This window comes from Callorhinus ursinus, unplaced genomic scaffold (assembly GCF_003265705.2).
Source record: "Callorhinus ursinus isolate GAN/ISIS: 27379988/994484 unplaced genomic scaffold, GSC_fseal_2.0 scaffold31, whole genome shotgun sequence".
NCBI classification, from domain to species: domain Eukaryota; kingdom Metazoa; phylum Chordata; class Mammalia; order Carnivora; family Otariidae; genus Callorhinus; species Callorhinus ursinus.
Genome location: NW_027397093.1, coordinates 15,652,025 through 15,796,203, shown reverse-complemented (window position 1 = coordinate 15,796,203; position 144,179 = coordinate 15,652,025). Strand labels below are relative to the sequence as shown.

The 144,179-nt window shown below is 40.8% G+C and overlaps 3 protein-coding genes, 1 non-coding gene and 1 pseudogene across 8 annotated transcripts; 3 read left to right on the top strand and 2 right to left on the bottom strand.

Moving 5' to 3' along the window:
* The first annotated feature begins 28,029 nt into the window (after positions 1-28,029).
* On the top strand, positions 28,030-39,371 carry SRGN (serglycin). The gene is made up of 3 exons (XM_025850172.2): positions 28,030-28,185; positions 35,072-35,219; positions 38,465-39,371. Exons 1-3 carry the CDS (start codon positions 28,110-28,112, stop codon positions 38,706-38,708), a joined length of 468 nt encoding a protein of 155 aa, XP_025705957.1. The 5' UTR covers positions 28,030-28,109; the 3' UTR covers positions 38,709-39,371.
* Positions 39,372-54,287: 14,916 nt separating this feature from the next.
* On the bottom strand, positions 54,288-54,612 carry LOC112807484 (cytochrome c oxidase assembly protein COX16 homolog, mitochondrial pseudogene; annotated as a pseudogene).
* Positions 54,613-57,399: 2,787 nt separating this feature from the next.
* Positions 57,400-95,242, top strand: VPS26A (VPS26 retromer complex component A). Of its 4 annotated transcripts, none has more exons than XM_025850236.2 (9): positions 57,400-57,544; positions 62,747-62,896; positions 74,589-74,664; positions 75,811-75,967; positions 76,809-76,973; positions 79,418-79,524; positions 88,308-88,376; positions 91,329-91,471; positions 93,437-95,242. In XM_025850236.2, the coding sequence occupies exons 1-9, from the start codon at positions 57,542-57,544 to the stop codon at positions 93,548-93,550; spliced, it is 984 nt and encodes a 327-aa protein (XP_025706021.1). In that variant the 5' UTR covers positions 57,400-57,541; the 3' UTR covers positions 93,551-95,242. The 4 variants fall into 4 exon arrangements, with proteins under 4 accessions (XP_025706021.1, XP_025706020.1, XP_025706022.1 ...); XM_025850235.2 differs by lacking the exon at positions 57,400-57,544 and adding an exon at positions 57,589-57,899; XM_025850237.2 differs by lacking the exon at positions 57,400-57,544 and adding an exon at positions 57,926-57,945.
* On the bottom strand, positions 88,365-88,506 carry LOC112807488 (U4 spliceosomal RNA). Its single transcript, XR_003204092.2, has one exon. It is a non-coding gene; the product is annotated as a U4 spliceosomal RNA (small nuclear RNA).
* A 17,850-nt stretch (positions 95,243-113,092) lies between the features above and the next one.
* Positions 113,093-139,504, top strand: SUPV3L1 (Suv3 like RNA helicase). 2 transcript variants are annotated; one of them, XM_025850308.2, is made up of 15 exons: positions 113,093-113,566; positions 119,771-119,848; positions 120,249-120,356; positions 121,183-121,297; positions 122,673-122,841; positions 124,424-124,535; positions 127,320-127,397; positions 128,703-128,794; positions 130,004-130,184; positions 131,019-131,112; positions 132,228-132,447; positions 134,062-134,142; positions 134,526-134,702; positions 138,223-138,371; positions 139,029-139,504. In XM_025850308.2, exons 1-15 carry the CDS (start codon positions 113,287-113,289, stop codon positions 139,462-139,464), a joined length of 2,370 nt encoding a protein of 789 aa, XP_025706093.1. In that variant the 5' UTR covers positions 113,093-113,286; the 3' UTR covers positions 139,465-139,504. The 2 variants fall into 2 exon arrangements, with proteins under 2 accessions (XP_025706093.1, XP_073735008.1); XM_073878907.1 differs by lacking the exons at positions 113,093-113,566; positions 119,771-119,848; positions 120,249-120,356; ... (1 more) ...; positions 122,673-122,841; positions 124,424-124,535 and adding an exon at positions 124,588-126,005.
* Positions 139,505-144,179: the final 4,675 nt, after the last annotated feature.

Below are 144,179 nucleotides of genomic sequence, written 5' to 3'. Positions count from 1 at the left end.
AATCCTGAACCTTCTTCTCCCTGCTTGAGGAGGAAAGTCTTGGGTGGAGCAAAGACAGGGTGTTAGCTGCCCTATTAATAGTGTCCTTGGGGCCCACCCTCCACCCCCGCGCACATGCCCACTGGTGACCCGCTGGTGAGAGGTGGCAGTGTCACTCAGGAGGAACTTGACCTCCTGGCTCGGCAGCCATAAACAAGGCTTTGTTAAACAAAAGGAATAGTAGTTGTGGGTGGCAGGAGTCCTGGAGGGGGATCAGAGGGCTCTGGGCAGAAGTCACTGAAATAAGAGCATGCATAAAACCCCCGACAAAGGGCAAGCCCAGGAAATGGCCTCCATGGTGCCCAGAGTCAGAGAACAGGGTCCTCAAACATGACCTTTTATCCTCATGGGGTCAGAGAACTCTTTCAGCCACTGGCAAAAGCCACAGACTCTTTTCCCTAGGAGAATGCATATGTATCATTTAAATTCTACACACCATATCAGAGGTTCTCACCCCAGGGTAGAAACCTGGTGATTAGGGGAGAAAAAAATAAGCTAGACATGTGCAATGAATCCCCCATGACCCATCACACAGCTGGTGGCAGAGCCAGGCCCACAGGTCCCTGCTGGCTGAGTCTGATGACCTCTCCCCTCCCTGTCAGCAGCAACCTTGGACAGGAGGAAGTGGGACGGAGGGCAGGCCACACTTCCGGTTCCACACCAACCGGGGACAGTCATTGGTAGAAATAAACACAGGATACCACAGGTACCGAAGGCAGCAGAGGTCTCGAATCCTCCCCAGTTCTCACCCTCCCTCTCAATTCTTGATTCTACTGCAAAAGAACAGGTTTTGTCCCTGAGGCATAACCTGGGGAAGTTACTGAGTTTTCTAGAAAACATTTTCTTGAATACATTTCTACCAAAATGTATTCAAGACTATCCTCCTCAAGCAGAGAGAAGTTTCAGGATTTTAACAAGAACCAAACCACAGAGGGGCGCCTGGCTGGCTCAGTCGGTTAAGCGTCTGCCTTCGGCTCAGATCATGATCCCAGGGTCCTAGGATCGAGCCCCGCATCGGGCTCCTTGCTCAGCAGGGAGCCTGCTTCTCCCTCTCCCTCTGCCTGCCACTCCCTCCCTGCTTGTGCTCTTTCTCTCTCTCTGTCAAATAAATCAATAAAATCAAAAAAAAAAAAAAAAAGAACCAAACCACAGAAACCCAGAGTGTTCGCCCTCGCTGAAACCTGAAAGGAAAGTAGGCCAAAAGCTTTTTCAACCAGGCTGCCTGGAAGAGGTGTCTGCCTGGCATGAGCTAAGCAGCCCAGGATAGAGCCCTCTCCCCAGATACCTCTTGGCACCAGTGGAGAAGCTGCTGGTGACAAAAGGAACCTACTGGAAATAAGTACAGGATGACCCACAGTCTCCAAATTGCCTCTACCTACAAATAGGGAGGAAAGGCAGGGGAGTGTGCCTCTAGTGAGCTAATCCCTCTGAGAGTCAGGGCAGACCCAAGTCACCAAAAAGATTAAGGGCCATTCAGGCTGCAAGCATCCCAGTTGGGGTTCGAGAAAGCTGTGCCCAGAGGCCCTGGGTTATCTGAGTCAGTGTGCATTTCAGGTATGCTCTTCCTCTTCGGTTATTGACTCAGAAAGTCTAGGGACAAAACCCTGGGTGTCTGGTGTAGGCAGGGCTCAGTAGAGCATGGATTCCAGAGTTCTTTCCCCAGCTTTCACTCTCGGGGGCTGATTGGTTTCCCTGTAATACCAGTTCAGCGTGGACCAGAGTATTCCTCTTCTCTGTTTTCTCTCTTCCTTCTCTCCTTTCCTTCTGTATTGCCCAATTCCAGCCACCACCAAAGGGAAGCCAATTCCCTTTTCCTGCCTCCAACCAATTTTTTATTTCATGGTCAAGTTTGACCAATTTGGGGCAAAATACAGATTAGTGAAGAGTCTGAGAGAATATTTGAAAAGGGAAATCTAGGAAAGAATGGTTTATAATTAGCATGTGCCTTGACCAAACTGGGGTCTTAGAAGACTTTGTTCTCTTAAGTTTTCTTAAATCATTAACACCGCCTCCCCCTGACACCACCCACCTAGCACACACACTTGACCTTGTTTGCACGATTCATTCACTCTATCTCAGGGGTTTGCTAAGTAAACGTGAATTTCGGGTCCAACCCAACCAAAATGAGAGATTTCTCTGAGTCTAGAATTATATTTGGGAGTTCCTTCCATGCAAAATTCTCCTGGTTTACAAGTGCCTCTGAATATAAAATGGGCATGAGGCTGGGGCTTCCAGGGCCTCTTTATGATACCCCAAGAAACTCAGGTACCAGGATGAGACTTACAGGGACAATAACCCTCCACATGTGTGCTGTCTCTTGGAATTGCCATGGGAAAAATGGGAAGCCATTTATGAAATAACATATATAAAGGGGTGCTAGGTGGCTCAGTTGGTTGAACATCCAACTCTTGGTTTTGGCTCAGGTGGTGATCTCAGGGGTGAGGGATCAGCCCCAGTCGGGCTCTGTGGTCACCGAGGAGTCTGCTTGGGATTCTCTCTCCCTCTGCCCCTCCCCTGCCCCCCTCCCCGAAACCATGCATCCGCACACCCTTTCTCTCAAAATAAATGAATAAATAAAATCTTAAAAAATATATGTATTTTTGGTGTGTATATATATACATATATCCAAAACTTACACACACACACAAAACTTATATTTTTAAATCCTTGCTCATTGCAATAGACAAATTCTGTGACTGCTTTTGATACAAATAAACAGCTCATCCTTAATGAAGCCCACATGAAGAAAAGACACATTTCAAAGACAACATGTTACTATTCGTCACAAATCTCTGAAGATTAACTACGGGACACACACTGCTGATGTGAGGTCACCTTTACAGGACACCACGGAGTGGGAGGAATTTATTTTTATGCTTATTTTTTAATGGGAGGAAGTTTTAACTACCCTCTGTCATAATTCTTGAGTAATGTGTTAAAGCCCCAACCCAGGAAACTTCTTAGGAAGAGTGTAGAGTTCGGGAGAGTATTTCTCTGGCTGGTGGGCTGACGAGGAGGCATGGCAGTTTGGGGATTGCACAGTCCCCGCTCATGTGCCTTTCTTAATAATTCGCTGGGTAGGGTTACATGAGTACTTTCTGTTGCCGTCTGCACTTCATAAAAATAGCATCTGTGAGGTAAGAAGAAGAGAAAAGCCCAAACAGCGAATTCTGTTCCATTCTACCCAGTGTACCTGATAGTGATCAGAAGGCATCTCGGAGAGCTCGTTTGCCTTTTCACCTTGTGAACTTCCTGTACTTGGCTGGGTGTGCAGGGCGTGCTGGCCCACGGGGCTCGGGCTCCTGGCAGCGCTGCCCTGATGCGACCCGCGGCGACCACCTGCTCTGGAGAATCTACTGTGCCCGAGCAAGGCGCTCCTACAGCTCACTGCTGGTCCCCACCACCGCCCTGAGAGGCAGTGGCCCCTGGCCGCATTTCACAGAGGACAAAAGGGGGCTCCGAGGGTCTTGGCAATTGGCCGCAGGTCAGGTGGATCTAGGTGGCAGAGCCGGGCTTCTGACCCAGGTCTGTCTGGCTCCAGAGCTTGTGTTCCGAAGCCCCTGCCACCCACCCTGAGACTTTGCCTCTGTTTGCTTTTCTGGCCAACACATGTTAGTGTTGCAGGAGTGAGACAGACTGGCTTCCAGGAGCTTATAATCTAGGTAAGGAGAAAAGATGACAGATCAAAAGCATCTCTTTCTCTGTACAGCAAGGAACCTGGCAGGCAGGGGTTCTAAGTGGAGCATCAAACCCGATGAGCCGCACGGCAGGATGCTGCAACAGAGCACTGTGGGGATTCTCCTTGATTCCCGCCAAGGCCGTGTGGATGGGGTAGGGCAAGTGGGGTCAGTTGAAACCATGCAAATTGGAGGGACTGGGATTCATGTTGCTGGATGATGAGTAAGGGGTAGACCGCCTAACAGCAACATCAACAGCTGCTACTTCTCTGGGGCTTACCAGGGCCAGCTTTAAGTGCTTTATATTTGATGCGCTGACTCCACCTGACACCCTCAGAGTTCATACTATTACTCGGTCCATTTCCCACATGAGAAATGGAGGCGGGGGCGTTGGGAATTTGCTGGGTCCACCAGCTAGCATGTGGGGTGTGGGGATTTAAACCTAGGATGGCTGGCTCAGAGCCCAGACTCTTACTGCACAAAGGACAGGCTAAGTTGAGGGACACCCTCTCTCGGACTTCCAAACTACACTGTTGAAACTGTAATTCTTGGCTCACTGTCTGTTTTCCCCACTAGACTGCATCTCAGAGAGGGCAGGGGTCATGTCTCTCCTGCTCTCAGATACCTCTAGTATCTCCAGCACCCAGACTAGTGACTGGCATACAGAAGGCACTCAAAAGTTTTGAAGAATGGGTGAAATGCGTCGAGGAGAAGAAGATTCCTTTGTATAAGCAGTGCCCCCGCCCCCCCCTCCACGACATCCAGTACCTGGTGCACATGAGCGAGTCACCTCACTTCCTCCCCACCTCAGCAACACGAGGATGATAACAGAGGTGAAACTTTACAAAACAGTCTGCAGTTCCTCAAAAAGTTCCACCCAGAGTCGCCTTGTGACTCAGCTGTTCCACTCCCGGGTATATGCTGAAGAGAACAGAAATACAGTCCACACAAAAACTTGTACAGAATGCTCATAGCCGCACTCCCATAATAGCCAAAAAGCAGAAAAAACGCAAATGTCCATCCTCAGATGGATGGAGCAATGAAATGAGGTGCATACAGGCGAATGTCATTTGGCTACAGGTACATGCTCCATGGGCAAACTTCAAAAACATTATGCTAGTCTGCAAGAGACTCACTTTAGACCCAAAGACACCTCCAGATTGAAAGTGAGGGGGTGGAAATCCATTTACCATGCTAATGGACACCAAAAGAAAGCTGGGGTGGCAATCCTTATATCAGACAAATTAGATTTTAAAACAAAGACTATAATAAGAGATGAGGAAGGATACTATATCATAATTAAAGAATCTATCCAACAAGAAGATCTAGCAATTGTAAATATTTATGCCCCTAACATGGGAGCAGCCAATTATATAAGCCAATTAATAACAAAATCAAAGAAACACACCGATAATAATACAATAATAGCAGGGGACTTTTAACACTCCCTTCACTGACATGGACAGATCATCTAAGCCAAAGATCAACAAGGAAATAAGGGCTTTAAATACCACACTGGGCCAGATGGACTTCACAGATATATTCAGAACATTCCATCCCCAAGTAACAGACTACACATTCTTCTCTAGTGCCCATGGAACATTCTCCAGAATAGATCACATCCTAGGTCACAAATCAGGTCTCAGCTGATACCAAAAGATTGGGATCATTCCCTGCATATTATCAGACCACAATTCTTTGAAACTAGAACTCAATCACAAGAGGAGAGTTGGAAAGAACTCAAATACATGGAGGCTAACGAGCATCCTACTAAAGAATAAATGGGTCAACCAGGAGATTAAAGAAGAATTAAAACATTCATGGAAACAAATGAAAATGAAAACACAACTGTTCAAAATCTTTGGGATGCAGCAAAGGCAGTCCTAAGAGGGAAGTATATAGCAATACAAGCCTTTCTCAAACAAGAAAGTTCTCAAATACACAACCTAACCCTACACCTAAAAGAGCTGGAGAAAGAACAGCAAATAAAGCCTAAACCCAGCAGGAGAAGAGAAATAATAAAGATCAGAGTGGAAATCAACAAAATAGAAGCCAAAAGACCAGTAGAACAGATCAACGAAATTAGGAGCTGGTTCTTTGAAAGAATTAAGAAGATTGATAAACCCCTGGCCAGACTTAACAAAAAGAAAACAGAAAGGACCCAAATAAAAAAAAAAATCATGAATGAAAGAGGAGAGATCACAACCAACACCAAAGACATACACACAATTATAAGAACATATTATGAGCAGCTATATGCCAACAAATTAGACAATCTGGAAGAAATGGATGCATTCCTAGAGACGTATAAACTACCAAAACTGAACCAGGAAGAAATAGAAAACCTGAACAGACCCATAACCAGCAAGGAAATTGAAGCAGTCATCAAAACTCTCCCAACAAACAAAAGCCCAGGGCCAGATGACTTCCCAGGAGAATTCTACCAAACATTTAAAGAAGAATTAATAACTATTCTTCTGAAACTGTTTGAAAAAATAGAAATGGAAAGAAAAATTTCCAAACTCATTTTATGAGGCCAGCATTACCTTGATCCCCAAGCCAGACAAAGACCCCATCAAAAAGGAGAATTACAGACCAATATCCCTGATGAACATGGATGCAAAAATTCTCACCAAAATACTAGCCAATAGGATCCAACAGTACGTTAAACGGATCATTCACCACGACCAAGTGGGATTTATTCCTGGGCTGCAAGGCTGGTTCAACATCCACAAATCAATCAATGTGATACAATACATTAATAAAAGGAAGAACATGAACCATATGATCCTCTCAATAGATGCAGAAAAAACATTTGACAAAGTACAGCATCCTTTCTTGATTAAAACTCTTCACAGTGTGGGGATGGGGGTACATACCTCAATATCATAAAAGCCATCTATGAAAAACTCACAGCAAATATCATTCTCAATGGGGAAAAACTGAGAGCTTTCCCCCTACGGTCAGGAATGTGGCAGGGATGTCCACTATCACCACTGCTATTCAACATAGTATTAGAAGTCCTAGCCACAGCAATCAGACAACAAAAAGAAATAAAAGGCATCTGAAATGGCAAAGAAGAAGTCCAACTCTCACTCTCTGCAGATGATATGATACTGTATGTGGAAACCCAAAAGACTCCACCCCAAAACTGCTAGAACTCATACAGGAATTCAGTAAAGTGGCAGGATATAAAATCAATGCACAGAAATCAGTTGCATTTCTATATACCAACAACAAGACAGAAGAAAGAGAAATTAAGGAGTCGATCCCATTTATAATTGCACCCAAAACCATAAGATACCTAGGAATAAATCTGACCAAAGAGGCAAAGGATCTGTACTCAGAAAACTATAGAATACTCATGAAAGAAATTGAGGAAGACACAAAGAAATGGAAAAACATTCCATGTTCATGGACTGGAAGAACAAATATTGTGAAAATGTCTACGCTATCAAGAGCAAGCTACACATTTAATGCAATCCCTATCAAAATACCATCAACTTTTTTCACAGAAATGGAAAAAATAATCCTAAAATTTGTATGGAACTAAAAAAGACTCCGAATAGACAGAGGAATGCTGAAAAAGGAAAGCAAAGCTGGTGGCATCACACTTCCGGACTTCCAGCTCTATTACAAAGCTGTAATCATCTAAACAGTATGGTATTGGCACAAAAACAGACACATAGATCAATGGAACAGACTAGAGAGCCCAGAAATGGACTCTCAACTCTATGGTCAACTAATCTTCAACAAAGCAGGAAAGAATGGTCAATGGAAAAAAGACAGTCTCTTCAACAAATGGTGTTGGGAAAATTGGACAGCCACGTGCAGAAGAATGAAACTGGACCGTTTCCTTACACCACACACAAAAATAGACTCCAAATGGATGAAAGACCTAAATGTGAGACCGGAATCCATCAAAATCCTTGAGGAGAACACAGGCAGCAACCTTTTCGACCTCAGCCGCAGCCACTTCTTCCTAGAAACATCACCAAAGGCAAGGGAAGCAAGGGCAAAAATGAACTACTGGGACTTCATCAAGATAAAAAGCTTTTGCACAGCAAAAGAAACAGTCAACACAACCAAAAGACAACTGACAGAATGGGAGAAGATATTTGCAAATGACATATCAGATAAAGGACTAGTATCCAAAATCTATAAAGAACTTATCAAAGTCAATACCCAAGGAACAAATAATCCAATCAAGAAATGGGCAGAAGACATGAACAGACAGTTCTGCAAAGAAGACATCCAAATGGCAAACAGACACGTGAAAAAGTGCTCAACATCACTCGGCATCAGGGAAATATAAATCAAAACCACAATGAGATACCACCTCACACCAGTCAGAATGGCTAAAATTAACAAGTCAGGAAACGACAGACGTTGGTGAGGATGTGGAGAAAGGGGAACCCTCCTACTCTGTTGGTGGGAATGCAAGCTGGTGCAGCCACTCTGGAAAACAGTATGGAGGTTCCTCAAACAGTTGAAAATAGAGCTACCCTATGACCCGGCAATTGCACTACTGGGTATTTACCCCAAAGATACAAATGTAGTGATCTGAAGGGGCATGTGCACCCCAATGTTTATAGCAGCAATGTCCACAATAACCAAACTATGGAAGGAGCCCCGATGTCCATCAATAGATGAATGGATAAAGAAGATGTGATATATATATATACATATATATACATATATACACATACATATATACATACATACATATATATAACGGAATATTATGCAGCCATCAAAAATGGAAATCTTGCCATTTGCAACGACATGGATGGAACTAGAGGGTATTATGCTAAGCTAAATAAGTCAATCAGAGAAAGACAATTATCATATGATCTCACTGATATGTGGAATTTGAGAAACAAGGCAGAGGATCATAGGGGAAGAGAGGAAAAAATGAAACAAGATGAAACCAGAGAGGGAGACAAACCATAAGAAACTCTTAATCTCAGGGCGTGCCTGGGTGGCCCAGTCGTTGTGTCTGCCTTCAGCTCAGGTCCTGGGATTGGGCCCCATGTCAGGCTCCCTTCTCCGCGGGAAGCCTTCTTCTCCCTCTTCCACTCCCCCTGCTTGTGTTCCCTCTCTGGCTCTCTCTCGTTCTGTCAAATAAATAAAATCTTAAAAAAGAGAGAGAGAGAGAGAGAGAGAGAGAGACTCTTAATCTCAGGAAACAAACTGAGGGTTGCTGGAATGGTGGGGGGTGGGAGGGATGGGGTGGCTGGGTGATAGACATTGGGGAGGGTATGTGCTATGGTGAGCGCTGTGAATTGTGCAAGACTGTTGAATCACAGACCTGTACCTCTGAAACAAATAATACGTTATATATTTAAAAAAGAAAAAGAAAATGCACAGCAACCCCCCCCAAAAAAACAAACGTTATGCTAGATAACAAAGCCAGCCACAAAAGGCCCCTTATTGTATGATTTCATTTATATGATTTCACTTATATGAACATGCCAGCCAGAATAGACAAATTCATAGAGGCAGAAAGTAGATTAGTGCTTGCTGGGGGTTGGGGTAGCCGGGCGTGGATAGGGAGTGACTGCTAATGGGTATAAGGCTCCTTTTTGGAGTGATGCAAATGTTCTGGAATTAGATAGTAGTGAATATACCAAAAAAAACTACTCAATTTAAAAGGGTAGATATCATGGAATTGGCACTACATCTCAAAAAAAAAAAAAAAGAGAGAGAGAAAACAATATACTAAGTTCTGTTGTAAATTTCAGTTAGGTTCTTATTTACATTTTAAAAAAAGATTTTATTTATTTATTTGACAAAGAGAGAGAGAGAGAGCGAGCACAAGGAGGGGGAGTGGGAGAGGGAGAGGGAGAAGCAGGCTTCCTGCTGAGCAGGGAGTCTGATGCGGGGCTCGATCCGAGGACCCTGGGTTCATGACTTGAATAGAAGGCAGAAGCTTAATGGACTGAGCCACCCAGTCCATTAAGAAGGTGCCCCTTCTTATTTACATTAAAAAAACATTTATTTATTTTAGAGAGAGCACTGGGTGGGTAGGGGGAGGGGAAGAGGGAGAGAGAATCTCAAGCGGACTCTCTGCTGAGCACGGAGTCCAACGTGGGGCTCGATTTCAGGACCCTGAGATCATGATCTGAGCTGAAACCAAGAGTCGGAAGCTCAACAGACTGAACCAGCCAGGTGCTTCCTATTGACATTTTGTAGGAATTTAGGGGTCTGGACTCAAAAATGAGTTTGTTGTTTTTTGTCTCTGATCTAGTTCAGGTGTTGATGCTAAATCAAAAGGCAAGAAAGAGAGAGGTAAAGTGCAGGTCTGAGATGAGGGTCCAGCATTTGTGGCTCCACAGGTCTACTAGTGGACATAGCAAAAGAGCTTGGGCTGCAGACCAGCCAGCTCCAGACCTTCTCATCCTAGCCTTCCAGAATTCTCGCTGCCCTTGCGCCGCCCCTGCCCCCCCCCCCGCACCGTCCTTTTACAAGCCACTATCATCTGTGTCTGAGCTACTGCAACCACCTCCTAATTGCTTCAGTCATTCCAGAAATAGTTACTGAGGACCTGCTAGTGTCGGGCATTGTTCAGGTCCTGGGGAGCAGGAGGGTACCAAACACGCAAAAGCCCCTGCCCTTAGGAGCTGACATTTCGGCAGAGAGACAGCCGTAAACAAATGAAGCCGCAGATTATTTCCCGGGTGAGAAAAATGGTGAGTTATGCTGAAGACAGAGAAGGAAGGTGGGGAGGGAGTGGTGGGTGGAGGAGGTATGATTTTTTTGTTTATTTGAGAGAGGGAGAGAGCAAGCGCGAGCGGGGGGCGGGGGGGGGGGGGGGGGGGGGGGCAGAGGCGGAGGGAGAGGCAGGCTCCCCGCCGAGCAGGGAGCCCAATGCGGGGCTCGATCCCAGGACCCCGGGATCGTGACCTGAGCCAAAGCCAGAGGCTTAACTGACGGAGCCACGCAGGCGCCCCAGGAGGTACGGTTTTAAGTTTGGAGGTGAGGAAGCTTCATTTAGAGGCTGTGGTCTGCGTCTGCGCAAAGTTTGGCACAGGTGAGGGAGGGAGCCGTGTGGCTGTCTGGGGGAGAGGTGTTCCAGGGGAAGGAACGGCCACTGCAGAAGAACTTAAGGGAAGAGTGGCTTGGAGTGGTCCTGTGCGGAGGAAAGCAAGGAAGCCAGTGTGGCTGGGGGGGGGGGGGGGGGGAGGGACGCAGGGAGGTCAGAGGGGGAAGGGGGAGGACATTTAAAGACATCAGTTCTCTCCTCTCTGTAAAACCTTCCAGTGGCTTCCAGCCCCTGGCCTCTCAGGCCCCCCTGCTCTCTGACACCAGTGCCTCCCACTCTCCCCCTCACTGCTTTGCCAAGCTCATTCCCACCTCGAGACCTTTTCCCTTGCGGCTCCCTCTGCCCGGAAAGCCCCTCCCCCATCTTCTCCTGGCTGGCTTGTTCTTACCCTTCTGATCTCATCTCAAACATCACTTTTTGGGTGGACCCTATGTCAGGTAGCCCCCACTCCTTGATTATCCCAGTAATCTCTATTCTCTACGCATTTATGACTACTTAGAATGATCTCGCTTGGTTTACACGTGAGTGGTCTGTCTACTCCTCCTGAAAGGAAACCCCACGAGGTCAGAGGCCTCCTCTGGCTTGTTCACCTTGGTCTCCCTGGAGCATTCCTCAATAATTGTTGAATGGATGAGGGATTTGGTGACCTCATCCTCCTGGGAATTCCTCTGATTAAAGGGGTGGCTTCTGGGTGTCATCTAAGCTTTCCGGCGGGCCTTAACTATTGCCCCATCCGGATGACCTTTGCCCTAGGGGAAGACTAAGGCTGGGACGGGAGCATTCTTTCCTTCTGTCTTACGGACACTGCTTTGTGCCCTCCACCTTCTATTCACTCTCTGGTACTTCCAAGGTCATACATGCTTTCCTCCTCCTAATCCCATTTCGGCTGGCCAGCTCGCTCAGAACTGGAGGGAGGGGGGCGCTTCTAAAATCAGTGATTTCTGAGATTTGAGAGGTCCTCAGGGACCGTTTGGCCAAAGGAGTCATGTGACAGAGAGACATGTGACAGATGGGGAAACTGAAGCCTACAGCAGGGAAAGAATGTATCCAGGAGAATTGGTGGCAAATCACAGGGAGAAGTCATCAGACTGGGAGATGTAACCCTGGGGGTTCATTGAGACCCCTAAAATTACACAAATAATATTGTTTAAAGATTTTATTATTAGAGAGAGAGAGAGAGCACAAGCAGGGGGAGCAGCAGAGGGAGAGGGAGAAGCAGACTCCCCACTGAGCATCAGGCTCCATCCCAGGACCCCGGGATCATGAACTGAGCTGAAGGCAGACACTTCACCGACTGAACCACCCAGGCACTCCTAAAATTGCACAAATAATGTTATGGTTAGTCATTTTTCTGAGAAGGTTCATCATTGTCTTAAGGGGTTTCTGTAATGCCTTAAAAGTTAAGAACACTTTAAGGGGCATGGACTCCTTTGAGGAAACCATAACTGAACTCCTTGGGGTGTCTTGTTACTGTCCTCCTAGTAAATAGCAGTGCCAGACTCATAGCAGATGCCCCCAAACTGGCTATTGAATGAGTGAACAAATGAATGAAATGGGTAAGGAGTGAATAGATTAATGGACTGATAATGAACCCATCTCCTCCATTTAATTCCAGTGCTCTTTTGACCAAGTCATAAATGCAAGAAGTTAGCCCTAGCCCAACAAGGACCGAGGACGTTGTATCCCTCACCTGACTGCCCTGCTCCTCCAAGATGGTCTCTCAGACTGGCTGCAGGTAAGTGCTTTCTGGGTTGGGTGGACCTTGAGAAGCAATCTCTGAGCCCTCTGTTGGACCAGGCTATCAGCTGACGTGAAGATAGTCCTAGTGTATGTAAAAGACTCAAACTTTCCCGGTCTGACTGTGCAAGACAATCTCTTGCTCAGCTCCAGTCCTTGGCAACGCAGCTCGGGGCTGGACACAGACAGGGACAGGAGCCAGAGAGGGGTGCGTAGCTAGAAGTCCAAACTTTCCTGCCTTTTCTGGGCATGGACTAGTGATTCTCCTTGGGGGTGGTTTGGTTTAGGACACAATAAGGTCTATTTCTTTAAAAAAAAATTCACCAAGTACGTTGTGTTTTAGACCTCAGTCACAGTGGCCCAGAAATACACAGACCAGGTTCTGGGACAACGGAGAAAGGAAGAGTTGGACCCAGGGCTGGGGAGACTGAGAGGTGGAGAGTGCATGCGGGGGGGCCCGGGGGCTGTCGACTTGGAGGTGTTGCTGTCACCACCCCTATTCTGAGGACAGCTTGGTGGGGCTCTCATGAGGAGCTCTGAGACCCTCGTGCATTATCCGACGGCAGCTGCTGGGGAAGAGCACCATACGTGGAATCTGGAAGCTTGGATCCGAGTCTTAGCTTGGCTTCCTAGAAGCTGAAAGGGCCGGGTCTTGGGAGACAGAGCAGGGTTCAAACTCTGGCTCTCTCTTTGCCGCCTAGGGCAAGCGGCTTCATTTTTCTGAGCCTCCGTTTCCTCGTCAGGAAGAGTGGGAACCTGATCCATTTTGATCCCCACCACCCTGTTGGCTCCTTCCCCTGGTATTTGGCGACATGCTGGGGAGGAGGGAATGTCCCATGTTGCAATGGATTGCCCCGAGGGCAGTGCATGCCCCTGACTCCTTCTGGATCAGGCAGCCTACTGTTTCTTAGTCTAACCTCGAGGCCTCCTGCCCTGGCTCAGGGCCTAGGAGAGTGAAGTGCTTACTCTGTTGTTACCTTCCCTGCCCTGGAGTCTTTGGTCCTTCTCAAGCTTAGATCCCACAAATGCAGCTGGTTCATAAAGTGGATGGAGCAAAATGAGCTTCTCACCCACCTGCCAGAGGCTGGGTGCAGGCCTGGAGAAAGGGGCTTACGGTACAGATGGAATGATACCAGAGGACGTTTCTTGTACCCCACTGAAGGCTTTCTGGATCATTTAAAGCTCCCAGATGATTCCAATATGCAGCAAAACTTGAGCACCAGGAGGTTCGAGGAAGGGAGCTTGGAAGCCTGGGCTCCCACACGAACAGCTGATTGGCATAAATAACGGGTAATACACGGGAGGTGGCATGCGGGGGAGCTGTAGAGCATGGGGCCCAGAGCCAAGATCCTACCCCTCCTCTGGGACACCAAGCTGCTGTGGCCAAGGCACAGCCCTCCCAGGGCTGGCACGAGGAGGGGCTTGGGTCCCTTAGCTTCAGGCTGGCACGAGGAGGGGCTTGGGTCCAAGCCTTGGTTAACATCAGAATCACTGGGGTGCTTATAAAAAAGACGCCAGGAGCGCCAGAGGGTTGGGGGGCTCAGTCAGTTAAGCATCAGACTCTTGATCTCATCTCGGGTCATGATCTCAGGGTCATGAGTTCAAGCCCCGGGTTGGGCTCCATGCTGGGTGTTGAACCTAAAAAAAAAAAAGAGTACAGACTCCTGGAGCCTAATTCAGGGGGTCTGAGGCTGGTTCTGGAATCCAGACCAAGGAGCCTAGTGTACTTGATATGTGGCCCTCTACTGGTGGGGAGGGTCCTACTGTCTTTCCATCACCAGGACATGACTGGATCTGGATGTGACTTGTCCTGGATCCCCTATCTCACAGACTGGGAGGGGATGAAGCTTCCAGAGAGGGCTCCTTATTCACTGTTCCAGGGTACTGACACCAAGCTGTCACTGAGGGATCTGTATCTGCCTGCAAGGCTTTGCAGGGGCAAGGGGACTGCCCTTCACAATACCGTCTGATCCCATGTGATAAGTGCTCCGCCAAATCCCCCGACATTTGCCAAGCACTGGAAGATAGCCTTTGGAGCCAACCCTGGAGGGGGAGAACATAAGGAGTTCTGCTGTGCAGAAGCTTCCTAGAAGCTGACCAGTAACCATCCCTCCTCCCATACCACTCCATAGTGGTCTTGAGAAAAGGGAGAACCCACAAGCACATGAAGTGAACCCTAGGTTGCCTGAGGCCTGGGGTTTCCAGCTGGCCTGCACACCCCTGGTTTTTCTTCTGCATCAGTTTCTGGCAGCTAGGGCAGGGTGGGGACCAGAGAATGGGATTTTATGGGACAGGCAGTCTTGGTGGGGTAGAATGAGTGAAAGTGAAAGTTCTTAGGAAGTTTATTTCTAAGGAAAGAGTAGGAAAATCAGTCGATAGGGAAACCAAGCCATGGGTCTCCTTCCAGTTTCCTTCCCCACCCCGCATGGAGTGAGAAGTGGAGAAGAGAAAGGTCCGTAGACAGGTCAGCCCTTGCAGTAAGCCCCCCATGCTGGACGCGGGCCTGAACTCCCTCTCCCATGTGTAGGAGGGGATCTGGGGTTTCCTGGCCAGTCCACAGGGTTAGGGAGTTCCTTCTGAAATACAGGTGGGATTTCCCTCAGTTGCCAGTGAAATCAGAAGAGTCACCACTTAGAAACACAGCTTTGTGTGGAGGTGCTTTCAGCTCTGCTGGGGACCGAGCCTTGGGAGCTGGGACTTCCACAAACACTTCGGTCATTGTGAAAATGTAGAGCCCCTCAGGTTCTGGTCTCTTCTGGTGGGGCTTTTTTAGCATGATGCCCTTTGTCTGTCCTCCAAGGGGTCTTTGCATTTTCTTGAAACAGTTGCTGGTGTTCCTTTAAGGACTTGAAGGGCAAGTGGGCCCTTGAGCTAGCTCTGTGAGGACCGTGGCTGGCCGGTGGCTCCTTGGGCCCGGATGCTGTCGGCACAGGACCTCAGATGCTCCACAAGCATTGCTAAGTCAGTGAACCTGGTACCGTTCTCTGCAACTCCAAAAACCCCACAAAAACATGAAAGTCCAGCCGTAGGGGAATAGTGAGTGGCTCTGGAACAGGCATCAGGATAGAAGAGCACGTAGCCCTTTGGAAAGGCTAATTATGAAGACGAGGAAGGAATATAGAAAAATATAAATGGTGCAGAAATATTATCCGGTAAGTATGTTGTGATTGCTTCTGCTATAAAATATGATGTGTAGGTTGTAGTACGGAGCTGAAAGGAAAGACAAATGGAAAGGGTTGTGCTAAGACAGTGAGATTAGGGGCAGTGACCGGTGAAGGTTTTTCTTAAAATTTAATAGTTGCAACATCATTATAATATAAAAACCAAACCTCTGCGGCAGTGTTCGTGATAGGCATAATCGGGGTTATAGGTGGCTGAAAGTTCTTTCTTGTCCTGGCTACACAGAGCTTCCCTAGGGCCAGATTCCCTTTGTTCATGCCTCACCCCAGGGCCCCACACCAAGCACATAGTAGGTGCCCAATAAATACTTGTTCAGCTAGTGGTTCAGTGGGCAGCTTGTAGCAAAGGCTGAGGTCTTTTCTGCAGGTGCCCAGAGGTAGTTTGATTGGAGAAGAAAAAGACTTGGAAAAAGAAACACATCTGATCCACAAACCACCAACCAAAGGGAAAGTTTAAATACTGTGACCTCTTGTCTTGATTTCATGTAAGTTCATTCCTTTCAGTTAAAGTGGTTTAAGTAAATGCATAATAAAAAAATTTCACCTTATTTTTTTATCTTTAGCTTTTCATGGGTGTGAATAAAATCACACACACAAAAAAGAGAAAATCCTTGTCCAGATGGAGATCCCATTGTAGGTTCAGAGTCCTGTGAGGGTGATAAAGGCCTGCCTTCAGGGAGAAGTGGCTGCCTAATTGACTTCCCCCTTTGGTCTTCTATTTGACCTCCTTCTTGATCCAAGTAGAGGCCTCTGTGGAGCTGGGAGGTAGGGCATTCACTACCACCTTTTCCTTCCCGGGGTCCTGGTGCCTAGGGTCATGACTTGGCTGAGGCCTTTTCATCAGCACATGGCAGGACTTGACCTGTAGACAAAGTACAAGCAGGGTGTTTTGGGTTTGGTTTGGCATTTGCTAACTGGTAAAGGTCCTGCCTCAGAATATTCCCTCACTAACCACCCCCTGTCTAAAATACAACCACTAGTTCCTCCTTGAGGGTAAGATTTTAAAAGCTCCCAGTCAGGCACAGATCTGGAAAGGGAGACTCTCTGAGCCATTTCTCCAGGGGAGAAAGAACGACAGGGTGACTCAGCTCTGGGAAAATTAACCACCAGATCACTTTGGGGGATATTGTACCTGGGAGCCATGGGGCATCCCTACTGGATGGGGGCCGGGGGCACAGGCAGTGAAAGAATTCACCCAAGGCAGAGCAAAGAAGATACTCATGGTGTGCCCCTAGCAAGGCATGCCCAGAGCAATTCTATTTTTTTCTAGAGAGTCTCCTTGGATTACTAATATTAAGTTATATATCCAGCCAGTTGGTCCCTCAACTAGCAAGACCCCGAAAGAATGGAATCCAGCACAGTGGTTGGTTGACTTCTTACCCATCATTTTCCAAGCCATGCGCTAAGGGCCCTGCACGAAATCTTCCCTCGGTCTTTCAACCACTCTCTGAGGTAGGGAACATTCCTACTTTACAGGAATAAAAGCCAAGGCTCAGATATGTGATTTGCCCAGGATCGTGCAGCTAACTAGAGTAATGGTAATGAACAGCTAACAATCACTGAGCACTTACTAAGAGGGCTTCCTGTTTGAATCCACTCAATCCTCATAACATCTTTGTGAAGGAGGTGACATCAGCCCATTTTAACAAGCGTGGAATCTGGAGTACAAGGTTATCTTAACCCCCTCACTGGATATGGTGAGGGTTGGCTCCAGCTGTGTCTGGTCCACAAGCACGTACTGAGAGCCTGCTATGTGCCAGGAACATCCAGCTGCCCTGGTGATCCGAACCAGTCCCTGCCCTCGTGGACCATCCTTGCTGGTGTCACCACACCAGGACAGTGTGGAGACGGGCCGGAGTGGAAAAAGGGTTGGGACAGCTAAGGGTAGAACTTCCCGAGGACAGGGGGCCCAGGTGGGGAGCAGCCCTGCCTTCAGTCGCCCCTGCCTGGGAAGGGCCATTGAGTGGCCCTAACCTCATCCTTTGTGGCCACCCTCAGGTAATGATTATCCTCTTTGGGGGACTGAGGCAAGAGATCAGCTGTCTCGAGAGCCCCATCATCTCCGGGCCTTCGATCTCTGTGGGCTCTTGCCTCACACGCCCATTGTGGGGGTTTTCCCCATCTCTGTTTCACATACACACCACAGAAGAAGAGAAGCTGCCAGTGGATCATATCAGAGAAGCTCCCCCGCAAGGAGATTTTGAGGCTAGGATTACATTTCTGCTGGGAAGGAATCGCGCCTCAGCTCATCAAATTCTGTCCTCAGCTTCCTCATCAGTACAGTCTGCAAACTGTCTTCAGTTCCCAGATCTAGCATGTCTCCTTGTAGCCTCTGTCTCTACTAAGATAACCCTTTCGGTCCCTATTCCAGCCTTCTGCCTCTGGGAAATCACGTGTACTTTTAAGGACTTCCAACTATACCGCACCCAAATGGTAAGAGTGCCTATTTACTGGGTGCTGACTTTGTTCTTTATTGTCATGTGCCAGGTCTTCAGACGGACACACTTGTTTGATCCCCAGTGTTCCTAGGAGTTTGCAATCATCACTCCATTTAATGATGGAAAAACTGAGGCACGCGTGGTTAACCCACACACCTGACATCACAGCTAGGAAGTGACAGGTTGGAACCCCCGAGGTCTCAGGCCAAGCTTGACCCCCAACCACTCCATTTTTCTTGCCACTGTATGACCCTAATGTTTAGAATTCACAGGAATTGGGAAAAGGAACACCGGCTTTGTCCAGTGAATGTTGGAGCTTTATTTGTTTGCTTTTTTTTTTAATCAAAAGATGACTTATTTTAAAGTTGGATGTCTCAAATTTCCCCTGGTTCTGTTCTTCTCATGTTGCATCTCCTTCTAAGGAAGGCATTTTTTTTTGGAAATTTCACTGAACTCTCTTCTACTTAGAAAGAGGCACATTTTCTCTTGCTCTGTCACCTATAGAGATGGGAGACTGCTGATCAGCCAGTTCTTTCACTTGCTGTCTTATGAGGTCTCAAAACCTCTCTGAGCCTGTTTTTCTCTGAAGCAAGAGGGACCTGGCTCCTTGCTACTAGACTGGTTTCCAGTCCACAGCCCTGAGAAACCTGTTCGGAGTTTTCCAGCCTCTCTCCTTCCTCAGAATTTTATTTTACCTTAATTTGCTATTTTCATATTCTAGAAGAGTTAGAAATGAAATAAGAGTGTAAAGAAGCAGGGGAATAAAATAATCCCTAGGATCTCCTCTCGTGACCTTTTTATATGGGTTAGACTTGACTTTGAACCTGAGGGAGGGCCTGCCTGTATGCTTGGCATGGCAAGGGCCTGTGACAGGGACACAATCCTTGCCCTGAGATTCTTACCGTCTGAGCTGGCGAACGCCAAGAACACCTTTCAACATTTTCCATTTTAACCAGTATTTACTGAGCATCCACTATGACCGGGGATTCTTCTGCATGCTTGGTGTACATCAGCAAACAAAAGATCCCTATCCTCGCGGAGCTTACATTCTAGACCATGAGTTGATAAATGTGAAAGAAAAAAAGAAAAGGATGTGGGCGGGGTATGGGGTGTGTGGGAGGAGGCTGCAGTATGAACTGGGGGTCAGGGTTAGCCTTCCTAAGGTCCTATTTGGGGCGCCTGGCTGGCTCAGTCAGTAAGAGCATGCAACTCTTGATCTTGGGGTCATGAGTTCAAGCCCCACATTGGGTGTAGGGTTTAGTTAAAAAAAAAAAAAGAGGTCAGAGTTGAGTCAAGACTTGAAAAAGGTGAGAGATTTAGCCAGGCGGGTATCTGGGAATGGAGTGTTTCAGGTGGGAGGAATAGCTAAAATCTCAAAGAAACAAAATCCAACACAAACATCAGGAAGGGGCCACCCGAAAGATAAGTCTGAGAAAGGGCCAAGGGGAAGAAGGAGGGCTTGCATGCCTATGCTAATCACATGGTGGTGGCTCCATTGGGTAGGGTGATTTATCTGACCCTGGGGACCAGGCTCTGCCCAAACCTCTGGGCCAACGGAAATCAGCTCTGACCCAGGCTCTTTCACAACTGGGACATGGCCTTGCGTGAGCCGTATACTCCCTGGGCCTCAGTGGCCTCAGCTGTAAAAGAAGACAGCTACCAATGGACCACTCTCCGCTGTCCTGCCTCCTCGCTCCCTGAGTGCTCTTTGTAGTACTGATAGTAATAATTATAATAATGTCACAAATAAGATGACGATTGTAGCATCTTTCTGGGATGAATAAGTTAATTGTTCTTATGATTGAGACTTTTAAAAACCAAAAGCAAAACCATTTAACTTCCATGGTTTCTGTGGAAAAGAGGGGCAAGAGCCTGGCCTTTAGTCAGGAAAAAAAAAATGAGGTGAAAGAGGCAAAAGGCTTTGTGGGACCAGCATTTAACCGTCTTCCCTTTTTGTGGGAACTGTGTTCCAAGAGGGCCCCTCTTGGCTGCTCCTGAGAGTATTTCCTTAGCTGAGGTTCAGAACATCTGCAAGCAGCCAACTGTCAGTTTGGGAAGGTTTGGGAAGTATTATGCAAAAGGTAAAAGAAACGGTCTTTGACAAACGTTAAAAAGACAACCTGCCAAAGTTTCCTAGCCTTTAGGCTGTAGGGGCCAGAAATATAAAACTGTGTTCTCACAATCCAGAGTTGCTAAAAGGAGGAATTTGAGAGCACCATATTGTCAGACACTTGGTTTTGCCCCAAACTCAGGATTTGGGGCCCTGTGATTCTAGGGAAGAGCTCTTCCTACACATGACAGATGGAAGTGTTTGGTGTTTTAATGCCAGGGCAGAGGTGGAATGGGCTTGCTGGGGACATAGGACTAACAAAGAAGATCCCCCACAGAAAGTACATCCAGAAAGGAGAGCTCGTATGAGGGATCACAGGAAGGGGGCTGGGGTATAGAGTATGAAGTAAGAGTCAGGGCCTGAAGTCAGATTGCCAAAAGTCCAGTCCCACCTCTGTGCCTCAGTTTCCTCATCTGTATAATAGATACACAATGATGCCTACCTCACAGGGCAATTGTAATAAGCAAATGAATTAATACACATGAAGTCCTTTAAAATAGTCAACAGTGGATGCTTTGGGTTGTATGAGTTCTTCTTCTTCTTTTTTTCTTCTTAAGATGTATTTATTTATTTGTCAGAGAGAGAGGAGCACAATCAAGGAGAGCAGCAGGCAGAGGGAGAAGCAGACTCTCTGCTGAGCAAGGAGCCTGATGCAGGACTCAATCCCAGAACCCTGGGATCGTGACCCAAGCTGAAGGCAGATGCTTAACCCACTGAGCCACTCAGGCAACCCTGTATGAGTTCTTTCTAAGCAATGTTTGAGTGTTTTTCATTGAGGGCTGCCTATTCAGGGAATGTTTTCCATGCAAGCATACTTTCAGGTTATGTATCTTCCTTCTTTCTAACCCAGATTTTCCTTAATCATGAATCATTATTTTTTTAAGCCAATGCTGTAGGAATATAATGCAAGTGTAGGGGCCAAGGGCAGGTTACCCCAAAATGTGCCACTTTGACATATCGATTGTTTTAAATAAAACTCACTTAAGAGCGAGTCAATGCAAAAAGAATACTCTGACCACCACCTTTGTCTCCAGAAAGCAAGAAATAAATCTCCCCTGTGAAAGGTTCCCTCCCTGTTCCAAGAGGTAAAGATACATCCTTATCACCAGAGAGTGGAAATTTAGAGCCAAGAAGTCTGTATTAAAATACCCTTGTTTTTACTTTCTGCTAATTTGCTATCCCAGCCCAAATTCCAGTTAGTATTCCTTACTAATTGAAGCTCCCAAAGTTAAGTTTTCTTTGTATTGTCAATTCCTCACAGATTTATTGTCTCTTTGTCTAAAAAGTATAAAAACTGCCTGCCTTGGTCATTTCTTTGGGTCTCAACTTCATTATTGGACCTCCATGTGCACATAATTAAACTTTGGGATTTTTTCCTCCCATTAATCTCTCATGTCAATTTAATTCTTAGACCAGGTGGAAGAATCTTGAAGGGTATCAGGACATTTTTTCTCCCCTACACAGCCACAAAATGTACATCACTATATGTGATTTCAAATTTTCTAGTAGCCACATTTTAAAAAGTAAAACAAAACAGGTGACATTAACTTTAATAATATATTTTTAACCCAATATATCCAAAATATTTCAATATATGGTCAATATAAAAATTATTAATAAGATTTTACATTTTCCCTTACTATATCTTTGAAATCCAATGTATATTTTACAAATATAGCATATCTCAATTCAGATTAGCCAAGTGCTTACTAGACAAATGTGGTTACCATGTTGGACAGTGCAGTTCTAAGTGATGGGAGGATGGTTCTTGGCAGTGAGCTGGGGTGGGTTACTCAGGCTGGGCCCTGAGTCCCTCCCAGTCACCACCATGAAATACAGAAAGGCCTCTGGGTTGGGGGTCTTCTGGTCATATGGAACGAGGAGGATCTTGATGCAAGCCCTGCAAGTTCAAGAGTGTGGTTTTGGATTGTGATCTATTGAGCAAACTCTTTCTTGCCCATAACGGTCTTTTCCTTTCTCCCCACCAGCCCCATCCTGTCTGAAAACTACATCAGGAGTCCCTGGAGGTAGGAATTTTGCTGAATTGTTCTGCTTACATTCCCACCAGCCAGGAAGGAGAGACCACCCCATCTCCCCTTGGGGAAGTGCCCTTTGGTCCAGTTCAAGGAGATTTCAGTTTGGTCTTTCAAATAGGTTGTGCCTTGGGGAAGGCTGACTTGATTTTGAGGACAAGACCTCGTCACCTCTTCAGACATGAATTTGCATGTCTTTCCTCCAGTTTGTTATTACAGTGTTGTTTGGGGGGGGGTCTCATGTCCTTATTTTCCAAGTTTTGGGGAAGAGTGGAAGGGACCTCAATCTCACCTCCATGAGCCAGGAGTATTATTACCTCCATGAATACTCTTAAAATCTGAAAAGAAACTCTGTTCTTGTTTCATTTGTGATGAGATTGCACCCTCTACTTAATCCACAGATGTTCTTTTCCTTCAGCCTTCCTGACTGCTACTTCTTACCAGTCTTTAGTATTCCCAGCCACATTGCATCGAGGCAAATTACTTTTATCAGGCAGTTCCTGAATGCTGATCTCTGACTCAACTTCTTTAGTCTCATTGTGCCCCAAGAGAGGTTATCCAAAGAATATTCTCCATTAGTAATTTAAGTTCAATTTATGTCAACAATCAAAATATTTTTGAGGGTTTTTTTCCTTGATTACTAACATGATACACAATTTTAGAATACAAAATTTGGCATACTCTGGAAAAGATGAAGAGGAAACATTATCCTGCTGTCTAGAAAACACCACTATTAACTTTTTGTTAATTGACAGTTTTTTGAGCCCCACTATATTCTATTCCAGTCAAAACCATATCCCTGGGATAATCTAGATGAGAAGACAAGACTAGCACATGCAAAAAAGGAAGAATTATTCGATACAGAATTCATTCATTTGCTCTTTCATTCAGTGCCTTGGGGTGATGTACAGGAACATGCGGAACTAATCTAGAAGTTGAGTCCATTTGGGGATATCATCAAATAAAGGTCATCAAATGTAGAGCATATCACTGATGCCGGAAGAACAACTTATTCCAGCAGTAGATACTGTCTTTTTGGAGGGTGAGCAATATCCCTTCATTCTTTAGGAGGGGTTAAAAATTAAGATTGGCCATAAGAAAAATTTTTACTGTCTCAGTGTAATAACCATGACTAAGCCATGAAACAGCACTTCACTACGAGATTCTGTTCATTTTTCATGTTTGTGACCAAGACCAAAAAAAAAAAAATTCATGGAGTCTGGCACAAAATAAGAATGAACTCAAATGCTGTAACTTAATTGGTAAATGTGATCAACCTCAGGATTAACACCAAGAAGCCGTTGAAGATCTGGTTAATATTCTGTGGTTACAAATTAAGGGACAAGGACTTCCCTCTTCCTTAGTGACCAATAACTTTAAATATAATCGCAGGTATGTGGCTGGAATTTCAGTGTGTGTGTTTGGGGGGGTAGGAGTGAGGTTGGGCTGCGAAGCTTGGGAAATACTGTCGCTGGGTTTGGGAACTTGGATAGTTTGCTTCTGTGCAGAGGACGCTCAGAGCCCTGAGGTGGTAAATTGATGGATGGGTTATGGGATTGGCGGGAAGTTAGTTTTGGGGACACCTATGGGGCTAGGTAGTTCCATAGAGTAGGGTATAAAATAATGGCAAAATAAGGGGAGATGAGCAGGACCCCAGCATTCTAGTGAGTGGTGTGTGCCACTTTGAATTACCAAAGGCAGGATGTGGCAGTGGTAATCTCTGGATGGAAGGTGACAAGGGATTTGTCCTTTCTTTCGAGTCCCCCCATTGCTACTCCCCCACTGCCTGCTTTTCCATAGTACGCATGTATTAATTTTTAATTAGAAAATATAATTTACTAAAGATATGCAAAAATAACTTAGAATAGTATTGATAGATAGCATGTCTTGGGAAAAAGATAAGTCAAATAAGGACCCCCTTTCTTGATCATTTTCAAAGGGCCTGGTTCCCCCTAACCCACATGTATACTCCTGTTCCCTTATGTTTGAAATTTTCCCATATTTTTGACCCCTGTGAAAACATTTCCAAGAGAAGTAACACATCCCACTATTCCCAATTATTTATTATTAATGGTAGTCTCCACATGGCTCTTTTGTTGCAACTTTGGTTCTTTTAAGCCCTCTAATTTTTAGAATTGGAATGTCATTCTCATAGACTCAGGTAGCATCTGAGAAGTTCTTTTATGCCTTTTTAAAATAGAAATCTAATGTATTTTTTGGAGCAGTTTTAGATTCCCAGCAAAATTGCACAGAAGGTACAGGGATTTCATATATACCTGCTGCCCCTGGTTTTTCTTGTCAAATTATAGACCCGAACTGTGATGGGGGAGCTCTGCCCCTCCCCCTTTTCTAGTCCAAGATGAAAACCCTGAAGTTACCAAACTTTTAGATACTTAGCAACACCTAGGGAGGCTTCTGGATTAGAACCATGGAGCCGTTCAACAAGGAGGGACCCGGCTCTAGTAAACTGGGTGTGTGGCTTTAGTGATAAGGGAAGAAGAGGGGCGCCTGGGTGGCTCAGTCATTAAGCATCTGCCTTCGGCTCAGGTCGTGATCCCGGTGTCCTGGGATTGAGCCCCACATTGAACCCCACATCGAGCCCCACATCGAGCTCCCTGCTCCACGGGAAGCCTGCTTCTCCCTCTCCCGCTCCCCCTGCTTGTGTTCCCTCTCTTGCTGTGTCTCTCTCTGTCACATAAATAAATAAAATCTTTAAAGAAAAAAAAAAAAAGAAGGGAAGAAGAGCTAGCGAAGGAGCCCAGCTGGGGCTGCAGGGAGCCTATGCCCTCTCTCAGAGCACCACCCTGCAGGCACCCATCCAATGATACTCTGTAAGGGGATTAAGAACACAATAGTCGCTGCTCCCTTGGGACCAAGACTGTTCTGGCTCCAGACTCCCATCCACGTAAGGGGTTGAGATGGAATGAGAACAGAACTGAAAGAATGGGAAACTCAAAGGCGCCTGGTATCCATGAATAAAGAAGCCACTTTTTATTTTAAAGATTTTATTTATTTGTCAGAGAGAGAGAGAGAGAGAGAGAGAGAGAGAGAACAAGCAGGGGGAGCGGCAGGCAGAGGGAGAAGCAGACTTCCTGCTGCACAAGGAGCCCGATGTGGGACTCGACCCCAGGATCATGACTGGAGGCAAAGGCAGATTCTTCACCGACTGAGCCACCCAGGCACCCAATAAAGATACTTTTTCAAAAGGTTGATTTTTTAAAAAACATTTTGTTATGGAAATTCTAAAAAACATATTAAAGTAGGGAGACTAGTATAATGAACCTTGATTTTCTCATTGCTCAGCCTCAGCCATCCACTGCTATCCCTCTCTCATCCCCCTCCTGAAACTGGATTCTTTGGAAGCAAACCACCATCATTTTCTCATTCCAAACAGAAGTACTTCCGTATGTACCTTTAAAAAAAAAAGAAAAGAAAAGAAAAGGGGCGCCTGGGTGGCTCAGTTGGTCAAGCGGCTGCCTTCGGCTCAGGTCACGATCCCAGGGTCCTGGGATTGAGCCCCGCATCGGGCTCCTTGCTTGGTGGAGAGCCTGCTTCTCCCTCTCCCTCTGCCTGCCTCTCCTCCTGCTTGTGCTCTCTATCTCTCTCTCTGGGTCAAATAAATAAATAAAATCTATGAAAAAAAAAAAGAAAAATACTAAAAGGAAGACTTCTGATGATTTACAAATCTTAATCTTCACCTGTCACTTACTTTGAATTAGGAACCCTAAGTCCTAGACCTGCTTTTGTCAATCACCAGCAGGAAGTCATGTACCCTTCTGGACTTGGCACTTTTCCCACCTGATTTTGCAAAGGAGGTGATTTCTAAGGTCTCTTCCCATGCTAGAAATCCAATATTCGTTCAAGAGTCACTTTTAAGACTCTAGAGACATAGATTTGGTACAGGGTCTATTTGCTGTTGGTTTTTTTGGTGCAGTGCCCAGTTCAGAGTCAAGACCTCCTCACTGAAGAATCAAGGAGGTCCTAGAGGCTGCTGAGTGGAAGGATCTTTAACTTAGAGCTTTCAAAAAGAAATGAGTCTGGGAGCCATCCCTCCAAGCAGTTTTGCGCTGCCCTCAGTATCTCTTGGCTGCGGAGTGAGGGGACAAGCTCGGACCCAGGACTTCTGACTGCCACAGGCATGGGTCAGGCTCTGCTACGGCTTGAAGAGGACTAGGGACATGAAGCTGGAGGAGGGCTATTTGGGAAAAGAAACTGCTGGTGGTCAGGGTAGAGGGAGAAGAGCAAATGTTTGAGAATGCTGCGCCAATTTTTTTTTTTTTTTTTTTTAAGAATCACCATGATCCAGAGAAAGAAAAAAAATGAAGGACCCAAATGAAAAAGGCCACCCGAATTACCATTAAACACAAGCTCTGAGCAGTTCAGAGGCTTTGCACGGCTTTACTGAAGCTACTGATGGGGATTATTGTTTTGGTGCCAGGGTTTTAAATTGGGGGGTAGGGTTAAAAGGGACCAAAGACGAGGGCCATTATGTCAGGCTGACCCACTATTCCATAGTGGGGCACCCACCGGATTTGTGACTTTTTGGGTTAGGGCTGGAGAGGAGTCCCTGGACACACTTCCAGCCGGTTCTGAGGACAGTCAAGATGGGCGTTCTCCATGACCCCTGTGGACTGGCACCACAGCTACCCAGCGATTAGATTCTGAGGCCTGTCCTTAGCAGGAAATGGTAAAGGAATCAGCAGGAAGCTGAAGACAAGGGAAGGGAAACTCCTCCCTCCTGTCAAAGGCCTGGTGAGTGTGAGGATGCAAATGGGAAGGGGGGCTGGAGGGAGAGGTGCGTTGAGATGTGGAGGGGCTGAGGCTTGGATAGAAGGAAACAGTGCATGCCCCCAGGGCCAGAACACATAATAAACTCTGGTGTTTACTGTCTGGACCCTGTGTTCCTCGGTCCTCCCAAAGTCTCAGCACAATCCCCAGGACCTGGGAACTGGGGCTGTGGCGAGTGGGTTTTCTGAGCTCCAGCGGCCGGCTGAGAGGACCACACACCTTGTTTCTGATTCCCCGGCTTCTCCAAGGCCAGGGGACCCCCCAAATCAAGTTGAACAATTTTACCAGGAGAAAAGATGAAAAGTGTAAATGGAATGAAATGACAAGAGGTACTTGGTGTGAAGGAGCAGAGGAAGGCAAGATTATTTTTCTGTCTTAGCCAGTTCTTGGCAACTGGAAGTCCTCAGTCCATTCTGGAGGTAGAGGGAGAGCCTGTGATCCAGGGCAAGCAACCGAGTGCGATGAGAAAAACGGGTTATCTGGGATCGGAGAACACTTATTTACAGATGAGAACTCCGCTTTGAACTTTCACTTCTGGAGCTTGACTCAGTGAGCTATGCTACTTCTGATGAAAGAGAAAATTCATAGTTTAGGTTGAAGGTCCTCAGCGATGGAAAGGCAGCCCCCACAGCACCCACTCACCCCCAGTGCAGTCGCCGCTTTATGTTAACCGTCTTGTGTTTAGGTTGTTCAGTGAAGAAAGGAAAAACAGACTGTCCTGAATGCTGATGCTACTGTTTTAGTGGGAAAAAATTACGAACAAGCAAGTGGCAAACAACAAAACTTTTTGAAAAAGCAGACCCGGGGAGAGTCCAGTGCAGTTTCATAATGGGTATGAATAGTGCTTTTGCTGTCGTCTTCTTCTTCTTCTTTTTTTTTTTTTTTTTAATCTTTCTGGGTTTTGATGTGGATCTCTTTCTATTTGTTCAGGAAATTGTGACGTGGGTTCTGGGCAGGGTTTGAGGGTTTGGAACTTTTTCTAAAAGGGACAGAGTGCACCCTGCTACATTTCCTAATCGTGAGATCGGTGTGCAGGCAGCAGAACTGAAGCGAGCTGGTCACCATGCAGCTACTCCAACAGGGCAGTAGGCTTGTCCTGGCTCTTGCCCTCCTCCTGGTTTTGGATTCTTCAGTTCAAGGTAAGACCCAGGAATCTCATCCCCACCCCCCTCCATAATCTTTGCAAGCCCCGGGGTCCACACAAATGATTATATTCACTTTAAGGTACAGAATGTATTATATCGTGGGACAGCAGGCAAAGAGAAAGGATTTGGGGGGGCTGAACTCTTTAATGTGAGTTTGATTAAGTTTGGTATCAAAAAAAATGAAACTCTGAGGCAGGTGTGGCCTCGTAAACACTCACCATGGTTGAAATGTGCTATTTTATTTTTGGATGAAAAGGTATAGTTTATAAACTTTTAAAAACTCAAGAAAGGTCAACTGATGAGTCCCTAAATTCTACCTCTGGAATTAATAATACACTGTAGGTTAATTAAATTGAATTTTAAATAAAAAAAATTAAAAAAACAACAACAAACTCCAGAAAGGAATATAGAACATGACCCATGTGTCTTTTGGAGGAGATGGCACCGTTGAGTTTTGGAGGTCCCAGGGTTTATATCAGTCCCAAGTTTTAATATATTATGGTAGTATCATAATTATTCTAACAGTGGAAAATGATATATTTTAAAAATCAGAGTAAATCTGTGTATTTTTCCTTTTTTTAAAAAAAATTTCATTCTTAGTGAAAATTCAATTATGGTTAGACATAGTACAAACCCTCTCAGTTTAATGACAGACCAGAGAATTTTAGTATTTGTGCTGTTGCTCAGAGTCACATTACCTTTGGAAATTTCTTCTTAGATCTCTCTATCATTTAGGGTTGGTTAGTCAGACTGAAACAACTTAAAATTTTATGACTAAGACAACAGAAATGATCAGTTTGTAAGAAAAATACAATTTTTCTCCTTTGGTAAATAAGAGATCATGTCTAAATAAGGCAGAAGGTTATGGCCTGATAAATAGACGGGAGAATTTATAGTAGAAAATTATTTAAGTTCCCCCAATTTGTACAGGAAACATTGACTTACAGTGACACACATGTCCTGGATTTGTTTCTTCGAAGTGACTTCTAGTTGTCTTGTTTTTACTTCTGGTGGAAATGAAATTGTACAGATAAAGTCAGATACATTCATTATGTTAATGTTGCTGAAGCTTTTTACTAATCTATGTATTTTTAATTTTTTAAATAATCTATGTATTTTTTGAAGTATAAAACTGTATTGATTTTAAGAAACTGTCCTGGGTCTTTTAGGGAAAATCTTGAGCTTGATGAAATAATTCCCTAATGTGTTCTGACAAGATCCAGAGTAATGAGGTCTATATTTGTAGCACAAACTTGAGTGAGTGACCAGTTGGTGGGGGTCCACCACTGCCAGAGCTAAGTCAGTCTTTACGTATTCAAGATTTCCCTGAAATATCACATTCCCCACTAAGATTCAGTAGGTAAAACTAGAACTGAAACAGAAATGTTCCTGGGTGCCTGGGTGGCTCCCCGGGGACCGTGGGGACCCGGGATCGAGCCCCACATCAGGCTCCCTGCTCAGTGGGGAGTCTGCTTCTCCCTCTCCCTCTGCCCCTGCTCATGCTCTCTTTCTTGAATAAATAAATAAATAAATACAACCTTTAAAAAACCAAAAACATTCCTTACGTAGTTGGTATTCATTAGAAAGAAGTGAAGAAACCATTATGAAATCACATAAAGCACTAGCATTTATATCATTACCTGGTAAGTTTAGCTCTTTGTTGGAAAAGGAACCAAAAAAGATAGAATGAATGAACTGAAAAATGAGGGTATTTCCAAAGGAGAAGTGCCCTTGGTGTTGGAATTACGGGTTTGTGCGCACATCAGACTGATAAGGGAAATGGATACCCACCCACGGCGTGTGTGACAGCATCTCCAGGCAGCCATGCAAGAGCCTCGGCGCTGGTTCCCTTACCTCCTCCATGTGATGCCAGTATGATTGGATAGCATTCTTTCCCCATCTTTTAAAAAATGTTTACTTAAACCATTGGTTTGACCAAACTGCTCAAACCAGGCTTTTGGCTTGTCCTTACTGAACATATTCAAAACATCTTAGGTTACTGTGTTAGTTTACTGAGGCTGCACAGTACCCAGACTGGTGTGGCTTAACAGAAATATATTTTCTCACAGTTCTGGAGGCTGGAAGTCCAAGGTCAAGATGTCAGTGGGGCTGGTTTCATTCTGAAGCCTCTCTCCTTGGCTTGGAGAAGCCCATCTTCCCTCTGTCTTCACAAGGTCCTTCCTCTGTGTGTGTGTCTGTGTCTTGATCTCTTCTTCTTCTAAGGACACCAGCCATATTGGATTAGGGCTCGTCCATATGAACTCATTTTACCCTAATTACCTCTTTGAAGGCCCTGTCTCCAAATACAATCGCATTCTGAGATATTGAGAGTTAGGACTTCAACATACAAATTGAGGGGACACAATTCAGCCCATATCAGTTACGTTAAGTCAAACCCAAGTAAAAACATGATGTAAAATCCTGTCTATCAGGGGCAAAGGATGGGAAATTTGGCAATGCGTGGGAGATCCTGGAGAGCACAGGGGGCTTTTGATTTAATGTAGAGCGCCAGGGGATTATTGATTATTGATAAGGTCTGTGAATCCTAAACTCTTTTATTACCTCTCTTTTTTTAAAGACACCCATAAAGAGAGAAAATGGAAGATCCATGAGCAGGTGTGGCCAGATAGTGTGTTCACTCCACACTCCCTAGATTAGAGTAGATATTGATTCCAGCCATGTGTGCTGCTGTTTGATTGTAAAGTGATTTCATTTCCATGCTGTCATAAATGATCATCACATTCCCTGTGAGGAGGAATTAACACCAATTTATAGAGGAGAAAACTGATCTTGTATTCACCATCTCATTTGCTCTTTAGATCAACCTCTTGCAAAATATTTGAGACTTGCTTTAGGCCCGTGACAACTAATTAATGCCACAAGGGGTCATCTGATTTCAAGGTCAGAGTTAACTTTCTGTTGCAGCTCGGCTGTCTCCTAGGTGGATTAGAGATTTTTTTCTTTCTTCCTTCCTTCCTCCCTCTCTTTTTAAATATGTTTTTCTTAAGTAGGCTCCATGCCCACTGGGAACCCAACAAGGGGCTTGAACTCATGACTAAGATCAAGACCTGAGCTGAGAACAAGAGTCAACACTTAAGCAACTGAGCCACTCAGGCGCCCCTTTAAGGATTTTACTTTTAAGTAATCACTACACCCAACGTGGGACTTGAACTTATGGCCTCTATATCAAGAGTCACATGCTCTACTGACTGCCATGCACCCTGAGATTTTCTTTATTTAAAACAAAAAACCTTGCTTTGACTGTAGTAAACTTGCTATAAAGTTTACCACTGAATTGAGGGAGAGGGAGAAATTGAAAGTAAACTTGGAACATTTATAGCTTGTCAAACCATGCAAGGGTTGTCTCTCTTGTGGAATTGATTGTCCAGTAGGAAGCAACTCCAACTTAGGGATGTCTGTTTCAATGCTACCAAAACAATGAATAAAATGGTCTTTTTTTATACCCCCCGCATCCCCCTTCCCCCTGCCGCATGGCATTTTCTGCTTCAGTTTCTGTAATACACCTGCAGCAAATCTCCATTAAGAATAGCAAATTGGTACATTGTGATGCTATTGGGGAAAATTTGGTATTACAATGTAAAAAGATGCAGATAGGAGCACCTGACTGGCTCAGTTGGTAGAGCCTGCGACTCTTGATCTCACGGCTGTGAGTTCGAGCTCCGTTTTGGCCATGGAGCCTACTTTAATAAAATAAAAAGTGAAAATATTTTTTTAAAAAGATGCAGAGGAATGACAGGAGTAATGTTCATTCATAGAAAAAACATTTTGGTAAAGCAGGACTAGTGACTCTGTGTGTGTGGTGGGGGGCAGTGAGGAAAAAGATTCTGAATAAAAACCATTCTTGGGCGCCTGGGGGGCTCAGATGGTTGGGCGTCTGCCTTCGGCTCGGGTCATGATCCCGGGGTCCTGGGATCGAGTCCCGCATCGGGCTCCCTGCTCCTTGGGGAGCCTGCTTCTCCCTCTGCCTCTCTCTCTCTCTCTGTCTCTCATGAATAAATAAATAAAATCTTAACAAAAAAAAAAAACCCATTCTTTTCCCTGAAATCCACCACAAAGTTAGCCAGCAGATCCAGCAGGTGGGAATTTTGAGGAAGATAACCTTTGTGTCCACTAGCATTCCCCCTTTTCTTTTTATTTTCAATTACAGTAATCATAAGACCAAGCAAGATAGAGTCAAGGTAGTTCCACAACAGCAGGGGCTGAGACTGTTGAATTCACATCCTGCCAACACCCTGCAACAGATACGTCAGGAACTTTGAGTCTGTAACCATGTTCTTTATTTTAAAGCCGACTGAAAATGATCAGACCCAAATTAGATAAACTTTTTTTTTTTTTTTTTGGCGGGGGGGGACTTCTACAAGTTTTTAAACAGCTTTATTGAAATAGCCTTCGCAAACCATACATTTCATCCATTTAAAATGTACAGTTCAGGGGCGCCTGGGTGGCTCAGTCAGTTAAGCGTCTGCCTTCGGCTCAGGTCATGATCCCAGGGTCCTGGGATCGAATCCTGCATCAGGCTCCTTGGTCAGTGGGAGTCTGCTTCTTCCTCTGCCTCTTCCCCTGGCTTGTGCTCTCTTTCTCTCTCTTGCTCACTCACTCTCTCTTCCTCTCAAATAAATACATAAATTCTTTAAAAAAATAAGTGTACAATTCAATGTTTTTTTAAAGTATATTCACAGGTCTGTGCAACTATCACCATAGTCCATTCCCCCCCAAAGAAGCCCCTCTTTAAAAAAAAAAAAGATTTTATTTTTAAGTCATCTCTATACCCAACGTGGAGCTTGAACTTACAACCCTGAGATCAAGAGTCTCATGCTCCCCCGACTGAACCAGCCAGGGTCCCCAAAAAGTCCCTCTCTAATAAGTTTCAAAAGCTGAGATTCTGAATTCTAGAGGGGAATTTTGTATTTTGTTTTCACTAATTTGCCAAAGTTGTATTTGTTACGCGGGTGAAAAGATACGGTCTTTCACCTGGATGCTTCCTCATAAAGTTTTAGTTTTACTTTTCTGTTTAACTTCCTATCCTTGCAAATATTACCTCAGTTTGATGTTCAGCACATCAGTTGCAGGTAAAGGAGAATGCTTAGATCTACTCTGTCCAAAACGATAGCCACTGAGCACTTGAAATGTGGCAAGTCCAAACTGACGTGTGCTGTAGGTGCAAAATATACACCAAATTTGGAGACTTGCGTGAAAAGAAAAATGTAAAATAGTCATTAATAACTTTTATATTGTTTATATGTTAAGTGGCAATATCTGAACACATTGGCTAAGTAAAATGTGATGATATTAGTCTCACTTGTCTCTTTTTACTTTTTAAACGTATGGCTGCTAGAACGTTGAAAATTCCCTGTGTGGTTGTCCTACGCTATTGGACTGCACTGTTCTGGCCAGCACGGAGTGTGAAGCTGTCGCCCTCTGCTGGAGATGCTGGATTTCTATCCCACCTACAATACAGGGCTTCTATGCAGCAACCAGATGCCAAACTTAGGCTGCTTCAGGAAAGAATCAGAGAAGGAGAAAGAAAAATAAAACATATTAAATACCCTGCGCAAAGATTTGTGCTAGGTGTTTTACATACTTTTATTTCATTTGAACTGGAATAGTGTCCCCCAAAGGGGACACTATTATTCATCTTTGAAAGATGAGAAATTGAGAATCAGGTACTAAATGGTAGAATGAGTATTTAAATTCTGATCTCTGTCCAATTGGTCATTGTGGTCTTCCTGCTCATCATAGAAACTAGCATTTAAAGAACTCCTATCATGGTGCCAGGTATTATTCTAAGAACCTAGCATTTATATCTCATTATTAGTTCTATTACTGTCCCCATTTTATGAGTGAAGAAATTGAGGTACAGGGAGATTAAGTAGGTTGGTCAAGGACACACAGCTGGTAAGGGGCAAACATTGGATATTATCTTGCTACCTTACCTCCAGTCTCCAGGCAGCGACAGAACTAATCCATTTTGGACGATTGGCTGTCCCAGACCAGCGGTGGGGGGGGGGGTGTCTGCTTCTCCCTCTGCCCTTCCCCCACTCATTTTCCCTCTCTCTCTCTCTTTCTCTTGCAAAAATAAATAAATCAAGCTTCAAAGGATATGTCCTTCCTTCCACTGTCTTCTGCCTACCAATTCCCTCACAGAGGCAGTTTGTTTTGTATCTGTTCAGAGGTTCAAGGTACATATATGTAAACATACATGTAAATATAGTTTTAAAAACAAACACACATATTAACACAATGCACAGTGTTCCTTTTTATTTTTAAAGATTTTATTTATTTATTTGACAGAGAGAGACACAGCGAGAGAGAGGGAACACAAGCAGGGGGAGTGGGAGAGGAAGAAGCAGGCTTCCCACGGAGCAGGGAGCCCGATGCAGGGCTCGATCCCAGGACCCTGGGATCGTGTCCTGAGCTGAAGGCAGATGCCTAACAACTGAGCCACCCAGGCGCCCCTGTTCCTTACTTTTTTTAACTTAATAATCAACCCTGGAGAATCTATATCAGTATCCAGAGAGCCTCCTCATTCTTCTCTTTTTTAGATTTGTTTACTTATTTTTTTAGAGAAGTGAAGGTTTCACAGCTCACCAGTAGCAGAGCTGGGACGTTACTCCAGGCAGCTGATTGCCAAAACCTATTCTAACCTTCAACTCTGGGCTACTTTTTAGGGTTATTGTGAAGACAATGTATATAAAAGGCTGGCACACAGTGGGTACTCCTGTTATATTTATGGTCATAAAACCTGCCCACACCTTCTGCAAAATTTAGAATCAACTGGATCAAAAATTTCTTAGGGACAGGGTGATTAGAAGCAGTGTAAGAGATACGTATTAACCACGTGGGTTCCTTGTTTGGGCAGGTTTTCCTGTGCGGAGAGCCAGGTACCAGTGGGTCCGCTGCAGTCCTGACAGTAATTCTGCAAACTGCATTGATGAAAAGGGACCAATGTTTAACTTACTCCCAGGGGAATCCAACAGAATCCTTCCTCCGAGGACCGATCCTTCTTCGTAAGTGAACTTTCTCTGATTTTACTTTCACCAACCTCTGTTGCGATCTTGGCTTGGAGATGGGAGTGTTGTCCAGAGTGTGTTTCTTCAGTATCTTGCCTTGATGGTTTGGTTTTCACTGCACAGGGCATGGTAAAACAGTACTGTGTTTACTGGCATAGGAGATGTGCAAGAATGCATGATTCATCTATACTTTTGCAAGGTCTTTTTGTGGGGGCAGAGATAAAAATTGAGTACTTTTCACCAACAAGTATTGGAAATGATTGTACATTATTCTACTTATGTAAGTAGAGCATATTATACATTGAAATCCAGTAGGAGTCTGTCAACTGAATGGATGAACAAAACATAGTATTTCCCTAAAGTGGACTATTATTTGGCCAAAAGAAAGAACAGAGTACTGATACATGCTATCACATGGATGAATTCCAAGAACATTATGCAAAGTGAAAGAAACCAGACACAAAAAGCCACATATATTGCATGATTCTATCAATATGAAATGTTCATAGAGGTGGGAAATAGAGGAGTGGTCACTGGGGGCTGGAGGAGAGAGAGGAATAGAGTGGGGAGTACACGTACAGGACTTTTGAGAGGTGATAAAAATGTTCTGAGATTAGATGGTAGTGATTAAAAAAAAAGAAATTAGGGAAAGGAAGAATAAATGGCCATGACTTGTCAAAGAGAAAGCCAAACCTCTTCTTGATCAAATCAAACCTGCTTTAAACTTGCAAAAAAGATCGAACAGGAATTCATAAGTAACCGAAATGGAATTGTCTTAGAATCAATTATTTCAATGAATATCAAAGTTATATAACGTGCAGCAAAACTGTATTATGAAAAGGATTATCTTAAAAGGATTAATCCTTAGACTTAGAAGATTAAACCTAGGAAATCACTCTCCTCGAAGCCGGGGTAAATCATCATGCCCACACCAGGTAAGGCCAGCATCCCTCTGAGGGTCCCGGTGACTCTCTTCATCCCTGGCACTCACTGCATGAGATGATGTCCTCACCACCTTCAAAATGCCACCCTGCCATCCTGCTCCTGTCTTCTGCTTCTAGCCTGAAACGGATTTTATAGCATCCTCCATGATTTTAACTCATGGATTTCCATAGTAATTCATTTAAATCTAAAATGTTAGAGGAATAACCCAAGTTCTCCAAAACAACTATTTTACACCATTTCTTCTTTTAAATCTCTTTGATCTCCCCCCTTTTCTCAGGCGGGCAAGTTTTCTTCTTACTCTCCCATTCCTGTCCCTTATGAATGAACAGTCCCTGCTCTTGTATCGGTCCTGGACTCATTTGCCCTCCTATCCATCTTTCTTTTCCCTTCTTGCTCTGTATTGGGCTCATCCCATGGTCTGCCTTTCTCAGGCTCCCAGGTCTGTGGCTGAGTTTGGCCAATGGAAGGCACAGGAGGGAGATGGGGGGAGCATGGGAGGCAGGGAGAGACCAGGATGTTTCCTGTCAAGTCCTGCCTTGGGTGGTGCCTCTGGCAGGGCCGTCTCTCATCCATGGCTTCAGCTCCCACCAGATGCTGGCCTCAGGTAACACCACCTTCTTCCGTTGCCCCTCTAGCCCAGAGAGAGAGGTATTTCCTTACTGTCGCTCATCTCGGGGTCCTCGCTCTCCCCTAGTTGGCTTCACTTCTCTAGATGTCAGTTCTGCAATTACTCCTCTGAGCCCAGTATCTTCTTCCCATCGGTGTGCAGACATTCTCTAGCGTCTCGTACAGTTGGGTAAAATCTCTTCTTTGACTCTGCATCCTTTCCAGCCCTTGCCCTGTTCTCCGCTCCTTTTCAAAGGAACACTTACTGAAAGGGATGCTTCCTGTCTTCCCCACCCCTCTACCCCTTCTGTTTGAACTTCCGTTCCCGCCTTCCACTCAGAGTCCTTTTTAAGGTCACAATCACTCCTGCTTAACACATCCACTGTTTACTTCTTTGCTTCTCTCCTTACTCAACTTCTTAGTTACCTTCAAAAACAGTTGACCGCCCCCCCACCCCCCACCCCCGCTTTGAAATGCTTTCTTCTCTGGGCTTCCATGGTCCCACCTTATCTGGAATTCTCTTCTATTTCCCTGATTGTTCTTTCTCCTCCGTTCAATATTTAATATGTTGGTGAGGCCCTGGTTCTGTCCAGGGCCTCTTCTCTATCTGCATGCTTTTTTTAGGTGACCTCGTCCTTTTTATGGTTTCTGTTGTGTATGCATGCATATGGAACTACCAATCTGTGTTTCCAGCTCTGATCCCTTTTCCCTGACCTCACAGTCTAAACCTAACCCCCTGGTCACCCTCTATTACATTAGTCTATTTTACTTCTCTGCATGGCATTTAGCACCGCCTCATGTTTTCCTGATTTACTCACTTTTCATTGTCTGTCTTCCCCAACAGTTTATAAATTTCTTGAGCAGGGACCTCATCTGTCAGTTCCCATTCTATCCCAGGCACTTAGAACAGGGATCAGATGTTAAGTATTTACTGAATGCACGCATGAATGAAGCTCTAATCTGTTATATGGCCCGTGGTTCATTATTTTCATGGAAAAAAATGACCCACAGACTATGAAACTAAATTTTTGTCTCTGATACTTAGTTGCCTTGTTCTACCACTGAGGGGTAACACCATGGCTCTGGTCTTTGGTGCTGAGTGGACTTCTAACCACCAAACTGAACCCGGCTGAATGAATGCACTTACTTTATGAGAGGAAATTGAATTAGTTAATTGTGGTAAACATAATGCTTAACTTGTTACAAAGAATTTCTTAAGAATGAGTTTTGTTGAAGCACTGTGAATTATCAGAAGTTTTGTAGAAATTTTAAATCAGAAAACAATGTCACCTATCTAGGTTAACTTACACTTGTTTGTCCTTTCTTTAATGGAAGAAAATGGGAAAGGCATCTTAAAAAAAAAATGACCCCTTAAGTAAATTTACCAAATATAGGATTACTATGCTAGTGATAAGAAAAGTAGCACTGTTTATTATGAATCTGCAATGCATAGATGTTGACTGATAAATGCAATGAGTTAAGAACAACAAGTATAGGCAAACATGTAGAAAGGTCTGATTTGTTTTTTGTTTTAAAGCATTGAATAACTGGGAAACTTTTAACTTTTAATTTGAGCAACCGGGTAGCTGCATTAATTTTCTATCTTAAAAAATTTATTATGATTATCTTCCTTACGTCTCAAACTTTACTGTTTTTTTTTTTTCCCCTTTCATTTTTCTGTCTTACTTCAGAATGACAAGATCCCAGAACTTGAATGATGTCTTCCCTCTTTCGGAGGACTATTTTGGATCTGGCTCTGGATCAGGATCTGGAAGTGGCTCTGGAAGTGGCTTCTTAACTGAAATTGAACAGGAATACCAACCAGTAGATGAAAGCAGTGCGTTTTATTACAAATTTAGGCCTCTCAAGATAAATCTGCCATCAGACAACCAGGACTTGGTTGAAGATGGACCGGAAGGGGACTTTATTATGTGAAAGAGAGGGTTTTCCATCTTGATGTCAGGCAATGCATTCAATATATTTTATGTACCATAGTTAAGTGATTAATTTTAGAACAAAAGGTTTTATAGAAATTTTAAAACATCTGAAAAAGAAGTTTAGGTTTTATCACCTTTTTTTCCTCATGAATTCTGAAAGCTTCCTTTATCCTATTGTCCTGGAAGATACCTGTATTTCCTTTGTATCATATTCAACCAACGTCACTATGAAATTAATTGGACCACCCATGTCTATAAAATTGCTTTAAAGAATAAATTATACTGTTTTTTTTTTTAAATTCAGTTTGAGAAGCAAATTGACAGGCAATATTTCATACCTACGTCTTCAGAAACCTGACTCTGATTGTGAATTATAGATATGCCTCTTTTCTAATGAAAAACCCAGATGAAACACATGGTGAATTTAGAGTGGGTATTTGACAAGTCCAGTGTAAAGTGTATTGCTCTAATATTGCCATTGGATGTGTTTGCAGAGCTGGTGGACATTGTTTGTTGAGAAGTATGATTGCTGTTACAATTAGAAACTGAAGACCCAAATTAAAGCACAATTATGCTCTCAATACTTCATACTGCTTTACTTTTTTTCCTGGATATCTGTGTATTTTCAAATCTTACTCTATTAAAGCAGAACTATAATCAATGGGTTACGCTGTCTGGGATCTCTTGTTCGAAACTCAGGAAATAATTATTTTTGTTCCGATGTTTCTAGAAGTCTTATCAACAATATCTGTAAGATTATTTTACAGAGCAAATTTTGTAGCTAAAATCAAATCTTATTCACTAGCAAATCAAGAAAACAATTATGGAAGAGCAAGAAGCTTATTCTGGCCCAAGCACTTCCTCTTCTTGAGGGCTTTTCCCATCTGGGTTCCCCTGAGTTCTGAAAAGCTTGTCAGCATCATTGTCATGAATCCTGTTTTGCACTGTCCAGATCACCTCTTCAGCACTGAGGACTTACTCAAATCAATCTCTGCTGAAAAGAGCCACCTTGTCCAAGGCTACACCCTTTCCCAGGGCAGCCTGCATCTAATGACTGGTTGGTGTGGACATATGAATGCCGGGCGCTTCCCCTGAACTTGGGGTAATTCAGGAGGGCCATCGCAGATTTTGAGCTCCCTGGGAGGTCAGCCAACACCTCCTTGGGACTGCTTTGCAGTGCAGTTTCTTCCTTTACTTAGTCTTGCTTCCTTCCATTCCCCTTCCAGGTATCTATCCTGAGAGAGGTCCCTTAGAAACTTTCTGCATGGCTCCATGGAGAATCCATCCTGTGACAGTGGGTGCTAGGAGGGGCAGAAAGCAGATGCGATAATGGAATTTGGGGGGCACTGGGGTGGCTCAGTCAGTTAAGCGTTTGCCTTCAGCTCAGGTCATGATCTCAGGGTCCTGGGATTGAGCCTTACTTGGGTTCTGGGCTCAGTGGGGAGTCTGCTTCTCCCTCTCCCGCTGCCACTCCCCCTTCTTGTGCGTGCACTCTCTCTCTCTCTCTCTGTCAAATAAATATGGAGATAGATCCCCTGCTTCCTAGCTGGCAAATGAGCTGGACCCCATCCCCGGCCATAGATGCAGCACAGTCACAAGACAGGATTACAATTGTTGACATTTTCAGCTGATGGACTGGGATGGTATACCAGTGTGAGAAAAGGCACCAGGGTGTAGTGTATGAGGCATTGAGAAATGTGAGAAAGTAGAATTATAAAGACAATAGTATTGGATGGCTATTGCTGGAAGCAATGAATACTTTTAAAAGAGACAATGAAAAATCAAGGATGATGAATTAAAGGCTAACTGTGAAAAATGGCTTCCCCTGCCCCCCCCCCCGCAGCTTTTAGCACGCCTCAGAGACCCCGCAGGTCGGTTCCAGACCACTACCATAAAGTGAATAGTCCAATAAAGTGAGTCAAATGAATTTTTTGGTTTCCCATTCCATATAAGAGTTATGTTTAACTATACCGTAGTCTATTAAGGATGCTATAGCATTGTGTCTACAAAAACAGTGTACATACCTTAATTTAAAAATACTTTATTGCTGGGGCGCGTGGGTGGCTCAGTCGTTAAGCATCTGCCTTTGGCTCGGGTCGTGATACCAGGGTCCTGGAATTGAGCCCTGCATCGGGCTCCCTGCTCTGGGGGAGCCTGCTTCTCCCTCTCCTGCTCCCCCTGCTTGTGTTCCCTCTCTCGCTGTGTCTCTCAGTTAAATGAATGAATAAAATCTTTTTTTTTAAGATTTTATTTATTTGAGAGAGAGAATGAGATAGAGCATGAGAGGGGGGAGGGTCAAAGGGAGAAGCAGACTCCCCACTGAGCAGGGAGCCCGATGCGGGACCGATCCTGGGACTCCAGGATCATGACCTGAGCCGAAGGCAGTCGCTTAACCAACTGAGCCACCCAGGCGCCCAAATAAATAAAATCTTAAATAAAAATGCTTCATTGCTAAAAAATGCTAACCATCCTCTTTCAGAGAATTATAATCTTTTAGCTAGTGAAGTGTCTTGCCTTGATGTTGATGCCTGCTGACCGACCAGCTTGCTCCAAGGTTGGGGTGGCTGCAAAAATTTCTTAAAATAAGACAATTTTGCCACATTGATTGATTCTTCCTTTCATGGATGATGTCTCTGTAGCATGTGATGCTGTTTGATAGCATTTTACCCACTTCTTTCAAAACTGGAGTCCATCCTCTCAAGCCCTGCCCCTGCTTTAATTGAGTAGATGTAATACTCCAAATCCTTTGTTGTCATTTCGACCATCTTCACAGCATCTTCACCAGGACTAGTTTCCATTTCCAGAAACTACTTTCTTTGCTGATCCATAAGAAGCAACTCAGCTGTTCAAGTTTGGTCATGAGATTGCAGCCATGAAGCCCCAGCTCCAGGCTCCACTTCTAGTTCTCTTGCTGTTTCCACCACGTCTGCCGTTACTTCCTCCACTGAAGTGTCAAACCCCATGAAGTCATCCATGAGGGTCAGTACTAACTTCTTCCACATCCCTTTTCATGTTGATATTTTGACCACTTCCCACGAATCACGAATGTTCTTAATAGCATCTAGAACGGCGGATCCTTTCCAGAAGGTTTTCCATTTACTTTGTGCAAATTCATCAGAGGATCACTATCTATTTCAGCGATAGCCTTAAGAAATATAGTTGTTTAAATAACAAGACTTTCAAGTCTAAATGACTCCTTGATCCAGGTCTGCAGGATGGATGTTGTGTGATGCATGAAAATAACATTAACCTCTTTGTACATTCATTCCATTAGAGCTCTTGGGTGACCCAGTGTGTTGTCAATGAGCAGTAACATTTTGAAATCTTTTTTTCTAAGGAAGTAGGTCTCAACAGTGAGCTTAAAATATTTAGTAAACCATGTTGTAAACAGATGCACTATCATCTAAGCTTTGTTCCATTTATAGAGCACAGGCAGAGTGGGTTAAACATAATTCTTAATGGACCTAGGACTTTTGGAATGGTGAATGAGCACTGGCCTCAACCTAAAACCACCAGCTGCATTAGCCCCTAGCAAGAGAATCAGTTGGTGCTGTGAAGCTCTGAAGCCAGCCATTGACTTTCCTCTAGCTATGGAGGTCCTAGATGGCATCTTTTTCCAGATCCCCATAACAAATATAATAATAATGAAAAAGTTAGAAATACTGTGAGAATTACTAAAATGTGACGCAGAGATATGAAGCGAGCAAACACTGTTGAAAAAATGGCGCCGATAGATGTGTTCAATGCAAGGTTGCCACAAATCAATTTCTAAGAAACACAATACCTGCAAATTGCAAGAAAGTGAAGCACAATTAAGATGGTTATGCTTGTATTAAGAAGCTCTCTTCTGCAGTAGAAGGTGGACATAGCTGAGGACTAGGCCCATGATGTAATCTGAAGACTAGCAGAGTTCAAGAACGTTAAATTGTCAACCTAGCCAAGTCTGTTCTGTAAAGTCAGGGCCCTGATTCGGAAAAAATGGGACCCTGAGAGAGGACATCTAGATTGGTACATTCGGGGATCTCAATGCCCCGGATTCCCTCAAGCCTTCTGAACTTAAGAAGAGGCCCACTCCTTAACAACCAGTGCTTTCCTCTGACTTGAAGATGATGAAGAGGCGTGTGCCCTCAATACCACATGGATGGTCCATCAGGGTCTATCCCGAACATCCCTCCTAGCCATGAGATCAGTAATTAAAGTTACAATAAAAATGAACAGGGAAACACCGGGCCTGCAAAAAAGAAGGGTAATACACTCTGAAGGTTCTGCAGAACCCAGCCATCATGTACCTCAGCAGCTGGGAGAGTGTCTATGGACCTTAATTCTAAGAGTGCTAGAATAAGGGATCGAAGGAAAACATAAAGTACGATCAAGTAGCGTTTATCATTATAGAAGTACTATCCTGGGGTACAAGCCTTAACACCCTGGCAAGAACTCCAGGAGAGGGTGTTGATGCACGGCTAAAATGGCTCTTAAAAGCTTGAAGAAAGTGACGACCCTTCTCAAGTGGAGTGGCAAGTCACACACACACAGATGCGCGCACTAGAACATTACTCAGTTATAAAAAAGAATGAAATCTTGGGGCGCCTGGGCAGCTCAGTCAGTTGAGCGTCTGACACTTGGTTTCAGCCTCAGGTCGTGACCTCAGGGTTGTCGGATCAAGCCCCATGTCAGGCTCTGTGCTCAGTGCGGAGTCTGTTTGGAATTCTCTTTCTCTCCCTCTCCCTCTGCCCCTTCCCCACTTGTGCGTGCTCGCTCTCTCTCTCAAATAAATCTTCTTCTTTTTTTTAAAGGGATTTATTTATTTGGGATGAGCGTGAGCAGGGGCAGAGGGAGAAGGAGAAGCAGACTCCCTGCTGAGTAGGGAGACTAATGTGGGACTCCATCCCAGGACCCTGGGATCATGACCTGAGCTGAAGGCAGACATTTAACCGACTGAGCCACCCAGGTGTCCCTAAAATAAATAAATCTTAAAAAAAAAAAAAGAAGAAGAAGAAATCTTGCCATTTGCAACAACATGGATGGATCTAAAGGGTATTATGCTAGGTGAAATAAGTTAGACAGAGAAAGACAAAAACTGTATGATTTCACTTGTGCTGTACCTGGTTATTTATGCTGTGTGGCAAGAGAAGTAGCCTAAGATTAGAATATATACAGTTTTCATAGGTAGTGGTGAGTGTTTTGGTCAGGGGCCTAAAATAGAAATATTGTATACCGGGGACTAAGAAGTCTGGGGTAAAGCATGTGAATGGCTTAAGATAAGATGCAGAGTGTGAAAATCTTTGTATCAGATGGTAATGCCCATCAGAAAGCATCCATCACAGAGGAAGCATTAAACAACCAGGTAGCTAAATGACTCGGGCAGATGTCAGTCAGCTTCTGTCATCAGCCACCCTAATGCTAGCACAATAAATTCATGAAGGAGTAGCCATAATGGCTGGGATGGAGGCTGTGCATGGCCACACCGACCAAGGCTGATCTAGCCACTGATGCTGCCAAGTGTCCCATATGCCACCAACAGAGCTCATTGCTGAGCCACTGATATGGCACCATTCTTCAAGGAGACCTTTGTGGCAGGTTGACTATATTAGGCCCCTTCCATTCTGGAAGGGCCAGGGATTTGTTCTAATAGGAACAGACATGTATTCTAGGTATGGATTTGCCTTTCTTACATACAGGGCCTCCAACAACATCAATATCTAAGGGCTTACGGAATGTTTGATCCACAAACATGATTGCATCAAACCAAAGGACCCACTTCACAACAAAGAATTTAGCAGTGGCACATGACCATGGGATCCAATGGTTCTGTCACCTCCCCTAGATGCCACCAACATGATATAATGATAGTCTGTTGAAGGTACAGCCAAGATACCAGCTTTCATATAATACACTGAGGTTGGGATGCCAACTTCCAGGATACAGTAGACATGCTAAATCAATAAACTTTATATTGTGCTGGGTCCATAATATGTAGAATACATGGTTCCAGGAAGCAAGAAGTGGAAGCAGGATAGGACATAATTATTTTTTTTAAAGATTTTATTTATTTAATAGAGAGAGAGAGAGAGACAGTGAGAGAGGGAACACAAGCAGGGGGAGTGGGAGAGGGAGAAGCAGGCTTCCTGCTGAGCAGGGAGCCCGATGCGGGGCTCGCTCCCAGGACCCTGGGATCATGGCCTGAGCCGAAGGCAGTCGCTTAACCAACTGAGCCACCCAGGCGCCCGTGGATAGGACATAATTAACATCAAACCCGTTTGGGGAATTCGTGCATCCTATCCCTGTAACTCTGTGTTTTGCAGATTTAGCTGTTACAGTTCCTTAGGGGAAACTTCTTCACCAGGGGACATAATAAGAATCCTACTGAACTTTAAGCTATGGCTGTCATCATTCAAGTACGTTCCAGTTCTGCACAGGTGTTGATCCTAAGAACACCCCCTGGGTATACTTGCTCTATGGGTTTGCCTCTCATAGACCCCAACTCATAGAAATTATCTTTATAGCACTTTACTTTTTGTGGCAGTTGTTAAGTTATACCCTGATCTTTCTGTTAATAAACCTACCTGTGATTATTCAACAGGAACTTCATGAGTTTTTATGCTCTGTAGGGTGTTACTGACATGAGACCTATTTTTTGGCTCCCATAACTAGTGTAGTGGAGGGGGGAAAAGGCATGTTTTAGAAAATACACATATTGCTTTGTGTTTTCTATTTAAATGTTACGTTTTACACATTTGAAGAAAGACCATAGTCTAGGTTAATTTTTTTGTAGTTTCAAGTTTTTATTTAAATTCTGGCTAATTGGGATGCCTGGGTAGCTCAGTCAGTTAAGTGTCTGCCTTTGGCTCAAGCCATGATCCCAGGGACCTGGAATGGAGTCCTTGCTCAGCGGGGAGCCTGCTTCTCCCTCTGCCTGCCACTCCCCCTGCTTGTGTTCTCTCTCTCTCTCTCTGACAAATAAAATAAATAAAATCTTTTAAAAAGTTATAAATTCCAGTCAGTTAACATACAGTGTAGTATTGGTTTCAGGAATAGAGTTCAGTGATTCATCACTTACATACAACACCCAGTGCTCATCACAACAAGTGCCCTCCTTCATACTCATCACCCATTTAACCCATCCCCAGGTTGATTTTTATCTTAAAAAATGACACTTTTATTGAGAAAAATCTTAAGCTTGTCACAAAGGAAATGTAGATTATTTCTGTCTTTGGAGAGGTAATTAGACCACATGAAAAACTATGAGCTTTAGAACTTCAAAGTCCTGGCTTAAATACCAATTTCACCCTTTACTAGATTGGTAACTCAAGACGAGTTACTTCATTTTGCTACACTTGTCCAGGGAGGGCAATGTGGTGAGGGGGTTAATCGTGTGGACTCTGAGAACAGATTACCTGGATTCAGAACTCTGTCACTTACCAAACAGGTAAGCTTGGCTGGGTTACTTGACCTCTCTGTACCTCAGCTTCCTCTTCAAAATGAAGATAATGACAGTGCCTACCTTACAGTTTTATTGAGAAGATTAAATAAATTGATGTATGTAAAGTGCTCAGGACAATGTCATTGAGTGAGTGATCAATAAACATAGGTTATGATCCTTATCTATACTATAGGTCAACAATATTTTCCCGTAGGGTTGTGGTAAAGATCAAATGAGGCAATATATGAGATATGATTAGCTCAGTGCCTGGCACATAGTAAGCCCTTAGAACGATTATAATCACGAAAACGTGTGTTACAGCTACTTCATAAGATTATTTTAAAGATTCCATCTATGTGCCAGGTACTGTGCTAGGGGCTGGGGATACAGAGGGAAACAAAGACATGCAAGATAGCCTTTGTCCTTGAGCTTAGAGTCTCACAGAGATTGAATGAGAATGAATGTGTTAGTCTTGCCTGGTACAAAGGAAAGTGGATAGGTGGACGTAAATATTCTCAGGCACATAGAGAAGTAGGACCCATGTAGGTTTTTTTTCTAATTCTCACTCTTTTACCTTTTTGGTTCTATTTGTCAATAATTTGCCATAATTATGGGGCTTTTTCGAGGGGGAGGACTTAGGGTTTCTTCTAATTTGTACTTTTGAGTAATGAATTCATGGTCACTTTTTCTCATATTATACAATCAACAAAAACCTACAAAGGATCAAGCTACCAGGAATGAACAGTTAAGAGTACTCACAACGGGGGCGCCTGGGTGGCTCAGCCGGTTAAACATCTGACTCTTGATTTTGGCTCAGATCATGATCTCAGGGTCATGAGATTGAGCCCCTCATCAGGCTCTGGGCTCAGCATGGAGACTGCTTGAATTCTCTCTCTCCCTCTCCGCCCCACCTCCCCCCTCTCTAAATAAATAAATAAACAAACAACTAAATAAAATCTTTTAAAAACGAGCACTCACAGTGTAGAGGGGGAAACACATAAATAGCTATAATACATTTTACATTATAGATATTTTTTCAAATCTGTAATAATTACAAACAAAAAGCAAGGTAGCAAAGAGAAGAGAATGATTGATTTTGCAAAAGCTTTTTGTCTCTATTCCCTCAGCAAGTAGTCTGTTTTATCATTTGAGTCACCGCTTAAAATATTAATACAATTGATCTTTCAGAACTCTATTTGTCTTCTTAGGTTTGTACTAACCCAGGGTTTTGCAGCTTTAGCATTATTGACATTTTGGACAGGATACCTCTTTGTTGTAGGGGGCTGCCCTGTGCTTGTAAGATGTTTAGCAGCATTTCTGATCTCAGTAGCACTCCTACAAACCTGACAATCAAAAATGTCTCCAGGGGCACCTGGGTGGCTCAGTTGTTAAGCGTCTGCCTTCGGCTCAGGTCATGGTCCCAGGGTCCTGGGATCGAGCCCCGCATCGGTCTCCCTGCTCCACAGGAAGCCTGCTTCTCTCTCTCTCCCACTCCCCCTGCTTGTGTTCCCTCTCTCGCTGTGTCTCTCTCTGTCAAATAAATAAATAAATCTTAAAAAAAAAAATGTCTCCAGATATTGGCAAATGCCCATTAGGGAGAAATAACCCCTCTTTTTGAGAACCACTGCATTAAACCAATGATTATTTTTGGACTTAAGTCTTATCAGTTATGTTTCCAGCTTATAATGGTATAGTATGATTTATCATTCATCATTGGTCCATAGAAACTTGGAACTTTACTATCACAATCATGCTGCTAGTTGATATGTGATTTGTTACAGAGGAAATTACCTCAGTGATTTATGCACAAATCTACATTTTAAATGTTTATATGTTGATTACTGGATGTTTTATTTTTTTATCTTCACAAGGACAAAATGCTAATAAAATGAAACTTTCAGAGACTAAGAAAGAGCTCTTGGGAAATAAAAACAAAATAGTATCTTTTAGTTAATTATTGCTGTTAATAAATTACCTCAAAACTTACTGGTTTAGAACAACAATAAACTTTATTTATTTCATAGTTTTTGTGGAGTAGAAATCTGGGAGTGGATTACCTAGGTAGTTCTGGTCTAAACCCCACGGGGCGGGGGGTGTCTTTTCATAAGATTGCAGTTAGGACGTTAGCTTGGGTGGCAGTCATCTGAAGATTTGACTGGGGTGGAGGATCAGCTTTCCAAGATGGCTCACTCACATGGCTGGAAAGTTAGTGCTAGCTGTTCACAGGAGGCCTCAGTTCCTCACTATGTGGACCTCCCCATTTGGCTACATGACATGGCTGCTGACTTCTCTCAGAGTGAATGATCCAAGAGAGCACAAGTCAGAAGCAGCCTTTCAAGTCACATGCTACCACTTCCACTTTTTATGTTGGGCATACAGAACAACCTTGAAGAATTTGAGAAGAGACTACATAGAAGTATGGATCTTTGGGGGCCATCTTAGAAGCTGGCTACCATGACACAGCAATAAAAAAATTATAGGTGTTGGAACATAAAACTGGGGGGAAATCCCCTAGAAAAGAGAACAAGAACAACAAAACCAGATAGGTGGAAAATAGGAAAAAAAAATATGAAAATGAAACAATCAGTCCACTAAGCCCGATATATGACTAATAGAAGATCCAGGAAGAGTGGGGACAGAAAAGAGATGAGAGGAAATCATCAAAGAAATTTAGCAAGGTTGCAAGATACAAGTCAATATAGAAAACCATACACACACACACACACACACACACACACACACACATAAAGAAAACCATATACACACACAAGCATTAAAGAATTAGAAAATGAAATTTAAAAATTTCACTTAAGGGGTGCCTGGGTGGCTCAGCCATTAAATGTCTGCCTTTGGCTTAGGCCATGATCCCAGAGTCCTGGGATCAAGCCCTGCTTCGGGCTCCCTGCTCCACTGGAGCCTGTTTCTTCCTCTCCCACTCCCCCTGCTTGTGTTCCCTCTCTCGCTGTCTCTCTCTGTCAAATAAATAAAATCTTTAAATTCCACTGAAAATAATATCAAAAATATAAATGCTTAGGGCTAACTTTAACAAAGAGGTGTAAGACCTCTACACAGGAAACTATAAAACATGGCTTGAGAGAAATTGGAGAAGATCTAAATAAATAGAGAAATATACCATGTTCATGGATTGGAAAGCTCAATATTGTTAAGATGTCAGTTTCCCCCAAATTGAGTTATCAATCTCAATAAAAGTCATAGTAGGTTTTTTGGTAGAGGTGGATTAACAATTCAAAAATTTATGAGGAAATACAAAGAACTTAACCAAAACATTCTAGAAAAAGAACTAAGTTGGAGTAATTACGCTTCCTCACTTCAAGGCTTACTATAAAGCTATAGTAATCCAGACAATGTAGTATTGTATAAAGGTAGACTAATAGTCAATGAAACAGAATAAAAACTTGAGAAATAGATCCATAATTCTATAGGCAATAGATTTTTGACAAAGACACCAAAGCAATTTAATGAGGCAAAAAAATTATTTTCAACATATGGTGCTAGAACCATGTGGACATAAATAATCCCTCAAATCCTACCTCATGTTATTTGCAAACTTTGAGATGGATCACATACCTAAATGTAAAAGCCAAAAATCTCAAATCATTCAAAAACATTAAGAAAATAAGTAGGCAAGCTACAGACTGGGAGAAAATATTTGCAATTAATATATCTGATATGGGACATGTATCCAAAATATTTAATAAACTAGAACCCCATAAGATAAACATTCCAATAAAAGATTGGCAAAGTTGTAACAGACACTTCACAAAAGGAGGTATATACACATATGACCCATAAACACATGAAAAAGTGCTTGACATTAATCATCAGGAAAATGCAAACTAAAACTACAGTGAGATAACCACACATTTATAACAATGGCTAACATTGAAGATTTATTTATTTTGAGACTTGCACACTTCATTGTGTATAAATTATATCTCAATAAAACAAGAAAAGGGAACAGTGAGATAAAACATTAAGTGTGAAAACATTCAAGAAAAGAACTATATATTTTGAGAGAAACACCTGCCATTGACAATGGCAACCAAAAAAAGGAAAAAAAGAGTATTTACCATGATTATAGCTGTACTGGCTAAAGTTAAAGAGAATATATTTATATATTCTATATGTATTTTCTACATATATATCCTATAAATATATTTAAATATATTCCATTTGAATATATAGCTATCTTCTAAGTTGAGAAAAAAGTGTTTTTATACCCAGCATAATTTAATTTTAATTTTTTTCATTCTTCTAGTGTATTTGTACATGATTCTATTTACTTAGCTTTGGCTGTCAACTCTGCAAAGAGTTGCTCCTTTACACTGTCACAGTTATTACTATGACTTTTTAGTCTTCATAAATTTCAATAAAGAGCTATTTTTCTCCTACGTGGTTCCTGATAGGTAGATAAAAACTTAAATTATCTTCTTACCTAATACTTTTTTACCTAAACCTGGTACTTTTGTTTATGAAAGTCAATGCTTGTAAGTTAGTCACATTTTCCCCATGTCTTTTTTTCTTGCAAAGTGCAAATTTAGAGATGTCACAGTCCTTGCCTGGCAAAAACTGTACTTCTTACCATCTAGCTTTAATATTCTGGCTTGCCAAATAAGTAGATAGGGAGATAGATAAATAAATAAATAACTTGCTCAACAGTTCTGTTGCTCCTTGCATTTATTATAATAGCACAGTTACTGGGTTTTGATCAGTAGAACAAGTCATTAGTATAAACTGATCTCTGGTGTGACCTTCTTGGCCAGCTTTTTGCTTTGCTTTGTTTTTGTTTTCTTTTGCCAGCTCTTATTTATACTTGGCTTCACCAGTATTTCTTTGCTGCTGCTACTTTTCTTTCATTTATTCTCTCTGATGTGTTGATATTTAGGCTCCCAGACAAGAGTAGGTGGGAACCAGAAGAACAGTCAAGATAACAGGCGAATTTAAGTAAAAAAAAAAAAAAAATCGTCTTCCTCTTTCATTGATAATGTCTCATTCCATGAAGACTTGCATTGTTATGATTGTCTTCTCACAGTTCAAATGACAATACCAGTGTCAGTACAGTTATGAATAATATACTAATACCTAATATGGCTTTAAAATAACTTTTAGACATTTAGAAATCACTGGACCCCATCCAGGTTCTATCTGACTTGTTAAATGTACTTTGACTATACTTTTACTTACTAATGTCAAGTGGGGAGTCTAGAACTGGAGTGGGAGTCAGGACACCAGCTCTTCTCCATTAATAAATTGTATAGTCTTTTGATCCTAATAAGGGTTGGACTAGTTGATCTCCAAGTAGATCTACAGCTCTAATTAAAAATTAAGTCAGGGGTGCCTGGGTGGCTCAGTCGGTTAAGCGCCTGCCTTCGGCTCAGGTCATGATCCCAGGGTCCTGGAATTGAGCCCCACGTTGGGCTCCCTGCTCAGCAGAGAGCCTGTTTCCCCTCTCCCTCTGCTACCCCCCACTGCTTGTGCTCTCTCTCTCTGACAAATAAATAAAATCTTTAAAAAAATATGTATTGTGGGTTTACTGTATTTTAGGTATCGCAGTTGGTCAGAGGCATGGGATGAAGTTGTAGCTTTTGGTTCCTTCCCTAAATCTGGTAAGGAAGGGAGACTATTCAAAGGGAATAAACAGAGTCCTCTGTTGAAATGAAGATGGAAGACAACAGTTCTCCTCAAGGTTGTGAAGGTACACAGGCTATAACAGAAAATGCTGCTTTAAAATTCTGACCCTATAATCCTCCTTGGATCTAGAGAGGAGAGCAACATCTGTAGATCTCCTTCTTATACCCAACTGTTCTCTAACTGTTCTTCTTCCTGTATTACTGTCCCTGTCATTTATTAGGTTTCGGCTACACTGCCTTCCCATTCCTGGAAAGAACTAAGCTTTTTCCTAACTCAGAACCTTAGCATTCACTGTTCTGCCTGGGATGGACCTCTTCCTTCAGTTCTTCTAATAGGTGACTCCTCCCTTCAGATTTCAGTTTCAATGTCACTTTCCCACCACTCTATCTAAAAATAGCTCTTTTCCACTCATGTCACCATGTTTATTTCTTTTTAGTGCTTTCTTCTAATTGAAACTATTATATTTAATTACTTTTTCTATACTCCAATATAAGCTCCTTGGGGACAAGAACAACTTCCTCCTCCTCCTCTCTCTTCCTCCTCTTCTTCTTCTTTTCTAATTGACTCTATCTCCACAGCTTAAAACAACACCTGCCATTTAGTGAGCACTCATTAAGCATATGTTTAATGAACAAATATTTGGATCCCTGTTTGGATCCCAGAATCCAAATATCTGGCTCCAGGAAATACTCTCATTTATTTGATCGATCTATCGATCTATCTATCTATCTATCTATCTATCTATCTATCTATCATCTATCATCATCTATAGATACACTACTTAGAAGGGGAAAACATAAAACACATTCCTTCTTAGATTTATCCTTGCTTTCTTTGCAGCCTTAGACTAAAAGTTTCATTTATTTTCATTTCATTTCACTTTATCTATATCTTAATGCTGATTTGAGCATCAACAATAACAGAGATGAACTTTATTTTTTTATTTTTTTTAACGATTTTATTTGACAGAGAGAGAGAGAGAGAGGAAGCACAATCAGAGGTTGTGGCGGAGGGAGAGGGAAAGGGAAATGGAGAAGGCTCCCTGCTGAGCAGGGAGCCCAATGTGGGGCTCCATCCTGGGACCCTGGGATCATGACCTGAGCTGAAGGCAGACACTTAACTGACTGAGCCACCCAGGTGCCTCCAGAGATGAACTTTAAAACATATATAAAGGTGTTGTCCCACTCCACTAAATAGGAATTTTATAGGTACACAAAGGAACACATTTAACTAGTGTGGGGCCAACCCACAGATCATGGATTTTACAGAAATTTCTGCCTTATAAACTTGGTTTAGGATTTTTGCAGCTAAGTTAATGAAGGATATTGATATGCAGTTTTCTTTCCTGTAATGTCCTTGTCAGAGTTTGGTATCAGGGTTATGCTGGCCTCAGAAAAGAAGTTGGCAAGTGTTCTCTCCTCCTATATTCTCTTAAAAAGTTTGTGTAGATTGGGGTACCTGGGTGGCTCAGTTGGTTAAGCGTTTGCCTTCAGCTCAGGTCATGATTCCAGAGTCCTGGGATCGAGCCCCACATGGGGCTCCTTGCTCAGCGTTGGTATTATTTCTTCCTTACATTTTGGTAGAACTTACCAGGGAATTCTGTAGCCTAGAGGAGTTTTGGGGTGGGAAGATTTTAAATTTTCTGTTCAATTTCATTGATGTAAGATGTTCAGATTTTGTATTTCCTCTTATGTTCATTTCAGAAAGTTTTTTTTTTTTTAAAGATCCATTTATTTATTTGAGAGAGAGAGAGAGAATGCACACAAGTCGGGGGAAGGGCAGAGGAGAGACTCTTCAAGCAGACTTCCTGCTGAGCGTGGAGCCCGATGTGGGGATTGATCACACAACCCATGAGATCACGACCTGAGCAGAAACCAAGAGCCAGATGCTTAACTGACTGACCCACCCAGGCACCCCTCAGAAAGTTGTTTTAATGGAAGGTGTCCATTTCCCCTAAGTTGTCAAACTTACTGGCATGAAAGTTGTTCATATATTTCTCTATTATCCTTTTGATGTCTGTAGGATTTGAAGTGATGTCTTCTTTCCCATTCCTAATATTGTTAATTTACATTTTCTCTTATTTTCTTGATTAGTATTGCCAGGGGCTTATCAACATTATTAATCTTTTTAAAGAACCAACTATTGCATTTCTTTTTTTTTTTCCTTAACATGTTTTGATTGTATCAATACAATCATCAGGTGACACTTTGGAGACTGATTAGTATATCCTGTGAGGTACTATAAGTAAAACCAAAACTCTCATCAGCCTGTGATCGATATTATTTTCCTACATAGGTTTGACATAAAATCACTGCCTGAAGTTACTGTGACTTTTTATCAAGATCATCTGTCATCACGTTACTCACATCCAAGCTTCTGCAGGTCTGAAATTTTCTTCCCACTTGCATATGAAGTGGGAATTCCAGTTGATAACATTTTTGTTAAAAAAAGAAAGAAAGAATGAATGAATGAAAGAAAGAAAGAAAGAAAAAAGAAAGAAAAGAATCAACTGAGTCGAGTTGTCTTAGTCTTAAGAATTTCTGGATTTCGTCCTTGGAGGAGGTCGGGATCTTCCCAAGGTCTGGGTCCTCGAATATTCTTCCAGTCATCAAAAGCAGAATCCTTTATTTTCTCATGCTCTGATTCCAATGATACTTTATTTATTTTCAGTTTTTTTTCTAATTCAGGATCAATCTTAATTTTCACAGCATCATAGCAGATTTGTGAAAATTCACAAAGACCAAAAGAACCTCCAACAATCAGCAACAGCATGGGGACTCCAAAGCGTCTTGTTCTTGCACAAGGCGCGCATCACCGCACGTACAGACATGCCTGAACTCTCCCACGCGTGGACGCCTAGTCCAACAGGCCCAACGCGGCCTCCCGAATCCAAGCTCCCTCCCCAGGAGGAAGTCCTTGACTCGCCTCCTTTCCTTGGCCTCCAACTATTGCATTTCTTGATCTTCTCTATTGCTTGCCTATTTCTATTCCATTGACTTCTATTCTTATCTTTGTCTTCCTTCTTTCTACTCTGCATTTAATTTTTTTTATTGTGGTAAGGAACACACAAAATTTACCATCTTAACCATTTTTAAGTGTGCAGTTCGGTAGCAGTTAAGTATATTCACATTGCTGTGAGACAGATCTCCAGAACATTTCCATCTGGCAAATCTGAAACTCTATATCCATTAAATAGTAACTTCTCTTTCCCCCTTCCCCCAGCTTCTGGTAACCACCATTCTATTTTCTGTGTCTATGAATTTGACTTAGATACCTTATATAAGTGGAATCGTATGGTATTTGTCTTTTTGTGACTGGCCTATTTCACTTAGCACAGTGTCCTCAGGGTTCATTTATGTTCTAGTGTGTGACAGGATTCCTTTCCTTTTGAAGATGGATTAATATTCCATTTATCTGTCCGTGGACATTTGGGTTCCTTCTACCTCTTGGCTGTTATGAATGAACATGAGTGTTCATATGTGCTATGAATGTGAATATGCAAATATTTCTGAGACCCTACTTTCAATTCTTTTGGATATATAGCCAGAAGTGAGACTGTTGGGTCATGACAGTTCTAGTTTCAATTTTTTGAAGAACCTCCATACTGTTTTCCATAGGGGGCTCACCATCTTGCAATCCCACCAACAGTGCACAAAGGTTCCAATTTCTCCACATCCTCACTCACACTTATTATTTTTTTTAATAGTAACCATCCTAATAGGTGTGAGATGCTACCTTGTGGTTTTGATTTGCATTTATCCGAATGTTGAGTATCTTTTCATATGCTTATTGGGCATTTGTACATCATCTTTGGAGAAATGTTTGTACAAGTCCTTTCCCACTGTTTAACTGGGTTATTTGATTTTTTGTTATTGTTGTAGTCATTCTTCATATATTCTAGATATTAAGAATATATATTGAGTTGAAGGAGTAACATATATTCTGGATATCTTATCAGATATATGATTTGCAAATATTTTCTCCCTTTCCATAGGTTTCCCTTCCACTCTGTTGTGTCCTTTGATGAAGAAAAGTTTTTAAGTTTGATACAGTTCCATTTGTCTATCTTTGCTTTTGTTGCCTGTGCTGTGTGTCATTTTTGTTGAAATCATTGCCAAGTCCAAAGATTTTCCCCCTATGTTTTCTCCTGCAAGTTTTACAGTTTTAGGTCTTAAACCCATTTTGAGTGAATTTTTTTGTATATGGTGTAACATAATGGTCCAACTTCATTCTTCTGCAAGTGGATATTGTTTTCCCAACACCATTTGTTGAGAAGACTGTCCTTTCCCCATAGATTTGTCATGGCACCTTTGTTTGAAGATAATGTAACCACCTACGTGAGGGCTTTTAATTTTTTTTTATTATTTTAGAGAAGTTTTAAGTTCACAGCAAAGTTGAGTGGGAAGTACAGTTCCCATATATCCCCTGCTCCCCTCCACATGGTAGTATGGTTTTATTTCCTGATGTGAACTTACACTGCTGATTTTAAAACTCTTCTTTTCAAATATATGCATTGAAAGCTACCGATCTCCCTGTAAATACTACTTCAGCTGTATCCCATAAATTCTATTATAATTTTCTTCTAGTTCAAACTATTTTTAAGTTTCCACTGTCTTCTTTGACATAGAGGTTTAGAACTACGTTGCGTAGTTACCATATATTTGTGGATTTTCTGACTATCTTTTTGTTATCTCTAGGTGAATTTCATTGTGGTTAGAGACCATGCTCTAACTTCAAGCCTTTTAAAATTTTACACGTGCTTTATGGCCCTGCCTCACAAAACTTGATTTTGTTTTGTTATGATGGGGTAATGATGGTGCGTTCAGATGAGCATTTTTTCTGCTTTGGTCATGTATACACTGTGGTGGTTCAACACTGCTTTTAAAAAACTAAAACAGCACCCCATTAATCTGGAGGGCCTCTAGGCTCATACCACAGTGTCTGGATGCGGTCAAAGCCAGAGTACTGGCTAGCTGCACCACCTGCTTTAGGAAGCCCCCCCACCCCTCACGTACTGGCCGGACAGCACAGCTCAGGTGGCTAGATTGCAAGATATCCGTGTACTTTACAAAGCAACGGATGTAGCACTCTCACATTTTTCCCACTGGCCGGCTCTTCAGAGGCTACAGTGCTAACAAGTTCTCAAAACCCAGCAGCTCTCAGTGGGAGAGGGAGCTGGATAGTTCCAGAAAGATGAAAGAAGAATGCCTCCTCCCTGGATGAAGAGAACATGTACCTTGCAAGGCCTAAGGAAGCAGCGCCTCGGGTAACAGCTCCCCTTCGCCTCAGCTGCCCAGTAACCCACCCGGGGAGAGCGCCTGCAGGGCGGAACAAACCCTCCCGCCTTCCTCTCCAGCTACTCAAACTTCCACAGGGAAGAGGAACTGGGAGTGGCAAAAAAGCCCGTCAGCGAACCGCTCCCCACGTGACCGAAGAGAGGGCGAGGAGGGCCTGAGGAGCCTGCGTCCACTCAGGCCCCTCCCACTTTACGGCACTCGGTGGCCCCGCCCCCTAGAGTATAGGGTGGAGCACGAGGCCCCGCCTCCAAACTGCCTCTCCTCGAGGGCCAGGCTGGCCAGTGGGGCGGGGCAAGAGGCCGGGAGGGGACTGGAGCAGGGGGAGGAGAGGAAAGGAAGGGAGGGATCACGTGCGGCCAGCGGCTCGAGGTCACGTGACGGGCGCTGGGGCGGAGGGAATCTGGACTAGGAGTTCTGAGGGAAGCGGAGTGAGGTGGTGGGGACGCGGCGGCGGCGCTGACAATGGTGAGTGCGCGGTGCTGCCCGCGCGCTCGCCTCCAGCCCTGGCCTCAGAGCGCGCGGCGGGACGGCCAACGGCCGGCTTGGTGTCCCGGGTGGGGCGGAGGGCAACGTCAGGAGGGGGGCAGCCAGCAGGGCGGGGAGCGGGGCTAGGCCTGTCTGGCCGCCGCGGGATCGGGGAAGGGCGGGCGGCAGCGCCGCCTCTTCCCGGTCTCGCAGAGGCCCGAGCACCTGCGGGCGGCGGCGCGCTCTCCTGGCCATGTCGGAGCCTCTGCCCGCCTTCCTCGACCGGCTTTGGGGGCCCTGGCTGGGTACTCGGACCCCGCCTGTGCGGGGGCTCAGCGCCGCCTCCCCTTCCAAGGTAGCCAGTCCCTCCGCTCCTTCCGGACAGCCTTGCTTCCCTTCAGGTGGAGTGACCCGGGAGTCCCCCAGTTCCGGGCTGGGGTGGGGGAGACTGGGTCACTCTCTTCCAGTGTGTCACGGGATTGATAAACTCCACGTTGTTGTTTTTATCTCGATGTGGTGACATTCGGCGATATCTTGACCCCAGTTCAGCCTTGATGTTGACACTTGTAGAACGGGAGAGAAAAAGGAAAGGACATTGAAGTGGGGACGTCTTTAATTCAAAGCACACTGGTTTTGTGCCCGCTAGTTTAAGCTCTGGCTCTCATTTCCTTCCCCAAGCCATTTTCTCGAAACTTAACGCTTTGGGATGTTGAAATGGCCTAGGGAACAGAGAAGGGAGGGAAGTCAGAGTACTCTAACCAGTTAGTGGGAAGCACTGGCGTGGGCACGATACCTTTAACTTTGTGTTGGCTGTCTCCTCTAGATTGGATCTCATTTAGCTCACTTTATGGTATTCGTTTCATTTAGCAAGCATACGTTGAGCGCCTACTGTGTGCTCTCCTGATACTATCAGCTTTCCCAAAACTCACCGGTTCAGTAAACTGCTTGAGACTTTTGGCTGAAGACGAAGCTAGGTTTACTTAAAAAAAAAAAAAAAAAGTTGTTTTGAATAAATGCATTTTAAACTCAGAAGGCGTGTTGATTTGATTAAAATTAGAAAAGTAAAGACAGGCATATTCATTCTTAAACTTGGGGCCTTTTTTTTCATGCAACAAATAATTATTTAGGCGTACCCAAGGGCCGCTAGCAAAACTGAAACAGCCCTTGCTCTCTTGTAGCTTACAGTCTAGAGGGAGGTAAACGTCTCTATTTGTGTAATTATTTGTTTAACGTGGAAATAACAGTTGTGATAAATCTAACAAGTATTGGGAGACCTTGCCTAGTCAGAGAGTTAGGGAAGTCTTCTTTAATTGAATATACTTTGCCAAGAAGACTTAAAAGCTTTTTTGCTTATTTTAAAAATTAGTTTAAGAGCAATTTTCAAGTTACTCGTCAAACATTAAATTGTAAAGCTTTATAACACTGAAATGGACATAAATGCAATCTGTGCATGAAAATTTGCTGTTTCATTGCTTGTGTAAATTTTGAGAGTCTCCCTTTCCACTCACCTTGAGTTGCATTTCTTTACATCCACTGGAAGGAGTGAAATTTCTTCAGTGAGGGCTAGAAAATTTGTTGACTTTTAACATATCCACATGCAATTTTGCTGGATGGTAATGCTCAGTAGGGGTTTATGAATTATATGAAAAATCTTAAATTGACCTACAGGTGATAATGAGGGTTAGGCTACAAGTAGAAAACTAAAAACAATGCTATAATCTTTTAATAGTCATATATATTGCAGTCTAGTTATTTAAAGGCTACCTGAGTTTTGACTTGTATATTACTGTCTAATACTGCTCCTGAAAATCTCATATTCTGAATGCTCACTTAAGCTATCTTCGCCAGAACTGAGTAGTCTTTCACTGTAAAATTTTTTTTTGTAATTTCAGCAAAAGTCTGTGTTAATGTATCCTAACCTTTACAGTTTGCATTCCCTTTCCACCTCTTAGTCTTCACCATCCTGTCAGTTATGTATTTTGTTTCCTCTTTATATATCAGGAGAATTATTATAATTTGTGAATAATTTTAAAAAAGATCTTAAGTTTTCTTTTACATTTTCTTTGAAATGACAGAAGATGCACATCTTGCAATAAAAACTTCAAAAGCAAGACTTTGGGTAGAGAAATCTTTTTCTTTCAACTCCTTTTAGAAGGAAAACAAAAAAGACAAACTTTTCTCAGATATTTTTTCTCTTTGTCGTCTACTTGTTAAATGTAAGACATCAACAGTTTTCTTGAGACTTTTAGTAAGACTAGTTCATTTTTGATGTGTCCTAGTGTGAAAAACTGGATGTTAACCTGGTGCTCAATTCTCTGTTAACCTTGTCAAGGTACTGTAGCTTATTACTCAACCTATTAGGCATGTGTTGTAACTAAGCTTTTAAAAATACCTTCTAGTCTCTCCCCATCTTAGTGTTTTGATTGTGTTGAAAAGTAAGTGCTTTTTAAATTTTTAGTTATGAAATACTTCGTGCATACAAAAAGTAATAGAGGGTAACACATAGCTTTCACATATTTTTAATGCCTAGGAATTTTTCATTTTTATCTATGGTGTCAAAATAAGACTGCGTTATTGGTTAATTGTGAAGTTTTATAAGACTTCAGTCTCTTACACCACTTTAATTAGTGGCAATTTTGATTTTGTTATTTTTGATTACTTGATCTTTTATTTTTATTTTTTTTTAAAATATTTTATTTACTTGACAGAGAGAGACACAGCGAGAGAGGGAACACAAGCAGGGGCAGTGGGAGAGGGAGAAGCAGGCTTCCCGCAGAGCAGGGAGCCCGATGTGGGGCTCGATCCCAGGACCCCGGGATCATGACCTGAGCCACCCAGGTGCCCCTGATTACTTGGTCTTTTAATATCAGCTTTCAGATCCCAAGTTCAGCACTGTGTGTTAAGTATCCATATGTGGAAAAAGTTACCATAGTATTTCCTTTTATCCGTAAAACAATTTTTATAGTTTTCAAATCTCATTTTTCCCAGAAGCATCTCTGGGATGTTTTAAGGGGGAATGAGAAAATTAAATTTTATTTTCCTGCTTCTATTTTTATCTTAAATGAGGCTGTTGTCTTCTACCCTTTCAGAATTGCTCTTCCCATAGCAGCTTCCCCCTACCCTGGCTGGCTCTGTAGTTTGCACATAGTTGAGAATTAGTAAATATCAGCAGCCTGATTTTGAGCTGCTGTACATTTTCATATCTGTAGCCCTTAGGAAAAAATACACCATTTTGAGCAAGTTTGGAGTACAAAACTTGGAGTATGAAAGCTGACTGGGAAGGGGCATTGCATGTGACCTGTCATTGATGTTTTTCATTCTAAGTTTAGAATAGTTTTCTGATTAAAATTAATTTTATGGTTAAAATTGACTTTGTTATTTGTAATGTTGCCAGGAAAGATTAAAACATTGGTGTTATGCACAAACAATGAAACATGGAACACTACATCCAAAACTAATGATGTAATGTGTGGTGATTAACATAACAATAAAAAAATAAGAAAAACATTGTTGAAAGGAAAAAATGCTGTGTCTTTGTAGTATGTCACAGGTACAAATCTGGCAATTCTTTGAGTTGATTTCTTGAAATTATAATCTTTTTGTTAATAAAGGATTAATAACAAAAAAGCAAGCTCAGAGTTTAAGGAAACACTGTCTACTTTGATCATAGTATCACCCTGTGTCCTGCAGAGTTTTAAGAGGATCATTAGCTTGCTTGCTGTTACTCTGCCACCTGAGGACAGAACTGAGGCTTGATGCAAGTTCTTGCTCTAGACTTAGCTACTGCACCAAAGCTAACTTCCTCAGGGAGGTCTCGTCTTTCCAGATATTCTGGATTTAACTCATTTCTTTTGTGTATCCATTTATTTTTTGTTATCAGGACAGTATGTGTTTTATTCAAAATTAATTTAACACTCAATAGGTATTTGAATGCTTTCTACTAAATGCCACACACCACCCCTAGCCACTGTCTTCAGTGATGAGCAAAGAATAAAGTATCTGTCCTCATGGAGTTTACAGTTCAGTCAGGGATTCAGGTATTGAATAATCACATGTTATCACAAATGATGAAGTAATAAAACTACATGGTGTTGTGAGGCCTAAATTTGGAGACTCTGGTTTCAATTTAGGAAGGTATGGGAGGCCTCTTTATGGAAATAAGTCAGACTGAGACTCACAGGCTGAATTAGGTTAAAGGTACTTGGTCTAGGACAAGAAGGAACCTGGCAAATTTGATTAACTTGGATAATTTGAGACTGGTGTGGCTGGAGAGATGGATAGAGCCAGATATATGTAGGCCACGTTAGGGAATACAGTGTGTGTGTGTGTGTGTGTGCGCGTGCACATGCGTGCACATGTTTAAAATAACATTGAAGTACAAAAAAGTGTGCAAATAAGTATATAGCTTGATGTATTTTCACAAAGTGAACAAACCTATGTGTGAAGTGCTCAGATAAACAACATAATTAGCACCCCAGAAACTCCCTCTGTGCTTTCTTCTAACCACTTCCTGACTTCCGATGCTATAATGTATGCTACATGTTTTTGGCTTTTTAATAAATGGAATTATATAGTATGTGTGAAAGTTATCCTGTGTATAGTTGTGTCTCATTTCTTTGCCTACTGTATGAATATAGAATAAAATTTATGTATCCATTCTCTTGTTGATGGATGTGTAACACATCCTGTTCAGACCTATATAGCAGTACGTTTTATAGTAAATAGTACATTGTAATAATTCATTTGGATTTGTACACATAATTTGGATTGTATGAGTTCTGCATATGAAATAACAGCATAGAAGTATAACTAAAGGTAACTTTTCAAATCCAGATGTTAAGAATTAATTTTTTAGATTTTTGGTATATGGTAGTAATTGATTATTTATAGTGGTTACCTATGGAAATGATTGAAATTATAGCATGTTTAAATTTTAATTTTCTTTTTGTTTTTTAAAAAACTGTGGTAAAAAACATACAATATAAATTTGTCCTCTAACAAATTTTAATGTACAGTACAGTATTAGCTGTATGTACCTTGTTATACTAAATTTGTTTAGTTTTGATGTAGAATTTAATATAAGTTCTTATTTCCATGTTGTACTTATAGATTTGTAGTCTGTTTAACTGTAGGTCAGAGATAGATTTGAATTACAAAATGTAGTGACAAAACATAATTATGAGCATTTTCCTTTTATTTCAGAGTTTTCTTGGAGGCTTTTTTGGACCCATTTGTGAGATCGATGTTGTCCTTAATGATGGAGAAACCAGGAAAATGGCCGAAATGAAAACTGAAGATGGCAAAGTAGAAAAACACTATCTTTTTTATGACGGAGAATCTGTTTCAGGAAAGGTAAATCTTTTGTTTGTGAGAAGTACCTAGTTGTAGGATATTAGAATTAGTCATCAAAGTTGTCTGTACTGTTTCTAAATATGAATGATTTTGTTAGAGATGGAAAGTTTTTTTAGAAGGTCAGCTAAAATCCTTGATTCATTAGAACATTAAAGGAAAGATTCTTAAACCGGAAGGGTTACAGGGGCAGAGTCTAAAATTGCAAGCAGAATTTTGTGTTTGTGACTGTGCATCTGTTTTGCTTCACTTTCTCCAATGGGGCTGTGATCCACTCAGAGTTTGTTTCTCCTTTTATACATTAAGTTGAGTTAGATTGGAGATAACTCTTTAGTATACCTTTAAATGTTTCATTCTTTATAGCTTATCTCTCTGCACTACTACCATTGTGTCTGTTGATCTCATTCCTTCGTACTCTGTAGAAGACTTAATGTACGTTTGGAATGTATCTGTGCATGGTCAGGTACATCTGTGATCCCTTCTGTAAGGTTTCACTTTTCCCTCTTTTCCTTATCAAGTGAGGTATAAAAGTAATCTTATACCTTAGCGAATATGATTAATACTCATTAATCATAATTTTTTTTTAAGTAGGCTCCAAGCCAAACATAGGGCTTGAACTCACGACCCTGACTGAGATCAAGAGTCCAGTGCTCTAGGGGTGCCTGGGTGGTTCAGTTGGTTGGGCATCCGACTCTTGACCCCAGCTGAGGTCTTGATCTAGGTGTGGTGAATTCAAGTCTCACATTGGGCCAGGTGTGGAGCCCACTTGAAAAAAAGAAAAGTCACGTGCTCTACTGGCTGAGCCAGCCAGGTGCCCCTTTTTTGTTTGTTTTTAAGTCTAGTAGGGAACAATTACTGTCTGGTTTAAAGTGATCTTATGTCATCTGGGCTAGTTAGGAGTTTGTGGCTGATGTTTTTAGGACAAATAAAGGAAGATGGGAATAGAAGGGGAATAAAAGCTACTTCAGTGTGGTTTATAGAAAATAGTGTACCTTCAGATTACATTTTTGGAATTGCTAGACGTCATATGTAGTCCTAATCAATAACTACAGATTACATTTTAAAAAATGATAATTTATAGATAAATATTTTCTGTTGCTTAGAAGATACTGTATCTGGAATCTGATTATTTATTGACCTGAAATTTTTTTCATTTTTAACCTTTTATTGTAAAATAAAACACATATTGAAAACCACAAAACAAATAATCATAAGGCATGTTTTCTTGTAATCACTATTCAAGGAGAACTTTGCCAGCTACCCCTGTGTCTGATCCCAAACATAGCCTCTTCCTCTCAAAAGAAATCACTATGCTGATTTTATAATAATAAAGTTCCTTGTGTTTCTTAATTGTTTAGTCTTGCTCCCTTAAACAGATTGATACGGCTTTTAAATCTCTTTTAATCTCACATTCCCTCTTCATGCCTTTCTGTTCTTATACTTTGAAGAACCTGAGACACTCAAACTATAGAGTTCTCTGTGATTGCATACTCATGATACAGTTGTTGCCTGTAAATTGGTAGCTGTTTCTAGAAGCTTGATCAGAGTCAAGTTCAGTTCTTTTGGCAAGAGTATGTGTGGTGGTGTTTTTTTTTTTTTCCAGAGGGGTACATGATGTTTGGTTTTCTCTTTTTTGCAAGTGTTGTAACTGCTATTAATATTGATTCCTGGCATACCTTTAGAATAGGTTATTAAATAGGTGACTTATGAGTACTTTGAAAAGAAAACTTTAAAGAAAGAGAGGAAAACAAGCATTGGTTACCTGTGACCCAGCATGTTCTCTAAGAACAAGTCTAGGCTTTCTGAAATACCTGAGTATAATAAAAAGATCATTGGGTTAGAGTTGGAAGATCTAGTCTTGACTTTACCCCTGACTTGGTAGGTAACTCTGGGCAGTCATTTAACTTTGTGGATCTCACTTTAAAATTAGGGAAGTTGGACTGAATAATTGGTTTCCAAACTTGGTTTTGCATTATAGTGTCTTTGCATAAAAATCCTTCATACCTTAGATATGATTTTGGATTTCTGAGAGTCTGACATCCCAACCAAAGCAAGAATAAATTCCTTTTATGATATTCTTGACATGTGAATTTCTGTCTGCACACTTTTTTTCCAAATCTTTTTTTTTTAAAGAATTATTTTTTTAGAGCAGTTTTAGGTTTATAACAAAATTGAGAGGGAAGTACAGGTATTTTCTATATGCCTCCTGCCCCTACACATGCATAGCCTCTTCCATTATTGATCTCATTCACCAGACGGCACAGTTTTTACCAAGGGTGAACCTACATTGACACATTATAATCACCCAGTCCGTAGTTTACCTGAGGGTTCACTCTTGGTGTTGTTATTCTGTGGGTTTGGGCAAATGTATAATGATATATGTCCATCCTTATAATGTATTTTCATTGCCCTAAAAATCCTCTTTGTTCTGCCTGTTCATCTTTCCTGTCTTGCCTGCCAAACCACTGACCTTTATATTGTTCCATAGTTTTGCTTTTTGCAGAATGTCATGTAGTTGGAATCATACAGTATCTAGCCTCTTCATATTGGCTTCTTTCACTTAGTAATACACATTTAAGGTTCCTCTGTGTCTTTACAGCTTTATAGCTCATTTCTCTTTAGTGTTGAATAATATTCCATTATCAAGATGTACCACAGTTTATTTATCTGTTCACCTACTGAAGGACATCTTGGTTGCTTCCAAGTTTTGGCAGTTATGAACGAAGCTGCTGTAAAATCTGTGTGCACGTTTTTATATAGGCATAAGTTTTCAACCCATTTGGATGAATACCTAGCAGTGTGCTTGCTGGATTGTATGGTAAGCCTATCTTTAGCTCTATAAGAAACTGCCAAACTGTCTTCCAGTGTAATGCTACTATTTTGCATTCCTTCAGCAATGACTGAGAGTTCCTGTTGCTCCACATCCTTGCCAACATTTGATGTTGTTAGCATTCCGGATTTGGTCCATTTTAATAGGTGTGTAGTTGGTAATATGATGTTGAACATTTTTTCTATGTTTATTTGCCAAGTGTGTATCTTCTTTAGTGAGGTGCCTGTTCAGATCTTCTGCCTATTTTTTATTTTTTTTTAATTTATTTTTTTCCACAGTTCACAGCACTCACCATAGCACATACCCTCCCCAATGTCCATCACCCAGCCACCCCATCCCTCCCGCCCCCCTTCACTCTACCAACCCTCAGTTTGTTTCCTGAGATTAAAAGTCTCTTATGGTTTGTCTCCCTCTCTGGTTTCGTCTTGATACATTTTTCCCTCCTTTCCCCTATGATGCTCTGTCTTGTTTCTCAAATTGCACATATCAGTGAGATTATATGATAATTGTCTTTCTCTGATTGACTTACTTCGCTTAGCATAATACCCTCTAGTTCTATCCACGTCATTGCAAATGGCAAGATTTCATTTTTTTGATGGCTGCATAATGTTCCATTGTATATATATACACCACATCTTCTTTATTCATTCATCTGTGGATGGACATCTAGGCTCTTTCCATAGGTTGGCTATTGTGGACATTGCTGCTGTAAATAATGGGATGCAGGTGCCCCTTTGGATCACTACATTTGTTTCTTTGGGGTAAATACCCAATATTGCAATTGCTGGGTCGTAGGGTAACTCTATTTTCAACTTTTTTTTTTTTAAAGATTTTATTTATTTATTTGTCAGAGAGAGAGAGTGAGAGCAGGGGGAGTGGTAGACAGGGGCAGAGGGAGAAGCAGGCTCCCTGCTGAGCAAGAAGCCCGATGTGGGACTCAATCCCAAGAGCCTGGGATCATGACCTGAGCCAAAGGCAGACGCTTAACTGAGCCACCCAGGTGCCCACTGTTTTCAACTTTTTGAGGAACCTCCATACTGTTTTCCAGAGTGGCTGCACCAGCTTGGATTCCCACCAACAGTGTAGGAGGGTTCCCCTTTCTCCACATCCTCGCCAACATCTGTCATTTCCCGACTTGTTAATTTTAGCCATTCTGACTGGTGTGAGGTGGTATCTCATTGAGATTTTGATTTGTATTTCCCTAATGCTGAGTGATGTTGAGCACTTTTTCACATGTCTGTTGGCCATTTGGATGTCGTCTTTGCAGAACTGTCTGTTCATGTCTTCTGCCCATTTCTTGATTGGATTATTTGTTCCTTGGGTATTGAGTTTGATAAGTTCTTTATAGATTTTGGATACTAGCCCTTTATCTGATATGTCATTTGCAAATATCTTCTCCCATTCTGTCGGTTGTCTTTTGGTTGTGTTGACTGTTTCCTTTGCTGTGCAAAAGCTTTTTATCTTGATGAAGTCCCAGTAGTTCATTTTTGCCCTTGCTTCCCTTGCCTTTGGTGATGTTTCTAGGAAGAAGTGGCTGCGGCTGAGGTCGAAGAGGTTGCTGCCTGCGTTATCCTCAAGGATTTTGATGGATTCCGGTCTCGCATTTAGGTCTTTCATCCATTTTGAATCTATTTTTGTGTGAGATGTAAGGAAATGGTCCAGTTTCATTTTTTTGCATGTGGTTGTCCAGTTTTCCCAACACCATTTGTTGAAGAGACTGTCTTTTTTCCATTGGACATTCTTTCCTGCTTCGACAAAGATTAGTTGTCCATGTAGTTGAGGGTCCATTTCTGGGCTCTCTATTCTGTTCCATTGATCTATGTGTCTGTTTTTGTGCCAGTACCGTACTGTTTAGATGATTACAGCTTTGTAATAGAGCTTGAAGTCCGGAATTGTGATACCACCAGCTTTGCTTTTCTTTTCCAACAGTCCTCTGGCTATTTGGGGTCTTTTTCTGGTTCCTACACATTTTAGGGATATTTGTTCCATTTCTTTGAAAGAAGTTGATGGTATTTTGATAGGGATTTCTGCCTACTTTTTAATTGGATTGTTTGTTTTCTTGTTGAGTTTTAAGAGTTCTTTGTATGTTTTGGGTAACAGTCCTTTACCAGATGTGTCTTCTGCAAATATTTTTTCTTAGTCTATGGCTTTTCTTCTCATGGTATCATTCTCTTGGTTGTTACATGGTATTAATTTTGATTTTCCTGACATCCGTTGAAATTGAGCAACCTTTCGTAGACTTATTGACCATTTTATATCTTTCATGAAGTGCCTATTCAAGTTTTTGGGGGGTGAGGAGAGCTCGTTTTTCTACTCGGTTGACTTTTTTTCTTATTGGTGTGTAATAGTTTTTTGTGTGTTCTTGATAAGAGGCTTTTATGCTTCTCAATGTAGGGTCCTTTGTATATGTGTTGTAAATATTTTCTCTCACTTTCTGGTGTGACTTTGCACTATCTTACTGGTGTCTTTTGATGAATAGTTCTTAATTTTAATACATGGTAAATGTTATGTTTCCTTTTTGTTTGTGTGTTTTGTATCCTATTTAAGGAATCTTTGCCTACCTTATGCACATGAAGATATCCTCCTGTTAGCTTTCTCCTGTAATTTTTTTATTTTACACTTCACATTTAGATCCTCAGTTTGTTTGGGGTTGCTTTTGTCTTTGCGACCTAGGAGTTAAGCCTAGGTTTTTTTTTTTTTTTTTTTTTTTTTTACTCCCCTGTGTGGATATCTCATGAACCCAAAACATTTATCCTTTCCCTCACAGCACTGCAGTATCACCTTTGTCAAAAACAGAGATTGTGTGTTCTGTTCCATTGGTCAATTTGCAACATTTACTTTCTTTTCAAAAAAAAAAAAAGATAGCCTGTTGAGTATAATTCATATACCAAGAAATTCACCCTATTAAAATGTACAAGTCAGTGTTTTTTCTTTGTGCAGCCATCACCACTAATCCCATAACATTTCATCACCCCAAAAGAAACACCATACCATTAGCATTTACTTCCTTAGTGCCATAGACTGAATGTGCCCTCATAAAATTTGTGTTGAAACCTAATCCTCAGTGTGATGGTATTTGGAGATGGGACCTTTGGGACATGATTAGGTCATGAGGACAGAGCCCTCGAGAATGGGATTAGTGCTCTTATCTCCCTTATACCTTCAGCCATGTAAGAACACAGTGACCATAGCCATCTGTGAACCAGAAAGAGAGCTCTCACATCTGCTGGCCCACTGATCTTCAACTTCCCAGCCTCCTGAACTGTGAGCAGTAAATTTCTGTTGTTTATAAGCCACCCTGTATACAGTATTTTGTGACAGCAACCTGAATGAACTGAGACACCTAGCAACCACTAATCTACAAATCTGATTTCTTTCTGTATGGATTGGCCTATTCTGGACATTTTATATAAATGGAATCATACAATATATAGCCTTTTCTGTCTGGCTCCTTTCACTTAGCAGATGCTTTAAAGGTTCATTCCTTTCAAAAAAATTGGTAAAAATTATATATAATAAAATTTGCCATTTTAACCATTTTTAAGTGTACAGTTCAGTGGCATTAATTACATTCACAAGGTTGTAGAACCATCACCACTATTTCCAAAATTTATGCATCACCCCACACAGAAACTTTGTAGCCATTAAACAATAACTACCCATTTCCTTTTTCTCCCAGTCCCTGGATACTTCTGGTCCACTTTGTTTTTCTGTAAATTTGACTGTTCTAGTTATTTCTTAAAGCTGGTCATATAAGATTTGTCCTTTTGTGTCTGACTTATTTCCTTTAGCATAATGTTTTCAAGGTTTGTTCATATAGTATGTATCAAACCATCCTTTCTTATGATTAATATTCCAATATATATCCATGTGGAATATGGATATACCACATTTCCTTTATCTTTTCATCAGTTGCAGACGGTTGGGTTTCTACTTTTTGACTATTATGAATAATGCTATACATTTGTGCACAAGTTTTTGTGTGAATATATGTTTTCATTTCTCTTGTGTGTGTATGTAGGAGTGGAACTGCTGGGTCATATGTTAACTTTGTGTTTAACTTTTAGAGGAACTGCCAATCTTATCTAAAGCAGCTGCACCATTTTACATTCTTTCTAGCAATCTCTGTGGGTTCCAGTTTCTTCAGTTTCTTGGCAGCACTTAGTGTATGTATTTATTATGGCCATTTTAGTGGGTATGAAGTGGTGTCTCATTATGGTTTTGGTTTGCATTTCCCTAACGACTAATACTGAGCACCTTTTCACATGCTTGCTGCTGGAGAAATCTTTGGAGAAAAGTCTAATCATATCCTTTGACCTTTTTTTATTTGGTTGTCTTTTTATTGTGAGTTACAAGAGTTCTTTACATATGCTGGATACAAGTCCATTATCAGTTATATTTCACAAACATTTTCTCCTGTTCTCTGAATTGCCTTCTCTCTCTCTCTTTCTTTCTTTCTTTCTTTCTTTCTTTCTTTCTTTCTTTCTTTCTTTCTTTCTTTCTTTCTTTCTTTCTTTTCTGTTTTCTTTTTTGGTCTTCACTTTCTTGATGGTGTCTTTGAAGCACTAAAGTTTTAAAATTTTGATGAAGTCCCAATTTATCTATTTTTTTGTTTGGTTGCTCATGCATTGGTGTTATCTAAGAAACCATTGTCCATCCAAAGCAGTGAAGATTTACACCTCTGTTTTCTTCTGAGAATTTTGTAATTGTGCTTCTTACATTTAGGTCTTTGATCCATTTCAAATTTGTATATGGCATGAGGTAGGGATCCAACTTCATTCTTTTGTATGTTGATATTCAGTTGTTCCAGCACTGTTGTTAAAAAGAATATTCATTCCCCGTTGAATTGTTTGGGGACTCCTGGGGACTCTTATAGCATATACATTTTAAAGTTAAAATTAATTGTTATCTGCTAAAAGTTTTTTGAGAGTTTTTGAGGCATTTTTTTTTTTAAGATTTTATTTATTCATTTGAGAGAGGGAGAGAGCATGAGCAGGAGGAGGGGCAGAAGGAGAGGGAGAAGCAGACTCACCCCCTAAACAGGGAGCCTGACGCAGGGCTTGATCCCAGGACCCTGGGATCATGACCTGAGCCGAAGGCAGACACTTAACCAACTGAGCCACCCAGGTGCCCCATTTTTGAAGCACTTCTTAAGACAAGTGGGACTATGTAGATTATTACAAGATAAATAGAGAAATTCTGAAAAGGTACTTACTCAGATTTTTTTTTAATCCTTGGGTAGAATATTTACTGCTTTGGTTCATGTTCAAGTGACAATTCTTCTTTAAGTCTAGAACAGTTGGACTGTATCCTAAATTTTTTATGATATATATTTGAGCTAGGTTTCCTCTTTTTGAAATATAGCTTGTATCACTATTTACCTTCTGAATAATTTTGAGAGAGTCTTACTGATTGCATGTTTAATTATTGAGGCACAATAATTGTGAAAAATTTGATAGTCATTTGGGTATATTTTTGGTGGGTTCATAAGGTATAATTCCTTAAGATTCTTTTAGGTTGGTCAGTGATAAGTAAATTGTCTTGAAGTGGTGTTGCCAGGGCCAAGCCACCTATAATGAACTCTCTATTCCTTGTTACAAAAGTGAACAAAGGTATATGTTTATTCTGAGATTGTAGGGCTTTATAGTTTTAATTCTTTATTTTTTTTAAAAGATTTTATTTATTTATTTATTTGAGAGAGCACATGAGAGGGGGGAGGGTCAGAGGGAGAAGCAGACTCCCCGCTGAGCAGGGAGCCTCATGCGGAACTCAATCCCGGGACTCCAGGATCATGACCCAAGCTGAAGGCAGTCGCTCAACCAACTGAGCCACCCAGGCGCCCTATAGCTTAATTCTTTAAACAAAGAATATTATCGCAGTATCTTTCATCAATATGAATATGGACCACATTCTTCTGGTAGCAGTTGGAAATTAATTTTGGATAACCACAGTATTCAGCAACAATAAAGTGCAGATATCTCAGTAATTCACTGTAAATGATACTATAAATGGTGTGTAGTACGTTGATGGACGTGTGTCTTAAACACAATGTAGATGAATTTTACTCCTTACACAGCTCCTGAAGACAGCATTATTTGAGACATCTACAGAATATTAGATGCTGAAAAATGAGTTTGAGATTGGCTTGTTAAGGCAGTGAATATGTTTTATATACAGTTTCCCTATGTTTTGTTTTCATGGCCTTTTAAAGAGGTATACATTGTCTCACATTTCTCAAATTACTTATAACAAAGGGAAAAAATAGTAACTTTAAATTGGAGAAACCTGGTAGATCACCTTGATTAAGTGATCAAAGTTAAAATCACGCTTGGCATCATGTACTTCCTAATAAGATACACTGAGAAGGACACAACTTCATTTCTGTGGTATTCTTGCCAAAAATGCATAAGCTGAGTCTAACTGTGATAAAATATCAAACAAACCCAAATTGAGGGCTGTTCAACAAAATAAGTGACCTGTATTAAAAAACATCAAGGTCAAGAAAGGCAATGATTCGGGGCACATGGATGGCTCAGTTGGTTAAGCGTCTGATTCTTGATTGTGGCTCAGGTCATGATCTCTGGGTCCTGAGATTGAGGATTCAGTCCCATGTTGGGTTCAGTGCTGAGCCTAGACGTTCTCTTTCTCTGCCTCTCCCCACCTGCTTGTGCGTGTGCTCTCACAAAAAAAAAAAAAAAAAAAAGCAATGACTGAGGAATGTTTGAGATTAAAGGAGACTAAAGAGACATAACTAAAAGTAATGTGATCCTGGATTGGAGCCTGGATAGGAGGAAAAAAGGGTGTAAAGTACGTTATTGGCACAGTGTTGGAATTTGAATATAATCTATGGAGTTATAAGTTTCCTGATTTTGATATTTGCACTGTGATTAAAAGATTATTTTCTTAGGTATACATGAAGTGTTTATGGGTAGGGGAGCATGATGTCTCCAAATTATTCTCAACTGTGGAAAAAAATTGTATATGTATGCACAGACGTCTATATATAGAGAGAGAGATGATAAATCATATAGGACAAAACATAAACATGATGAATCTGAATAAAGATTATGTAGGATTTCCTTGTGCTGTTCTTGGAACTATTTTATGTTTGAAATTATAAAAGTTACAAAAGTGTAGGAGTTAGTATTAAAATTCTTTAACTCAGTTCACATAGTTTCATTTATGTTTCTATGCTCCCTTGCAGAACAGCTTTTAAATAAAAATGCTTAATTATGCCTTCCAACCCTGGGATCGTTCAGATTCCAGAATATCTTGCATTAGGCTTAAAAGCAATTGTGTTTTGACATCAGTGGGAGACCAAGGACAATTTCAGAGTTTAGGCAATTTGGTAGAAAAATGGAATAACTTTAAATTTCTACCTTAATAGTATGGTTTCAAAGTATTTTTTGAAGAACTGTAAATTTAAAAATATCAGACACAGCCATGTTTCGATGAAGACATTCCCCAAATCTGTTGCCAGATAGACGTTTTAAGAAGTACTCTGTTTTTATGTGCTTTATTTGTGTAAATTAGAGAATAGCTCTAATTACTGCCTGGCTTGTGAAATAGCTGGGAGTTAGGCTTGTATTATTTGTAGTTCAAACCTAAAATTCAACTTGTTAGTATATGTGAATCCTCTGATATACTTTTTTCAAGTATTTTTCTGACTTTGAAAGTATTGACCATTGTAAAAAAACAAAACCTTGAAAATTACGAAGAAGACAAAATTACTCATAATTACACATTCCAGAAGTAACTGCTTTAAGAGTATTTCTTTTGTGTAATTAAAAAAAATATATAATTGGCATTATGCTTGTATACAATTTGACCATGCTTCCTTCATGTAACATATCATGCACATCTTCCCACATCATTAAAAATTCTTTGATCTTATTATTTTTAAACAATAATATTCCATCATATGATGTACCACTATTTAATTATTTGCTTCTTTCTCTGAGATATTAATTTGGAAAGCAAATAACTAACTCATTCTGGTTACAGTATGGAAGATAAAGAAAAGTGAATAATTTTAGTTAATATAGTTTACAAACAGAAGTAATTGGATCTCTGTTTTTATTGGCCCTTGATTACTGTTACCTTTTGAGAAGCATTAGTTAAAAAAGCTTTTGAGAGTCATGTTAATATTTTTTATAGTAAAGAATAAATCTGAAAGTATGTTTTTATGTATGTTAGCTAATCCTTAAACATTTGGAAAATTTTTTTAATATGTCTGTACTTTATAGATATTTTGTCAAACTAAAAAATTTATAAAATTAAGGCTTCTATTTGGCAGATGTAAATTTAGGATTTCAAGGTTATATATTTTACTTCCAAAATATGTAAGGTAAATCATACAAATACAAAATTTCAGTCTTTGGACATTCTGTTTTTAGAGTGAGTAGCAGATTCAGGGGAATAAACATTGCTTTTAAGGTTAGGAATTATAATATATTTTTGGTTACAAAGAGCTAAAGTGGTCTTTTAGGTAAATTCCTAAAATTAGTGATTACCTTACATTAAAATGCTATTGTGTAGAATTGTTTAACTATTTGACCAGAAAACACATTTGATTAGTTGCAAATTTTCCCTTTTTTTGATTTGAGTCTTTATAGTTCTCCAACTTAGAAAGGATTCCTTCCTAACAAAGCAGGTGCTTTTAAGTGTATGTGTAAGTGATTGTATAAGAGTAAGTTATACCTTCTCTGGTGCTGTAAAGTCATAATGATCTAGGTATGTGGTGGTGTCTCAAACTTCAGAAATGAATACCTGAAATATTTATATATTGCATTCATCTGGAAGGAATCTATCAGTAGGCCCACTCAAAGGATTGTTAACATATTTTATAATTTCATGTTTTGGCAGGTAAACCTAGCCTTTAAGCAACCTGGAAAGAGGCTAGAGCACCAAGGAATTAGAATTGAATTTGTAGGTCAAATTGGTGAGTTTTAAAATAGTATTACTTTTTTTTTTTTTTTAATAACTGAGTTTGAAGAGGGTTGGATTTGGCACTTAAATTCTTGAATTACAAATTAGTTTTGTGGAAAGAAGGAATTGATTTTGCATAATAAAGGAGAGGATTTATTTTATAAACATTAAATCATGTTTCTTTGAATTGTGTTAAATACTTGACTCATCCTGCCTTTATTTGTTATTAAACTTAATTACTAAAAATGAAAGGAGTTATGTAAGTTACCAGCCTTGAAAAATAATTCGAGTAAATTAGTTGACTCACTGAAATTTCCATCTGCCTACATTTTTCACCAGCTTTACAATTACCAGTGTCACCTTCATCCTTCACTTTCTAATTACCCACGCCATTTGTCTTCCTAACCTAGTGTGTGCCTGTAGCCAGACTCACCTGTCAGAAAATTCCATGTGAAAAAGAAAGGTGTAATTTCTTCTTGACTTAGATCAGCTTGTGTACATTTCCACACATGTATTTCAGAGGCATTCTTGGTTTAGTAGGAGTTAAACTGTATAAATCATTTGGTATGGCAGATTGAAAAAGAGAAAAAAAATGGATCTTTCTATTACAGTATACATAACTAGGTTTTAAATCTTGCTTTCTAAGATGTACTATACATGTTTAAAGTATCAAAATTGGAATTGGTAGATATTTGTTTATATATCTATTCCAGATGAGATTATACTTGAGGGGCAAGTTATAGTAATTCACTGATAGTTGGTAAGTCTTTTGTATATTATAGTTTTATCAAGGTAATATATTTGCCTAACTAAAGCAAAACAATAAATGCTTTTTGCCTTGAAGGGAGGAAGTTCAAATAATTCCTGGAAATGTGTCTGTTAAAGCAGCTTCATTTTGGGCAAGCCTTAACTACAGTAAAGGAATGAATACATCTTTTATAATAGAAATTTTCATTGTGCTGTGTGACTGAATTTTTTTTTTTATGCTTAGGTGGAGCATAATGAGGATAATGGAATTTATATCATAGCTCTAGTATATTAAAGACAAATCCAACTAATTCTTTTGGTAAAAATTATTTGCTTTGGAGGTAGAAGTTTGGGTTTTAATGAAATAGGTATTAAATGTAATTGGTCTTTTTTGCTTTTTAAAATTTTGTAGAACTTTTCAATGACAAGAGTAATACTCATGAATTTGTAAACCTAGTGAAAGAACTAGCCTTGCCTGGAGAATTAACTCAGAGCAGAAGTTATGATTTTGAATTTATGCAAGTTGAAAAGCCATATGAATCTTACATCGGTGCCAATGTCCGCTTGAGGTATGAATATGTATTGACAAACTGTAGATGGTGTCAAAACCAGAAAGTAATGGCTACTATTGAATGTCTTATTAGAATTTTGGATTATAATTCTGGACTGATAGACTTCAGATTTTTAAGAATTCTGCCAAATATTTTGTCTTGTCTAGCTAATGTTCACCTGAGGTAATAAGAGCCTTCTATCGTAGATTTAGAGACTGCCATCATGAGAAGTTTTAGTCATATAATTCCTTTGTATGAATCATCCCCTAGGTACTTCCTTTTGTCTTGTAAACAGAATTACCTCAAAATCCATTAGTTTCCCAGCAAATCTCATTTGGTATATGGTAAGAAGTGATAGAGATTGGGAGGGAAATCGGAGGAGGAGACGAACCATGAGAGACTATGGACTCTGAGAAACAAACTGAGGGTTCTAGAGGGGAGGGGGGTGGGGGGATGGGTTAGCCTGGTGATGGGTATTAAGGAGGGCACGTACTGCATGGAGCACTCGGTGTTATACACAAACAATGAATCATGGAACACTACATCAAAAACTAATGATGTAATGTATGGTGATTAACATAACAATAAAATTAAAAAAAAAGTGGTAGAGATTTCCTCAGGAAGGCATGACCATAGCACTTCAAATGCATCTAAAAAGTACGTACACTCTTCTTAAAATTGCACTTTGTATTTTTTTTTTTGATAGTGGGAGCATTTAAAGATTAGAACTCTTTCATGAAGTAAGTTGATCCCAAAGGATCAGTAAGGAGAAAGCTGAGTTGCAGTCAATGTTTGCTTATTTAAAACACTAAAATTTATAATAGATTTGTGTTAACTTATCTCTCTGTTGGCTTTGTAGGTATTTTCTTAAAGTGACAATAGTAAGAAGACTGACAGATTTGATAAAAGAATATGATCTTATTGTTCACCAGCTTGCCACATATCCTGATGTTAACAACTCTATTAAGATGGAAGTGGGCATTGAAGATTGTCTACACATAGAATTTGAATATAATAAATCAAAGTAAGTACCTTTAACAACAGATAACTTAAATGATCAGGGAAAATTTAAGAAATAAGCTTTTCAGGTCTTTGTAAATTGGTCAGAGTAGGGATAGAATTGACATTAATTTGATGTTAACAGCCCAACGAAATCTCTGAGCAGAAAAACTGTCTTCTTGACTCAGCGTAGGTGTCTTTCATATTCAATTCCTAGTAAGTCTCTGCTTGGTCATTTTTTGTAGGGGATCTTACCATCTCAGAAGGCAACTAATCCCTTCTGTCTGTAAAAATTTTCCTTACTGGGTTGGTATAACTTTAGCTTAGTCATTTCTTTAAAACTGAACAAAAATGCTTTTTTCTGCCTACATAAGCAGTACATTTTCATTATTGAAAATTTTGGCAATGTAGGGGCGCCTGGGTGGCTCAGTCAGTTAAGCGTCTGCCTTCGGCTCAGGTCATGATCCCAGGGTCCTGGGATCGAGCCCCGTGTCCAGCTCCCTGATCAGCAGGGAGCCTGCTTCTCCCTCTCCTCTCCACTTGTGTTTTATCTCTGTCTCTCTCTCTCAAATAAATAATTAAATAAAATCTTAAAAAAAATAAATAAGAAAATTTTGGCAGTGTAAAAAGATCACATTTTTAATTTTATTATTTTTTATTTTACCGCTTAAATCATAAGATCTCTTGCATATCTTTTCACAAGAGAGGGAAAGGTATATATTATGTTTATATAATGTATTTTTACAGAAATAGGCTCCTGCTTTGCTTATTGTTGAATACCTTTTTAAACTTTATTATGGAAAAATTCAAGCATAGACCAAAGTGTATGAGCAGTACAGTGAATCCTCAGGTACCCAGCGCCCAGCTCCAGTACTTGTCAGTATACGGTCAGATCTGTTTTACCTGGATCCAGTCCCCACACTCCCAACAGATTATATTGAAGCCAATTCCAGACATAGAACTTCATCCATAAAAATTGTGTATTATTTTAAATATACTGTTATATTTAAAAATATTAATAATTTCTTAATACCTGTACATATCCAGTCAGTGTTCACATTTCCTTGATTATCTCATAAAATGTCTTTTTTCCCCTACATGGTTTATTCACATCAGTATCCAAACAAGATTTGTTCAAATCCAGGGCATCCGGACACATTGCATTTGGTTGTTTGACTCTTAAATTTCTTTTAATTTATTGTAAGTTTCCCCCTTATTTTTTTCCACTAAAGTTTATTTGTTGAAGAAATGGATGTATATTCTTTTATCCCCTTCCTGTGTGTTCTTCTGTTACATGACTTGTCACTCACCAATTTATATTACTAAAAATGTGATATAAACATGCCTTCAGAGTCTTAAATTATATTGTTAATAAAATTATCAAATTGTTTAGGACCTAAAACCTTGTCACTGGAAGCCTCCCTTCAGGCCAGCATAATACATTGATCAACTCCTGGGATATTATTTTGAGATTCAAACCTGGGAGAAGGTTGAAAAGCCCTCTGGGGATTGTAGTAATTTCCAGATTTATTAGCACGTCATTCCAGAGTAATTGGGAAAGGACTTTGATGACTAGATATCATAGCAACAAACTCAAGCTGTGGAATGTCTCTTTGTGGGCAAGTGCTTTGTTAGCTGCACTACTCTAGCACTTAGAGTAATAAGGACACTAAACTCTTGTGTAGAGTTTTAATGTTCAGAAACATCTTTATACACCAAATAAATATTGCAAGCATAACAGTCTTAATTTTCTCTGCTTAAGTTCTTTGGAATCTAACTTCTAAGTAAAGGACCCACAGTTAATCAGGCTAATTCTTCCCTTTGAGGTGTATTGATGGTCAAGTTAAAGCTTGATTCCTATTTTTATAGCAAAGTGGTGAATACTTTTTTGAAAAAAAAAACATTAAATAATATGAATAGCCAAAATGGTATTTTTTAAAAAGATTTTATTTATTTGAGAGACAGCAAAAGCAGAGGGAGGGACAGAGGGAGAGGAGCAGACTCCCCGCTGAATGGGGAGCCAGACACAGGGCTTGATCCCAGGACCCTGAGATCATAACCTGAGCTGAAGGCAGACGCTTAACCAACTGAGCCACCCAGCTGCCCCCAAAATGGTATTCTTAAATAGTTACTGTCATAAAGATGTCTGACATAAAGAGGTCTACTAAAGCCTTTCAGGACATATTTCACTCTCTTTTTTTTTTAATATTTATTTATTTTAGAGACAGATGAGAGAGAGAGAGAGAGAGCGAGAATGAGCGGGAGGGGAAGGGGGAGAGGAAGGGACAATCCAAAGCAGACTCTGCACTGAGCATAGAGCCTGACACGGGGTTCAGTCTCATAACCCTGAGATTGAGACCTGAGTCGAATCCAAGTCAGACACTTAACCGACTGCACCTCTCAGGTGCCCCTTTTTGATTGTTTTTTTAAACTGATACTTGGTAAATGAGGTATGTTCTTTCCCCAAAGGTATCATCTAAAGGATGTGATTGTTGGAAAAATTTACTTTTTATTAGTAAGAATAAAAATCCAACATATGGAGTTGCAACTGATCAAAAAAGAGATCACAGGAATTGGTAAGTTAAAAAGAGTATTTGAATTAAAATACCTGTTTTAAAAAATTTTTAAATCTTAAAATATTGTTTAGATACACAATAAATATACATACTGGATACTAACTTTGATACTTAATATTGCTTAATATTTGTACTTTTTTAAAAATTAATTTTTGAATAGGTTACACATTCACATGGTTCAAAAATAAAGTGTAAAAGACTATATAGTAAAAAGTGTCCTATTTGTGTACTCCAGCTACTCATAGGTCATATGTTTATAAGTTTTTATTTTTTTTAAGATTTTATTTATTTATTTGATAGAGAGATAGTGAGAGCAGGAAGACAAGCAGGGGGAGTGGGAGAGGGAGAAGCAGGCTCCCCGCAGAGCAGGGAGCCCGATGCGGGACTCGATCCCAGGACCCTGGGATCATGACCTGGGCTGAAGGCAGACGCTTAACCGGCTGAGCCACCCAGGCGCCCATATGTTTATAAGTTTTAAAATGCTTCTTGATATTTATACATATACAATAACTACCTTTATATTATACCCTTCCCCCTGCTTTTAAGTTAAATGTTTATGTACAATATATATTTTGCTTTTTCACTTAATATATCTTAGAGATCTTTCCATATCAATGTGTAGAGTACTTCCTCATCTTTTTTATAGTATTCCTTTCTATGGATATACTAGAATTTAACCAGTCTGCTACAGGTTGTTTCCAGTCACTTGCTATTCCACACAGTGCTAAACTTAATGTCATTTTGCATGTGTGCAGGTGTGTGTGGGAGATAAAAATCTTAAAAGTAGAATTGTTATTTCAAAGAGTATATTCATTTGTAATTTTGATACGTATCAGTTTATCCTCTTTAGGGGTTGTATCAATTTGTATTATTACCAGCAAGGAATGTAGAAGAATGCCTCTTTTTCCTCTTATTCTTTTTTTTTTAAAGATTTTATTTATTTATTTGAGTGAGCTAGAGAGAGAGTATGAGGAGGGGGATGGGGCAGAGGGAGAGGGAGAAGCAGACTCCCCACTGAGCAGAGAGCCTGACAAGGACCCTGGGATCATGACCTGAGCCGAAGGCAGATGCTTAACTGACTGAGACACCCAGTTGCCCCTTTTCCTCCTATTCTTACCAATACAACATTAGAAAATTTTTAGCTGATCTGATGAGTAGGGAGAGAAAGTTCCTCGTTGTAGTTTTAATTTAGTTTTTTCATTCTGAATGAGGGTAAGCATCTTTTCATGTGTATAAAAGCTATTTTTATTTTTCTATAAACACTGCCTATCTATATCCTATGTTCCATCTCTTTTGGATTATTAGTCTTTCCTTACTGATTTGTAGAAACTCTTTATATATTAGGGAAATCAATTCCTTTTTCTGTATTAAAAGCAGCAAAAGGGGCACCTGGGTGACTCAGTTGATTAAGCATCTGCCTTTGGCTCAGGTCATGATCCAGGGGTCCTGGGATTGAGCCCCATGGTTGGGCTCCCTGCTTCTCCCTCTCCCTCTGCTGCTCTCCCTGGTTATGCTCTCTTGCTTGCTTTCTCTGTCAAATAAATAAATAAAATCCTTCTAAATGAATGAATGCAGCAAAAATTTCCTTAATTTGTCTTGCTAATGATGGCTTTTGCCGTGTAGTTCTTTTTGTGTAGTCAAATTTACCAGTTTTTCCTTTTATAGACTCTAGGTTTTATGCCACAGAAAGGCCTTTTTCACACTGATGTTCTAAAAGTAATTTTCTGTGCTTGATTCTCCTAAAATAATATAATCTGGGGATTTTGTTTAAATTTTTAATTTCTTCGGAATTTGTCTTGATATGGATTCAACTTTAGTTTTTTCCAGATGGCTGACCATTTGCCCCAGAATTATTTATAATTGCTTTTTAATTTTAATTAGTGTATAGATTTAATTTGTCTCATTTGTTGGATTTTTGCTGAAAATAATTTTAGGCAACACTCTTTAAGAATTTATAATTGGAATCATAATTAGAATCATCTGTGATTTCTTAATCTCCATTTTCACCTGCTAATAAAAGTTTTAAGGGATTTAAAGATATTAAAATCAAATGTCAGGTTCCTTTTTCTTTTTTTTTTTTCGCATTTTTTTTTAAATTTTATTATGTTATGTTAGACACCATACAGTACATCATTAGTTTTTGATGTGGTGATCCACGATCCATTGTTTTCCTATAACACCGGGTGCTCCATGCAGTACCTGCCCTCCTTAATACCCGTCACCGGGCTATCCAACCCCCCTTTCATCCCCCCCAAAACCCTCAGAGTCCATAGTGTCTCATGGTTCATCTCCTCCTCTAATTCCCCCCCTTCATTTTTCCCTTCCTTCTCCTAATGTCCTCCATACTATTCCTTATGTTCCACAAATAAGTGAAACCATATGATAATTGACTTTCTCTGCTTGACTTATTTCACTTAGCATAATCTCCTCCAGTCCCATCCATGTTGGTGTAAAAGTTGGGTATTCATCCTTTCTGATGGCTGAGTAATATTCCATTGTATATATGGACCACATCTTCTTTATCCATTCATCTGTTGAAGGGCATCTCGGCTCTTTCCACAGTTTGGCTATTGTGGACACTGCTGCTATGAACATTGGGGTGCATATGGCCCTTCTTTTCACTACATCTGTGTCTTTGGGGTAAATACCCAGGAGTGCAATTGCTGGGTCATAGGGTAGCTCTATTTTTAACTTTTTGAGGCACCTCCACACTGTTTTCCAAAGTGGCTGTACCAACTTGCATTCCCACCAACAGTGTAAGAGGGTTCCCCTTTCTCCACAACCTCTCCAACATTTGTTGTTTCTTTCCCCGTCCATTTTTGCCATTCTGACTGGTGTAAGGTGGTATCTCAACGTGGTTTTGATTTGAATTTCCCTGATGGCTAATGATGATGAACGTTTTTCATGTGTCTGTTAGCCATTTGAATGTCTTATTCAGAGAAGTGTCTTTTCATATATTCTGCCCACTTTTTTACTTGATTATTTGTTTTTTGGGAGTTGAGTTTGAGAAGTTCTTTATAGATCTTGGATACCAGCCCTTTGTCTGTAGTGTCATTTGCAAATATCTTATCCCATTCTGTGGGTTGCCTCTTTGTTTTGTTGACTGTTGCCTTTGCTGTGCAGAAGCTTTTTATCATGATGAAGTCCCAAAAGTTCATTTTTGCTTTTGTTTCACTAGCTTTTGGAGATGTACTTGAAAGAAGTTGATGTGGGCGATGTCAGAGAGGTTACTGCCTATGTTCTCCTCTAGGATTTTGATGGATTCCTGTCTCACATTGAGGTCTTTCATCCACTTTGAGTTTATCTTTGTGAATGGTGTTAGAGAATGGTCGAGTTTCATTCTTCTGCATGTGGGTGTCCAATTTTCCCAGCACCATTTATTGATGAGACTGTCTTTTTTCCATTGCATATTTTTTCCTGCTTTGTCAAAGATTATTTGACTGTAGAGTTGAGGGTCCATTTCTGGGTTCTCTGTTCTATTCCATTGGTCTATATGTCTGTTTTTGTGCCAGTACCATGCTGTCTTGGTGATCACAGCTTTGTAATATAGCTTGAAATTGCGCAACGTGATGCTCCCAGCTTTGTTTTTCTTTTTTGACATTTTCTTGGCGATTCGGGGTCTTTTCTGATTCCATACAAATTTTAGGATTGTTTGTTCCAGCACTTTGAAAAATGTCATTGGAATTTTGATCAGGATGGCGTTGAAAGTATAGATTGCTCTGGGTAGCATAGACATTTTAACAATGTTTATTCTTCTGATCCATGAGCATGGAATATTTTTCCATCTTTTTGTGTCTTCTTCAATTTCTTTCATGAGTGTTCTGTAGTTCCTGGAGATCCTTTCATGAGTGTTCTGTAGTTCCTGTAGATCCTTTACCTCTTTGGCTTGGTTTATTCCGAGGTATCTTATGGTTTTTGGTGCTATTGTAAATGGAATCGTTTCTTTAATTTCTCTTTCTACAGTTGTATTGTTAGTGTATAAGAAAGCAACTGATTTCTGTGCATTGATTTTGTATCCTGCCACATTACTGAATTGCTGTATGAGTTCTAGTAATTTGGGGGTGGAGTCTTTTGGGTTTTCCACATAAAATATCATATTGTCTGCGAAAAGAGAGAGTTTGACTTCTTCTTTGCCAATGTGAATACCTTTTATTTCTTTTTGTTGTCTGATTGCTGTTGCTAGGACTTCTAGTACTATGTTGAACAATAGTGGCGAGAGTGGGCATCCTTGACGTGTTCCTGATCTTAAGGGAAAGGCTCTCAGCTTTTCCCCATTGAGGATGATATTCGCTGTGGGTTTTTCATAGGTGGATTTTATGAACTTGAGGAAGGTTCCCTCATCCTTATACTCTGAAGAGTTTTAATCAGGAAAGGATGTTGTATTTTGTCAAATGCTTTTCTGCATCAATTGAGAGGACCATATGGTACTTCTTCCTCCTTTTATTAATGTGTTCTGTCCCATTGATTGATTTGCAAATGTTGAACCACCCGTGCATCCCGGGGGTAAATCCCACTTGGTCGTGGTGGATGGTTCTTTGTATTGTTGGATCCTATTAGCTAGGATTTTGTTGAGGATTTTGGAATCCATATTCATCAGGGATATCGGTCTGAAATTCTCCTTTTTGATGGGGTCTTTGCCTGGTTTGGGGATTAGGGTAATGCTGGCTTCATAGAATGAGTTTGGAAGTTTTCCTTCTGTTTCCATTTTTTGAAACAGCTTCAGTAGAATAGGTATTATTTCTTCTTTGAATGTTTGGTAGAATTCCCCAGGTAATCCATCAGGCCCTGAACTCCTGTTTTTTGGGAGGTTTTTGATCATTGGTTCAATCTCGTTACTGGTTATTGGCCTATTCAGGTTGTCAGTTTCTTCCCGTTTCAGTCTTGGCAGCTTATAGGTTTCCAGGAAGGCCTCCATTTCATCCAGATTGCTCAGTTTATTGGCATATAGTTGTTGATAATAATTTCTAATAATTGTTTCTATATTCTTGGTGTTAGTTGTGATCTCTCCCCTTTCATTCATAAGTCTATTAATTTGGGTCCTTTCTCTTTTCTTTTGGATAAGTCTGGCCAGTGGTTTATTGATCTTATTAATTCTTTCAAAGAACCAACTTCTAGTTTCGTTGACCTGATCTACTGTGTTTCTGGTTTCTAATTCATTGATTTCTGCTTTAATTTTAACTATTTCTCTTCTAATGCGTGGCTTAGGCATTGTTTGTTGCTTTTTCTCTAGTTCTTTAAGGTGTAGAGTTAGTTGGTGAATTTGGGATTTTTCTATTTTTTTGAGTGAGGCTTGGATGGCTGTGTATTTCCCCCTTGGGACCGCCTTTGCAGTATCCCATAGGTTTTGGACCGATGTGTTTTCGTTCTCATTGATTTCCATGAATTGTTTGAGTTCTTTGATTTCCTGGTTGACCCAAACATTCTTGAGCAGAGTGGTCTTTAGCTTCCAAGTGTTTGAATTTCTGCCAAATTTTTTCTTGTGATTGAGTTCCAGTTTTAAAGCATTGTGGTCTGAGAATATGCAGGGAATAATCTCAGTCTTTTGGTATCAGTTGAGACCTGATTTGTGACCCAGTATGTGGTCTATTCTGGAGAAAGTTCCATGTGCGCTCAAGAAGAATGAGTATTCTGTTGTTTTAGGGTGGAATGTTCTGTAAATATCTATGAGGTCCATCTGGTCCAGTGTATCATTCAAAGCTCTTGTTTCCTTGTTGATTTTCTGCTTAGATGATCTGTCCATTGCTGAGAGTAGAGTATTGAGGTCTCCTACAATTAACGTATTATTATCAGTATGACTCTTTATTTTGGTTAACAGTTGGCTTATGTAGATAGCTGCTCCCATGTTGGGGGCGTAGATATTTACAGTTGTTAGATCTTCTTGTTGGATAGACCCTTTAAGAATGATGTAGTGTCAAAAAAAAATGATATAGTGTCCTTCTGTGTCTCTAATTACAGACTTTAGTTTACAATCTAATTTGTCTGATATAAGAATTGCTACCCCAGCTTTCTTTTGAGGTCCGTTGGCATGGAAGATGGATCTCCATCCCTTCACTTTCAGTCTGGATGTATCTTTAGGTTCAACATGAGTCTCTCATAGGCAGCATATGGATGGGTCCTGTCTTTTTATCCAATCTGCAACCCTGTGCTGTTTTATGGGAGCATTTAGGCCATTCACCTTGAGCGTGATTATTGAAAGATACGAATTGTCATCATGTTGCCTGTTGTTTTTATAGATTGTCCCTGTAAATTTCTTTTATATATCACTCTGGGGGGCTTTCTCCTTTTATAGAACCCCCCCTTAATATTTCTTGCAGGGCCGGCTTAGTGGTCACATATTCTTTCAGTTTCTGCTGGTTGTGGAAGCTCTGCATCTCTCCATCCATTCTAAATGACAGCCTTGCCGGATAAAGTATTCTTGGCTGCATGTTCTTCTCATTTAGTACCCTGAATATGTCTTGCCAGGCCTTTCTGGCTTGCCAGGTGTCTGTGGATAGGTCTGACGTTATTCTGTTGTTCCTCCCTCTGTACGTAAGGAATCTCTTCCCCCTAATTGCCCTTAAGATGGTTTCCTTGGTTCTAAGATTTGCAAGTTTTACTGTTACATGCCGGGGTGTTGGCCTGTTTTCCTTGATCTTGGGAGGGGTCCTCTCTGCCTCTAGGAAGCAAATGTTTGTTTCATTCCCCAGATTAGGGAAGTTCTCAGCATGATTTGCTCAAATACATCTTCTAGTCCCCTCTCTCTCTCCACTCCCTCCGGGATTCCAATTATTCTGACATTGGAATGCTTCATGGTGTCACTTATTTCTCTGATTCTATTTTCATGGATTCTGAGTTGTTTTCCCTGGCCTGTTTTCCCTTTTTATCTATTATATTGTCTTCCAGGTCGCTTATTCGTCCTTCTGCCTCACTTACCCTAGCTGTTAGATTACCTAGATTGGATTGGATCTCATTGATAGCATTTTTAAGTTCTGCTAATTCAGCTTTCGTTTCTGTCCTTAGAGACTCTATGTTGCCATTAATTGATTTCTCCATTCTAGCCATTGTCTTCACAATTGCTAGCCTAAATTCCATCTCCGACATCTTGGTTATATCTGCATCCATTTGTAAATCTGCAGCATAAGTCATAATCTCTGAGTCTTTTCTATTTTGGGGGTTCATCCTCCTAGTCATTCTGTTGATGGGTGTTTGAGGGAATGCATAGAGTCCAAATTATTGACCAGAACCCAAGCAAGATGCACCTCTTTTCTTGGGACCTTAGGGTTGCTGGCCTCTTGTTTTCCCAGCCGGTTTTCTGCGGGAGGGGCCTGTCGCACTGTTACTCAGGCAACCCTGTTTGGGCGAAGTTGCCCTGCCCCCCTGTGGCGGGGGATGGGCTCAGCGGGAATCAGTTTTTGGGGCTTTTGTTTTCTGGCGGCTTTCCGCATCTCTTCGCGAGTCAGAGAAGAGACTGTTTCCAACCCTCTGCCTCAGAGCAGAGAGACCGCAGTCTGTTCTTCAGTGAGCTCTCCAGGCCACACTGTCTCCGTTTCTGTCTGTGCTGCTATAAACTGCAGAGTCCTGGGTTGTGCACCCCTCTGCAGCGCCCCCAGTCCTGCCTCCAGGTCGGGGCACGTCTCTGACCTTTGTGCTTCTAAAACCGCCAGCCGCCCCCAGATCGCTCGCTGGACCCCACCGCTCCGGGTTTCCGCGCCGGGGGCTGCCCTAAAGTCCTTTCCCTGCCACTACTGGTCTGTGAGTCTGTACCCCATCCCCAGCGCGCCAGGCTGTCGCTCACCGGCGGTGTAGGATCCCCACGGCCAGGCACCCTCCTGCTGCCATTTATCCTTGGATACCTGTCCGCTGAATCAGGGCTCCCCGCTTCCTACCTCAAAACCAACCGCCTGCGATATTCAGTTTGTAGAGCTCCAGATCTTCCTACATCTCAGGCTGGTTTCGTGGGTGCTCATAGTTGTCTGGTAGATACCCAGCTCAATTCTGGGGACCAGTTGAAATAGGGTCCCCTACTCCTCCGCCATCTTTCCTTCCTCTCTCCTTTTTCTTGTTTAAAAGAAATTAAACATTTTTTCTGGTTAAAAATTGTGTTGATTCTAGAAAAGTTTAAATAAAAAATAATCTGTTTGGATTATTTTTTATACATTATATATAGTAAAACTTGCAAATCTTAGAACCAAGGAAACCATGTTAAGGGCAGATTATATAATTGTAATCAATTCAGAACAGAGTTTAATTGTCTTTGCATATTATATGTTTTACAGCATTGGGATCATTAATGTATGTTTTGATATACTTTTTTCATTTATCATATCATTGACTTTTTACAGATGTCTGGGGTCAAATAATCTCTTATTAGATGAACATCCAAACTTAAAAGAACTATGTCAATCAAGTACTCAGTTTGATGTTTTCTCCAAGTTAGAGTTAACTAACTCTGAAAGAAGACAGTCTGAATGTTGCAGAGAAAACTAGCATGACAGTGGTTATTTCTTACGTGTATTGCTAGTTTCTATTTTAGCAGATACTAGAAATGATAGAAGGAACTCTATGGAGAAGATTCTGAACTATATATATGGTAAGAAGAGAGTGAAACATTCAGTCAAGTGATAAGTATGTTAAGTGTAGATCAAGAAATAGAAAAAAATGATTTTCACAAAATGGGAAGATAAATTAGTACTAAAATAATGTAGTTGGAAAATAAGATACAAGGTTGGAAATTGTATTTTGGAAATATTTAACTTAATGTCATTTACATTATTTTTTTAACATCATTTACATTATTGTGCTAGGACCCAGTACCACCACAGAAACAGAAACAATTGCTAAATATGAAATAATGGATGGTGCACCAGTAAAAGGTAACATACTTTTCATTTACTTCTTTTGTGTGATAGGTAGTACAAACGGCAGTGTTCATGGCAGTTTAATTAGCAATAATCGTGCCTCGGATAAACCTCATTGGCTACGATACTGCCACTGCGCAAAGCTTTGTTCATGGCAGTTTAGTTTGAAAGTGTTTATGCAGTGTAAAAGTATTTGTGAATTCTTAAAGTGGTTCTGATGATGATGTTTTTAAGATCGTCTTTGTATAGATACTGAAAGACTGTAATAGTACTTCCTAGTCTGAAATAAGGTTTAATTTTTTACGCAGTTTAAATTTTAGTATTTAGGGGCACATGGGTGGCTCAGTTGGTTAAGCCTCTGTGTTTTGATCTTAGCTCAGGTCTTGATCTCAGGGTTGTTAGTTCAAGGCTGGCACTGGGCTCCATGCTGCGCGTGGAGCCTACTTAAAAAAAAAGAAAGAAAGAGAGTGAGAAAGAAAGAGAGAGAAAGAAAGAAAAAGAAAGAAAAAAATCTTTAGTATTTAGAAGAGACATTTATATATTATCTCTTATCTAATTCTGAATTTGTAATATTTTGATTGTCTTCTGTTATGATAGTTTATCTCGGTAAGTCTTTTTTACTCATGCTGAATACAAGGTGCTGTTTAGCTGAGCATTAATTTCTGTGGGATTCTGTAATCCTTATAGCTCCCAAGAAAACAAGCAGTTCCATTATTATCTTCAGTATCCAAGATAATAAAGCCAGTATTTATAATTTTACCTTTTTAAAGATTTTTAATTTTTTTTTGAGTAACCTGTATACCCAACAAGGTGCTCGAATTTACAGCCCTGAGATCAAGAGTCACATGTTCAGGACTCCTGGGTGGCTCAGTCAGTTAAGCGTCTGCCTTCAGCTCAAGTCATGATCCCAGGGTTCCAGGATCCAGACTGACGTCAGGCTCTCTGCTCAATGGGGAGCCTGCTTCCTCTCTCTCTGCCTGCCACTCTCCCTGTTTGTGTTCTCTGTCTCCCTTGTCAAATAAATAAATCTTAAAAAAAAAAAAAGTCACATGCTCTACTTACTGAGCCAGCCAGGTACCTCAGTATTTATCATTTTACATCTATATCTTTGGCTTTTTCTCATTCGGTTAGTAATTATTTCAAAAAGTAGCTATCATTTACTGAGTGCCAACTATAGATGAGGCATTGTACTCTGAGGTGCTCCAATGTTTCCTTTGAGTTAGGTGATGGTATCTTATTCTACAGATTAAACAGATACAAAGAGGTTAAAAAACTTGTTAAAGGTAAAGTGTAGGGGAGGCAGAACTTTACCTCTACCCATCTTAGATTTTCAGCTGGGACTCTCAGGACAGATTAATAAAGGAAAAAAAAGTTTATTAATGTGTGCAGTGCACATCATGCAGGAAAAACCTCAACAAAAAATAACTCAAAACAGTGGCTTAGAATTTCAGCATATATAGCATCAAAAGAACAATAAATTTCGAGATCTAACTGGAAAAAGGAAAGTAGTTGCAGGCTTCTCCAGGGGTGTGGCAAGCTGTGTGAAGGTAAATAAATCTAAGGGAGGAAACAAATGGAGTAAGGTTTGTTTGCTCATTCCTGATCAGCCATCCCTGAGCTGATAAGACTATCTTCATTAAAGGGAGAAGTTATAGCCTGCCTTTAGGCAGAAAATGGGGAGCCTTTTCTGTTCTTTGCTGCTTCATTATTGCCTTCAGCTCAAAATAATTTTTATGTCAAAGAGGCAGATTTTGTGGTGACATAATCTGGTTTCCTTTAATAGCTAATCATGGCAGAATTGGATTTGAGCCCAGGTCTTTCTAACTTTAAGACCTGTGTGTGTGTGTGTGTGTGTGTGTGTGTGTGTGTGTGTGTGTGTATACGTACACTCCTGTTAGGCAACATTACTTTGTAAAATTTCAGCAGCCACAAAGTTTTATGTAAAGTAGTGGATCATATATCTTTCAGGAAATGGATGTGCACAAGAAAAGTATTACATATAAAAGATTCAAAACAGAATATGCAAATAGTTACCCTTAAGAAAGAAGCCATGCGAATCTGAATAGTAGTCTTTTTGGTAACGAAGGAATAATCATCATTCGGAACATGTTTGTTGCTTTGGATGAATTAGTTAATAAGTATTGAAGAACTTACACACATGATTAGAAATTATGGTAAACTTCATGAAAACAGCACTTACCTGCTGGCACTATTCTAAGCTTTTTACATATATTGACTCATATAGTCCTTACAAATCTCTACAAGATGGATATTATTGCTGTTTTCCATTTCACAGATAAGGAACTTGAAACAAAATGGTTAAGTGATTTGGCCAAGGTCACACAGCCAGTAAGTTGTAGAGTTGGCATCTGAATTCCAGGCATTCTGACTCTAGAGCAGTGGTTCTCATCTAGGGGCAGTTTTGCTCCACCCACCACCCCCTGGACATTTGTTGTTGCTTGGAGTTATTTTTGGTTGCCACTCTTGGGGAATGCTGCTGATATCTGGTGAATAGAGGCCAGGGATGCTGCTAAACCTCCTGCAGTTAATAGAACTTAACCACAATGAAGAATTATCGGCCCAAAATGTCAGTAGTGCTAAGGCTGAGAAACCCTGGTCTAAAGTTTTTGTTATGGGGTGCCTGAGTGGCTCAGTTGGTTAAGCGTCTGCCTTCGGCTCAGGTCGCAATCCCAAGGTTCCAGGATGGAGCCACGTATCTGGCTCCTTGCTCAGCGGGGAACCTGCTTCTCCCTCTGCCTGCAGCTCCCCTTGCTTGTGCTCGCTCGCTCTCTCTTTCTCTGACAAATAAATAAAATCTTTAAGAAAAAATTTTTAAATAAGGTTTTTGTTAAGCTGCCATCTCATGAAGAACTAAAGTGTTAGTGTCTTCTCTATAATGCTTAGTTCTAGGTGTTATGTGACCATATTTTCATCTTTAGAATTAAATGAAAATTGTTTTTCTTTCAGGTGAATCAATTCCAATAAGACTATTTTTAGCGGGATATGACCCAACTCCAACAATGAGAGATGTGAACAAAAAATTTTCAGTAAGGTACTTTTTGAATCTAGTCCTTGTTGATGAGGAAGACAGAAGGTACTTCAAGCAGCAGGTACGGTGCCACCAAGGCTGATGTTCCACCAAGGCTGATGTTTTGTTCTATGACAGTTCTAAAAACACCTGGAAAGCACTCACTTTTCTAAGCTTTACAGTACTGAGCAAGTGGGAGTTTCTATGATAAGAAATTTAAGTGTGAATGGAATAGTGTTGTGATAGATCTCTTCCCTGTCATTTTGCAGAACCCCAGAATGGGCTGTAATTTGGCAGAGCTTTTATTTTTCTTTTGAAAGTTTTGTTTTTTTTTTTATAAAAATAATACCTACTGTTTGTTAAAAAAATTAGGCAATAAAGAACAGGTTAACAAAAATTCCACCACCATTGTGATTAGTTTTCCAGACAAACTTGTATATGTGTATTTAGATCATATGTGTGTTGTTCTTTAATTTGCTTTTTCATTCAGGAGTGTCTCGAATATCTTTCCTTTATCAACAGATGTAGATTTCCGTTAGCACTTTGAATGATTTCATTAACTTGATGGATTCTGGTTTTCCATTCTGTTGTAAATTTACCTGAGATGACCCAAATCTAATACTTTTTTATATAAAATGTTTATCATAAAACTAGTTCTCATTTGAAAATCAAAAGCCTTTGGTGAATTTTCAATGAAGATTGTGATTGGAATGGTCTTTTATATTATGAACCAGATTAATAAATATTTGAATGTTAATTGAGTACTCAAAACTAAATTAGAAATTATTCTGCACTGAGTATTGTGAAGAATACAAAATCTACCTTTTATAAATGTAGTTTGTCCTCAAGGTCCTCACATTGCATATGTGTGGAAAGAGAAAAATTATAAAAGCTAATTAACAGAAAACTTAAAATTACAGTTTGACAATAATTTAGAAGAGAGAAAACCTTTTCTGTTGATATTGCCATAATGCTGTAAAATTAAAAATAGGTAATTTGTAACTCAAAATAGATTATATAGGGGCGCCTGGGTGGCTCAGTTAAGTGTGACTCTTGATTTCAGCTCAGGTCATGATCTCAGGGTCGTGAGATCGAGCCCCACATTGGGCTCTGCTCTGGGTGTAGAGCCTGCTTGGGATTCTCTTTCTCCCTCTCCCTCTGCCCTTCCCCCCTCTTAAAAAAAAGATTATATAAACTTTACAGTTTCCAAATCAGTTACATATTGTAGCCTTATTGAATAAATACATTGCTTCCCACGGCATTCATTTGGATGTTTGGTAACCAACATAAGCAGCCTGTCATGACTTTACAAAGCAAATTTAGGAATTGTTTTTTTTTAATTTTAGGAATTTAAAAGAGATCTCAGGATGGATTGGTTGGAACAAGATTTGGATAGGCAGAGGAATAAGTATTTGAAGAAAAAAATATATAGGAGAAATTGTAGGGCGGGTTTATTTGGAATGCATTGGGAGGAGAGCGTTAACTGTTTGGCTGGTGAGGGAACAGAGTGATGTTGGTAAGTTGGATAAAGGTTATGAAGGACCTTGAATGCCTGGTCTGAGATTTATCCTAGAGGTGCTGAGAACTACTAAAGTGCAGTCGAAGCCGAGTTTTAGCCAAATCCGGTAGTGATTGGAAGGGTGGGTTAGAAAGGGGCCTCAGGCACTGGAGACCGAGCTGTCTACCAAGAAGCTCTTAGTGTCTGAGGTTGAAGTGACAAAGGTTTGAACTTGGATAAGGGCAAAATAGCAAACCAAGGGCAAATTTTAGGAATTCTTGAAATCAGTAATAGCTAGAATCTTGTGCCACATTGGATTGGCAGTGGTGGTGTGCATAGGTGCTTATGAGAGGGAAGCAGGGCTGGCAGAAGGGGTGGTCCAAGATTAGAACTGGAAGAAAGTAGGTCACTCAGCAAAGAGAACAGCTTTTGTTGGGAAGAATCTAATTTTGTTATAGTTAAAATTGAAGTGGCATTATTTCCATGGTGAAGATTTAAGGCATAATATGAGAATGTTAATTTGTTGATGTCTTGCATATGTTTTACTAGGAGATCATTTTATGGAGAAAAGCTCCTGAAAAATTGAGGAAACAGAGAACAAACTTTCACCAGCGATTTGAATCACCAGAATCACAGGCATCTGCTGAACAGCCTGAAATGTGAACTGAATAGGAGAAAAAAAGAAAAACAAAAAACTCCTATATCCATTGAGATTAAGTTCAGCAGGTTAAAGATGGTTGCAGCTTGTAGTGGGGGAAAAGGCCAAAACTCCATTTATAATAGTCTTCCTTTATCTTACAGTGCTGCATTTATTTTATGATACAACTAAATGTTCTTCATGTATATACATTAAAAAAAGCGCTTTCTTTGAAACACTGGAACTTTCTTAAGCTGCCGTTTTTTCTTCCTTTTTTGTGTGTTTTTTTTTTTTTTTTACTGCACACTTTGACCTGATAATAAGCACTCAGATATGCATAAACGTTAAAGATTTCATGTGAGTAGGCTGGTATTTGTAATTTTGCTTTTCTTCGTAATGTTGATTATAAATACTTTTCTCCTTTTTCATGCTAATAATTACCTCTTCTCTACATGCAAAAAATTAAGTATTTCGTGTTCAAATAAAAATAGAAAAATTGAATGGGCCTTAAATCCTGCAAAGATTTAAAACATGGCATCTCAATATTTTTGAGAAATACATTTGTTTCTACATGTGTGTTTGAGAAATACATATGGAGTGTTTCACTGTAGGTGCTTTTGATTCCACCATTCCATGGCTTCCTGAATTGTATCCTCTTTGAAGTCTTCTGTTTTGTGAATGTTAAAATTTTTCCCCGAGATTATGTGGCATGTGACCGTGGCCTGCTTGCTTGCCCCTTCCTCCCTTCCTCCCTCTTTCTCTTCCTTTTCTCTTTCTTTCATTTCTTTTCTTTCTATCTTTCTTTTTTGCCATATTAAATAACTATTTTGCTACTACTATCCAGCAGGTACCACTGTATGTTTTCTGCAATGTAGAGTTGACTCTGTTGGCATTTTCAAATTTGCTAAAACTATATAATTTTTCTGTAACTACTTTGAATTTTTTTTTTTAATTTAAGGCATCTTTTTACCCCATACATAAAATTATAATTTTCTTGCCTTCACAAATACTCTTTTCCCTTTCCAGGGGAAAATTTGAGGATGGGGAACTCAGGAGGACCTGTGAAGCATGTAGTTATCTAGATCTGGACAATTTCATGTTTGTTAAACTGGAACTTTGGCTAGTTCAAACTCAAATGTAATTTCACCCACTCTGTTTAAATTTTGTTAACACTAAATTCAAGTCATTTGTTCAAAGTTCCAAAAAGAAGGTTTTAGTTGTCTGTCCGTATGTGTAGGGTCTGATCTCAGATACACTAAATGTGGAGTGTAGGAACTAAAATGAAGCCTGCTGTGTGAAACTACTTTCACTTAGGGTTCACTGGTTTTTGTACCAATATTTTTTTATACACTTCAGCGCAAGTCTTGTCAGTTAACCTTACTTTATGAGTAAGCTAAGTAACCCAAATTACATTTCTTTAAACTTGTTTACTACTATGGCACTTTGATAAAATGGTCAGTAACCAACTTCTTTAATGGCAAAAGGTTCCATGTACCATGTGCTGGAGCATCTATTTTAAATGTGGCTATCTGTGAATGGTAATGTTTTCCTTCATGTAAGTGCCTGTTCAGAGTTTCAAAATTTAAAGATGCCAAATATTTTCATGGTCACTTGCATGTAGTAATCTAGAAAATATTCGAAGAAATTTTGAAAACAATTGTGTTTAACCAGCCTCAAATTGTGCAACCATGATGTATAATAAAGAATTTGAAATGATACTGAGCTTGCTATTTGAATGATTAAAATGTTCTGTTCTCAAATCTCACTGTCAGATTTATTCATTGAGGACAGGATTGCTCATAGTTTAGGAAGCTATATTTGTTACAAGAAGTTTGTATAAATATTGTCAGTTTCAATTTCAAATAGTTATATAATGCTTTTAATTAGGTGGCTTAAAACACTCATAAATAGGATGCTTATTCACTTTGCTTAATACTTTGTTGCATAACCAATTTGAAGAATAAAAATTTGAAATCAGTATTTGGTGAATTGAGTAAAAATTTGGCCAGTCAACTAGAAATAAACTGAAAAAGAGATTTGTGTTTTTAATAAAAAGTACAGAGGCTCAGTTAGTGGAGTATGTGACTTTTTTTTTTAATCATTTATTTGAGAGAGAGCGTGAGTGAGCAGGGTGAGGGGGAGAGGGAGAGAGAATCCTCAGGCAGACTCCCTGCTGAGCATGGAGCCCAACCTAGGACCCCTGAGATCATGACCTGAGCCAAAATCAAGAGTCAGCCGCTCAACCAACGGAGCCACCCAGGCACCCTGAGCATGTGGCTCTTAATCTCAGGGTAGTGAGTTCAAGCCCCATGTTGGGTGCAGAGATTACTTAAATTAATTTTTTAAAATGCAACATCCAGTGGTTCTCAACCCTGGGTGCATGTTCAAATCAGTTTAGTTTTTTAAAATAACCATGTCGGGTCCTACCCAGACCAATAAAATCAGAATTTCAGGGGTCTGGGTCTCAGCGTTAAAACATCCAGGGCTGAGAACCACTGTCTAAACCATGTAAATGGTGGTTTTTGTCACTAGTGAAGAGGTTTTTTTTGTTGTTTGTAGTTTTAAACTTTTTTTAAAAAATTATTTATTTTAGGGGTGCCTGGGTGGCTCAGTCGGTTGAGAAGCTGCCTTTGGCTCAGGTCATGATCTCAAGGTCCTGGGATCGAGCCCCATGTCAGTCTCCCCGCTCAGTGGAGAGTCTGCTTCTCCCTGTCCCTCTGATCTTCCTCCCTGCTTGTGCTCTCTCTGTTTCAAATAAATAAAATAAAAAATAAAAAAAATAAATTATTTATTTTAGAGGACACGCAAGCAGGGGGAGAAGGAGAGAGAGAATCTCAAGCAGACTCCGTGCTGAGCTGGGAGCTGGATGCAGGGCTCCTTCTCACGACCCTGAGATAATGACCTGAGCCAAAATCAAGAGTCGGATGCTTAACTGACTGAGCCACCCAGAACTCCCTGAACTTTATTTTTTGAAGCAGAACTAAAAAAAATACAAGAGGGACACAGTTTAATCATTCTGAATTTCTGTTAGCAGAATCTGATAGCAAGAACCTCATGAAATAAAATGAAGAGTCACGGGGGGGGTCCCTCTCCCTCTGCCCCTCCACAAACTCCCCCCGCCATGCTCCTCTCTAAAAATAAATCTTATAGGCACCTGGGTGGCTCAGTTGGTTAAGCATCTGTCTTCAGCTCGGGTCATGATCCCAGGGTCCTGGGATCGAGTCCCACGTCGGGCTCCCTGCTCAGTGGGGAGTCTGCTTCTCCCTGCCCCTCCTCCCTGCTCATGGCTCGCTCTCTCAAAAATATTTTTAAAAATTAAAATTAAAAATCTTTTAAAAAACATCAACAGGGTGCCTGGGTGGCTCAATCAGTTAAGCGTCTGCCTTCAGCTCAGGTCATGATATCAGGGTCCTGGGATCCAGCTGCACGTCAGGCTCCCTGCTCAGTGGGGAGTTTGCTTCTCCCTCTCCCTCTGCCCCTACCTCCCCCTGCCCCACTTGTGCTCTCTCTCTCAAATAAAATCTTAACAAACAAACAAAAAAAAAAACGAACAATCAAATCAGTTTTTAGAAAAACTAGAATTTTAGCAATTCTTGACCCTTCTGATCAGGCAGTCCCGCTCAGTTTACACCCTCTTAAGTTTTCTTTCAAGAATGGTAAATTATCATCTACTTTCCCTACTCACATTTCCTATCTACTTTACCTTTCAATTCTCAATTCTAAAGACGAAAAAGCATTAATTTGTCATACTTATGGTTTTTCAGTTATACATAAACATGGAGGTTAACATCTAAGAGATGTTAATTCTAAACAAGCACCTAAACGAAGGTTTTTTGAGTTTGTAAATCCAGCACCTTGGGCTTTTACAGAAACCACAGTGACAAATTACAGAAATCAAGAATCATAGTTTTAAATGCAATCATCAGATTAAAAACTAGAACACTTAACCGATTCTACCTTGGGCTCTATTAAATTTGAGAAGCAGCTCCCAAAGGAGTTTTATTATTTTGAAATCATAAAAGGGGGACAGTACATAATTAGAAATAAGTGGCTGGCAGGCAGTTTTGAATTGTTGGGGAGGAAGAACTTTTCCTCTCTTAGATTCTGTGTTTTGGGAGCGTGCTGATTAAACTGACAAAAGACAAACAAGAGAAAAGACTGACTTAATGAGTATGAGGGAGTTCACAAAAATGTGACTTAAAGGGGTAGTTAGAATTTGGGACCTTAAATATCATCTTGATAGGGGAAAGGGGATGAAGGACACTTATATGTGACTTCTTCATAGGGGAAGTTGGGGGTAGAAAGGGCACTTATGGGAAAGCAAATGACTTAAGAAAGATAAATGGGCCCTTAGGAGAATTGATGGAAGATAGAATAGTTTTGTGACAGTCTGTTTAGGCGTGGTGCCAACTTCTCACTGTACCTGGTGATGAGATCATCTTCCCTGGTTGCTCCCTGAGAGGGGATTTATGATAATTGAGTTCTTTTGGGAGGCTTTGCTTTGAGGCAGAGGATTTCAGGAACTCAAATGCCTTCTCCTCAAAATTTTTATGCCACAGGTGGCATATTCCAGACTCCATCAATATGGATCAAGTAATTGGAATACTCAATTCTAAGTACTAGGTGAGTCAGTAACATCTTAATTTCATTCCTTTTGTATTCAACGGAATCTGTTGAACAGACATAAAGGCACCAGGGGCTTGTACTAGCCTGAATTGGAATATAACATATTTTAAGTTTCAGATCAAAGGCATAATGAGGAAACTGTGCACCTTTTAATAGATCCTTTTTAAGACTTGGGGCCTTCCATGAGCATAATTCTTAGTCACTCCCCTATCCAAATCTTTAGTGACTCCATTCCAGGAGAAAGCTTAAACTCCATACTACATAACAGCTCCCGTTTTTCTAAACCCCTTGGAGGATCCCTGCTCTCCTGTCTGCACGCCTGCTAGCTTTTTGTAAGGCTCTGCTGGCCAGTCTTGCCAGACACCATTTCCATCTCCAAGTCAAAGAGCTAGATGTTCTCTGTCGTGCTGCCCAGCCATGCTGTGCACACCTCCGGGCCTCTGCTTACCACACTTTTATAAAAGACTTTAATTTTATGGATTTTAAGCCTCTTGGCTCAGTCTTGTTTTAGTGTACTTTGTGCTTATGACATAATATACTTTCAATATCTGAATAAATTAGTGAACCTTATTTTCCTAGTGATTATAAAATTAGGTGTCCTCCTCTAGAAAAAAGCCTGATGAGGGACAGAAACAGAAAAATGTTCGCTGTTAGCCCAGAAGGCTGCCCTATAGCCTGCACAGTTTCAATAAGGGTCAAATATGCACTGGTTGCTACATTTTTTTTTAAGATTTTATTTATTTATTTGAGAGAGAGAGAGAAACAGTATGAGAGGGGAGAAGGTCAGAGGGAGAAGCAGGCTCCCCGCTGAGCAGGGAGCCCGATGCGGGACTCGATCTCAGGACTCCAGGATCATGACCTGAGCCGAAGGCAGTTGCTTAACCAACTGAGCCACCCAGGCGCCCTGGTTGCTACATTCTTGAAAGGTCTCATGACGGGCACCTTGGTGACTCAGTTGGTTAAGCAACCGACTCTGTATTTCGGCTCAGGTCATGATCTCAGGGTCCTGGGATGGAGCCTAGTGTTGGGCTCCCTGCTCGGCGGGGAGCCTGCTTCTCCCTCTGCCCCTCCCCCTGCTCACTCTCTGTCTTTGAAATAATAAATCTTTATTTTTATTTTTTAAAAATATTTTTTTTTATTTATTTCACAGAGCGAGAGAGCACAAGCAGGGGGAGCAGTAGAAGGAGAGGGAGAAGCAGGCTCCCCGCTGAGCAGGGAGCCCAATGTGGGTGGGGCTCAGTCCCAGGACCCCGGGATCATGATTTGAGCTGAAAGCAGATGCTTAACCATCTGAGCCACCCAGGTGCCCCAGTAAATGAATCTTAAAGTCTCGTGAGTACCTGTACATCTCACTGAGTTAATATCGAGCCAAATAATAAGCACCAGAGAAATCTTATGGAAGTAGTTTTATGAGAAGAAATTTGAAGAAAACCCTTATGATCTAATGCCCCCTGCTTATCCCGTCCGCCTTGAACACTAAGCATGTAACCACCACCAGCTTCATACGGCAAAAGTGCAGCACTCTCTGCCCAGGGATTCCTGTCCCCGTGCTACTTAAACTTACTAAGTTGCACCATAAAATGTCTCAAGAATTACTTCTTGAATGGCAAGCTCAACGATGCCACAATTTTGGTGGCCTGTACAGGAATCATGAATGAATCCAAGAGCCCTGATGCAGCTTGGTAAGTCTTCTTTATCCCTGGTCTTTGTTTTTTACTTGTTCCTTTTCAGAGATGTCCTGAATAGTACAACGCTTTGGAACAGGTCTTGCTGAGTGCTCAGGAGAGAACCTCTTGCCCATGCCCAAACTACAAGGAGAGACAAACTCCTGCCACCTGGCTGGATGGACATCAGTACGTTGGCCGTAATGGTGTTGGGCTCAGAAATCAGGCTCTTCCTGTTTTACCTGTTAATACTTGTATTCTTCTCAGGCATGGGACAGCCATTCATGGCATTCAGATGGCTGCCAATCTTAAGACTCCTGTGTAAGGTTTCTTCCTAAATAACCCAGTGTGATCCCTCGATGAGCATAAAGTCCAAGACATGTCTGACCGTTTGCCTCCTGAAAGGGACCAGAGCTATTACCCAGTTGGGGCACTCACCCAATGGGGGACCACTCCTTTGGGACTGGATCATGGATAAAGCTCACGAGAAAGTTGCCTGGATTAGACAGGGGTTCCACACGTTCATTTCTTCATGTATCTCATTTGTCCTTACCCATGGGCAACAGTCCTGCTATTAGAATGAAAGTACTTCTAGGGGACCCTGGGTGGCTCAGTCAGTTTAGCGTCTGCCTTCGGCTCAGGTCATGATCCTAGGGTCATGGGATCAAGTCCCGCTTGGGGCTCCCTGCTCCGCGGGGAGCCTGCTTCTCCCTCTCCCACTCCCCCTGCTTGTGTTCCCTCTCTCGCTGCGTCTCTCTCTGTCAAATAAATAAAATCTTAAAAAGAAAAAATGAAAGTACTTCTAGCTTAGATACATGACAATATGATATAAAATAGCTGTCCCTTCTTAACAAAGGCCAGGACCTCTACCCCATCCATTAATACTAGATCCAGAGGCTTTCAAAGGGTATTAATATTGGTGGCCAAATATATTGGCTCCCCCAAAATGGAAAGAGGCAGCCCCAGTCTCTGTGGTGTTTCAGTCCATTCACCAGCCTTTGTGGTCTAGGGTGCAATGGGGAAGGGAAGGGAGGTCAACATCACTTCTCAGGTAGTACCAAGGTGTCAGAGCGGTTGAGAAGAGGGATGCCTCCCACCACCCTGAACCCCAGGAACCTTTGGCAATATTCCTGATGGGATGCCATTCAGAAGCCGAAGGGGATTTGAGGTAAAGTACTCTCTTCGTTTTATAGGAATGGACTATGAGATCAGCTTTCTCGATCCTAAAGGATTCCCTCTTGGGCTGTCTCCTAGTATACTGGAGTCAATTTGGATTTTAAAAAAAAGCACCCCATGCTGTTGGGCTATAAAATAAACCTAACCCCCAAGATGTGCAACTCTTTTGTAAACAGGTTGCTGTCAAGATCCTTACATGCCTGCCTGTTTTTCCTAAGTCACTAGTCTCCTCTTTGTTTGCTTCTTCTTTTGTGTGTCGGATCTGGAATATACTCTTGAGAGGACTGGATAAATGTTGTCTGACTCTTGTTGTATGTGGGGTTTTCTCCATCATTCGTTTCCCAGGTTAATGGTTAGGATAATTGGAACCAATTATCTGGTTAGTTCACCTTGGGACAGGGACTTTAAGGAATATTCCCAAACAGCTGCCAAAACTCCCTTTGTTTTGGGGAGGTTCCTTGTCTTCTCTGGTCCAACATGGACTGCCCATTTTCACTTTTTTAAAATAAATATTTTATTTATTTATTTGAGAAAGAGAGACAGCGAGCGAGAGAGAGCAGGGGTGGGGTGGGGAGGGAGAATCAGGCTCCCCGCTGAGCAGGGCTCGATCCCAGGAGCCCGGGATCATGACCTGAGCCGAAGGCAGAAGCTTAACCAACTGAGTCACCCTGGCGCCCCTCACTTTTTGTGGGTGGAAAAAAGAAAACATCCATCTGCTCATCTGTCAGAGCTGAAGAACTTTCGGACCAGGAGTCCTCCTTCTCTGCCCTCTGGGCTTTTATCCGCTTCCAGGCTTCCTGGCAGCACCTCACCTACTCTGCGCCCCCCTCTCCCTCCTGTTCCTGCACCACTGGGAGCCGCCTTACATAACCAGCTCCTGTACCATCCCCTGGCGTCACTGGTCGCTGCTCCTCCTACCTTCACCATCAAGGAGCCAAGAGCTCCCCACTTCTGCCCCCTTCAGATTTCCCCACGGGAGCCCCAGGTAAAAATTGACAGTGGAGAACAAATTGACTTTTAGTGGACCCAGTGTTACATATACAGTATTTAAGCTAATTTAAATTTGTTAGTTTAATTAAGGTAGACATGGGGCGCCTGGGTGGCTCAGTCGGTAAGCTTCTGCCTTCGGCTCAGGTCATGATCCCAGGGTCCTGGGATCGAGCTCCGCATTGGGCTCCCCCTGCTTGTGTTCCCTCTCTCACTGTCTCTCTGCCAAATAAATAAAATCTTTAAAAAATAATAATAATTAAGGTAGACATGTCTTTAGAATTAGCAGCATTAAATATAAAACTTGTATTCTACCAAGGTTTACTAAAGGTCAAATAAGCTCATGTTATCTCTGTTGCCAGTTGTCAGCAAAAAATGACTTAACACAAGGGTTAATTGTGTTTGTCTCATCAGAGTTTTCATGGGTAATTGTTAAAAAAAAAACCAAGTAGGCTATTAAATAAAAAGGTTTATAGGTAAAACTTCTTTTTCTTTTTAAAGATTTTATTTATTTATTTGAGAGAGAGAGAGAGAGAATGAGAGATAGAAAGCACGAGAGGGAAGAGGGTCAGAGGGAGAAGCAGACTCCCCGCTGAGCAGGGAGCCCGATGTGGGACTCGATCCCGGGACTCCAGGATCATGACCTGAGCCGAAGACAGTCGCTTAACCAACTGAGCCACCCAGGCGCCCTATAGGTAAAACTTCTAAATAGCTTTCAAAATCTTTGGTAATCTGAAATTTTGAAGTTTTGCTAAGTTAAATGGGAAATCAAATTCAGGGGCACCTGGGTGGCTCAGTCGTTGGGCGTCTGCCTTCGGCTCAGGTCATGATTCCAGGGTCCTGGGATCGAGCCCCACATCGGGCTCCCTGCTCTGCGGGGAGCCTGCTTCTCCCTTTCCCACTCCCCCTGCTTGTGTTCCCTCTCTCGCTGTGTCTCTCTCTGTCAAAATAAATAAATAAAATCTTTAAAAAAAATCAAATTCATTGGCTATCTAAGTCTTTTCCAGATAAGATAAAATACTAAAGCATTGGTTACTGAACATAGGTTTATCTGCTTTTGGCTTCCCATTGCAGAGAAACTGAGGATACTTGGGTCTGTAGTAAATTGCTTCATGCTTTAGTAGTAAATGTACTATGGGAAAACCTATGTTTTTAGAAATTATGAAATGTATTCATGAATTTCAGCTTTAAAAGAATCCTGGTGTAACAGACAGTGCACAATTGGTTACTACTCAATTTTCATTGGAGGCAAAGGTTTCTAAAAGTTAAAATTCTGCTAAATGTAATTAAGACTGATGGAAATAAGGAAATTAACTTTACTTATAAGAAAGTAGGAGATACATGAGAAAGTTATAAGGGCCATCCCTTAAACCAAAGCTCCGATGTTTTGTCTGTATGAGGTCTTTGATTACTTAAAGTTAAAACTTTTCAATATTAAAGGACCTAAGTTTTGCTAACAACCATATAACTTCCCATAGAATCCCTTATTAGGACTAAATCCCTTAGTCACGTTGGTTAAATATAAATATTAAATTTTTTTAAAGATTTTATTTATTTATTTGAGAGAGTGAGAATGAGAGAGAGAGAGAGAGCACATGAGAGGGGGGAGGGTCAGAGGGAGAAGCAGATTCCCTGCTGAGCAGGGAGCCCGATCTGGGACTCGATCCCAGGACTCCAGGATCATGACCCGAGCCGAAGGCAGTTGCTTAACCAACTGAGCCACCCAGGCGCCCTAAATATAAATATTAAATTTATAATGATCTGTAATCCTATCTATGTATGTGCTTTATTTTTTTAAAAGATTTTATTTATTTGAGAGAGAGATCACAAGCAGGGGGAGGGACAGAGACAGAGGGAAAAGCAGATTCCCTGCTGAGCAGGGAACCTGTTGCAGGGCTGGTTCCCAGGACCTCGTGACCTGAGCCGAAGGCAGATATTTAACCGACCGAACCACCCAGGCACCCCTAAGTATGTGCTTTAGAACTTTCTAAGGTTTTTAACAAACTTCTCCAGATTTAAATGGTAAGTGACATCTTTTGACTTATTAAGGCTTGTTCATTTGGTATGTTAAATTACACGGGAAGCATTGTCGAACCAATGATGATAAGCCTTAGGTTGTGTTCTACAAGTATATGCTATAACCATTTTAAAATATATATAAAATTCCTTGGGGGATGCCTGGGTGGCTCAGTTGTTAAACGTCTGCCTTCGGCTCAGGTCATGATCCCAGGGTCCTGGGATGGAGTCCCGCATTGGGCTCCTTGCTCGGTGGGGAGCCTGCTTCTCCCTCTCCCTCTGCTGCTCCCCCTGCTTGTGCTCTCTCTCTCTCTCTGACAAATAAATAAATAAAAATCTTAAAAAAAAATTCCTTGGGACGCCTGGGTGGCTTAGTTGGTTAAGGATCTGCCTTCGGCTCAGGTCATGATCCCAGGGTCATGGGATCAAGTCCCGCTTGGGGCTCCCTGCTTAGCGGGGAGCCTGCTTCTCCCTCTCCCTCTGCTGCTTCCCCTGCTTCTGTGCTCTCTCTCCCTCTGACAAATAAATAAAACCTAAATAAAATATATATAAAATTCTTTTAGTTTTAATATGTCCTGGCATAAGGTCATTACTTCAACTACTGAAATGTTGTGTGTCATAGAAATAAGCGGATTTCCTTGTCAATTACATTATGATTAATTCTTATATTGGATCTTTAACCATGTCCATTGCTGAAGGGTTTTTTTTGGTTATTTATAGTTATTGTTCTGATGCTCTTGCAAGTATGTTTTATCTTCAAAGAGATTCATAAAAAGGACTTTTAACGAATGCGGGTTTTTGGGGTGCCTGGGTGGCTCAGATGGTTACGCAACTGCCTTCAGCTCAGGTCATGATCTCCGGGTCCTGGGATTGAGCCCCGCATCTGGCTCCCGGCTCAGCAGGGAGTCTGCTTCTCCCTCTCTCATTCCCCGTGCTTGTGTTCTCTCTGTCTCTGTCTCTCAAATGATTAAATAAAAAATCTTTTAAAAAATGAAGGTTTTTGATATCTTTAAAATGATAAAACTTAACTGGGAAAAAAATAAAAAAAATAAAACTAAACTGGGTAAGAATTTCCAGAACTAGCCAAAAAAAGCTTCATCCAAACAACTAGAATTAGTAATATGGGACTAAATGAATTGAGGAAGATGATTATAGTTTTTGTGACTCTTGCTTTTTTAAATATTTCTTGGGGCGCCTGGGTGGCTCAGTCGGTTAAGCGGCTTTCAGCTCAGGTCATGATCTCAGGGTCCTGGGATCGAGCCCCGCATTGGGCTCCATGCTTAGCGGGAGGCCTGCTTCTCCCTCTCCCACTCCCCCTACTTGCATTCCCTCTCTTGCTGTCTGTCAAATAAAATCTTTAAAAAAAAATAAAGATTTATTTCTTTATTTGAGGGGGGAAGAGGCAAAGGGAGAGGGAGAGAGAAAATCTCAAGCAGACTTCCTGCTGAGCACAGAGCCTGACATGGGGCTTCATCCAGGACCCTGAGATCATGACCTGAGCTGAAATCAAGTCAGATGCTTAACCAATTGAGCCACCCAGGCACCCTGAGCATGTGACTCTTGTTTGAAACATTGCTGATTCTCTAACATTTGCTCTGCCAGATTTAAGGAAATTTTCTCTTAAGATACCCATGACTTACAGAAATGTGAAAAAGTATTTCTTTGTGAACAAATTGAAGCATTTAACTTTCCTCCTACCTGAACCCTCTAGGATTTAGAAATTCTCAGTGAGTATTCTTTCTTTCATGGCAACTACAGTTATTTGTATAAGTTCAGTAAGAATCTGTTTCCCTTCTAACAGGACACCATTGGAAACATTGGTTATATTACCAAGACTTTGACTGGCATATCATATTAGAGAGAGAGATGCATAGACTCAGATATGACCAGACAGCTTTAAGGAATTAAGGTAGACTTTATGAAGCCCATGGAGCCCCTTGGAAATACTGGCTTGATATCTTGCTTAGAGTTCCCGGCAGCCTTACCAGGTGAGTAAAGAATGTCACTTCCTGGCAGGTGCAGGAACTTCGGGATATTCTGGGGACCTCGAGAAGAAGAATACATCCTAACCTACAGGTATTACTGGCAAGTCTGATGACAAGTATTTGGCTTGGCTTTGGTTTTGAGAGGCTATTAAAAGTTCAATCTAGAGATTCCTTGTGAAAAGTTCTAGCAAAGCAGATTTAAAGGATCTACATGATCAATCACTCTTCTTGAGGAGCTTATGTAAATAAAACTGGACTTGTTTTACAAATGAATTAGTCTTGATTTGGCTCTCTCTGGAAATAAGGGTGAATTTAGAGATAATGGATGGCCCCACCTTCCTTATAACTGGATCCGAGACTATACTTGGGATGCCCTTATTTCCCCAGACAGGTCATCTCTCACTTTCCAGCATTTCTTCATAGTTAGGATATTGTTAAGGCTAAACATCAGGCAAAGAAGGATTCTTCTTTTTTTTTTAAATTTATTTATTGATTTGTCAGAGAGAGAGCAAGCACAAGCAGGGGCAGGAGGGGCAGAGGGAGAAGCAGGCTCCCAGCTGAGCAAGGAGCCCAACGCAGGATTCAATCCCAGGACCCTGGGGTCAGGACCTGAGGCGAAGGCAGACGCCTAACTGACTGAGCCACCCAGGTGTCCCAAAGAAGGCTTCTTTTTTTAAATTTTTTATTGTTATGTTAATCACCATATATTACATCTTTAGTTTTTGATGCAGTGTTCCATGATTCGTTGTTTGTGCATAACACCCAGTGCTCCATGCAGAACGTGCCCTCTTTAATACCCATCACCAGGCTAACCCATCCCCTCACCCCCCTCCCCTCTAGAACCCTCAGTTTGTTTTTCAGAGTCCATCGTCTCTCATGGTTCGTCTTCCCCTCTGACTTACTCCCCTTCATTCTTCCCCTCCTGCTATCTTCTTCTTTTTCTTTTTTCTTAACATATGTTGCGTTATTTGTTTCAGAGGTACAGATCTGTGATTCAACAGTCTTGCACAATTCACAGCGCTCACCGTAGCACATAGCCTCCCCAATGTCTATCACCCAGCCACCCCATCCCTCCCACCCCCCACCACTCCAGCAACCCTCAGTTTGTTTCCTGAGATTAAGAATTCCTCATATCAGTGAGGTCATATGATACATGTCTTTCTCTGATTGACTTATTTCACTCAGCATAACACCCTCCAGTTCCATCCACGTCGTTGCAAATGGCAAGATCTCATTCCTTTTGATGGCTGCATAATATTCCATTGTGTATATATACCACATCTTCTTTATCCAGTCATCTGTCGATGGACATCTTGGCTCTTCCAAAGAAGGCTTCTTAATGGTGTATCCGGTGTATCCCTTAGCCATATTTGTCCTGGGAGCCACCTCTATCGATGTAAAATTACCAACAGAGGCTTTAGCCAAGCATACAGCTTCCACCTTTAAACCCAACACTAAGTCACCCACAAATTTGAAACGTGACCCTCCAAAACCTAATGGCCCTTGATGACTGCAAGTCAAAGAAAAAGTTATTATTGCTAATATTGAGACTAAATGTTTTGTGTATATCCCGGATGACTCTGCTAATGTCTCCAAAGTTTTAGCAGACATGCACACCATACCTAAATGGTAACTTTTTTTTTTTTTTTTACAATGGGCACAACATTACACTGAGCTACAAAACCAATCTTTGCCTTGGATTTGTGGCTTGCTGCCCGTATCAAGCACTTCAGGCCTCCCTTGGTGGGTTTCTCCATCATAAGGCACAGATTGGCATTATTTACATCAATACGTAGCCGATATGATACATCACCCCAATAGGGATATTCCTACTACTAAATCAAATTGGTGCTCTTAAAGACTCTACAATGTCATTTAATGACTGATTAAATTCCTGGTCAGCAGGTGAACTAAGGTCTACTTTAAAGGGTCTTCTTATCACACTTCTTATTTTTATTACATTAATCTTAATATGTTGTCTTTCACTTTGTTCTCTCTTGTTGTTGAGATACATACACGCAGTTCCTGACTCCTTCACCCAGCCGACAGATGATCCTTACTACTTGAAACAAATTTACCCCAGTGTCACCTCTGGACTCTACAACAATTGCCTTCTGTAATAGTTACTTGTAGACACAGACAGTGATCAATTTTGATCCATGGATAGGGACATCTCTATGACCCCTGTCAGCTTGGAGAAGTTACAGAAGATAAGCCCTTTGTCCTTCAACAACCTTAAAGATTTAAGTACTGAAAATTCATCAGGAGGGAAATGATGACAGACAGAAACAGAAAAATGTTCACCTTTAGTTCAGAAGCCTGACCTATAGCCTGCAGTGTTGATAAGGATCAAATACATGCTGGTTGCTACATTCTTTTTTTTTTTTTTTAAAGATTTTATTTATTTATTTGAGAGAGAGAGAATGAGAGATAGCACGAGAGGGAAGAGGGTCAGAGGGAGCAGCAGACTCCCCGCTGAGCAGGGAGCCCGATGCGGGACTCGATCTCAGGACTCCAGGATCACGACCTGAGCCAAAGGCAGTTGCTTAACCAACTGAGCCACCCAGGCGCCCATGGTTGCTACATTCTTAAAGGGTCTCATGACTACCTGTATATCTCACCAGTAGTTAAGATCAAGCTGAATGATAAGCAACAGAGAAATCTCCAGAAGTAGTTTTACAAGTCGAAATTTGAAGAAAACACTTACGATGTAATGCTCCCTGCATGTCCCCTCCCCCCTTGAACATAAGCACTAACCACCAGCTTCACACAGCAAAAGTGCAGCACTTTCTGCCCAGGGGTCCTGTCCCCGCGCTACTTAAATAAATTTACAAAGTTGTACTGTAAAACATCTCAAGGATTCTTTCTTGACCATCATGTTCAACAATCCTGCAGCAAGTCCAAGTGTAATAAAATTATGGATAAGAATTATTATGCACCTCAGCATTAGAATAAAGGAAACAGACCAGGTTCTCTAGGAGTTTTAACGGCCTGGGAGGGAAAACAATAAAGAGCAGAGCAGGACCATGATGGTGCTATTTACAAGTCCCACAAACGCATCTTAAAAAATTCACTTAGGTTAAACAATTTAGTATTTAGGTCACGATAACCTTGTTTTGGAAAAATACTAGAAACTACAGAATTTGGTAGGCAAGATGTGAGGGGAGAAATATACAAGGATGTGCTTTTGTGAAACCCTCTATACCAGGTTTTAATAGCAAAGGCAAAGTAGAGAGAACTTGCTTATTTTATTCCCTGTCACCTGGGTTATTTTTACTTCCTCCACTTCTTTCCCTCTCCCCCATTTATTTTGTTATTTATGTATATATTCAGCATGTTTTCTGAATGTATGTGCTGTTTCATTGGCCCTACCCTGATGGAACTATAATCCAGGGTACTTCTCAAAGTGTGGCTCCCACACCAGCAGGGTCAACATCACCTGGAAACAAGTTAGAAATGAAAATTCTTGCCCCCCCCCCAGACCTACTGAATCACACTTGGGTTAGGACCCCAACAGTTTTCTTTTGTTTTGTTTTTTTTTAAAGATTTATTTATTTGAGAGAGAGAGAGGGGGAGGGAGGGAGGGACTGAGGGAGGGGCAGAGGGAGAGGAAGAGAGAGAATCTCAAGGACTCCCCGTTGAGCCCAATGTGGGGTTCAATCCCAGTACCCTGAGATCATGATCTGAGCAGAAATCAAGTCAGACGCTCAACTGACTGAGCCATCCAGGTACACCACAAAAATTTTGTTTTTAACAAGCTTTCCAGATGATTCTGATGCACCCAACATTTGAAAACTACACTTCAGGGGTGCCTGGGTGGCTCAATCTTGAAGCGTCAGTCTTCAGCTCAGGTCATGATCCCAGGGTCCTGGGATCGAGTCCTGCATCGGGCTCCCTGCTCGGTGGGGAGCCTGCTTCTCCCTCTCCCACTCCCCCTGGTTGTGTTCCCTCTCTCTCTCTGTCAAATAAATGAATAAAATCTTAAAAAAAAAAACTACACTTCACCCGTGAACAAAGCAGGAGTTAGGGGCACTGACCCCTGTGGAGTAGAAAATCTGTAACTTCTGACTTCCCCAAGACTTAACTAATGACTGGGAAGCCTTACCGATAACATAAACGGTAGATTAACACATATTTTGCATGTTATATGTATTACTGTATTTGTACAATAAAGTAAACTAGAGAAAGTGTTAGGAAAATCATGAGAAAATACACGTACAATATTGTACTTATCAAAAAAATCCATGTATTAGTAGATCCACAAAGTTCAAACGTGTTGTTCAACTGTACTAGAGACACAGTTATGACACAATTCTAGTGCTAGACAGCAGTTGCACTATGTCCCATGGCACACAAGAGAGGCACCCAATGTGTTCAGAGGTACGGAGGTGAGAAGCGAGGACATAATAAGTGGTGTGTACTTGTGGCATTAATAGAATGATAGATATGGGGAACAGAGAGATGATAGGAGGGCAAATTTTGAAGGGCCTTGGATGCCATACAAATGAATGGAGTATGGGCTTTATCTCAACACTTACTCAGAATACACTCACAGATTTTAAGCAGGAATAAGTTAATCAGATTTGCGTTTTTCAAATTTAATTTAATTTGAAAGAGAGTGTGTGTGTGCATGCACGCACATGAGTGGGGGGAGAGGCAGACGGAGAGAGAATCCCAAGCTCACACTGAACGTGGAGCCTGACTTGGGGCTCCATCTCATGACCCTGAGATCAGGACCTGAGCCAAAATCAAGAGTCAGATGTTTAAATGACTGAGCCACCCAGATCAGGCACCCCCAGATTTGTGTTTTCGAAAGATCCTTATGGTGACTGTGCAAAGTTATGGATGGAGGCTTGAAAGCAGGCAAGGATACCAGTTATGGTTATTGCATTCATTCATGCAAACAAAACGCTTATGGAGGCTCTAATACGTACTAGTTGCTGATAAATATCTCCCAAAAGGGAATGACAGCTCTCTATCCCGTAAAAGCAAAAATTTTATGTTGAACATTCCCATTTGAATGCTTATAGAACTCTATGAATGGCTGAAGAGAAAAACCTATATATACTATCATAAAACTCAGACCACAATTTATACTTGTAAGTAGGTGCAAAGTTACCAGTTAAGAAATTTTTTTTAAAAGATTTTATTTATTTGACAGAGACAGAGAGGGAACACAAGCAGGGGGAGCTGGAGAGGGAGAAGCCTGGGGTTTCCATCCCAGGACGCTGGGATCATGACCTGAGCCCAATGACTGAGCCACCCAGGGGCCCCAGTTAAAACTGTTTTAAGATATTTTTCCTGTAAAACTGTATTAGAGTACATTACTACATCCCTAAGATTATTAACAACTGCTGATTCTGGCCCAATAATTATAAACGGTTGTTAGGCATATTAACAAAAGGAATAACATCAGCCTCATTGCACATTAAGTATTTGGCTCATTCATTCTCCCAGTTTCATGGCATTTTCTGTAATATTTAAATTATCTAAGGATTTGTTAAGTCTCTCCATTCCATGTACATGGGGTCTACCATAATTCAGACACACTAATCCACCAGCTTCAGCTAGAAATTTTGCTATAGTTATAATTGGTTTTCCCCCCTGTTTTTTTTGGGGGGGGGTAGTTGTTCCAGTCTATCCTAGACACTTACTAATTGATTGCTCAAACATTTAAAAACTATTTGCCAAACACAGAAAGAAGCCTGCCTTAATTCTGGTATTTAAATTTTTTCAGTATGCCTTTTCCATAGTTAAGCCTCTGCTTATATCCTTTCCTCTGACTAGAATTTCCTTACAACTTCCCTATTTGTCTTGTTTGTTTGCTTCTAAGTCTGGCAGAAACTTCCTTTAGGATCTGAAATTGCTCCTTTCTTTAAACTCTCATTAGCCTAAGATTAACATGTATTTGCATTGCTTAACTTGTACAGTTAGTATCACCAAAACCAGATCTGAAACTTTTGGAGAATAAGGGGTGATCTGCTTTTTTTTTTTTTTTTAAGATTTTATTTATTTATTTGAGAGGGAGAGAATGAGAGACAGAGAGCATGAGAGGGAGGAGGGTCAGAGGGAGAAGCAGACTCCCCGCCGAGCAGGGAGCCTGACGCGGGACTCGATTCCGGAACTCCAGGATCATGACCTGAGCCGAAGGCAGTCGCTTAACCAACAGAGCCAGAGCCACCCAGGCGCCCAGGGGTTATCTATGTATATTCTGATGTTTGAAATATATTCTGTGGGAGTGCCTGGCTGGCTCAGTCGTGGAGCAGGCAACACTTGATTTAGGGGTCCTAAGTTCCAGCCTCACCTTGGGGGTAGAATTTACTTTGAAAACATATCTATATATTACTTTTACTTAAAAAAAAAAAAAAAAATATATATATATATATAGAAAGGCACATTGCCTATTAGCAAATGGTTACTGGTATCCTATTGGAAATGCGATATTACCTATTACATGACACGTCCTTTCAAGTTGCAAGATATTAATGTTTTAGATATAATGAGAGAGATGTGGAAAATATAACAGCGTATTTTGAATTAACATGTTGCAAGCTCCTATGACAGTATTCAACTTATGCAAATGAAACTACACTTGGCTGGGATACAGAGGACTCATTTTTGCTACGCGGTTGTGACATCTCAGCTGCTTGGATGATGTACACAAATTGCTCACGTTAAAGAACAAGTACTTACACAAGCATCACACAGGGGGTTTACCTAAGAACTTGCAGAAAAAAATTCCTTAGCTACGTTCTGAAGGCCAGATCAAGTTATGTTCTCTAACGCTACTCTAACAGAAAACGGGAGTTAATAATCCAATAAACTTGAGAAACGCTCTTTAGAGAGTCAGCTAGCGACGCTGGTGCCCACAACACACATACGCGCGCGTCTGTCCCCCAACTTTGCCCGGCGCCGCTAACCGCGCTGCCCACGTGCTTCTGAGCTCGCGCGCACCTACCGTGCTAGCTCGCGACACGTGACACAACTCGCAGGCCCCCGCCCCATCTAGTGACATCTCCGACGGTGCCTGATTAGTTTCTTATCTTTAGAGAAAGCTGGTCCAATCAGTAATGAAAAAGAGAAAGAGAACCAGAACTCATATTTTCTGGTTTTTATTTCTAAGCTTTTCCTCTTCTTTATGAGCAATCTCACGACACTACCTTTTTTTTTTTTGATCGGGCGTTATCCTGGGCAGCTCCCCTGCTCGGTCTGGGGCTTTCTGAACAGTAGGCGCTGGCGGGACGCGTCATTGTCTACCGCCAAGTCCCAGGCCGCTGCAGCCAGCCTCCTTTAGGGCTTGTGGCCTCGATGTCCTTCCCCCGGTGTGTCCTGTTGTGGGCTCGGCTCCCGGCGGGGCGCTGGGCTGGCCACCGGGCAGCTGTCTGCTCTGTCCTTCGCGCCCGCGGTGAACCCCTGCCTGGGGCTCTGGGGCGTGTGTCTACCGTTGCCTTGGCCTCCTCCTCCTCTTCGGCCTCAGGAGGTCCTAAAGCCCCGAACACGTCCTTGTTCGTGCCTCTGACTGTGAAACCGCAGGGCCCCAGCGCGGATGGCGACGTCGGGGCCGAGCTAACCCGCCCTCTGGATAAGAGTGAGTGCGGGAGCTAGTGAGGGCTGCGGGGGTGTCTGCGGGGTCGATGCGTGGCCGCGAGGACGCTGCACCCTGTTCCCCTGGAGACCCGCGGTCCCCTCGAGCGCTGTCATCGTGCCTGTCATTGTCTGCCTGTCGCGCTGGTTTGTGAGCCCCTCAAGGCTTGGGACTGCGTTTTACTGAATCTTTTAATATGCCGCCCCAGAAGTGGTCTTTTCCCTTTCACTGCGCTCCTCTCGGAATGGTTTAAACCATCATATAAGTAATATCGTCTCTCATGGTTCATCTCCCCGTCCAATTTCCCCCCTTTCATTCTTCCCCTCCTGCTTTTTTTTTTTAAACATATATTGTATTATTTGCCAAAAACTTATTTGTATGTCTACTATATACCAAACACTGTTGTAGTCACACAGTAGGTGCTGAATATCTACCTATCTATATTTCTAGGTTGATTATAATGAATTTAGCCATGTGAATGTAGATTGACGGCGAGTAGAAAGATGGTGCATATTTGTGATAGTCACGCAGCACTTAAGTTACTGGTCTGATTTACAATTTACTTACCTTTTGTCCATTTCCTAGCTGGTAACATGAGCATAATATTTTCTCTGCCTGCATCTCTGGATTGTGAAAATCATCAGAACATGTTAGGAAAAGCACTTTGAAAAATGTAAAGGGATGAACAAATGTAAACTAACATTATTTGTACTAAACACATTTGCCATTTGAGAAATGGAATTAAAAGTTGGGTTGTCGGGGCGCCTGGCTGGCTCAGTCGGTTAAGCATCTGCCTTCGGCTCGAGTCATAATCCCAGGGTCCTGGGATTGAGCCCCGCATTGGGCTTTCTGCTTGGTGGGGAGCCTGCTTCTCCTCCCTCTGTGTGCCACTCTGCCTACTTGTGCGCACGCTCTCTCTCTGTCAAATTAAAAAAAACCAAAACAACAAAACAATAAAAGTTGGGTTGACACCCTGCAGTAAGAATCTGATACATGGAAACTGGGAATACTATTCCCCTAGAAGCCCAAATAATCTACCCTACCTATAAATCTAGGTTGATGTGAGGATTTAATAAAATAATGTATTTTTGGGTTAGTGTATCAACAAGGACTTTTTTCCTTTAGGCTATAATAGCTGGTGTAAAATTCCTTATACATATTTCTACTTAGAATCAGCTGGTTCCACCAGAATAGTATTTTTAAGAACTTTGGGCACTACTATGAATTTTTAAGTGTTTGGAAGTTCTAGCAATGAAGTACAATTACCTTTGATGGCAGAGTAGCCCTCCTCTTTCTGGGAAAGGTGACTAGGCTGGAAGCTTTGGGCAGTCTCAAGTGGAGCAGCAAAGGAGGAAAGTAGTAGCATCCAGACATTGAGATCAGCTACGTGAGCCCTGGCTGACCACGGGTGGCAGATGTACCAGCAGAGCATGATCTTCTTTTGATTTTTGTTTTTTAAAGATTTTATTTATTTACTTATTTGACAGAGAGAGACACAGCGAGAGAGGGAACACAAGCAGGGGGAGGAACACAAGAGGGAGAAGCAGGCTTCCCGCTGAGCAGGGAGCCTGATGAGGGACTCGATCCCAGGACCCTGGGATCATGACCTGAGCTGAAAGCAGACGCTTAACCACTGAGCCACCCAGGCGCCCCTCCTTTTGATTAATCACTGGCTTGTTTACAGGAGGTGGCAGCAAAAAAATAATATTCTTGGTGGATTTTATTAGCAGTTGTCACTCCCAGGGAGAGTATCAGATTAATTGAGGCAGGTTGTGTGGTAGTTTCCTTATAGATTCTAGTAGTGGAAGATGGGTAGATGCACATTGGAACTTGAATTTGTAGAGCTGTTGCAAGAGGGTTGAAGCCCCTCGCCTCCCTATTAGTAGAGTGAACTGGAGTCAGAGTTTGGGGGAAGCTTGTCAAAACTTGGACTGATTTGTTCAGGCATACCACTTGATGAAGTAGGGAATTCGGGTATAATGCTAAGGGGGTCAAGATTATGGGGACAGTCCCTGTATAGACGTTAGGTGACACTTTTCTGTTCAGAGCACATCTAGCTTTCTGGATGAGAATCATGGTTGCAGGAGGGACCTTATGAAGGAGCAGAGGCTTAATAAAATTGTAATTTAATGCAGGATATCAGGCACGGACACGTTTGGGGATGTAGAGGATAGGTGAGGCTCCTCCGTCTCAGTGCCGATGTCACACCTGTCACCTGAGAGCGAGGCAGAAGGGTCTGAGGCATTTGGTCTGATGCACCTGTCTGCTGCAGTAGTTACCCTTGGAGCAAATCTAGGGTTTTTCATTCCCTTTGTGATGATATGAAAGGTTCAGCATGTTCTACATCTGAAACTTATTTTATACTGTATGTTGCCTAACTGGAATTTAAATAAAAACTTGGAAAGGAAAAAAAAAAGGTTCAGCATGAGTTCTGGCCACTACTAGAACAATATTCCCGCACATCTTCATATTCAGTGACAATGGTAGTGATACTAGTTGTAATAGTAGAGGGAAAGGAGCTAAATGCCACCGCTAAGGAATGATGCTGCTTTTCCTTTATGGATCCTAGAGATTTTCTAACCTATTCTGATCACTTCTCTCCACCTGCATTTCCACTGTGGCTTTGGCCTTTCCAGCTCTGTTATGAAGAGAGGTTGAGTTGTGTACTTTTCCATCTGCTTCTCCAGCCCTCGAGTGAGCTGTAGCTTTGGTGTCCTGAAGTGGGATTCTCTTTAATGATGGATGCTTACAGTGAAACGAGAGAATTAAAATATTGCTAATGGCTGCTTTGTTCTTCAAGTGGACTGTTACTTTGTGTAACAGGTGAGGTAGATTCACATTTTAGAAGTCCTGATGGACTATCTTGAACATTTTTGTTTTTTCTTCAAAAGAAAATGTAACCATTTAAAAGGATGCAGCTGGCTTAGAGTTTATAGTGGGCCTCTTAATTTTAGCAAATGTAGCTGAGTCCCACTTTAGCCATATTAAATCCCAGGCTCCCAGGCTCCCGTTGCAGGAGGCTGGAAGAAAGCTGTATGTTACCTGGTGAAAGTTGTAGTGACTGAGTCATTTCTACTGTGGCTGAAATCCAGAGGGTGTCTCCTTTAATCACTGTTAATTTTATTTTATTTTATTTTTTAAATTTTTTTAAAAGATTTTATTTATTTATTTATTTGAGAGAGAGAGAGAGAGCACATGAGGGGGGTGGTTAGAGGGAGAAGCAGACTCCCTGCTGAGCAGGGAGCCCAATGTGGACTAAAGATTTTATTTATTTGAGAGAGAGAATGAGAGAGAGCATGAGAGGGGAGAGGGTCAGAGGGAGAAGCAGACTCCCTACTGAGCGGGGAGGCCGATGTGGGACTCCAGGATCATGACCTGAGCTGAAGGCAGTCGCTTAACCAACTGAGCCACCCAGGCGCCCGTAATCACTGTTAATTTTAATGAGAAGTAATTGTGATAAAAAATCAGGTCATTCTGTTAAGAATAGTGAAACTTTTACAGCTTAATTTTTTTAAAAAAGATTCTATTTATTTATTTGACAGAGAGAGACACAGCGAGAGAGGGAACACAAGCAGGGGCAGTGGGAGAGGGAGAAGCAGGCTTCCCGCGGAGCAGGGAGCCCGATGTGGGGCTCGATCCCAGGACCCTGGGATCCTGATCTGAGCCGAAGGCAGATGCTTAACTGACTGAGCCACCCAGGCGCCCCTAAAGCTTAATTTTTATGAAAAGCAAAACTTATGTTTTCATATACTTTTGTAGTAAATTAAAAAATATTTAGTGGTATTTCCATTAATTTTTTTTGCAGTTTTCTTTTAAAAAATTGGTAGTGGATTTGGAGTGTGCTTTTAGATAAAGTGTTGATACAGAGATTTTTGTGTAGGTAATATTCTTTTTTTTTTTACAACAGCTTTAAAAAGTAACATATATGCCATAAAATTCATCCATTTAAAGTGTAATGGTATGTTTGCAGGGTTGTACGACTACCACCATAATCTTAATTTTAGAACATTTTCATGAACCCCAAAAGAAATCCCATACCTAGTAGTAGTCACTCTACATTCCTCTATCCCCACTTCCCTTCACCCAGCCCATGGCAACCACTAATTCACATTATGATATTTCATATAAATAATATCACACAGGATATGGTCTTTCTTGACTAGCATCTTTCACTTAGCACAGGAAACCTTATGCTTGAGTATCCTTGAGTATCTTGATTCTTGCGTAACACTGGAGTGTTAGTTATGGAAAATGGGTTAATTCTTTTTTCTATTTTTTTATTTTTAAAAATTCATTAATTATTTTATTATTGTTTTATTTTTTATTTTTTTCTTAAAAATTTTTTAATTGTTATGTTAATCACCATACATGACATCATTAGTTTGTGATGTAGTGTTCCATGATTCATTGTTTGTGCATAACACCCAGTTCTCCATGCAGAACGTGCCCTCTTTAATACCCATCACCAGGCTAACCCATCCCCCCACCCCCCTCCTCTCTAGAAACCTCAGTTTGTTTTTCAGAGTCCATCGTCTCTCATGGTTCGTCTCTCCCTCCGATTCCCCCCCTTCATTCTTCCCCTCCTGCTCTCTTCTTTTTTTTTTTCATTAACATATATTGCATTATTTGTTTCAGAGGTACAGATCTGTGATTCAACAGTCTTGCACGATTCACAGCGCTCACCATAGCACATAGCCTCCCCAATGTCTATCACCCAGCCACCCTGTCCCTCCCACCCCCCACCACTCCAGCAACCCTCCGTTTGTTTCCTGAGATTAAGAATTCCTCATATCAGTGAGGTCATATGATACATGTCTTTCTCTGATTGACTTATTTCACTCAGCATAACACCCTCCAGTTCCATCCACGTCATTGCAAATGGCGAGATCTCATTCCTTTTGATGGCTGCCTAATATTGAAAATGGGTTAATTCTAAACAAATGTGAGGTCTTCAGTTTGTATGGAGTCTATAGTTCTGCAGAACTTCCCCAAGCAGTTGTATGTGCTTTTTTCCAGTCTTTTATTTGTCACTGATTTTTCCACTATTGATGGAAAGAGATGATCGCCCCCACTGGGTTCAAAGTCACAGATACCCAGAAATATCAGGATAGCTGCCGGTGATAAGTGATATACATGTAGGTATCTCACATTTCATTGTGGGCAAATCTAGTGCCTAAGCCACTGATTTTAAAATTCCTCATTATGCAAAACAAATTTTTATTAGTGGGATGCTTTATTCAGGCTTAATTTCTTCATTAAGTATTGTGTGTATTGTCATTGCATGAAAATGCGGTTGGTACTTGTGCAGGAGGTAAAAATACAGGCCACTTGGCCTTTCTGTGTTTCTTGGGCAAAGACTATCCTCCATTTTGGCCTGTCTTCCCAGAAATACAGTGTGTGTGGCTGGATCAGTAGAACTTTTATCCCTGGAATAATGCACTGGTATTTAATATGTACAGTGTTAATACAATTGCAGCTTGATTGATTCAAATATTTTCACTTATGAAATTATTGATTCATACTGGCATGTTGCTTCGGCAGACATCTGACTCATCCTCCCCTCCATCACCCTTGAAATATACAGTCTTCTCAGCCTTGCTTGAGTACTTACAGTGACAAGGAGCTGGCACTTTTTTGAGGCAGCCCCTTTCCACTGTTCTGTTAGAAGTTCTTGTATAAATTCCACTGAAATCTGCATCCCTCACTTCCCACTGACTGTAGTTATGCCATCTAGAACAAAATAAGTGTAGTCTGTTCTTAAAATCATCATCTTCAAACTAAAGATCATCCCTGACCTCTTTAGTCATTTGAGTAAAAGCATGGTGATCTGGTCCTTGCAGTACTGGTTTTCTTTCTAGATACCTTTTAACTGTTCACTATTAGATGTTTAGAAAGGTTGTAAGTAAATGAAACAGAATATGGTCATGTGAGAGTGGCCTGATGGAGGCTAAGGGCAATGTCTAATCCTCTGGCACCTTGCTTATTCCTCTGCAGTATAACAGGAATTTATTTGAATTATTTGAATTTATAATTTTTCTAGACACTCTGTTGCACTATTAAACCATAAAGAGCACGTGATCAACTAAAACCTTTAAATACTTGAAACACTGAGTAAGCTGTTGCCTTGAGTGTTATGACTTCAAGTTTCTTTGTTCTTTGGGCATTTCTCCATCTAGAAATCCAATGTTAAGCACATCTGTCTTTCAGATGAAGTAAAGAAGATCTTAGACAAGTTTTACAAGAGGAAAGAAATTCAGAAACTGGGTGCTGATTATGGACTCGATGGTAAGGCTAATAGCATTTCCATTAGAGATATTTTATTACTTCATAGATTACAGCTTTGTCATTCTTGTGTGAGACCTCGTGTGCCCAGGAAACAAGTACATACGTGTTGTCTGGAGGATGTCCCTGACCTTTGCTTCTGTCTTGACAGGAGTTTGGCAAGATGCACCCGGTGAGCCGGACACACAGCAAAGGAACTGTGTGTTAATTTTTCCTTCGTGTGGTGCTAGGATTTAGTGAAATTTATTAGGCCAGATCATAATAAACCAGCTGTAGGGCCCCCCTCTGCCCCCAAAGACAGAGGACACTTTGATGAGTTAGTTGTAATGTGTATATGTACCTTTTAAATGAGAAATGAAATGAAAACTAAGCCTTACCTATTTTGGTTTTGTGTTTCCCACAGCTCGTCTCTTCCATCAAGCTTTCGTCAGCTTTAGAAATTATATCATGCAGTCTCATTCTCTGGATGTGGACATTCACATTATTTTGAATGATATTTGCTTCAGTGCAGGTAAGTGTTTAGAGATTTTTAAAAATCTCTTTTAAAATGTGTTGAGCATACTTTGTATTTCTTCCCATGCTTCATGTCTATTTCTCTGTTCAGAGCTTGTTTGTTATAGAGTGGGCCCTATTCACACTGTCTGTAAATAATGGTATGCTTTCATAGGAGGCCTTCTAGGTCATTTGCTTCATCAGTGGATCCTTGAGCTAGTCATCAAATCCACCATATATCTTAGACTGGAGGAAGACTGGGGTCTTGATCTATCACCTTCTGCTCTCCGCTATGTGTTATGTATAGGCCATAGTGAAGTGAACTCTCACAGAAGATAGAATCAGCATGTGGCGGATTCCATTTGTTTCTGCCACTGACTTTTTTTCTCCCTCATGTCAGGACAGAGTTTTTGCGAGAAAAGAAAAAATGTAAGAACATCACTGTTGTGTTCCCATCGGCAGTTTGGCTTTGGTTATATTTTCTATATGTAAAGTGTTTGTACCTGCATTTCTCTTCAGTAACCATAGGTCTTCTTGCTAATGTATATTTCCAGGTTCTTTAGTTTAACTTTCACCAATGCTGATCTTCACCTGTTTTTATCGGAAGAGTAGAACATGGTGGTTGACAGCCAATTTGCTATTTTCCTAGAAAATATAAGTGAAATTAAAAAGAAAACATAAGACAGAGCAGGATCTGAGAAAAGGATAGAGTTCCTTGCTCCAGAATTTTTCTTTTTATCCTGGCAATCTTCCCTTGACTACCTTGCTAAGAAGGAAAGTTTCGCTAAGTCTGGTTATGGATAACATGTAGATTGCACCTGTTAATGCAGTGTTCTATTTTTCAGCTCATGTGGATGATTTATTTCCATTTTTCTTGAGACACGCGAAACAGATATTTCCTGTGTTGGAATGTAAGGATGACCTTCGTAAAATCAGTGACTTGAGGATACCACCGAACTGGTTAGTTTCTTTACTTGTGGATTTGATATTAGTTTCTAATCTTGGGAGATTAGTGATCATTACATTTTTTTATTGTAGGCTGGATGATAAATCATAAGGAGTCTAGGAGTTGTTTCCCCTAGAAAAACAGGCAGTTAATTCTGGTGTCTGCCCTTGATTCTGATCAAGCTAGGTAGTAGGTTTTACTAGGACAAATTAGAGTAGCCCTTACTTTAGGGTGTCGACCTCACAATTAAAGTATGGCCTTTCTAGTGTCAGCTAAATGCCTGGGTGTTAATGAGCTCTCTCACCACTATCGCCATTGTGGCTGGAGCACCCAACATCTAGGGCTTTGCCACCTCTTTCTGCTAAAACCCTTAGCAAGCTGCTTTCTGCTAGACCTTGCACATGTGCAGCCCAGCCCTTGGCCAGGGACCCAAGGGAAGTCTCACATAGACTTCAAGGCACCTCCTCCACTGAACCCTTTCTTGTCTTCCACACTATGCCCTTTAAATCCCACCTGCTTTAGCATCTCTGACTTTGATCTCTACTGCTCAGCTCATTGGGACTGTCATACTTTGTTTGGGTTCCACCTCCCTGTGCTCTACGGGAGTGCAGTAGGACTCATCTCAAGTGTTCCTTTGTTTCAGGGCTGTAGTCCTACACTGCCTGTTGTTTATGTCCTCAAGCAGCTGTGGCATGTGTTTTGTCCAGTTTTGTACTTGTTTGTGGTGGGAGGGCAAGTCCCGTACCATTCCTCATGGCTGGAGACAGAAGACTCAGTCATTATATTATATATGTTGAAATTCAGAAACCTAGGAATATTTACTTATAGGGTCATGTATTTAGAGGTGTGGAAATGATGTCAACATATCTGTGGAGCTGATAGCAGTTTAAACTTACTGTAAGTAACTCTTGAAGAGAAGGGACTTGTACAATGGCAAAAATACCCAAGAAATTAATTTGCATTTAGATTTTTCTGTCCTCTAGTTAGTAAATGCCAATCTTGGAAAACAGTATTTTTAAATTTTTTTTATTTATTTGGCAGAGAGAGAGTGCAAGAGCAAGTGAGCACAAGCAGGGGGAGTGGCAGGTAGAGGGAAAGGGAGAAGCAGGCTCCCCACTGAGCAGAGAGCCCGACGTGGGGCTCGATCCCAGGATCCTGGGATCATGACCTGATCCAAAGGCAGAAGCTTAACTGACCAAGCCACCCAGGTGCCCCAAAAATCATTATTTTACTGTGGATCTGAAACTCCTCATTTTATTTAGTTTCCCAAAAGATCCTGTCAAGTGAATATTAACAGGATGTTTCATTGGAATAATTTTCAGTTGATACCTTTGCCAGGATGGATTTTCAGGTTAATGGGAATAAGCTGTTTACCTACTTATGTTTTAGGTACCCAGAAGCCAGAGCCATACGGCGGAAGATAATATTCCATTCAGGCCCCACAAACAGTGGAAAGACTTATCATGCAATCCAGAAATACTTGTCAGCAAAATCTGGAGTGTATTGTGGCCCTTTAAAATTACTGGCACATGAGATCTTCGAAAAGAGTAATGCTGCTGTCAGTATATTACCAAATATTTGCTCTTTTTCTTGTTAATTTGGGAGGGCTGGGCAGGGTGAAGGTGGAAGGTGGGAAAGGGCATATGTAGTAATTTACCACTAATAAAAATTGCTATAGTTCATTGTACTTTGTAAGATGTACGATTATTTTATGTACAACTGGCAAAGAAAAAGAAGCTGCCAACTGAACTCTGACCTGCCATTAGGCTACCTCCTGATTTCAGAGATACTAAAATGTGAAAAGTGTATTGGAATGAATGAAATACAGTATCACAGAATATTTCACCAATACAGAGAAATGCAGAGAATTACATGCAAATAACTTGAGTCCACTCAAGAGTCCAACTCCCATCGGATTCTAACATTTCGCCATACTTCTTGTTTTATTTATTTTTTTAAGAAATAAACTATTGATAAAGTTGAAACTCCCTCCGAGGCCCTCCTTTGCTTCCTCAGAGTTAACCTACTCTGTTATGGTATTTAACTTACCTTTTTTTTCAATTAGACCTCTGATGCTATGAACTAGAACTAATGATAAAGACTGAAGCCACTTGTTTAGACCTGTAAAGGACTGAACGCCCTGTCGTCTGAGGCATTGTTTCACTAAACGGGCCACGTTCTGGTTCATTGTCTTATTATGACTTTATAATGTGAGATGAACAGGTTTGGGAAGATAATTTGCATTCTCTATTTTTTGTTCTGGATGACTTGTGTAATTTGACATACATCCTGCCTCCTTATCCATAAATAAAAAAGAAAGTATTTCCTCAGAACAAAGACTTTCTTTGACATAACCATATGGTATTTCTCGAAAGCAGGGTATTTAATATTGATAGAATACTATTACTTAATCCACAATCTATATTTAAATTGCCAGTTGTCGATAACACCACCACCACTCTCTTCCAACTCCTTAGGATTCTGTCCAGAGTCTCAACACTCTATTTTGTTATCATGTCTCTAGTTTCCATTAATCTGGGACAATTCCTCAGGAACCTTCTTTTATCTTTCATAACTTTAACATTTGGAAAACTACCGGTCATTTGTGTTGTAAACTGTCACTCAGTTTGGATATATCAGATGTTTCTTCATGATGAGTTCAGGCCTCTAGGGAGACTAGCCTGGATTGCCTGTACTTTCCCAGATTTAGCACCTGAAGCCCTTCGTCCTGAGGAGCCCCTCAGTCCTGGGTAAACTGTTACACCATACTATTAATGCTGCTCCTTCTCAAGGAATTCTATTAGGAGGTCTTTACGTTCTTAGATATTATTTATAATACTCTTCTTGAATATAGAAATCCATGTTCATTTTATTTTAATAAACCAAAATAGTACAGAAACATACAAAGTTAAAAAGCGAAACCGCTACAATTTCTCATGTTTGTGTTACGTGAGAATTTTGAGATGTTTCCAAGTTTGTGTAGGTTATGTAAGCGAGCCACTTTTATTTTTCATAAAAATTTTCTTTACAGGATTGGGAATAAATTTGATGGTAATGGCGAAAATACTCAAACATCCAAAACTTCTTTTTCTGTCATTTTAAAGGTGGTGATAACTCCAGATTTCTTTTTGTCATCCTAGGGTGTTCCATGTGACTTGGTAACAGGGGAAGAGCGTGTGACCATAGAGCCAGATGGGAAACAGGCTGCCCATGTTGCTTGTACAGTTGAGATGTGCAGTGTTACAACTCCTTGTATGTACATGCCATTTAAAACACTATGGTTTAGTAATTTTTTTATTTGAAAATACAGATGAACAGATGAAATGTGTTTTTATTGTAAAAAAAATATTTAATTGAGATGAGTAGGACAACAGATACCCACTGCTCACCACCGCTGATAAATGCGAAACTCTATGGTGTTTGCTTTTCAATGTTCCTTTCCCTTTTTCTCTCCAAGGATCTAAAATGTTAACAAGTATGATATTTCCTTTGTACCACTCCCCGATTCAATTCCTCTTTTGATCCAACTGCTATCAAGTATTTGGTATATATCTTTCCTGTCTTTTTTCATATCACTGATACGTATAAAATAAATAAATAAAATTTATTTATTTTAAGAATTTTTTTTTAAAGATTTGTTTATTTGAGAGAGAGAGTGTGTGTGAGCAGGGGGAGGGAGAGGGAAAACAGACTCCCCACTGAGCACGGACCCTGAGATCATGACCTGAGCCAAAATCAAGAGTCAGATGCTTAACCAACTGAGCCACGCAGGTGCCCCAAAATTTTTTTTAAAGTTTATTTATTACGGGGCATCTGGGTGGCTCAGTCAGTTAAGTGCCTCCCTTCAGCTCAGGTCATGATCCCAGGGTCCTGGGGTAGAGCCCATGTTGGGTTCCCTGCTCAGCGGGGAATCTGCTTCTCCTCCACCCCTGCCTTGTGCTCTCTCTTGCTCTCTTTAACATAAATAAATAAAATCTTTTAAAAAAAAATGAAGTTTATTTACACTCAACGTGGGGCTCAAACTCCCAACCCCAAGATCAAGAGTCGTGGCTCTTCCAACTGAGCCAGCCAGGCGCCCCTAGATTGTGTATTTTAAAAACATTGACGTGATTACCATATTGTATTATTGTTCCACAACTTGCTTTTTATTCTGTACAACATGTTTTTAGATCTAGTCTTGTTTTACGTGTATCATATCGCATGTTTATCGTATATATCATAAATATATATATCAAGTTTATTCATTTAAACTTATGACTAAAATTCCATCTTATGACTAAAATTCATTCCCTCCCCTACTAAAGAATATTTAGGTTGTTTAAGTTTTTTACTAATGGGTGCCTGGGTGGCTCAAGTCCATTAAGTGCCTGTCTTCGGCTTGGGTCATGATCTTGGAGTCCTGGGATTGAGCCCCGTGTCCCGGCTCCCTGCTCAGCAGGGAGCCTGCTTCTCCCTCTCCCTCTGCCCTCCTGCTCGTGTTCTCTCTCTCTCTCAAATGAATAAGTCAAATCTTAAAAAAATAAAGTTTTTCACTATTATATGTAACACTTCAGTGAACTTCTAATTAAGTAGTTTTGACAATATTTTAAATAAAAATTAATTTCTTCTTACCAGTAAGCAATCATATGTTCATTATAGAAAATATAAAAATAAATGCAAAGAGAAGAAAACCTACAACCTCTCAATTCTACCCATCTAGAATCAACAGGTGTTAACCGTGTGGTGTGTATTTTCCAGATTTCTTCTGTGTTTGTGTTGTGTATGCATATACTTATGTGTGCATTGTGGGTATGTATAGTTAAATAGGTATTATGTACTTCAGTTAGCTTTTTTCATTTTAATTTTTCTGAGTAAATGGATAGTTTTTAAAAGATGAGTTTATTACAAAAGTAATACATTGTAAAAATTTAGATAGCACAGAAATTTATAAATCAAAATTCCCTCTTCTGTCCCCTTTTTTCTAATCTTGTTTGTATGTACCCAATTGCAATAAGTGATTTTTAATCTGACGGTTTTTCAGTATAAAGTGTGCTTGCTTTTGTTTCCTAAATGTTGTTGTGGGCATATTAATTTTTTTTAAATGTGCTTTTCTCAACTCCTTGGTATTTGAGGAAGAAAATTAAAATATAATTTATATGACTTAATAAAATAATATGGTCAAAAGCATTTTGGCATTAGAAAATAAAATGAGGTACTAATTTTTGCCATAGTGATGAGCCTAAAACCCCTAAGAATGAGCTGGAGCTCAGGAATGACTCTTGCTCTTCCACTTTCTCCTCCTGGCATCTGTCTGGGTTCCTGTGATAGAGAACCTTCCTTTATAGCAAGGCTGTCTGTCTCCTCCTTGTTCCTGGAAGTATAGATACTTTCTCTTTTTTACTACCCTGTGGGTGTGTTCTTTTTTTTTTTTTTTTTTAAAGGTTTATGTGTTTACTTTAGAGAGCGTGTGCATGCATGCACAAGCACGGGGAGGGGTAGAGGGAGAGGGAGAGAGAGAATCTGAAGCAGACTACCCGCTGAGTGTGGAGCCCTATGCAGGGCTTGATTCCATGACCCCGAGATCATGACCCTGAGCTGAAATCGAGAGTCGGACACTCAACCGACAGAGCTGCCCAGGCGCCCCTGGGTGTGTTAGTTCTTATTAAGCAGAGTCTCCAGGCTGCCTCTGAGATTGCAGAGAACAGGACAAAAGGACCTACTACATGCTAGATGGCCTGGGTTTGAATGTCATGTTTTTCGATCTTAACACTTATTAACTGCACATGCTGTGTAACCTTGGGCCAGTGACTTAACTTCTCTGGGCCTTAGTTAATTCTTCTGTAAAATAGCTATGATACTTATTGTATAGGCTTGTTGTCAGGATTAAATGAGATATAATTGTAAATAAAGCACTTAGAACAAACCTGCCAGAAAAGAAGTGCTTAGTGAGTGACGATGGTGATGATGGCGGTGACGAAAGCTTGAGTTGTGGTGCTATAATTTGTTCATGACACTATTTAAGTAGATTGTATTGCTCACGATAACCTCTTATTGTAGATGAAGTGGCCGTGATTGATGAAATTCAGATGATCAAAGATCCAGCCAGAGGATGGGCCTGGACCAGAGCACTTCTAGGTTGGTGGCCTGAATGCTAAGACCTGTGCTTTGTGACATCTGCACGGAGATGCATTTCTCTGCTTCACATTGCCAAATAGAGTCATTAGGATCCTCTCTTTTTGACACAAATCAAACAAAAAAGTCAGCCTAGTGTGAGTTATTTCCTAAATATTATTTTAATAATGGAAAGTCCAGTTTTCTTACTATAAAGTTAGCTTAACCAGTTAATTAAAGTTAAAATGTTCAAATCTTGCCATCTTTATACAACCAGGATTAACATTTTGGTGTTTTCATGCCAATCTTTTTTTCCTTGGAAATACGGTATTTTGTGAATTATTTTGTATCTTGCTTTTTTTTTTCAGTTTTCTTGTTTCATAGACTTTTTTTCACACCACATATTAATACTGCATATTCTTCATTGAAGAGCTGCACTATTTTTTTTCCATAGAGTTGAACATTTTTTCCTGTTACTGATAGTGCTACAGTAAAAATTTTTGTGGCCATAGCTTTTCATTTATTTATTTAGTTATTTCTTTAGGATAGGCGTTGTTGAAATCCGTGGACATGAATGAACATTTCCATTGCTTGATATTGGAGTGGTTTTTTTTTTTTTTTTTTTTAGAATTTATTTGTTTATTTGACAGAGAGATAGAGAGCACAAGTAGGCAGAGCGGCAGGCAGAGGGAGAGGGAGAAGCAGACTCCCCGCGGAGCAGGGAGCCCGATGTGGGGCTCAATCCCAGGACCCTGAGATCATGACCTGAGCCGAAGGCAGACGCTTAACCGACTGAGCCACCCAGACGCCCCTGGAGTGGATTTTTTGATCAACGTGTTGTAGGGCAGGTGTTTTCAAATTTAAAAACAAATAGCTGAACTCCTTCAAACAAAGTGTATACATTAAAGTCTGCGTTTTAAAATAGATGACAGTGGATCTGCTCAGTGGTAAGGAGCTTGGAGTTTCATTTACCCTCCAGCCCTCAGCCTCTGCGGCACCTTAGTGATTCCGTGGAGCCTAATTTGAAAAATGCAAGTATGAGATTCAGTGCTAACCATCAGAATGCGAGGTTCTAGTCCTGGCTGGTTTCACCCTCTAATAGACTCAAAACCTTGGCCAAAGCAGTTTAAAAACTCTGAGATTCATAAAAATAGAATCTTTGCCCACTAGAATGTTGTAAATTTGAGGTTTCCATCAAAGAGATAATATTGATGAAAACACTTGGTAAAGTTGTAAAGCAATAGGTAAGCAAACTTAAAGTATTTTTGCTATATAAGGTATTACATGTCTAATTTCATATCTTTAAAAAACTGATTTTGCATTTAACAGGACTCTGTGCTGAAGAAGTCCATTTGTGTGGAGAATCTGCGGCTATTGACCTGGTTACTGAGCTTATGTACACGACTGGGGAGGAAGTAGAGGTACTAGATTATAGGCTTTGTCTCAAGCTACGCTATTGGCGTAGCAAATAGCCTAGAGTACCCCAGCATTGGCTTCGTAGGTCCCACGTAGTGGCAAAATCAGAACTTAACTAAAAAGAATGCTTCATTTTCTCAGTTGACTAGATCATACATACTTGGTTGAATATCATGATCCGAAATCCTGGCAGAATTGCCATCATACCCTAAGCCTTCCAAAAGTACAGGAGACTTTTCATCTTTTCTTGACAAAATCTTTTGGAGTTTGAGCAGATCTCTTTAGAATTAACTAAGTCAGGAATGTTCGAAGTTTGAGGCTTAGCAAAAGTTCATGGTTTTCTGAGCCTTAGATGTCCGGTATTAGGACCTTTGATATACATCTAACTGCTAGAGATAGTTCGTATCCCTTTCTGAAATTCACAGGATAGAAAGTAACTGGTTTCCTTTTAATCCTACGTTTTGTTTTGTTTTTTACTATAGTTCTTGAGTAAGATGAAGACATGTTTAAAAATGGGCCCATTAGTTTTGTGTTCAGCTTTCAGGGAGAGGCTGGAATTGTAGTGGAAGAAATTCTGGGTTTCTAGGCTTTGCTTTTATTAGCTTTTCATTCTTAGGCAAATCACAGAAGGCCAGAACGGAAAGAATCCTTATCAGACCTGATCTTTTCTATGGGCTCTATTTTACTTTTTCATAAAATGGAACTAATAGTTAATAAGCATTCTGAAGTTACCAAGTTGCCATGAAAATTGAATATATATGAAAGTGCTTTGAAAATTTGTGAAATGCTGTATGACATTTTATGGATTTAGAAATACCAATGAGAACTGATGGTAACATTTATAAAAGGAAATTAATGTTTTTCTGTATTTTCCTTTGAAAAATGTTGGAACTTGTAAGTTACTTTTTTTGTTAAGATTTTATTTATTTATTTTATTTATTCATTTAGAGACAACACAAGCTGGGAGGAGGGACAGAGGATGAGGGAAAAGCAGACACCACCCCCCCACCCCCCACATTCCCCGTTGAGCAGGGAGCCTGATGCAGGGCTCGATCCCAGCATCCTGGGATCATGACCTGAGCCAAAGGCAGATGCTTAGCTGAGCCACCCAGGGGCCCCAGTTTTTAAGCTACGTTTCATTGCAAGTTTTTCACTTAGTTATTAGTCATAAGAAGTTAAATGTGTTATTTTACAATATCATGTCTTTATTGTAGGTTCGAAAGTATAAGAGGCTTACCCCCATTTCCGTGCTGGATCAGGCATTAGAATCATTAGACAACCTTCGGCCTGGGGACTGCATTGTCTGTTTTAGCAAGAATGATATTTATTCTGTGAGTCGACAGATTGAAATTCGGGGATTGGAGTCAGCTGTTATATATGGCAGTCTCCCACCTGGTAATTATTGGCTTTCATCATGACAAGGATATGAAGTCTCTTATTTTTGCCATTTATGTCGAGCCGTGTATAGAAAATGCAGTAAAAGATATTGAATTAACTTGCTTGATACATTAATAATTTATTGTGGGTCGTATAAAATAATTTCTCTGGTTCATCTTGGTAGGGATAGAAGTTTTTAAATTCATAGTTCTTGCTGCTATGTTGGACTGTATTTTAAATGTTGAGTTGATGATTTTCTTAAAGAAAGTCATTAAAGGGGCACCTGGGTGTGTCAGTCAGTTAGGCATCTGGCACTTGATTTTGGCTCAGGTCATGATCTCAGGGTTGTGAGATCGAGCCCCATGGTGGGCTCTGTGCTGGGCGTGGAGCCTGCTTAGGATTCTTTCTCTTCCTCTCCTTCTACCCCTCCTGGCTCTCTCTCTCTCTAAAAACAAAACAAAACAAAAATATTAAAATGTGAAATATGAGCTTGGTAATTGTGTTGAAGTTGTAGTCCTGAAATCTCTCTCTCTCTCTTTTTTTTTTCCTAGAGAGAGAGAGAGCGAGTGTGAGTGGGGTGGGGGGAGCAGAGGGAGAGGGAGAGAGAGAATCCCAAGCAGGCTCTAAGCTCAGCGTGGAGCCCATTGCGGGCTCGATCCCAGGACCCTGAGATCATGACCTGAGTTGAAATCAGGAGTTGGACGCTTAACCGACTGAGCCACCCAGGGACCCAGAAACAATAAGAGTTTTACTGATAAAAATGGAGAGTAAGAGGTGAAGGGTTCCAAGATATACTTGGTGTGATGTGGCAGATTGAGAATGCTGAACTAACATAAACTCTTCTTATTTTAGGGACCAAACTTGCTCAAGCAAAAAAGTTTAATGATCCTGATGATCCATGCAAAATCCTGGTTGCTACAGATGCAATTGGCATGGGACTTAATTTGTAAGTAATTTGTTCTTAATAATCATGGATATTCAATGGGTTTGATGGCAGTTAAATTTTTTCTAATTGGCAATAGAATGGCCAAACATTTAGGTTTAGGAGAATCTGAGATTTATCTTGTTTACATCTCTTGAGGGAATAAAAAGAAAATAGCACACAGCACTAGGAGTTTTGAGTGATACTCCCTACCACTAACCTGTTATGTTATTCTACTGTATTTTCAGTTCCTCAGCAAGTGTGTGAGTGCCCATTTTGAATGTGGGACTATCCATTAGGTTTTATGTCTAAATATTCCTCTCTGGGTAATCAAGGCATAAATAATTATGAATTAAAGAACTATTCAAAGCTGTTAATAGCAGCCAACTTTTGTTTTTGTTCTGTTTTTTTGTTAGACCATGTGAGAGGGGAGGGGTAGAGGGAGAAGGAGAGAGACTCTCACTCAGACTCCCTGCTGAGCACAGAGCTCTCCACGGGCCTCGATCTCACAACCCTGAGATCATGACCTGAGGTGAAATCAGGAGTCTGACACTTAACCCACTGAGCCACCCAGGGATAGCAGCCAACTTTTAAAAGCAGTCTGAGAGCACTTTATGTGGTTTATTTGTTTAAAAAAAAAAAAAAAAGTTTATTTTCAGGGTGCCTGGGTGGCTCAGTCGGTTGTGTCTGACTCTTGATTTCAACTCAGGTCATGATCTCAGGGTCTTGGGATTGAGCCCTGAGTCAGGCTCTGTACTCAGAACGGAGTCTGCTTGGCCCTCTCCCTCTGCTCCTCCCCCTGCTCGTGCTCTTGCTCTCTCTCAAATAAATAAATAAATAGAATCTTAAAAAGGAAAGTTATTTTCTGTACCTTATTGAAGGATAATTTACGTACTCCACAGTTTACCCCTTGTAAATGTACAACTTAATGATTTTTAGTAAATTTACTCATTTGTTAAAAAATAACTAATGGGAAGAAAAAGAATTACTAACAAACCTCTTTTCCTTATTTTGTAAACAGTGGACAAGATTGTAAGCAGGCCTAAACTAGAATTGCAGTGAGCATTTCTACAATGACCCAAAATGATGGAGAGTTTTTTATTCAGCAGTCTGAGCGAGTACTTTTATTTCTATTTCAGGAGCATAAGAAGAATTATATTTTACTCCCTTATAAAACCCACTGTCAATGAAAAGGGAGAGAAAGAAATAGAACCAATTACCACCTCTCAGGCCTTGCAGATTGCTGGCAGAGCTGGTAGGTTCAGTTCAAAATATAAAGAAGGAGAAGTGACAACAATGAATCGAGAAGACCTCAGTTTATTGAAGGAAATTTTGAATAGGCATGTGGAGCCTATAAAGGTAAGGTGTACCGTGTTAATTACTTCTCTGTGGAGGACAGTCATTCCTTTCTTCACCTATCTTCTAGACTCTTCTGATACCTGGAAACAGAAATAAGCAAAAGAAAGTTTTGTGCCATGAAAATCATGTTAAGAAAGCTCTACTTTACTGCTTTGGAGTGGCATAGGGACCCCTTCATCAGAGAATGGGGTGCAAGTGAAAGATCCAGAGGGAACAAGTTTAATGAACCTGATTTTCCTTTAGTTCTTCCTGTAGTCTAGCGATGGGTGGGGTGGGGGTATATTTGCTTCAGGTGGACACACAGCTATGTCAGCAGACCGAAAAATTATGAGAAGCTTGAATGTAGAAGAAACCCTTGAGTGTGGGGCAAAAACAGTACTAAGCAATACAGCTTTGAGCCAGTAAGGACAAGATTCAATTTTGGTTAGTGCAGTTAATGAGGCAGCAGCGTATGTATTTTAAACCAACTGTTACAATTTAAGTTGCTTGGAAAATTCACTTATAAATTAATGTGGCTCTTCACATTTTTCAGTGGCTCTGGTGAAGGGGAATAGAAATGAGATGATGCAAGGAAGCATTCCTGGAGGAAAGCTGTGGTTGAACTAATTTCTGCAGCTTTTGTTAAAAGTGCAGTTGATGATGACACACTCCCACTTTTCTCCTGTGCGCCTGATTTCCTGTGCTCATACTCCTTCTCCCTCCTGTGATTCATCTCTTCTTTCCTCCATTCATCCTTTGCTCTTTTTCTTTCCCATTCCCTTTCTCTCTGCATATCCTTACCTGTAGGCATTTATTAATACTGGAATACAGTTGAAGAGATCACTGGCCTCCAGTTTAGGCATTCTTTCCTGTATTTGTCTGTCAGTTTTATTGCCTTGGCTAAAGCAGTTGGGTTTTCCTTGTTCATTTTTGTTCAGTGAAGATAATTGAGACCCTGGAAAGCAGTTTTGGTACTCTTATCAGATCATCATAGATTTTAGGAGTATAACTAAGATGTATTCGAAAGAATGACTAATTACTCAGTTGGGTATAATTGGTTAGTTTTACTAAATCATCTCATCAGCTTTCTTAATTGGTAATAAATGGGAAAGTGATGTTGCTTTTTTCTTTTTTACTCAAATTCTTGTCATTTAACTCGTTTGGCGAGAGCTTAGCCTAATATAGGACTTTATTTTGAAATAACTTAAGAAAAGTTGTCCTTTAAAAAGAAGAAAACTTGGGACGCCTGGGTGGCTCAGTCATTAAGTGTCTGTCTTCGGCTCAGGTCATGATCCCAGGGTCCTGGGATCGAGCCCCGCATCGGGGGTCCCTGTTCAGCGGGGAGCCTGCTTCTCCCTCTCCCAGCTCCTCCTTCTACTACTGTTCCCTCTCTTGCTGTCTCTCTCTATCAAATAAATAACATCTTGGGGGGATGGGTTAGCCTGGTGATGGGTATTAAAGAGGGCACATTCTGCGTGGAGCACTGGGTGTTATGCACAAACAATGAATCATGGAACACTACATCAAAAACTAATGATGTAATGTATGGTGATTAACATAACAATAAAAATTATTTAAAAAATAACATCTTAAAAAATAGAAGAAAACTTACAGTTGTTTTTTTTTTTACTAAAGGCAGCCGGTCTTCATCCAACTGCTGAGCAGATTGAAATGTTTGCCTACCATCTCCCTGATACAACACTTTCTAATCTCATTGTAAGTAAGAAGTCACTTTTTAAATCTCTTCTAAAATCTAAAGTTTCTTTTCTAAAAATGTTGATATGTCAGACAATTATTAATTAACCTCCTGGGCATCAGTGGATAGTCTGTTTTTGTGACATTGCTACTTGTGAAGTTTATCTTGAAAGTGAAAAAAATGTTCTCTGAAAATCTTCTGGGCCTTTTGTCCTGAGGAATTTTCTGAGTATTTCAGGTTGGGGAGGCTATGGGGGAGGTCTTTTAGCTTGGGAAGGCAGTGAATTAAGCAGGCCTTTCTAGAAGACTGTTACAGATTTAAAGAGATTGTCCTTTGTAGACTTGAGTTCTTTATTCATGCCCGCTTAGGCAGTCCAGTAATTTATTTCCCCCCCTCCCCCCAGGATATTTTTGTAGATTTTTCACAAGTTGATGGGCAGTATTTTGTCTGCAACATGGATGATTTTAAATTTTCTGCAGAGTTGATCCAACATATTCCATTAAGTCTACGAGTGAGGTATGTTTTCTGCACAGCTCCTATCAACAAGAAGCAGCCCTTTGTCTGTTCTTCACTGTTACAGGTGAGCCTTTGTCTTTATATTTTGAGTTGTTTCAAGTCCGTGCATTTCCCCAAACAATATTTTGTTATTCAGATTAAAACAATTGGAGAGTATCTTTCTTTCTTTCTTTCTTTTTTTTTGAAGATCTTATTTATTTGAGAGAGAGAGAGAGAGAGAGAGACCATGAAGGGGGTAAGGGTCAGAGGGAGAAGCAGGCTCCCTGCTGAGCAGGGAGTCTGATGCAGGACTCGATCCTGGCACACTGGGAACATGACCTGGGCTGAAGGCAGTCACTTAACCGTTAACTGAGCCACCCAGGTGCCCTTGGAGAGTATCTTTTGATATGGGATACTATATAAGAAGTTAACTATAAAGTGGCTCTTTTTTTCTTACAGGCAATTTTTTGGGATAATGGGGAACTGTTGCTTTGTATTTGGGTTTATATGGTAGCCTTTGTGAAGAAGCTAAAACAAAAACAACTAATTTTTTTTCGAGGGGGTTCTTTGCTTAATGATACACTTCTTTTTTTTTAATTTCTTTTTTTTGGGGGGTCTGCTTTTTAATATTTGTTTATTTATTTTAAGTAGACTCCATGCCCAACGTGGGATGTGAACTCACAGCCCTGAGATCAAGAGTCACATGCTCTGGGACGTCTGGGTGGCTCTGTTGGTTGGATACCTGCCTTTGGCTCGGGTCACGGCCCCAGGGTCCTGGGATTGAGTCCCATATTGGGCTCCTTGCTCAGTGGGGAACTTGCTTCTCCTTCTGCCTGCCGCTCCCCCTGCTTGTGCGCATGCTCTTGTGTGCTCGCTCTCTCTTTCTGACAAATAAAATCTTAAAAAAAAAAAAAAAAGTCACATGCTCTACCAATTGAGCCAACCAGGCGCTCCGATACACTTCTTTCTTAATGGCATTGGTTAATAGTTTTTGGAAGGAGAAGGGGAGTAAGGGTTAGCTGTGGCAATGGTATTCGGTTTTCCTAATTATAAGGCACCGAGCCAGGGGTTGCTGTCTTCTATGAGTTTGGTGCCAAGCTTCCAGCCCCCCCCTTTTTTTTTTCATTCATTTGCATAGGGATGCAAACCTCTGCCTTCTGAGGAGCACAGGATGCACCCAGACAAGGGGGGCAGGGAAGGGCAGTGGAAGCTAAACTTCCAGCCCCCTGCCATGTCCTCTCACCTTGTAGCGCCCTTGCCTCTCCCCCGTTGCCTCTGCCTGGAGTTCCATCACACTAAACCCCACAGGCCTCCTCTTTGAGCCCTTCCCGGACTTAGAGTCTCACCACTGTCTTCTCTCTGGAACTCAGCATTCTGCGAACTAGCTGTGTTCCTACCAACTCTGTTTCTAGGTTATGTTCTAAATTACTTTGAAATCACATAAATAATACATAAATGCTTTCTCGCTGCACAAATTAAAACACTCCGGATAGGTTAAATTGGGTTACCACCCCCAATCCCAGTCTTTGACAGTGCTGTAGTTAACAGTTTGTGTCATTGCAGACCTCTTCCGTTGTGCTTGCCTACATATGTGTACATACAGAAATTCTAGTTTTGTTGTGTGGGTGTGTTTTCCCATAAATGTTATGATGAATTATTCTGCAACTTGCCTTTTTCTTTTCCCGTTAATATGTCTTAGAGGTATTGCACGTCCAGGTATTTACCTAGAAGATACGTTTCTTAGAGCTGACATTTATGGGAGAGTTAGTTAGCATAAGATTGAAGTTTATGGAACAAAGTCTCAAATGGTATAAACTGACCTGGATGGAGCGTGAATTCATGGCCCCGACCCCATTTATACCATCCTTCAAACAGCTATTCTAATGAAGCAGCATTTTACTAAGGAGTAAGAAGTCTGGAATGGTACAGGCCAACAGCTGCTTATATGTTCTGTTGTTGGTTAGCATGTGAAATTTAGAGATTTTTCCTTTTTTTTTTTTCAAATATTTTATTTATTTATTTAATAGAGAGAGAGAGAGAGACAGTGAGAGAGGGAACACAAGCAGGGGGAGTGGGAGAGGGAGAAGCAGGCTTCCCTCGGAGCAGGGAGCCCGATGCGGGGCTTGATCCCAGCACCCTGGGATCATGACCTGAGCCGAAGGCAGACGCTTAATGAACTGAGCCACCCAGGCGCCCTTCCTTTTTTCTTGATCACCATTATTACTGAACTATAAAAGAACTCAATGCCATTGATGGCCTCTGATGCCCCCCGGGATAGTTGTTTGGAATCAGTGTTCTGGGGAGCTCCTTTAGGGCTGGCTGCTGGATGGAGGTATCTGATAGGCGTCTCTCCCTTCTCTTCTCTGGGCAGCTCCATACTTAGCTCTTTTACATACTGGGTTTCCATAGTTTGTGGCCACAAATATTAAAGCCACTGTCTTTGTAAGAGAAATTGAGTTTGGCTTTCCTGCTTTAGCAGGTTAGTATGGTCAGATTTCCATCCTTCATGGCTATCCTGTTTGGCATTTATTTAGCTTAGAATGCACAACTGAATTTAATAAAATCGTAACATTTTTGTCTAAGATTTTATTTATTTATTTGACAGAGAATGAGAGCACAGGCAGGTGGAACGGCAGGCAGAGGGAGGGGGAGAAGCAGGCTCCCTGCTAAGCAGAAAGCCCAACATGGGACTCGATCCCAGGACTCTGGGATCATGACCTGAGCCAAAGGCAGACGCTTAATCGACTGAGCCACCCAGGCGCCCCAAATCATAACATTATTTAACCACAATTGTTCTAAAACTGCCTTGACTCTCTGAAGTATTGACCTTGCTTAGGTTAAACATTTAGAGAGAATTTTCCCTAATCAGGAAATGAACCATTTGAAATCAGCTTATTCTTGAAGCTAAAGATTTTAAACTCTTGCTCTAGAGGTCTCATATGGTTGTGGTCTGATGCATAATCCTGCCTAGCATTGTTGGGGAGTGGGAGAAGCCTGGTTTTCCAAGCACATTCTCCAACAGTGTCCTCTGGTTCCAGAAGGAGGTGTGGTGGTCTTATGGTACTGATGAGGAAACTGAAGCATAGAGTGGTGGCTTGGCCAAAACAATACAGCCGAGTGAAGAGGCGGAGTCTCTTTACCAGTTTGATTGACTCATATGCAACCTTGCACCAAGCCACCCCAAAGGGTTTCTTTATGATAAGAGAGGACACTAACAAGATACAGCTCATATTTGTAGTTATAGGACTTTTGCGTGAAGGGATAGAAATGAGAGTCTTTGATGTCTATCCAGAACTTAGAACATTAATATTCATAAAAGTTAACAGACTTAGGCTCTGGAAAGTTCGTTCTTGTACAACTTCTGATGCACATATTATTGCCCTGGTTTTGGAAAATGAAGAAAACCCCCTCCCCCTTTTTTTCCTTAAAAGTATCTTTATAAATATTACATGTTCTAAAAAAATATAGAAAAGTATAAAGAATGAAAGATACCAGCCTGCTTATTGAAACATAACCACAGTTAATGTTTTGTTGTGTTTTCTTTTTCTAATTGCAGACGTAAGTGAATTTTGATTCTTTTACCAAATTCTTTTCTTCTCTTTCAGTTTGCCAGGCAGTATAGCAGGAATGAACCACTGACATTCTCATGGTTACGCAGATACATTAAATGGCCAATACTTCCACCTAAGAATATTAAAGACCTCATGGATCTAGAAGCTGTCCATGATGTCTTGGATCTTTACCTGTGGCTAAGGTATCAAATTTTTCCTTTATGTACTCTCATTTTTCTAAGTAATAGAGGAAATCAAAGATTTTATGAATATGGTCTTTTGCTCTTAAGCTAGAAACATTTTTGCAGGGTGTTGTTCTATGTTATATTTTTTGTCCATTTTGGCTGTTGAGCCTTGTTTATACCCATTCTAAAAATGACTGAGGGACTTATGATTCTAGTTAAGATAGGTAGGTGAGAAGGTTTACTAGATCCTTGGTATACAAAGGGTGGTCCCTGGACCCAAAGCATTGGCATCACCCGGGAGCTTGTTAGAACTAGAGAATATCAGGCCCATCCCAGACTTAATCAGACTGCATTTCAGCAAAATATCCAGGTGATTCACTTGTATATTAATATTTTAAGGGTACTGTGCTAAGTCAGTGATTTTCAAAGGTTGGGCATGTCCCACCGGGGGAGCATATCGGAATCACTTAAGATATGTGTGATGAACTACCCTCATAATGACAATATTCCTCAGGTGTGCTGGTGCTGAAATAAAGGTTGAGCAAACGCACTGGAACGAGTTTGCAACAGCAGAGTATTTGGGATCAATCAGTGTCAAGATGGAGTTATGTCAGTGAGATAAGTCCAATACTGTGAGAAGAGCTGTTGTTATAACATAATATGTCTCTTTCCCAGCTACCGGTTTATAGATATGTTTCCAGATGCCAGCCTTATTCGAGACCTCCAGAAAGAACTAGATGGCATTATCCAAGACGGTGTACACAACATCACCAAACTGATTAAAATTTCAGAGGCACATAAGCTGTTGAATTTGGAGAGCTTGTCAGCAGAGAACCAGTCACGATTGTCGGGAACTGTAAAGGGCCAAGCTAGAAGGGTGCGTGGCACCAAAACGTTAGGGAGTAAAGCTGCTGAGCCACCCAGCCCCAATGCGGGAGAGAAATCCCTTGCTTCCAGATTGGTGCAGCAAGGCCTCCTCACTGCAGATGTGCTGAAACAGCTAGAAAAAGAGTGGTTGACACAACAAATGGAGCATGGCAAAGACAGAACAGAGCCTGGGACTCACTCAAAAGGGACAAGAAGGAAGAAGAAGGAACCTGATTCAGATTAGTTTTATTTTTATTTTTGCAAATAAAAATATTTTAAAACCCTTTTTTTCTCATATGTATTTACTCTCTGCTATGGTATTGTGGCTATCACTTTTTTGTTTTGTTTTGTTTTTTTTTAAACAAGTGCTTACTTGTCACCAAAAAAATAGCCTGGTCTTCCTTCCACTCAGGTCATGTTCTTGGTGATTCTAAAACACAACTGTTTTGTCTTCCCTTGCAGTTTTCTAGCAGGGTTTGAAGTACTTGCTTGAAAGCCCTCCTTGGATTATTGTGGTTTCAGCTGTACATCAACATGAGGCTTAGATGTCCACCTCAGTTCCAGCAGACCAGAGCTAGGTAATTTAATAAAATGTGGACAATACATAACTTGGTTAGGAATAATAACCAGTGGCTTGTAATGCTTTGTACATTGTGTTTGTGGACTAGTGTAAATCTACAGAATGGAATTGGGTCCTTTGAAAAAATGACAACTGTGAATCACAAACATACAAAACAATCATAAAACACCAAAGTTTCATACAGCTTAGAACCGGGAGTCTGTAATTACAATGCAGTCATTCTAGGTGTGTCCGACTCAGACATACTGGATATAATGAAAAGTTAGGGTTTGTTAAGAGACAAGCAAATGGATAAATGAATCAGGCTATTTCCCTCCTCTATTTCAAAGCCATGTAAAATACATAAACTTGAGCAGAGATAGCAATGATTATAAATAGACTTCAGAGTTAATCACTGTTACTAAAGGCCTGTCACTTAACATGGGACAATTTCAGACAGAGATGATATTTATAACAGTTGTCTTTATGGGCAAAAATGCCAGAGGAAAAAAACTTTTGAAATAGTATTGGGCTTAGAAGACAATTCAAGAAGCTACTTTTGGTAAATTTGGGTAGAGGAGGTGTTCTTGAACTTGGTCCTTCAAGGCTATACTTTGATAGTCTACCCTAAAATTTGATACCATGTGCTCGATATCCACTTCATGTCCTTGAAAAGCCCCTGGTACTTATAGAAGCTTGGGAAAGTCTAGTAACTGCTTTGAACTGCCGATTGACATACCTATAATTTGCAGTGAAATTGATAATCCCTGCTGGAAAGTCTTTCTCAAGTCCTTGTAGTCAGGCTGAGACATGTATGTATGTATGTGTGTGTGTGTGTGTGTGTGTGTGTGTTGTGTACATATATATTTTTAAATTTAATTTGTAATGTTCACAAATTTCCTTGTTTCTTTTAATAGCTACATTTTCATTTTCTTAACATGTATATCACTTATTGTCATCCTTTTAAAACTGGTAAATAGGGGCACCTGGGTGGCTCAGTCCTTTAAACATTTGACTCTTGATTTTTGGCTCATGTCATGATCACAGGGTTGTGAAATCAAGCCCCACCATGGGGCTCCATGCTCAGCACAGAATCTGCTTAAGATTCCTCCCTCTCCCTCTGTACTCCACCTTGCTCTCTCTCTCTCTGTCAAAAAACCAAAACCAAAACAAAAAAACAAACCTGATGGATGGATGTTGATCACATTATATCTATAAAATTCCCTTTGCATATAAGTATTTGAAGTATAATAAATTCAAAACAAATTCATGATATAAATTCAAAACAAAGCTTACTTGGAAATAATAACTTTCCCCTGAGCCACACTTCGGTACATTAATTTAGCTCTAATCTGTATACATAAGCCAAATAAGCTTAAGCTATTAAATTTTTTTTTTTGGTCAAAGGAATGTATACACAGCTTAAAAACCAGAGACAAGACTTTTCGACTCTATCATCTATTTCTTCTAGTATTTACCTTATTGATGCTACATAATATGCATCTCCTACTATTTCCTGAGTTAAGACATTAGCTACTGATTTCCTGTTATTATCAGGTGAGGATTTTTAGCTTTCTTAAATCTTTACTTAAATTACTCATTCTCTCCATTAACCTTTTTTTTTTTTTAAAGATTTAGTTACTTGAGAGAGAGCGCACATGAGTGGGGGAGGGGCAGAGGGAGAGGGAGAAGCAGACTCCCGGCTGAGTAGAGAGCCCGATGTGGGGCTCGATCCCAGGACCCTGAGATCATGACCTGAACCCAAGGCAGATGCTTAACTGATTAAGCTACCCAGGTGCCCCTGCATTTCCCTTTTGATACAGCTATTACTCCTTTTTTTGTTTTTTACTTTTTTGGGTTGTTAAATCAGTATTTAGAAATTATGCTCATGACTTTTGTACTACTTCATAGGTCATTTCTCTAACTTCATTTTCTAACCTATCAAAATCTTAGTTTATCATAGTGTTTGTTTCTTAGAGCTCTTTATTATTATTTGGCAGTTCCTTTTTTCCTTTTGAAAGTAAGAGTAACAAACAATATAATGTCTATGTCTTGAGAAAAAAAAGATTTTAGATACACATTTGAAAAGAAAGATTTAGATACACATCTGAGTCACGGCATTCAGAAGAATGAAGGGGAGTATGATGTTGAGGGGAAAAAAAAGGTAAGGGTTTTGTTGCTTCACACGAGAATGTTGGCATTCTAATAGCTGACAGTCCCCAGCTCTAGGAAAGTGGATGCGTTTGGTGCTGGGCTTCTTACGGAGACTTTTGTCCATTAGACGAGAAAAATCTCTACCTTGAGAGACGATGGAAGAAATACTTGCCATGACTTCGGTCTTCTAAATTCTGCACAGTGATTTAATCTCATCACCACCTGGTCCATATACCGTGACTTTACTCAGGGATCTGTACAAATTCATATAAATGATTTCCAGCAGCATTACCAATTCTGCCTGCTGTTATTCAATTTTTAGTAATATTAGAATTCATGTATTTTCACTTTTTTTTAACTAAATCTTGCCCTGATTTTAAAGCTTATCTTGCTCCTTTTCCTAGGCCAATGCTCTTCTTCTCTTACTAATGTAATACGTCATATCTTGTATTGTTATAGCAAAGTTTACAATGTATATGCATACATTACTTCATTTACTGACAGTCCTGGTACAGTATTTCTTAGAGGCGGTCATCTTCTTAGCTGAATTTAAACTGCCTGAAGCTAATTAAGAATGTAAAATGTGGGGTGCCTGGGTGGCTCAGTCGTTAAGCATCTGCCTTCGGCTCAGGTCATGATCCCGGGGTCCTGAGATCGAGCCTGCATTGGGCTCCCTGCTCCACCGGAAGCCTGCTTCTCCCTCTCCCACTCCCCCTGCTTGTGTTCCCTCTCGCTGTGTCTCTCTCTGTCAAATAAATAAAATCTTTAAAAAAAAAGAATGTTGTAAAATGTTATCAGAGAATATAAACGTTTAACACTATCAAAATAAAAAATATTGGAAAATGTGTCAGAAAGTACACCTTTGAATCATTCCCAGAAAGTCTTATTAGGAAGTTCCTTATAGATTCATATACGCTTTTTATCAATTATGACTTTTCCTAATTAGCCCAAAGTTAAATTTCTCTTTTTGAACTTAAAACTCTTGCTAGGAAGAAAGTACTGAATTTTTTTGAGTGTCATAAAGCTCTTTCACCCCCTCCCTTCAGTTCCATTCTTTTTAGTTACCTTATTCTTGTTTCATGGATGCAATATCTTATTTCCCTAAAGATACTTCAGGTTTTTAAAAAACTTTTCTTCTGTTTTCTATATACATATATTTTTTTCTTGTTTGGTTTGACTTTTTTTTTTAAAGGTTTTATTTGAGGCGGGGGGAGGGAAGGGGAGAGGGATAGAGAATCTGAAGCAGACTCCACACTGAGCACAGAGCCCGATGTGGGGTTCGGTCCCACGGCTGCAAGATCATGACCTGAGCTGAAACCAAAAGTCAGATGTGTAACTGACAGACACCCAGGGGCCCCTGGTTGGTTTCTGCTTTTATTTTGGTAACTTTTTTTTTTTTTTTTTTTTAAAGATTTGTTATTTATTGGAGAGAGAGAATGAGAGACAGAGAGCATGAGAGGGAGGAGGGTCAGAGGGAAAAGCAGACTCCCCGCCGAGCAGGGAACCCGATGCGGGACTCGATCCCAGGAGTCCAGGATCATGACCTGAGCCGAAGGCAGTCGCTCAACCAACTGAGCCACCCAGGCGCCCACTTTTGGTAACTTCTCTTGAGTGTCTAGTAATCTTTGGCTATGTTCATATTTAAAAGAGGAATTAAGCTAAGCTCTGTTGACACGGATAGAGCTTGTTAACTTCAGGGTTTTGATGTAGGTTGATTGGATCATAAGCTGGCTTTTTTTTAAACTAAGAAATAATAGACGTATAACATTGTATAAGTTTAAGCTGTACAAGGTGTTGGTTTGATACATTTATATATTGCACTATGATTACTAGAGTAGCATTAGCTAACATACCATGTTATCATGTCATATTTATCATTCCTTTTTTGTATTGAGAACAGTTGAGATTTAATCTCTTAGTAACTTTGAAGTTTATAATATACTGTTGACTATAATCACTTTGTTCTACCTGAGATCTCTAGAACTTATTTATCTACTTGTTATAACTTTGCACCCTTAAACAACATATCCCCAAATTCCTTATTCCCTAGTCCCTGGTAACTGCCATTCTACTTTCTGTTTTTACAAATTCAATTTCTTTTTAGATTCCACCTATAAGTGATACCATACAATATTTGTTCTTTTCTGTCTGACTTATCTCACTTAGCATAATGCATTCAGGGCCCATCCATGTTGTCACAAATGGCAGGATTTCCCTGTTTCTCATGGCTGAATGATATTCCATCT

Bases quoted from the DNA above. Each gene is read 5' to 3' on its own strand.
- SRGN (XM_025850172.2), top strand. From the start codon at position 28,110: ATGCAGCTACTCCAACAGGGCAGTAGGCTTGTCCTGGCTCTTGCCCTC. The intron at 28,186-35,071 runs GTAAGACCCAGG...TTGTTTGGGCAG, and splicing joins TTTGGATTCTTCAGTTCAAG to GTTTTCCTGTGCGGAGAGCC. The intron at 35,220-38,464 runs GTAAGTGAACTT...GTCTTACTTCAG, and splicing joins CCGAGGACCGATCCTTCTTC to AATGACAAGATCCCAGAACT.
- VPS26A (XM_025850235.2), top strand. From the start codon at position 57,798: ATGTCGGAGCCTCTGCCCGCCTTCCTCGACCGGCTTTGGGGGCCCTGG. The intron at 57,900-62,746 runs GTAGCCAGTCCC...CTTTTATTTCAG, and splicing joins GCGCCGCCTCCCCTTCCAAG to AGTTTTCTTGGAGGCTTTTT. The intron at 74,665-75,810 runs GTGAGTTTTAAA...AAAATTTTGTAG, and splicing joins TGAATTTGTAGGTCAAATTG to AACTTTTCAATGACAAGAGT.
- SUPV3L1 (XM_025850308.2), top strand. From the start codon at position 113,287: ATGTCCTTCCCCCGGTGTGTCCTGTTGTGGGCTCGGCTCCCGGCGGGG. The intron at 127,398-128,702 runs GTTGGTGGCCTG...TGCATTTAACAG, and splicing joins CTGGACCAGAGCACTTCTAG to GACTCTGTGCTGAAGAAGTC. The intron at 138,372-139,028 runs GTATCAAATTTT...TCTCTTTCCCAG, and splicing joins GATCTTTACCTGTGGCTAAG to CTACCGGTTTATAGATATGT.